General features: G+C 53.8%; 3 protein-coding genes across 16 annotated transcripts; all 3 read left to right on the top strand.

Moving 5' to 3' along the window:
- The first annotated feature begins 26,864 nt into the window (after positions 1-26,864).
- On the top strand, positions 26,865-110,073 carry TCF3 (transcription factor 3). Of its 14 annotated transcripts, XM_062510041.1 has the most exons (20): positions 26,865-27,022; positions 29,057-29,158; positions 36,208-36,280; positions 70,266-70,339; positions 71,380-71,473; positions 80,821-80,888; positions 83,795-83,924; positions 85,489-85,538; positions 90,966-91,068; positions 91,626-91,765; positions 91,895-92,021; positions 92,880-92,938; positions 93,601-93,679; positions 94,451-94,524; positions 95,132-95,335; positions 96,782-96,905; positions 97,611-97,773; positions 98,672-98,910; positions 102,650-102,794; positions 103,700-110,073. In XM_062510041.1, the coding sequence occupies exons 2-19, from the start codon at positions 29,084-29,086 to the stop codon at positions 102,790-102,792; spliced, it is 2,019 nt and encodes a 672-aa protein (XP_062366025.1). In that variant the 5' UTR covers positions 26,865-27,022; positions 29,057-29,083; the 3' UTR covers positions 102,793-102,794; positions 103,700-110,073. The 14 variants fall into 14 exon arrangements, with proteins under 14 accessions (XP_062366025.1, XP_062366033.1, XP_062366032.1 ...); XM_062510049.1 differs by lacking the exons at positions 26,865-27,022; positions 98,672-98,910 and adding an exon at positions 101,764-101,990 and having other exon boundaries at positions 28,396-29,158; positions 96,782-96,902; positions 97,611-97,758; XM_062510048.1 differs by lacking the exon at positions 26,865-27,022 and having other exon boundaries at positions 28,396-29,158; positions 96,782-96,902; positions 97,611-97,758.
- A 2,229-nt stretch (positions 110,074-112,302) lies between these two features.
- Positions 112,303-115,586, top strand: LOC134054335 (cytochrome b-c1 complex subunit 10). The gene is made up of 3 exons (XM_062510014.1): positions 112,303-112,409; positions 113,582-113,716; positions 115,347-115,586. The coding sequence occupies exons 1-2, from the start codon at positions 112,360-112,362 to the stop codon at positions 113,700-113,702; spliced, it is 171 nt and encodes a 56-aa protein (XP_062365998.1). The 5' UTR covers positions 112,303-112,359; the 3' UTR covers positions 113,703-113,716; positions 115,347-115,586.
- A 5,323-nt stretch (positions 115,587-120,909) lies between these two features.
- On the top strand, positions 120,910-135,289 carry MBD3 (methyl-CpG binding domain protein 3). Its single transcript, XM_062510015.1, has 8 exons — positions 120,910-120,965; positions 125,188-125,244; positions 127,245-127,404; positions 129,475-129,612; positions 131,568-131,658; positions 132,547-132,724; positions 133,857-134,054; positions 135,158-135,289. Exons 1-7 carry the CDS (start codon positions 120,910-120,912, stop codon positions 134,047-134,049), a joined length of 873 nt encoding a protein of 290 aa, XP_062365999.1. The 3' UTR covers positions 134,050-134,054; positions 135,158-135,289.
- Positions 135,290-138,794: the final 3,505 nt, after the last annotated feature.

The raw sequence follows: 138,794 nt of genomic DNA, 5'->3' as shown, positions 1-138,794 counted from the left end.
CCAGCCCTTGGAGGCAGCCAGGACTCAGGAACAAGAATTAACACACGAAAAAGTGAAAGGAAAAGAACGGGGGGACAAGAAGGGATCCCCACTGTCTGGAGTTCAGAGAAGCTCACTAAGAGCCTTCAGAGCCACCAGCCCAGTGAAGAGCTGGCACCTGGGGGTTTCCCACACCTGGCACTGCTGTGGTTATGGTACCCAGGACTCATCACAGCTCCCAGAACCCAGAGGGGCTTTTCCAGAATTTTCAGACTTTCAAACAACTACTTGGAAAACCAGAAATGCACTTGAAAGCCTCCCAAAATTCAGGGCCTGCAGCTTTAAAAACCAATCCCCAGCCTGGCCATAGGCAATAGCTGTCCTGCAGCAGCTCAGGACACCCAGGACCTCGGCCCTGCAGCTCCATGGCTCTGCCCCGAGGCCGTCTCTGCTGTCCCACAGAGAGCTGGGAAGTGCTGCTGGGCATCCCAGGTGGAGGTGGCACAGGTGCTTCAGCCGCTGACATTTCAAGGTCCATCCCTCCCATCAACCACAGGATCCATTCCTCTCCCATCACACACAGCACCCAGCTGTGGGATCAATAGGATTTTATATTACACTGGAGGAGAAAGGTAAAAATAAACGGGAAAGTGAGAGAGGAGAGGATGGAGGAGCAGACAGAGTGCTTGGCACTGGAGCAGGGGCTGAGAAGTGCCCGGAGTGCAGCATCTCCAACCCTGGTGGGTCCCAGAGGTCCCATCTCAGCCCTGAATCTCCAGCTGTGAGCACTGGGGCCAGAGGTAAAGGAAGCCCTGCAAGATTGTTTTCTTCCCCAGATTCCCTTGTCCCATCTCCAAGCAGCCTCCCACTACCCCAGCATTGCTCATGGGCACCACCAAGGGTCCTGTCCCCTTCCCTTGGCTCCCTGTCCCCAGTGCATCCCAATCATTGCCTGGTTTTGCTGGTCTGACCCCAAGCATGGCACCATCGGTCCCAGTGGGGGTGTCTGGGGACCCCCACCCTGTCAGGGCTCCTCATGGGGCAGCTGCTCCCCTGTATCCAGCAGCACCAGGATCCATAGTGGCTCCAGGGCAAATGGAGGAAAAAGAGCAGAGCAGGGAGCAGGCACCACTCCCACCAAGGCTGATAGGGGGACACCCCAAAGTATATCCCACCCCCCTTCTGGCATCTTGTGACCTTCCCTGGCCTGACCCTGCTTCCCCCAGCCCCTCCAGCAGCTGCCTCCCCATCACCTTCCCCTCCCTCCCCACTCCTAAACGGTCCCGAAGTCTCTCATTTTCCAAGCCAAATTACTCCGGCACAATGCCCCGGCCGCCCTCCAGTGCCTCCCGAGGATGGGACAGCACTGGAGAGAGACCAGGATCGACATGGAGCCTTCATCCCCCAGAGGAGTGCTGGGGTTCCCACGGTTCCGGGCTCTCCTGGGGAGGACCCAGCAGGAGCAGGAACAGGGGCAGGAACAGGGGCAGGGGCAGGGGCAGGAACAGGGGCAGGAACAGGGGAAGGGGCAGGGGAAGGGGCAGGGGAAGGGGCAGGGGAAGGGGCAGGGGAAAGGGCAGGAACAGGGGCAGGGGAAGGGGCAGGGGAAGGGGAAGGGGCAGGGGCAGGGGCAGGAACAGGGGCAGGAACAGGGGCAGGAACAGGGGCAGGAACAGGGGCAGGAACAGGGGCAGGGGCAGGAACAGGGGAAGGGGCAGGAACAGGGGAAGGGGCAGGAACAGGGGAAGGGGCAGAGCAGGGGCAGAGCAGGGGCAGGGGCAGGATAAGTCCCATCCTGCCACATTCCTGGTGATGGAATGGGCACAGAGGGCTCTGTCTGGAATCTGGGAGCTTTACCTGCCCGGACAGGAGCTGCTCCCTCCTGGCACTCTTGGAGAGAGGTTTTGGTTGAAGCCCAGTTCCTCTCCTGGTTCTCAGGGTCTGTTCAAACCCAGGAGTGTGGCTGCAATGAGCCTCCCCTGCAATGCCAGAACACACCCAGGACATGCAGCTGCAGGGCTCAGACTCACCGAAGGACCTGGAGCAGCAGCAGTTGTGTGGAAAAGGATTTTGTCAAACCCACACCCCTCCACCAGGCCCCTTCCTGCCCACAGCCCCCCTGCTCTCCCTGTGCCACAGGGAAAAGCTGTGTTTGGCCAGCTCCAAAAGCAAAGCCCTGGCAGATGGAGAGCCTGGGGTGAACCCGGATGCTTCACCTGCCCCGTTTCATGGGATTGGGTTCTTCCCCTAGGGCTTTTCCTTTTCCAAGGAAACCAGAGGTGGGAATTGCTGTAGCTGCTTTGGGAGGAAAGATTTTGCTCTGGGCTTTCCCCATTTCTGAGCAATCCCACAGGTATCCCCACCTATCTGATAACACGCTTTTGAGCCCAGACCCCTTAGGGGTCCCTGTGCCCCAGAGGAGCCCCCAGGGTGAGAATCCCAAGGATCCCTCAGTCTCACACATACACAGAGCGCTGCCTGTGTTCTGCTCTTTTGGAGCTGCCACTCCACAGACCCTGCACAGCCCAAACCTCTGCGGGGAGCTGGTTTACAAGAAGAGGAGTGCTGGCTTCCCAAACAAGCCTCCCAGTCCACAACACATTTCCAGCCATACATAATCTAATATACGTTACCATAGCGCCAATCAATAACTCAGTAGGCCAGCTCCGAAATTATTCTCTTAAAGGGCCAGAGCTCCTCTTCGTCCCCCTCCCCTGGCCCATCTGCCTCATGTCATGGCCCAGAGGAGTCTCATGTCCCCTGGTCTCTCCTGCCAGGCAGGACACAACACCGGGCTGGTGGTGACACCCTTCACCCATCACATCCCGTCTGTGCCATGTCCCTGTGTCACAGCACGAGGAACGTGTGGGTGCCATCCCCAGGGCACATCTCTGACACTGCCAGCAACTTCTTCCCCACTCTGCAGCTCCATCTCGACACAGCTTTCTCCTCCTCAGGATCCCCACACTCCCTCATCCCACCTGCCCAACAGAATTCCTCAGGCTCCGGGAGCAGAGGATGCCCAGCCCAGCAGCTCCCTGACCTCTGTCACCATGAGCCTGGGGACAGGGTCCTCAGCTCCGGGCCAGCCCCTGCCCTTGGGCAAACCCCCGGGGTGTTCCCCCTCTGCTCCTGGGAACACCTGCAGTGTGTTTCCAGCCTGGCTCCCGAAGCACTGCTAGCAATAGCTTCTCCTCCTGCTCGAAATCCAAGGAGGGGGAAAGCTCCCAAAGCCCCCAGAGTCCCAGCAGCCCTCCCTGGATTTAACCCTGCAGCAGGAAAAGCATCCCAAAAGGCTGCATCCCGGATTCCCAGACCCCGGACTGTGCCCTCCTTCCCTCAGGCACTCGTGGTCCGGTTTTAAAAGTGACCGAGAAGTGGCAGCACCTGGAGCCGTTGTCTCAGGTGGCCGCGGTGGCTTCTTAGAGAGCAACCCAAGCAAAACGAGCTGAGCCCTGCAGGGGAACCATCCCATTCATAAATCCCTGAGCACTGAAACCCAACCATGCCAGCCAAGGTCGCCTCCTCTGTGTCTCAATTCCAGCAAAGACAAGCCAGGAAGAGGGAGGATAATTACAGGGAAGCTGGAGAGGGGATCTTCATCAGGAATTGGAGTGATGGGAAAAGGGGGAATGAGTTCACACTGATAGAGGGGGTTTAGATCAGGCATTAGGAAAAAAATCTTGGCTGTGAGGGGGCACAGGGTGCCCAGAGCAGCTGTGGTTGCTCCTGGATCCCTGGCAGTGTCCAAGGCCAGGTTGGATGGGGCTTGGAGCAGCCTGGGACAGTGGAACGATTGGGGTGGGACTGGATGAGCTTTAATGTCCATTCCGACTGAAACCGTTCTGGGACTCTGTGACAATTAATAAGATCCTAATGAGCCTCAGCAAGAGGCACGGCCTGAAAACTGCCTCATTTTGCCTGGCGTTTGGGAGCTTTCTGCGCTGAACCTGTGCTCCTGTTTGATTGGCATTGCCAGAATTCAGTATCTCTCCCCCTACACCCCTGGAATGGGCTGAGAATTCCACGACTTGGGAATGAACTGAGGCTGCTGCTGCTGCTGCCAGTGGCTGTCCCAGGCTGCTCCTGCCCCCTCAGCACCACGGGAAACACTCTGGAGGCAGGGGGGGATTTTTACTGTTTTGCTTTTTTCCAACCTCACAACAAAACTCTCTGAGCAGGCAAAGGAGATGTTGGAGCAGTGAGCTGGAATTAGGCAGGGTCTGGTTGTACCCCACTCCTCTGAGCACAAGAAGCCCTGTTGAAAGAAAAGCCAACAGATTTTCATAGAAAACTGGTGATTTTTCTCCCCTTTTATTTATCCCCGAAACGTTTTCGTGGAAACCGTGACCAAACACCCTCCCTGAGAGCTTTGTGTTTGCCACACTTCTACCCCCGAGATGCCCGACTGTGGGCACGGGTGACCTCGCAGAACTGGGATGCTACAGGGGAGCCCTTGGGCACATCCTCAGGAACCAAACCTCGCGTCGGGGAGAAGCTCCAGAGCCACAAGGTCCCTGCAGCCGCTCGCTGCCCCAGCGGCATCCCCGGGCTGGGCTGGAGCCGGGGCCCCCGGGGACCCCTCTCGGCATCGCCAGCTGCCTTCCAGCAGCCCCCGAAGGGCAGCGCGGCCCCGGCAGCGCTGTCAGCCAGGCTCTACGTCTTCCATTAATTCACTTCACACTGTCCATATTGATCGGCTCTGCTCTCTCCCCGGTGCCCCCCCTCGCAGCCCTCCCCCCCGCCGGCTGCTGCACCGCTGGGCAGCCCAGCCTGCATGCTGCATGATCCATACAAACTCACTTACTCAGGGAAATCAATGGGCTCGAAAGAGCACACGCAGCAAGGCGAGGAGTCTGTCTGGGGATCGACCGCCCAGCAAGGAGACACAGAGAGCAGCAGCCCGTGCCCCGCCGCTGCCCGGCGCCCCCCGAGGCTGCCCGGGGGCCGGGGGGTCCCGCTCGCAGCCCCCGCGGGACACTGGGGACGGGGGCAGCATCCCGGGCGCTCCTGCCGGGAAGGGGTGCCTCACCTCGGGCAGGTGCAGGGAGGGTCCCGCCGGGATCGCTGCCTCCCCCCCCCCCCCGGGTCCGAGAGGAAGTTCAGCCCTTTTTGTTGCTCCAGCCAGCGCAGGCTCCAACATCCGCCCTTAGCCTCTCCTCACGCTGCAGCCGTGCCTCAGTTTCCCCGTGTTTATCCAGCAAGGCGAATCCCAGAATTATTTAGGTGCCTGGGGCTGATAGATGGCTCACCTTGTACCACCCCTTCCACTGTCCCAGATTGCTCCAAGCACCATCCAGCCTGGCCTTGGACACTGCCAGGGATCCAGGGGCAGCCACAGCTGCTCTGGGCACCCTGTGCCAGGGCCTCACCACCCTCCCAGAGAACAATTCTTTCCCAAAATCCCATCTAACTCTACTTTCTTTCATCTTAAAGCCTTTCCCCCTTGTCCTGCCACTGGATGTCCAAGGAAGCTGGAAGGATGTTCCCTTTACAGGGGAACTTTACAGAGTTTCAGGGCTGGGGGAGATGCCCTGCTCTGCCAGGCCTGTCCACAACATCAAAAACCTGTTCTGGACCCATGAGAAGCTAAAACTGAGGACTTTTTGCCTCTTCTCAGAGCACCACTGGCCCAATTTGCCCTGGGAATCTGCTGCCACTGCTCATGCAGTGCCGGGGTGATTAATAAATCCTGCTAGAAGAGCTGCTGCTGTGCTGAGTTTGCCCATCAAGGAAGGAAATCTTTATTTATATATATTCTATAAACTAATTTTTGCATCATTGCAATAAATCCATCTTCCAGCCGTCAGCTGCAATCTGCCGTCAGGGCCGGCCACGTGCAGCTCCCAGCGGGGTGAGGGGGTGGGGGGAGCAGGAACGGGAGCATCCAGATCCTGGGGGGTCCCCGGGGTGCCCGCTGGGGTTGGAGCCGAAATGGGAACTTGGGGTAGTGTCCAGGGAGCAAAGGAGCAGATGTGTCCCCATCTGTGTGGGTTTGTCATCCAGGGGGACAGAGGGACCCCAGGGGCTCGAGGGTTGTCACCCCACCGAGGAAACAGGACCCCAGTGGGCTCGGAGCCGCCGCCTCCCTGGAGAGGAACTGGGGGAACTGGGAAGGCCCCGAGACGGTGCTGCCGGCCCAGTACCAGTAAATGCCGGCAATGCCGTGTATGGCGGGGGAGGGGGGGGGGGGGGGGGGGGGCCTCTTCCCAGCAGCCCCCTCCCCTCCCCGAGGCAGTGTGGTTGTGCTGGAGACACCGTGTCTGTCCTTCGCAGACTCCAGGCCCTGAGCAGAGCTGGGGGGAGTGCGGGGCTTGGGGAGCAGTGGCAGAGTTATGGGGACAGCCACTGCCCCCTCTCCAAAGTCATCCTCCAGCTCTGGGGTATCACCTGGGGACTTGGTTTGGGGGACAGAAAGTAGCAGCCTCTGCTGGGACCTGGTAGATTTTTGGGCTGGGACCTCATCCGCGGGTGGCTGTACCCCAAGGCGGTCGCACCCCTGAGCCACGGAGCATCCTGAGATGGGAATTACACAAGAAGTCGAGGTTCCCACTGTGTTGGCCTTCCGACAGCCTGAGGGGTGTCCCCCTCTGCCCTGCCAGTCCGGGCTGTTACCCAGGAGCAGCATCCCAGTTGGGGGAAGATTTCGGTGCCCCATCCCATCCCATCCCATCCCATCCCATCCCATCCCATCCCATCCCATCCCATCCCATCCCATCCCATCCCCCTGGCTGCCCAGCCTCACCCAGCTCAGCCCAGGACCAGTGGCCTTGGATCGAACCTGGCCGAGTGCCCAGCAGGGCAGGCAGAGCTGCAGGCACAGATCCACTGGGAGGGAGATGAGTCTGCTGGGCCTCAGCCATGGCCAGGAGGGCCCGCAGCCACAGCCACGGCTCCAGCCCGGACCCACCGGGGGATGGCAGGAGGGTGAGGAAGGCTCAGAGCAGCGGGGGGATGGAGGATGGAGAAAGGTGAGGAGGGCTCAAGCAACGAGGGGGATGGAGGAAGGTGAGGAAGGCTCAGAGCAGGGGGGATGGAGGAAGGTTGCTATCAGCTCCCCTGTTCAGCAAGCAGAGCACCCTGAGCTTTCCCCAGGGGGTTTCCCCATTTTTGGAGGCCACAGAGCTGTCAGCCCCTCTCCCCTCCATGGCAGGTGGAGTGCTGGGGTGCAGCACAGCCCCCTCTCCTCCCACTCCTCCCTGGCATTGTCTGGCAGGATGTGGGGAGGTTGGTGGGATGGTGGATCACCCACATGGGCAGGGGAATTTGGGAATTGGGAGTCCTCCCACCCAACTCTGGGCACCCAGACCCCCACCCTGCCCAAAGACCCCATCCTAGCACATCTTTCTTTTCTGAGGTCCCTGCAGAGCCCTGGAGGGACCCATCCTGGGGGACACTGGCACAGGCTTTGGGAAAATAAAACCTCTGAGTTGCTTTTTTGTCATGTTGCCCCTATTTTATCCCTTTTCTCCCCCTTTCCCGGGCCTGCCAGCCCTGGCACTCCTTATGGAGGTAACGAAGGACCCTGTGCATAGCAATGAGATTGATTGACCCTGCTGACCTCAGCCAGGCCTAGGGCTCCCTCCAGGGCACCCAGGTCACTGGCTGCTGACCAGCACTGGTTGCCACGGTGACACCAGTGGTCCCCAGGGATGGATGGGGGCTCTGGGATGCAGGGGGCTGCTGGGGCAGGTCAGAGTGTCAAGACTGCTACGTTAGTGGGATGCTGCTGGTTTAGGGAGAGTGAGGGTTAAATTCCCAGCCCAGGTGAGACCCCAAGGGACAGGTCCATTCCAAGGGGTGCCAGAGGGTATCAGATCACCTGTGAGGGTGGGTGTGGTGTTGTCTGGGGAAACTGAGTCACAGAGGAACGCCTGGGTATCACAGCAGGAACTCAGGAGTGATGGGTGGGGAATGAGAAGAAAGGCCGGGGATAGGGAAGGGCAGGCAGGGAGTGTGGGCAGGGGGGGAAGCAGGGAGAGGTCAAAGGAGGAGATTTGGGTGGGGAATGCAGGATGAAAGTGTGCAGGGCAGGCTGGAGGGGTGCAGGGATGCAGGGGTGCAGTGTGAGGGGTTGTGGGGCGCCGGGTGAGGAGTTGTGGGTGCAGGATGAAAAGTGCAGGGGGAAAGACAGGATGGAGGGGTGAAGTGTGAGGGGTGTAGGAGACAGGACCGGGGGCAGTGTGAGGGTTGCAGGGGTACAAGGTGAGGGGTGCACGGTGACGGGCACAAGGTGAGGGGCTCAGGTTGCAGGTCCCGTCCGGGGACCCCAATTCCTGGGCTCCGCTGCCCTCTAGCGGGCAGGTCCTGCCCCTCCCGGCTGCGCTGTCCCCGCGCTGTCCCCGCGCTGTCCCCTCTCCCGGGGGTCCCGGAGCCCCCTCCCCTCTGTCCCTAGGATCCCACCTGGGACCACTACCATCCCCCGGGGGGACACGTTGGGGACAGGTCCCCGCGGAGTGAAGGGGATGTGGGGAGCTGAGAAAGGGTCTGGGATAAACGCCACCCAACCCGGCCTCTGGGGATCCCCCGTGAGGGGGCCGCGGGCCACATCCAGGGCTCTCTGTGTCCCCCCGGTCCCTCCGCACCCCCCCGATCCGCGGCCCTGCAGTGCCCCCAGCGACCGCCAGGTGACGCCACGAGCCCTCCCCAGCTGCGTCCTGTCCGTGTGTCTGTCCCTATGTCCCGTCTGTGTCTGTCCCTATGTCTTGTCTGTGTCTGTCCCTGATTCTGTCCCTGTCCTGTCCGTGTGTCTGTCCCTATGTCCCGTCTGTGTCTGTCCCTATGTCTTGTCTGTGTCTGTCCCTGAGTCTGTCCCTGTCCTGTCCGTGTGTCTGTCCCTATGTCCCGTCTGTGTCTGTCTCTGTCCTGTCCGTGTGTCTGTCCCTATGTCCTGTCTGTGTCTGTCCCTATGTCCCGTCTGTGTCTGTCTCTGTCCTGTCCGTGTGTCTGTCTCTATGTCCTGTCTGTGTCTGTCCCTGTGTCTGTCCCTGTCTTGTCCGTGTGTCTGTCCCTATGTCCTGTCTGTGTCTCACCCTGTGTCTGTCCCCATGTCCTGTCCGTATCTATTTCTGCGTCTGTCCCTGTCCTGTCCCTGTATTCCAGTTCCTGTGCCTGTGTGTCTGTCCCTGCGTCCTGTCCCGAGCCCCGTTCTGTAACTGTCACTGTCACCAGTCCTGATGCTTCCAGCTCTGCTCTTGTGCACTGCTTTGTTCCTGTCCCTGTCCCTGTCCTTGTGCCCAGCCCTGTCCTTGTCTCCGTCCCCAGACTCAGTTCTGTCCTGTCCCTATCCCCAGCCCTGTCCCCAACCCCGGCTCTATCCCTGCACCCTGCACCCTGCACCCTGTCCCTGTCCCTGTCCCTGACTTTAGCCCTGTTCCGGTCCCCAGCTCTGTCCACAGCCCTGTTTCCAGCCCTGTCTCCCTCCCCAGTCCCATTCCCGATCCCAGCCCCAGTCCCATTCCCGATCCCAGCCCCATCTCCAAGCCTGTTCCCAGCCCCGTCCTTGACCCCAGCTCCGTCCCTTCCCCCGTGCCCAGTCCGGTCTCCTGTCCCTGTCTTTGGCCCTTTTCCTGACCGTAGCCCTGTCCTCAGCCCGGTTCCTATGTCCAGCCCTCGCCCTGTCTTTGTCCCCATGCCTGGCCACATCCCTCGTCCCTGTCCCCAGTCCCGTCCCTGCCCACCCCACCTCCTGACGCTGAGCTGGTGCTCAGCATTCCCAGGGAGGTCACACTCCCAGCCCCTCTCCGCACCCGCCCCGGGTGGCACCAGCCAGGCTGAGTCCCTGTGGGCAGCCCTGGCTTGGTGGCACCTGGGTCACCCGGCGCTCGGGTCACGCGGCCACGCCTCGGGCTTCGGCCGAGGACGGGAAACTCCTGGTTCTGCTTCTGCCCCTCTGGGGTGGGTGGGACGTGGGCAGGGAGGGGAGACCGACCCCGCCAGGGGCTGGGGTCAGGGCACCTCTGGGGACTTGTTGGGGTTCGGCCGGATCCCGGCAGCCAAGATGGGCCCCTAAACACCAGCCCGGGACAGTGACAGAGAAGCTGGAGCAGGGGCACAGCACCCTGTGGAGAGGCAGGAGAGGGCTCAGCATCCCCCCATGCCCCGGAGCCTTCCTGTTCCCATCAGATATTTCGGGAAGTGACCTCTCCACATCCCGCCCGGTGCCAGGGGATGCGTGGGGCTGGCGAGCGAGCGAGGCCAAGCCCCCCCCGCTCCTGCCCGGAGCGCTGCGGTTGGAGCCATGGAGTGGAAGTAACAGGCGGTGACACCGCTGCCCAAAAACCGCCACCAGAACAATGGGCGGGAGCGCGGAGGACGCAGGAGGCCACGCCGCCCCCAACGCTCGCCAAGGAGCCGAGGACATCCTGGGGACACCCTGCACGGGCACCTGGCCTGGGCATCCCACCCGAGGAGCACCCCATCCACGGGACTGGGTGGTCCAAAAGGGTGGCGGAGGTATTGTGAGAAAAGGCTGGAATTCCCGAGGGCGGCACTGGGACAGAGCGAGGCCATCTCACCGGGCACACGCCCGGGGGCACCCGCCCAGCCCGGGACTGAGCCGCCTCCTGCCCTAGCGGGGAAGAGGTGAGAGAACAGAAAATGGCAGGAGAGACAACGAAGGAGCGGGGCTGCTTTGCCTTTAAAATAATGCAGCAAAATTAGCAGCTCTGCAGTCATTAATATGCAAAAATGCAAATGAGGAGGTAATTAAGCTGCAGTCCTCCGGAGGATATTTCCATCATAATGAATTCTATTGTCAGGGAAAGAGCAGCCAGGCAGATTTATGGTGCTTACATGAATAAAAAATATGAGTATCCAAGTGGTGTCCTTGCTGCCGGCTACTGTCCCCTGCCACAGCCCAAGAGGGCACAGGGCACAATTCCGGGTCCCCAGCCCAGGAGGGCACGGGGCACTGAAGAGTTCTCCATCCCTTGTGCCATCCCGTCGCCAAGGCACAGCAACAGCCAGGGACTTGGGTACCTGCAACAGGGCAGGGGGAAAACAACTCCTTCTTTCCTTCCCTTCCCTCTGTGCCACAGCCCCCGGCAAAGCCACCACCGAGACCTGTGCCAGGGCCATGCCACTTCCCTGGGGCCCACAGAGGGACTGGGGACACTCGAGCTGGGAGGTGACTCTTCCTTGCAGGGTCCCAGTGTGGTGGGACTCTCCCAGTGACACCCCGGGCTGCCCAGTGACATGGCTCTGCAAGGACCCGGAGTCTGAACACACCGGGATCCTCTCGTTCCTCTCCGTGAGAGCTGGTTCATCACCTGGCTCATTCCTCTCTTCCCGCCCCATGAGTGCACCGGGAGCAAGGACCCGGCCAGGGCTGGCACTGGGGAACACAGGGGCACAGGCACACCAGGAAGGTGGGGACCCCAAGGTGGGGGGACGATCCATGAGTACCCCTAGGATTTGGGGAGCTGTCAGCCCGGCCTCCGAGCCACTAAGGCGATGCCCTATCCCAAGAGCCACCACTCCTTGGCCGTGGGGTCAGTGTCGGTCTGTGGGGTCAGTGCCCTCCCCTGAGCCACCCGTGGGTGCCCCTGGGCACCCCCCAAACCTGGCGGGCAAGAGCTGGGGCTCAGCCTTCCCCTTTTCATTCCCGCCAGCGGCGTCCGCCACGGAAAACAAACCGAAACCCACCCAAAACGAAATAGTTGGCCGCGTGCCACCCTGCAGCTGCCGGCTCCGGCTCAGCCTGGCATTTTTCAAATGTCAAGGCAAAAGGCTGCGGGGCCGCCCGGCTCGGGGGGCTCGGCACCGGGGGGGGCTGGGGACAGGAGGGGCACGGGAAGGGGTGTGGGAGAGGGGGAAGGGACACCCGCCACCCTTGCAGCTGTCGTTGTCGCCCCTGAGGTGAGGTGTGGGCTGGGGGAGGCGCAGGGAGCTGCGCTGGATGGGAGGGGAGCGGCTCCATCTTAGCGTCGATGCGGTCGAGGCGAGAGAAGATGATTAAAGAAAAAAGGGAATAAAAGCAGGAAAGGAGATAGGCAAACAGGAACAGCTGCTCCTGGGGATGCAGGGTTTTTTTTTTGTTTTGTTTTGTTTTTTTTTTTTTTTTCCTTTCAAAGCCACAGAAGTTGCTGCTCGCAGGCTCAGGACCCCCTGCCACGGTCCCCCTGCCCCATGCTGTGGCGGCGAGGGTGGTCAGGCAGCTGTGGCCCGAGGCTGGAGCCTCGCTGAGGATCCAGGGAGCCGGAACTGAGCTCATCCCCATCCCGGGCATCCCCTTGGCTCACCCGCAGGGACCGGTCCTCCCTGCCCTGCACACCGCGTGGCTCGGGGCTGGCAGGGGACACGGGGCAGGTGGAGCTGTCGCCAACAGGACATTCCCCACGCTCGGCACAGCCCCTGCCCAGGGTGGCAGAGCCAGCAGACACAATCCCTGGTCCCCGTGCCCCCCACCCGCCGTGTTCCCCCCTCTCCACCGCGCACCTGCGGAGCCGCAAACCTTCAGCTCCCCCGGGAGCCGGGGCACGGGGGGCGGGCAGGGGAGGCAGGACCGGCCGCACCTCGGTTCCTGCTCCCCGTGCTCCCCCTCTCCAGGTCGAACACTGGGAAATCGCTGCCTTTGCCCGAGGGAAGCTCAAAGCCAGGCTGCTCCATCCTGGGCAGGTGAGCACCTCGTGTGTACCTGTGCAGGTGGGTGCTGTGGCTGCTCTGAGGGCACCTGCACGGGGGGGAACACCTCCACCGAGGAGCATTGGAGCTGTGGGATCACAGCTGGCCCTGCAACCCCCAGTGTCCCCTCCCCAGCACCCTACTTAGCCCCATTAGGGTCAGTGGATGTCAGCAGGGCTCTGAGGGTGCTTTAGGAATTTAGGGATGACTTATGGCACCCTCTTTCCTGTGTCCCAGCCCCATATCAAGAGGGTCACCAGACCCCGATATGGTCGGGGGTCCCAGGTCCAGCTTTCAAGGGTTCTGTGCCCCAAGTGGTCTGGGGAGGGATTTATGGATTATGGATGCGCAAAAGGGATTTGTGCTGGTGACGGGCAATAAATTGGTATCAAACCAGCTCTTGAGGAGCCCAGAGACAGAGAGGGCTCAGGGCAGAGCTGCCCCATTTATTTCACCCTCCCCCAGGAGCTTAGGGGGCTGCAGGTCCCCCACCCACTGTTCCAAAGCTGTCAAATCCATCTCCTGGCAGATCTGAGGGATCGCAGTGCTGTGCAGACCCGAGAGAGGGGGACACCCTCATGCCACCACTCCGGAAGAACCCCTGAGGGCGTAAGAGAATTTTCTCCAGTCATGGACCCCACACAGCCCTGCAAAGGGTCGTGTCCCCACCCCTCTGGCCATTCCCTGTCCCTCTGGGGATGTTCAGCACGATGAGGGCTGTGAAAAGAGCTGGCTGGGAGAGGAGCACCCGTGTTTACATTAGGTGCCTCGAAACCCCCTCCAGCATCCCGGCCACCCTCCCCCTCGGCAGCAGCTCCTCTTGAGGTTTGAGGTGACATCCTGCCTTCTGCATCTTGCTCTCACCCTGCCCCGGGGGGCCCTGGAACCGCAGAGGCAGTGGAGGCAGGGCTGGGGGTGAAGATCCCCCTGCCCAGCTCTGGCTACACCCAGAAAAATGGCAATTATCCAGAGCAATGACCCTCCACCTTCCCTGCACGGCTTGTGGGGGGCCTATTGTGGGGTGAAGGGCTCACAGATTCTTTTCCTGAGCACCCCATCCCTGTCTCCTGCCACTGTTCTGGGGAAAACCATGCCAATATTCAGGCTTATAAACTACCAGGCAAAGAGAACAGTCAGGTCTGAATCCCAGAGATGTCCTGCTGAGGACAGGTTGGAGCAGCTGAAGCTTTTTGCATCAGGGCTTCATTCTGAAAGTGTGTGTGGAGGCAGAATCAGGGATAAAAACCAGGCTCTGCCCCACAGCTCATCCTGGCTGCCCCACAGCACAGCACCCACAGGGCCTGGGCACCTGCAGAGCTACAGCACAGCCAAAAACCAGAGAAATGGGGGGAAACAGAGAGAAGGATGGTGCCAGGCAGCTCAGCCTCTCCTTCCTGGGACACTGGGGGATGGAGGGGGGTATGGGGTTGGGGGCTGGAGGAGGAATTTGAGTATTGGGAGCAGTCCCTGCTCCCCTGCACTGAGCAGATTCTTCCCCCAAGTATCTCAATTGCTATGATGAGTTCATGGGGCTGTGCCTGAGTGAGGTGGGTGCCCCACAGGTGTAGTGTGGGTGCCCTGGCTGGGGTGATTTGGGTGTCCTGGCTGGGGTGCTGTGTGAGTCCCACGGGTGCTGTGGGTGCCCTGGCAGGCAGGAGCAGTGGAAGCCGAGGCACTTGGCACTCATCTCGCTGCAGCACAGCTCGATGCAGAGATAAGATAAGGTGTCTGAGGCTGCCAAGGTAAACTGAGGTCACTGCAAACCCCAGCAGGTGAACACGGCCCCGGAGCTCCAGGCTGCACACACAGAAACCTAGACTGCTTTGGGCTGGAAGGGACCTTAAAGCCCATCTTGTCCCAGCCCCTGCCATGGGCAGGGACACCTTCCATAGGCAGGGACACCTTACACTATCCCAGATTGCTTCAAGACCTGTCCAACCTCTACAATATTTCCAGGGATAGGGCAGCCACAGCTTCTCTGAGCACTCTGTGTGTGGGCAATATCCAGGTGCCTATTTTCATTTTAGGCAGATTTTTGTCCCTGCACTCATCTCCTGGTATGATGAACTGGCACCTTTTCCTACAGTGCCAATTGTTGAGCAGAGCCGATGGCAGGACCAGGGAGCTCCAAGCTGCTTTTTGTTTTGCTCAAAATCTGAGCAAGATACTCTGTGGGAGAGGGGCAGGTTCTGGGGCAGGCAGGATTTTTGTATTTCACATCTTCAGCAAGGGGTTGAAGGCTTTCCCTGGGGCTGGTGAGGGGCTGTTGGGGCAGCTTCCAGCCTGCTTCTGTTCCTCCATGCTCCAGCCAGTGGCAGCCATGGCACCTCCTGGGACTGACAGGGCTGGTAGATCTGTCCCCAGCAGCTCCTGGGCATTCTCCAATGCTGCCAGTCATGGAAAGCTTTGGAAGCAGTTCCAAAGCCAGTCCAGGAATGGTGGTGCTGGGTCTTGGCCACTGGTCTGGGCAGCCAAAGTCATCTTTCTGCCCCATACCTCTCCCATCTCCAAATGCATTTTTTCGTCCTTAAACTCCTGATTTTAAATAAAACTGTCATGAAACCCCCTGACTCTTTGAGCTGGAGCTTTTGGCCAGCTTTTGAGACCTCAAAAGAGGAAAAAATTCTTGGGTATCAAAACTCTGGGTTGGAGGCGAGCCAGGTGCCCAGGCCAGGGCCTGCCTGTGGGAACGAGAGGCACATCCAGGGTTTAACAAAGGTAAAAGCCCCTTTGACAGCCCAAGGCCTCCACTCCCCCTCAGAGGATGCTCCCACAGCCCCCCCGGATGTGGGTTTACAGGGAGCAGGGTGGGGAGGGGCTGCAGGAGGTGGGGGAGGCATTGCAGCCGGATTCGAACGGGAGCTGCCTGACAGATGGGGCTGCCCTACATTTCACGAGTGGCTGCCGTTAATCTGCTTCCTGCACCCTCCCCCAGCCCACCTCCCTGCAGCTCAGGGCTCCCCACTGCCAGGCTGGGGGGCAACAGGGCCCTGTGGGGGCACAGGCTGAGGGTCATGGTGCAATGGGGGCCATCAGGTGTCCCCAGCCTTTGGCAGGGCTGCCGGGAACCCATCAGCCCATGGCCAGGGTCACAGCACCCTCCTGTATCCTAAATACCCCCTGTTCCTCAGGCACAGCCCAAAGCCCAGCCCTGGCTGCTCATGGGAGGGGGGGTCCCCTCCTGACCCCCCCACTGACAAACTCCTGGCCACAGCTGGGGGGGCAGAGGGCTTGTGCTGCTATGTCCTTTTGCATGTCCAGGACTGAGCATCGCTTCACCCTCCTCCTCTTCTTCTTTCAGTGCTCCTTAACCCTCCTTTGGATTTCATCCCATTTCCACTCTGTGCCCCCCTCTTCCACAAAACCCTGAGTGTAGGGGAGGGCCAGCACCCTGCAAAATGCCAGAGAGGGGACCTGACAGCTTCAGCCATGGAACAGGCACCCACAGCCAGGCTGCAGCCCATTGCCCTGTGCCACTTCTCTGGCACAGTTTCATTCCCTGCCCTGGGGACAGGGCACAGCTTGGGGAGGCTGCTCTGCTGCCCTTGGCCACAGCAGCTCCCCAGCTCAGCCCTGCCAGGGGTTCCTGCTGCTCCTTTCTCTCCACTGCAGAGATGTGAGCTCCCAAGGGTGCCGGCCTCTAATTTTACCAGGATTGCTGAGGTTGATGCCCCCCACACAACATCTCAGCCTGGGGAAGTGAGAGAGAAGCAGTGTCATGGTGGGAGGACATGGCAGAGACACATCTGCAGCTGTGGTGAGGATGGACACGGGCTGGAACATTCACAGCATCCCTGTGCCAACCCCTTCCTGGGAGAGAGGGCTGGACTGGGGGCTGGCCTACAGCCACAGCCCACAGCACCCTCTAGGATAAGGTGATGTGGGGTTGTGTCCCCAGGAGAAGCACACCTACTCCTGGGCCCTCTGCTGTGGAGACGAGCCATACATTTAAGCCACTCAGGGGTCACACAGGGGAAGTATTCAGCACCAAAGGTTCTTCTTTCCCCCGAGGGTGCTGGGCACTGCCCAGGCTCCCCAGGGAATGGTCCCGGCCCCAAGGCTGCCAGAACTCCAGGAGTATTTGGGCACCACTCTCAGGGATGCTCAGGGTGGGATTGTTGGGGTGTCCTGGACAGGGCCTGGATTTGGACACAATCATCCCTGTGGGGTCCTTCTAACTTAGAATATTCCTGAATTCTATCCATGCCAGAGTCACACCCAGTGGGACAAGGACATGGTGCAGTATGGAACAGGACAGAGCCAGAGTGGATGTTCCCAATGCCAGCAGGGCTGGATCCAGCACTGGGAGGCAGATGGGGTAGGCAGTGTCCACACCACCCATGGGCATCAGGTCACAAAACCCACTAAGGAAAGAAATCTGGGGAGGGAAGGGAAATCCCCTGTTGGATCCCAAAGAGGCCCCATGGTGTCCTTTCCTTACCCCTGAGACAAAGGCACAAAGGCCACCGTGGTCCCGGTGCTTGGATCAGCTCCACTTCAGGGCACATTTGCAAATTGAAACGCCCTAATGGGAATGATGAATTCACTGAGCTGTTTAGCTTGAAGAACCAGAAGTGCCCCAAGAATGGCACATTCACATCCCAGTGACATCCAAAACTCCAACTCGGCCAGGCAAAAACTTTCTACCTCCTCCTGCCCCTTCCTCACTGTGGGGTACCCACTCCTGCTTTGATACTTTTCCAGCTGGCAGGAAAACACTGGTAGCCGTGGGTGCTGTCCACGGGCAATATTTACCCTCAGGTTTGACAGCTGCCCTGCTGTTTTCACCTGTGAAGGTGCCGGATGCCCCATTTGGCATCTTGGACAGCCGCTGTGGGGAAGGCCCTTGTCCCTGTCCCCTGCTCTGTGTCTAACTCCTATGACAGCTGTCTCTTTTGCTCCATCTCTCACCTTCCTTCTCCCTCCTTCCCTCCGTTCCTTCCCCCTGCCCCCATCCCCTTTTTCCTGCCTGTTCCTCTGCCCAGACTAGGCTCTCTCAGCAGGTTCTCCCAACCCTTTCTAAGTTTCTCCCACCACATCAGCCAACTTTCTCCCCAAACCCTGGTGGGGGAGCACGGTCCCAGCGGGCTCCCCGGGGCACCCCTGGAGATCCCCTGGCCTCGGGGCTGGGGCTCAGATGGTTTCTGGGGGCGAGGACGCCTTTTCTTTCCATTCAGAGGAGATTCCCCCGCCCCGTGAGCACGCACTGAGGGTTTCCTGCCCGTGGGCGGATTCTATCTTGGGCTGTAGCCGCGCCGGGGGACCCCACCTGGGGCCGGGGATGCCGCGTTTCCTCCTCCACACCATTCCCAGGGCGCCCTCATCACCCCAGCTCATTCTTTTGGTCGATTTTAAAGCTGTTTTCCAAGCCCTGTGGGCAAGATGGAACTCCCCAAGCAGTTCCCCAAAGGATCTCCAGGCTGTGTTGTGTCTGTGTGGGATGATATCCCCCTGCTCAGGGAAAATAGAGCAGAAGGAGCTGGTCCTCACCTGGGTCACCCAGGGTGGGATTTCTGTACAACCAGATCATCTGAACGTGACAATTTGGGGACCACTTCTATGAGCCCTAAGAGTGTCCTCAGGGCTGGGGTGCATTCCCCAGAGGTCCCATCAGCAGCCTGCAGATAAAGGGACAGGGGACGGTTATGGTGGGTATGAGGAGGGTGAGCAGCACCGTGGGGGCCATGGGAGGCGGCCGTGGGGTTTGTGTCACTGCCGAAGCAGTTGCAACAGAGTGCTTTTGCATTTTTCAACATTTTGCATGAAACACTGGGTTTGCACTCAGAATTCCCCCCTGAACTTTCCAACGAGCTGCCCCGAGGCTCTCTGACGTGGGATTGAGGAGTTTCCATTCTAGCTCTGCCCAGGCTGGGGGCTGGGCCCCTCCTGCAGGTCCCAAATGAAGATTCCTGTCCCCTCGGGGCCTCCCCCAGCGTTGTTGTGTCCCCTGCACCACAGGGATGTGGCCCTGCCTGGCAGGTGCCTGGGGGTGCTCAGTGCCCATCCCTCTGTCCCTTCCTGTGCCTTGATTTCTCCAGCTGCAAATGGGGCTGGGGGCTGTGCAAACCCCCTGGGCAGGCTCTGGAGGAGCAGTTCACAGCAGGGATGTCCCCTGCCCAGTCCCTGGGCCCTGGGGACACACGGGGTCCTGGCCCTGTGCAGCCATCAGTCACACTCAGCCAGGAGCAGAGCCTGATGGAGGGGGGTGTCCTGCCGGGAACGCTGGTGACAAGGACCCCCAGGGTCGTGGCAGTGAGGGAGCTGGAGGAAAAAGAGTGAAACGATTTGGAGAAAGGGATCCACCCCTGTCACCAATGTCTCTCAGATGCCCTGTGGGCAGCCCTGGCAGGCAGGGATGAACTGGGATCTGCTGTGTCTCCAGAGTGTCCCATGGGGGACAGTGGCTGTCACAACTCAGTTAGCAGTGGAACAGTGGCAGGGGCTGCTGGTGATAAATGGCACCTGAAGGGAGGATGGCAAGCGAAGCCAAGGATGCTCCTGGGGAGCTGCTGCAGCATGTGGTGCTCATCCTTTGGTGCAGGAAGTGTCCTCGTGGGTGCCGGGAGGCAGAGGGTGTCCCAGCTTTGCGGGGGTGGCAGGAAGGAGGGGACACCCTCGGAAGGGAGGGGGACAGTGCAGCCAAAGCAGCCAAGCCAAGGCCAAAAGTCACCCCTGCTGGGAGTCCATCCCGGGGGCTGCTCCCCATCACAGGGGCTGGGAGAGACCTGGGGGCAAAGTCGCTGTAATGTGAGAAATGGGCGGGTTTTAAAAAGAGGGGGAAAAAAATAAAAAGAATAGTTTTGAGGCCTTTCTTCTCTCTCGCTGTTGTTGTTATCCATAAATAATAATTAAACCACCATTTCCAGCCCAAGCCACTTGTTTTAAATTTCCTGGCTAAAGTGATGTAACAGCTGTGCGTGATGCAACGCCATGTGGAATGCATCATCCAGGAAACCAAAAACAAAATCGCCTTTCTGGCCAAGCACTTGGCACAGCTCCTGCCCCCAGCCCCTGTTGTGGGGGTCCCACAGCCCCCACGTCTGGACTGGACACCTTGATGTCCCCGTGGGATCTGGCTCTGGGTGCAGGGGGACAGCAAGGGGGGGACACATGGGGGAGGCAGCTTCTGCTCTGAGCCTGCTGAGCTCCAGGTCAGTTTTAATTAAAAACTTTACAAATCAAGAACTGGTGTCTTGCCGAGGACAAACAAACCTGCACAAGCCTGACACGTACCCTGAAGCAGAGTGGGGGGGTCTGCTGGGTTTGTTTTGGCACTTTGTCCCATTTCCTCCTACTCCTCGCCCCCAGTTTTGCCCTGCCCTGGGCAAAACCTCTCTGTAATGGCCAGGGGAGCCAAAAGCTGCTGGTGGCTTCAGGTCCACCCCTGTGCCCCCCCACCACTGTTGGAGGGATGTGGGGGCTCCCTGGTTCAATCCCCTCCACTTGGCCAGATTTAACTCTCCCTTGGCTTCCCAGGGCTAGAGGGAAGAATAAACTCTGCAGGATGCCCCTGCCCATCCCTCTGCCCCATCCACCTCTGCCCAGTGCCAATCGCTGGCCTTTGAAATGGGGCTGGCCAGAAAGGATAGGAAAAGGGAAGAAAAAGAAGAGAAAGGGAAAGGGAAAGAGAAAAGGGGCAGGGAAAAAAAAAACCAAACAAAAAGAAAATCAAAAACCAACCCAAGGTTGCAGTGGGAAATCAGAAGTCAGAGCTGAGGCATTTCGGCAGCCGGGGCTGGAATGTCTGACTCACACTGTGACTAAATGCAAATATGAACTCAAACCTGCTCCTTAAAGTCCTCAGGATTCAGCGAGGAGCCCCGAGCTCCCAGCGGCCCCTTGCAGTGGCCCAGCCCGGCCGGACGCTGGCCATTCTCGGTGGCTGCAGGATGGGCACATGCAGCAAGCAACGCCCCGCACGTCCCGCTGTGTTTTATGTCCCTGAGTGGGGATGAGACGGAGTCTGGGGGCAGGATGGGGCCACCAGACCCCGGCTCTGGGTGGGATACACTCACCTGCTTGTGCCCCTTGCCATGCCCATGGACTGTCATGGTGTTTGGGCCAGGGGGGCTCAGTGCAGCCACCCACCTCCCTGGGTGGTGCTGGCCCATCCATCTCCTCTGGACCAGGCATCAGGTTCCTGGCTGTGGGTGGCTGTCACAGTGTCCCCAAGGAAAGGGGGAAAAGGGTCTGGATCTCTGGAGGGGGGGGGCAGCATCATGCCCAGGGAATCACAGGGTGGAAACCCAGTCCAGCTTGAAGGAATTTCCAGGGAAATAGGGAATTTTCTCCAGTATATATAGATTTTTTTTTTTCTAAAGCCTTTTTTGTTGCATAGCACTGACTTCATTAATTTCCAGTTTTGTAAAAGGGGGTGGGAGGCTCTGAGGCCAGTAGCTGGTGTTGCACAGTTCCCAATGGGGAGAGAGCCTCCCCCACCCATTTCCACTGTACAGTGGCTGGACCAGCCCAGCATTCCCAAGCTTTCCTGGCCAAGGACTGCAGTGAGCCTTCCCCAGACCCTCATGAACCACAGGAATGTGCCCTGAGGACCTTGACAGGCCAAGGTGGGGGATCAGAGGAAGAACAACCTGCCCCAAAGCTGCCTTTGAACAATCCATTTGTCCATCCATCCATCCATCCATCCATCCATCCATCCATCCATCCATCCATCCATCCTCTGTCATCTCAGCCTTTCCTTCTGCACCAGCAGCTCTGAAAACACAAATGGGACCTGCAGCTCCTTGGCGATCTCAGTAACCTCGCCTGGTTTTTGGCTCTGGGAATGGGACCAGGACATCTCATTCAGCCCCCAGCTGGGTCAGGCAGGTTCCACCACAGGGCTTGTTCAGCGCTGCCCGGCCCAGGGATGGTGGGCTCACACACAACAGCACAACAGTCTCCAAGGATGCCACATGAGCAGATTCTGGCCCTGATGTCACCACACAGGGGAAATTGAGGCACAGAGACCAGAGATAAAAGCCCAGCCAGAGGAACTGCTCCTCTTCTAGGGGAGATCACAGAGTCATGGGGTAGTTTGGGTTGGGAGGAACCTTAAAGCCCATCCAGTTGCACCCCTTGATGTGGACAGGGTCATCTTGCACTATCCCAGGGTGCTCCAAGCCCACCCAGCCTGGTCTAGAACACTTCCAGGGATCCAGGGGCAGCCACAGATTCTCAGTGCAGCAGAGCTGAAGATGACATTGTGGAGGATGACCTGCCTGTGGGAGAAGCTCTCCATGCCCTCCTTTGGACAGTGCTGCCACCACTACACTTTTCTCCCCTGGCATTGCCAGCTCTGAGCATTGCAAGAGTCTGTGAATTTGCTGTGAACCTGCTTCATTTCAGCCACAGCTCCCAGCACTTGGACACAACCTCAGCATTATTTTCTTATTTATCAGCTGTGTGTTATCAGCACAAGCAATGGTGAAGAGGGTGAAAACTGCTACCTCTTCCCCAAAGGCCCAGGGGATGGAAACAATGACAACTCGAGATGTTCTTGGGGTTCTTGTGAAAATCTTGACAGTTCTTGGAGCTGTCCCGTGCAAGAGTCCAGGAGCTAGACTCTGATGATACTTGTGGGTCCCTTCCCACTCAGGAGGTCCCAGGATTCTGCAGTTCTGTGTTGCCCATTTTGTGTTTTATGCCCCTACCCCACCTCACAAGGTGCCCAGGGTATGTTGAAGTTGCCTCTGAGCCTCCAGCACTTCTCCACGTGGGGAATGTTACCAGAGTCCCTTTGGTGTCACCTCTGGGTGGACATGTCTGCACAGCATCCCCGTGGTACCCCTTTGTGCATCCCCTCATCCCCTCTGCTTCCTCCTGTCCTACCAAAATAGCCTGAAATGGGAAACTGAGGAGGCCATGCTGTGAACTGGAAGGGGGAACTTCTCAACTTCATGGAAAAAACCCACAATGTCAGAGGAGTTTTAAGCCTTCTTGGTTCCCCATGAGCAGGCCTGGGGACACACCTCTTGCCATGATGCTGCCACCCACCAGCCCAGGAAGGAGGGATTATTAATTACAGGCTAATTAATTACAGGCTGCAGAGCTGGGGGGACAGAGACCTGAGGAGATTCAACAAGGGCAAGGGTAGGGTCCTGCAGCCAGGGAGGAGCAACCCCAAGTGCCAGCACACGCTGGGAATGACCCTGGAGAGCAGCTCTGCAGAGGAGGACCTGGGGGTCCTGGTGGATGACAAACTGTCCCCGAGCCAGCAGAGTGTCCTGGGACCAGGGGGACAATGGGACCCTGGGGGACATCTGGGAAGAGCGTGGCCAGCAGGGCAGGGAGTGATCCTGCCCATCCACTCGGCCACAGTGGGGCACAGCTGGGGTGATGTGTCCAGTTCTGGGACAAGAAGGACAAGGAACTACTAGAGAGGGTCCAGTAGAGGTCCCAAAGATGATTTGGGGTCTGGAGAATCTCTCTGATGAGGAGAGAACACGGGAGCTGGATTTGGTTAATCCAAAGAAGACTGAGAGGGGATCTCATTAATCTATATAAAGTATCTCCAAGGGGTGTCAAAGGATGGTGCCAGACTCTGTTCTGGTACCTAGCAACAAGTCAAGGAGCAGTGGCCATAAACAAAATCACCAGAAGTCCCACCTCAACATGAGGAATAACTTCTTTCCATGAGGGTGGCAAAGCCTTGGGACAAGCTGCACAAAGAGGCTGTGGAGTCTCTGTCCAAGAGAAGATTACAAAACCCACCTGGATGTGTTCATGTGTCACCTGCTCTGGGTGACCCTGCCTTGGCAGGGAGTTGAACTGGATTATCTCCAGAGGTCCCCTCCAACCCAAATCATTCTGTGAAACCCAAATTCTATTTTCAACATAGACCAAGTGGCAAAACCAGCTCAGAGCAGGAAAATCTCCTCACTGCTTTCATCCCACATGTCCTGGCCATGTATGCCTGTGGAAAACCAGTGAGGCTCACGCCAGCTCCTGCCCATCCCATCCCATCCCATCCCATCCCATCCCATCCCATCATCACTGGGCTTTGCCAAGCCACCAGCAGCAGAAAAGCAAAGCTCAAAGGTTTAATTACAATTGTTGACAGGGAAATTATGGCCACACATGCAAAATTAGAATGTAATTGTATTAGGGAAATGTTTCATCTTCTCCCTGTCATCCCCAGGAGCGGAAGGCGGAGGGGGAGCAGCAGGAGAGGGATGATGTTAGCAGGAGGCCTCACAGTGGGGGAGTGGCTGGGGTCAGGGTGCTGGGAGATGACAGCAGTCCCAAGGGCCACTGGGCACAGAGAAAATATAGCAGAAGGTGAATGGCTCCTTTTTACAGAGCAGTAGTGACAAGGCAATGCTCATCTTCCTTTGCCCAGACCTGGAGAGGGACTTGGGACAAGGCAAGGAGGGACAGGACACAGGGAATGGCTTCTCGCTGCCAGAGGGCAGGACTGGATGGGATATTGGGAAGAAATTTTTCTCTGTAAGGGTGGGCAGGCCCTGGCACAGGATGCCCAGAGCAGCTGTGGCTGCCCCTGGATCCCTGGCAGTGTCCAAGGCCAGGCTGGATGGGGTTTGTAGCATCCTGGGATAATGGAAAATATCCCTCCTCAGGGCATGGGGATGGCACAAGATAAAGTTTAAGGTTCCTCCCCACCCAAACTGTTCCACAATTTTATGAATCCATGTGCCTTGGACCAGCACCTCACTGCCAGCCCACATCCCCATCCTTGCTGAATTGGGGCAGGGAGCATCTTCATCCCTGGGATGATCCATCCCTGATGACAGGAGATGACTTTGGTCAGTGACCCCATTTAAATGCAGGCAATTCTTGAAAAGAAAAAGAAAAAGAAAAAGAAAAAGAAAAAGAAAAAGAAAAAGAAAAAGAAAAAGAAAAAGAAAAAAGGCCCAAAGCTGCAGGTGACAGCTGACCCCAGATCTGGCTGTAGAAGGGTCAGGCATAGGGAAAACCAAACCAGCTCTACTGACTGATGAGCTTGGAGCTGGCTGGGCAGGGTAGGAGCAGCAGATTTTGCCAGGGAGAGCAGCCCAGCTCCTCCAAGATCCCTGTGTTGGGATCCAGGGTAGATGGAGGGAGATGAAGTGAACCCCTGCCCACACCTGCTGCAACCATGAGGCACATGTGTTTGTGCCTCTGCTCCTGCACCTCCCAATCCATATGTAACTGGGCACAGCATCATCTCTCCATCCCCATGCCCAATCCCAACTCCTCCAAAAAAACCACTGGAGAAGAGGGGGAGGAAGCAGATCCCACGACCCCAGGGAATGATAAAAACTGGTCACCCCAGAGAGCTAGGCAGACACATATTTCACAGCCCCATTAGCACCTTTGATCCCAAGCACCTGCCAGCTGCTTCCAACTGCTAGCACCGGGCTGTAATGGCCAAGCGGGCAGGGAAACAGGAGGGGAGGCGCAGAGCTCTATCAGTGCCATGGACAGTGGGATCCAGGACATTCGGTGACACAGAGCTGTGTAGTGGGGTCACATGCTGGAGAGAAGGGATGGGGAACGACAGGGACCTACATAGGCTGGAGAAGTGGGATTGTGCCAAAATCATTAAGTTCAGTGCAGGGTTCTGCACATGGGTCAGGGCAATCCCAAGCAAAAGCACAGGCTCAATAAAGAACAGATCAGGACCAGCCCTGGGGAGGACTTCGGGTGCTGGTGGGGGAGAGGCTCAGCCTGCCCCAGCCATGGGCACTGACCCCAGAACCCCCCTGTGCTGGGCTGAGCCCCCAGCGTGGGCAGAAGGGGAGGGGGAGATTCTGCTCCGGTGAGAACCCACCTGCAGAGCTGCCCCCAGCCCTGGGGAACAGCATCAGGCAGGCGTGGAGCTGCTGGAGCCAGTCCAGAGGAGGCCACGGAGATGCTCCAAGGGCTGGAGCCCCTCTGCTCTGGGGACAAGCTGGGAGAGCTGGGGGTGCTCACCTGGAGAAGAGAAGGCTCCAGGGAGACCTGAGAGCCCCTTGCAGGGCCTGAAGGGGCTCCAGGAGAGCTGGAGAGGGACTGGGGACAAGGGATGGAGGGACAGGACACAGGGAATGGCTTCCACTGCCAGAGGGCAGGGCTGGATGGGGTATTGGGCAGCTGTGGGTGCCCCTGGATCCCTGGAAGTGTCCAAGGCCAGGTTGGACATTGGGGCTTGGAGCAGCCTGGGAGAGTGGAAGGTGACCCTGTCCACAGCAGGGGATGAAACGAGAGGAAATTTGAGGGTTCTCCCCATCTCAACCCACTCCGAGGTGACTCCAAGATGTTACACACGGACTCTCGCCCCAGTTCCGCTGCACTGCAGGGCCCGTCCGGGGCCGGTTCGCAGTCGCACAGGCTGGTCCAGGCCTCTCCTTTCCGGGTGACCCCACAGCCCGGCTGCCCCGGCCGCCAGCCCCAGCGCCGCGGGAAGTGCCTTCCGGGGCTCCCCGAGGGGGCGGCGCGCCCAGGCCACGCAGATCCCCCCGGGGCCTTCCAGCCCCTCAGCGAGGGTTCCGGGGGGGCGGCGGCTGCGAGGCAGCAGCTGCCGAGCGGGGACTCCCGCAGCGGGACCCCCAGGGACCCTGGCCCTGCCCCGCCGGGGGCCCCGTCGGCGCCTCGGCGGGAGCTGCGGGCGGCGACGGCAACCAGCGGCCGCCCCCGAGCCCCGCCCCCGCGCTCGGTGGGCGGGGACCACGACAGTCCGCGCCCTCGGTGGCCGGATCACCTGCCAATCACAACAACAGAGCCTCCTAATTGGTCGAGGTCTCGCTGCCTTATCGTTCCATCTCGCGGAGCTCCCGTGTCGTCACCGTCGCTGCTTCCGAACATCCGTATCCCTCCGCTAGGAAATATAGTCCCCGGCACGGCGGTGCCCCCGCCGCGTCACCGCACCCCAGTTCCACCGCCCCCGGTGCGGCCACGCGCGTGCCGGTGCCGCGAGGCGCGCGCGGGGCGGTATCCCCCCACTCCCGCTTCCTCGCTGTCTGTACGGGCGGCGGAGGGACACGGCGGGGGCGGGGCGTGCGGCCGCGAGTCGTGAGGGCGTGCGGGGGACGCGGCAGAGGCGGGCTGGGGGGGGGGGGCTGCGGGGGGGGCGAGACGTCGTCGCTGCTGCCGCCGCTGCGGGGGGAACTATGTGGGGACCGCGGGGCGGGCGAGCAGGACAGCGGCGGGAGGCGGAGCGGTGGCGGCAGCAGCAGCCCCGGCGGCGGCAGCAGCAGCAACAGCGTTAGGGCCCGGCCGGCCGCGGGGCGGGGCCGGGCCGCGGGGCGGGCCGGGGCGCACGCGCCGCCCGGTGCGGGGCGATCGCGCCGCTTCGCTACATTGTATCCGCCGGCGGCGGAGAACAATAGGCGCCGCCGCCGCCCCCGGGCCTGGGCGCCGCGGCCGCCCCCGCCCCCGCCGGGACCCCCGACACCCTTCATGCGCTTCCCTTGCCCCGGGCGCGCCGGGCCTGGAACAGGTAAAAAATAAAATGTAGAAATAATAAAGTAATAACTCAGCCGACCCGGCCGTGCCGCCCCGTGGCTGCGCGGAGCGGGGGTCACGGCGCTGCGAGCGCGGGGGTGCCGGAGCTGCGGGTGCCGGCGTGGCTGGGCTCGGAGCGCTCGGGGTGCGGGTGCGAAGCGGGACGGGACGGGCTCGGCGCTATTGTCCCCTCGGCAAAGTTTGCCGGGGCCGGGGAAAGGGGGGGCGTGCGGGCCACCGGGAGGGGATGCGCGGGTCCCCGCCGGGCAGAGGTGCCCGGTGCTCGGTCCTGCTGCGAACTTCAGCCGAGCACAGCCCGCCGGCCGTCCCCGGCCCGCCGCAGCCCCCCTCGGGGGTCTCTGAGCCCCTTTACCGTGCCGGGGGCTGCCGGAGCCGCGGGACCCAGCGCGGGGGCAGCTGCTTCGGCTTCGCACCCCCCGGCAGGGAGGGGGCTCGTGGGGGCCGCTTCGCCTTCCTGCGCTCCCCGGTCTGGGCGGGGGCTGCCCGCCGGGACCCCCCTCCCTACGGCGCGGGGGTCGGGGGTGGGGGGCAGCGAACAACTTCACCTCCGGCCCGCGCCCGTCCCGGGGCAGCCAAGCCTTTGTCCGGGCCGGGGACATCTGGCAGGAGGTCCCGGCCCAGCGCCCCGGCCGCGCGGACTGCTGTGGTGTCAGAAAGTGTGCGTAGAATAAATAAAAATAACCCCCCCAGCCTAGCTTTGGGGCGGCCAAGGGTTTTGTTCACGTTTTCCCTGGGTGTCTCGGGGGTGCGGTGTTTGGGGGGCTGGGAAGAGATGTACCCTCTTCCCTCCCTACCTCCGTCCCTACTTCCACGGGTTCTCCGTGGTCCCCCAGCCCCACTTGAGACACCGGGGCAGAAGGTTGGGAAAGTGGCTTTAAAAACACTGACCAGATGCACTGATGACATTTTGAAAAAAGGCTTTTCAAAGAAAATGAGAAAAAAAATAAAATTCCTGGGCTGTTTTTTTTATAGTGGTGAAGGTTTTTACATGCTGGGCTGATTTCAGCCTTTTTTTAATGAAACTTCATTGAAACGTAGTGGCTGAGCCTACAAACACTTTTTAGATCGTGTGGAGGTTTTTTTTTTTCCTTTCTTCTTTTTTTCTTAACCTTACGATTAATGAGTTAAATTTATTGGCCAGATGCCCTTTGTAACCATGAATGAGTTCCTAAAAAAAAAAAAAAAGGCAGAAAAAAAAAGGAATCTTTTATCTCATCCCAGGCTTCTCTTCCTCCCTCCCAAAGAAATATTTTTCTATCATAGCAAGCTGGCCAAAAAGATCAGTCTCCCTTTTGAAAAAAATAATCTGTAAAATTAGGAAGAATAATATTTACCTATCTTGTAAGGTTGCCTGGAGGGCTTTATTTTTGCAAAAACACTCCGAAAACAAGATTTTTTTTGTTACCAGTCCCTTTTGGGAGTGGAGAGGTTCAGTTCTCACTGAGCACGGCCTGGCTGGGCATCCCCAAACACAGCCCCTGAAAAAGCAGCTGCAGGTGCTCCGCGACCCGAAGGAAAGAGCTGTAACATCAGACTTTTTTTTTTTTTTTTTTTTTTTTTTAAACAAAACTCGGCAAGGACAAGAGAGCCTCCTGCGGGGAGCAAGTGTGGGGGAAGGCGAGGGGGCGAGCCAAGCCAGACAAGCGCCTGAGTGATAACTTGCCTGAACCCTTTGATAAATGAGTTGACTCTTTTTTTTTCCCTTTTTTTTTCTTTTCCCCCCTTCATTTGCCACACGCCAGAAACAGAATTGGCCTGAACTAGTGGAATTGGCAGCAAAAAACTAACATACAAGTGTGTCTGGTCAATAGAACGCTTGTTCCTGCCGCTGGGTGCTGCGTGAGGACTCCGACTGTGCTCTGGCCCCAGAGTTGGATACTGCAGACGCACTCAGGGTTTTTCTTTTCTTGCCCCTCCGCTCTGTCTTTTTAAAAATATTCATCAATGGGGTGGGTAGTTTGCTGTAGTCATTAAAATATCTCTCTCCCCTCCCCCTCGCTTTCTCCAGGACTGCCACTGTTGAGTCTGTGGGAATATGAATCAGCAGCAGCAGAGAATGGCTGCAGTTGGGACAGACAAAGAGCTCAGTGACCTGCTGGACTTCAGTATGGTGAGCGAGCGCGGCCGGGGGGCTGCACAGCCCCGGGGCTGGGAGCTGCACAGGGGAGGAAATGTGAGCCTGTAAATTGGACATGATGGGTTTCAGATGTGCCGTGTTTGTGTGCGTGCACATGTGCTGCAACTTGTTTATTTTCAAGTTAAAGCAAAGCCTCTGCCCCTCCTCTCCCCTCTTCCCCTCAAATGTGTGTTGTTCCCTCGCAGGAAAGGCTTTCTCAAGGTTTCTTTTCTGGATGGGAAATTTTGGGGGAATTAATAGAATTGTGTGTTCTCTGTTTAAATGCTCACTGTGTGACTGTTTCTGCAGCCATGCAGAGATGTAACTTCAGTAGCTGATTAATCAAGCTTTTTTCCTCTCCCTAGATCCAGACTATTAAACTTTTGCTCCCACAGATTATTTTGTCACAGTTTGAAATGTGTCCAAGCTCTCCAGCACATTATTTTTGCAGGAGTTGGACACTTGTGCTCCCCATGCTCTGCTCTTCTGTATCCTGGAAACCTTGAGCTGCATTTAGGAGCTGTTTATTTTCAAAGAAACAGGACCTAAGAGTTCCCCCTGAAGGGTGTGCACAGCTCCGAGGGAGGAGAAGTCCCTTTAGTCACAGCAGAGCAGGGTTAGTCCCTGGCACATCCTACTGTAGCACTGCCAGCGGTGCTGTTTCTCCTTGGCAGGTGACTCGCGGTGTTCAAAGGCAAATAACTGTCTGTTTGGTTCCTCTGTTGTGTGCTGCACCCTCATGGCACTCAAAGCGTGTGTCTTGCTGTCGAGATAAGCAAACGTGCTGCAGAGATAGAAACAACAGCTCCAGGAGGGGGGATGGCCATGAGAGTCACCCCAGCCTAGGTCACCCAGCTCACAGCCCTGCTGGGCTGCTGTTCCTGCCCCTTGGAGGAGAAGGGACAAAAAGTGGTGGCAGAGCTAGGGTCACCTGCTGTCCCAATGGATGTGATACCTGTGGAAGTGCTGAGGCTCATCCACTTTTCTGCATTCACGCGCTGAAGTTCAGCCCCGGGAAAAAAACCTTTTTCTACAGCTGGGGGGTTGTGCCTGTCCTGACAAGGCTCTGTGCTGGAGGGGGTCAGGGCAGGCGATCTCTCAGTCCCCCAAGAGCAATTCTCCTGCAGGAGAAGCCCAGTTTTCCCAGTTTCATACATCTACTGGGAGGCTGGTTCTGTTAAATTGCTGGTAATGGGCTTTTCTGGTAGAATGTTTTAAAGTGAGTACAGGGGCTGCAGTGATGTCCCTGTAAAACCAGGAATCTGTTCAAGGCTTCCTGTGGTTATTTGTCCCTCTCAGAGATCCTGCAGGTTGTCAGGAGCCCTGGGGCTTTCCATCCACTGCCGTTTGGGTCAGTAACCCAGAACCTGCTCCCTGAGAGGGGCTGCAGCATCTCCCACTTCACTTTTTCTCCTCTTTGGAGAAGAAAAAAATCAAATCCCATTCACCATTTAGAACTTTAAAAAAACCCAAGACTTTATTTTCCGATTTAACCAACCATCCTCATTTGCATGCCTAGAGCTGTATTCCCAGGAGGAGTCTTGACCTGGTCCCTCTGTACACAAATGTTTCTGTCATTGGAGGTGAATCTACACCAAAAAGGTTAAATTTGGATTCAATGCTCTTCCACTGGCGTAACTCTGGGAAAAACAGAACTCATCCTGTGCTCTTCCTAGGCTGGTGCTGGGGGTAGCTGCTCACAGCATCAGGGCCTGCAAATGTCATTTGCCAGCAAATGACTCGAAGCCATTCCCTGCAGGATCTGTTGGCCCATGGACTCCAGTGCAGCCTGGACTGCAGCCAGCTCTGTTTCACAAACCCTCATCTCCGCACTCCCTTCTCCTCACTTTGCATAAAGGGAATATTAACATCTCTCCTCAAGGACGAGGAGCTGAAATAAAAAAGCTTCCTAGACAGTCGATGGGTCTGTTGAAGAGGCGCTCCATGGTGTGCTCTCCCTATATCCTTGGGATACAGGATTTTTGACCACAAAGCTCGCTCTTTCAAGTGTATTTATATTTTAATTTGTATAAACAGGAGTGGAGCATTGGTTCAGTAATCCTTTCCAGGGGAGTAAAGGGGAGGGAAAAGTAGAGATACTCAGAGCAGCTGGATGCATTTGCTTCAGATCAGTATTTTGATTCCTTTTTTCTAGGGAAAATGTGTTCAGCCCCAGCAGTCTGTGGTCCAGCCCTGCACTGTGTTTTGCTGTGCAGGGAGGGAATTTTAAGGCCCTAAGGGAGTGGCATGGCTTGCCATGATTTCCCAGGGTCAGTGAATGACAGGATTGTGTGAGATGTTGCAAACTGGGCTTGCAGTCATGTTAGAAGAGACTCATCCCCTCTTAAATAAATCCATTAAGTAGATATTGAACTCCAAAGCACTCACCAAACGCTTTGTGCCACTGTAATTTGCCAGAAAGGGCAAAAATTGAAGGAATCTGTAAGTGAGGCATCAAAGGAAAGGCCCAGTGATACTTTGGGGTGTGCATGGCAGGACATTTACCTCTACCCCCAGATAAATTGCCTTTTCTAATTGCCCCAAAGTGCAGGTAATTTGTAAGCTTGCCTTCACCACTGCTCCCTGGCATCAGGCCCAGATGGGCTGGCAAATCTGGAGAGGAGCTTTTGAAAAAGCATCCTGCCTATAGGCCTGAGTGGGCAGCTCAGCCTATTGATTAGGCTGGGCTTTGGTGGCTGCAAGGCTTTGCAGCTTAGCCTGACTGGCACAGGCTGTGTATGGAGGGAGCTGTCCTTGGCCTGTGCTGTTTTGAGGTGTTCAACCACAAGGGCATGGGTATGAGGAAAAGTTTCTTCTTTCCCCCGAGGGTGCTGGGCACTGCCCAGGCTCCCCAGGGAATGGTCCCGGCCCCAAGGCTGCCAGAGCTCCAGGAGCGTTTGGACACCGCTCTCAGGGATGCTCAGGGTGGGATTGTTGGGGTGTCTGGGCAGGGACAGGGACAGGGACTGGATGATCTTTGTGAATCCCTTCCAGTTCAGGGTATTCCAGGATTCTGGGATTTCTCATGGTTACTGGTTATCCCAGGCAGTGTCTCATCTGTGCTAGCGCTGGTATGCAGTGGGACGGTGCCACACAGGTGTCCTGGCTGTGCTGGGCTTCTCTGAAGGATGAGGACACCCCAGGCAGGGGACAGGGGAGCAGAGCAGCCCCGGGTGTGTTGGCGGCACTGAGCAGCAGCCGAGCTGGGAGCGGCTGCGTGCTAGTGCCAGCCAGGGACTCTGGCAGGAGTGAGGTGCTGTTAACAGCCATGATTATTAGCAGAGTATTAACCATATGCTGCCTGGCAGAGGGGGTTTCTGGCTCGGTGCGGGGTGGGCAGGGGCTTGAGCAGTCACACAGGACCTGCCGTTCATTGCTGCGCCCGCGGCTGCTCCCGCTGCACCGCGGCTCTCGCGACTGCGGCCCCGGATCCGGGGGTGGGAGCCAAACTGTTGGCAGCAAGCAGGGCTGGAGCAACTCCTGCTACTCTGCTGGAGGATGCTGAAGCTGTGCCCTGCTCCTGCCAAGGCTCAGCACCTGCATTTCCATGATAAAACTCTGAGTTTTGTTCAGAGTGAAGCAGTTGTTGAGTTTAAAGTTTGAATTCACACACAGTGGGCATTTGGGGCTGTAGTCAGGAAGGTCTGTCTTAAATGAACATGTATAAAATGTTCTGCTGGCAATGTACTTTGAGTCAAATTCTCTCTTCTTCCCAAATTAGCAGCTGGATACTTTCCATGCTGCAAAATAGATTTCAGGTTTGGAGTTCAGGCCAGAGGTTTTTTCAGCCTGGAGTTTGTCAGGTGGGAGAGGAGAGTGAGTGAGCACTGATTTAATTTGAAAAGAGATGTGCTTCTAGATGTGCACAATAAATGAAATGCTGCTTGATGTTCCTCATTTCTGGCAAATTCCATTTCTTCCTTAGGAGTTTGCTGTATGAAGTGGGGTCTCTTGGCTATAACCTCCTCAGGGGAGGGTGCAAGCATTTGGATCTTCCCATGCTGTGGATTAGCCTCTTTTACCCGGGGTGAAATGGAGGGAGAATAAATTCTTTGGGAGGGGTGGAAATTAAGCTAGGAGGGATGCAGAAGTTGTTGTCGGCTCTCAGGTAGGCTCGAGATAGGACTTGAAAACCAAATATAGTGACTTAAGATAGGGGATTTTACATAACCGTTTAAATCTACATTATTCAAATCTAACACAGGCCAAGTAATGACCCAGTTACAACTCTTGAGAGCTCATGCCTGGGTCCTTCCTCAATGCCTGGGTCCCCTGGTAGGTGCCAGCTTTGGTTCATCTCCTCCCTCCCCCGAGTTTATTTTTAAAGCAGCATTTAAAAGCAGAAAGGAAATTTGCAGTGGGTGGATGAACTTTGCCTCTGAGTGACACACGCCGGCAAAGGCACTTCATGTATGACTTGTGCCGGGCTCCTCGGGGCAGCTTCAGCCCACACCACAGTGGAAAAAGAGGCTGGGAGCAAGAAAAAACCCAAAACACCTCCTGGGGTTGGCAAGTGATAAGTGTGAAGGGGTAACCCGAGGTTCCCTGCTCCCCCTCACCCTTTTTTGACAGCATGAAGTTGTGTCAGGGGGCTTGGGCTGGAGCTCAGGGAAAGGTTCTTCTTTCCCCCGAGGGTGCTGGGCACTGCCCAGGCTCCCCAGGGAATGGTCCCGGCCCCAAGGCTGCCAGAGCTCCAGGAGCGTTTGGACACCGCTCTCAGGGATGCTCAGGGTGGGATTGTTGGGGTGTCTGGGCAGGGACAGGGGCTGGGCTGGTAGTCCTTGTTGGTCTCTTCCAGTTCAGGGTATTCCAGGGTTCCGTGCTTTAGCATCTCCACTTGCCCTGCTGCAAGAAGGGGTCCATGACTCCTAAATCCCCTGGGGAGGGAGAGTAGGAAGGTATTGCATCAGCTTCAAAATCTCTCTCCAAGCAGTTGGAGGAGGGAGGGGTTTTGGGGGTGCTGGACATCGCTGTCCTGGGGGGGACCCTCCTCCTGTTCTGCAGAAGGTGCTGGGTGCACAGTGGAACAAGACTGTTCCTTTTCTCCGCTCGAGTTTGCTGCTTAAACCTTGGGTTTCTCAGCCTCAGCAAGTGCTGAGCAGAAGTGCTCATGAAAAGAGCCAGCAGTGATATTTTAAAAAAAATTTTGTTGGTTGGTTGGTTGGGGTGGTTTCTTGTTTTGTTTTTGGTTTGATTTGGGGATTTTTTTTTTGTTGTTTTGTTTTGTATATGTGAGTGTGCTTTTTGCTGGTCAGCTCATAGTGCACCCCTATCCTCCTGCTCACATATGCAGACCTGCCCCTTGCCACTTAGCAAAAATGAAGTTTGAGCTCAATCTTCTTCCCTGCCTTGAGGAGAGGGGGTGAGCACAGCTGGGGTGGGATCAGCCACATAAGTTCCATTTTCAGCACTTTTGAAGATGTTTGCAGAACCCCCTCCTGCCCTGCAAGAGGGAGGGGGCACAGGGAAGCCCTGCAGTGGTGCAGAGGAAGGTGAGCTGCAGTCTTTGGGGTTTGTTTTTATTTTCTAGCCCAACTTCCTGAGGAAACAAAGCTTATCCGATGCTGGGGCTGCTGGGCCACCCCAAACACCTCGGGAGCCCCTGGGGTGAGCAGCAGCCTCGGGGCACATCTGAGGGGACCAGGGGGCCGTGGGCAGGCAGGTGAGGGCAGGTGTGCGCAGGCTGCCGGGTGAACACTTAGCACTGTTTACACCATCATTTAAATCGTGTATAAAACACCTACACCCTACACATGCATATATATGATCCCAAAATTGTGCTCTTTATGAATGGCAGTTGGTTCCTTAACTGCTCTCTTTGCATCTCTACCACATTAACTGTTTTTTGTTGGGATTTTTCTCCTCCCCAGCATTTGTGAAAACAAAGCTGGGCAGACGGTTCTGTACAAAGGAATGTTTCTGACCACAGCCAGACATCAGCTATGTCAGGGCATGAAACGCCGCCTTTCTGTAGGCTCTTGTGCCATTGCATTGTTTAATCTTCAAAGCATTAAACTTTTGAGTTACTCAGACATTACAAAGCTAAAAATAATAAAAATTCAAATGACTTGGTGGTGAAAGTATCTTGAGTAGAAAAAGGATATTAAAATGTTAATTCACTAAGCATTTTCCCACCAGTTGTTTTATTGGCTGGAGCTCCATTTGTGTGGAGGAGAATTAGTTTTCTTTTCTACTGCACGCAGGTGCATGTAAATTATTAAATAGCAGCCTCTGAAACTCTCCCAACTTTTATTAAAAATATTTATACAGGTTAGGTGACGAGGTATGCAGTATTTTTGAGGAAGCTCCTGGCAGGAGTGGCTCAGTTGTGATAATGAAGCTACAGTGATAGAGCAAACAAGTCCCCAGAGCAACCAATTCTCTGAAATACATTAATTTTTAAAATAATGAGTAACTATATTTGCCCTTGGAGCAGCTTCCTCTCCCCAGGTCCCAGGGCTGTGTCAGGTCCTGGTGCTTCTGGAGCCCCCAAAGCAGGGGGGTGAGAGCAGCTCCTTGAGGTTGAGGCTCATCTGTGAGCTCTCCCTTGCCCGTGCCAGCTGGGCCCACAGGCATCTCTCGTGCTGCCCAGGCACTGCACATGGCTGGAGGTGTGGGATGGGATCAGGGCTCCTGTGGGAGCTGGGATAGTGAGGGATAAAATAGGTTTGCTGTCATTATCCCACTGGCATTTTATGAATGGGGTTGGCCTTTCCTCAGGGTTCACCTGTAGCCAGGGTGAGCAATTTTGGGATGAAACTGTTGGTTTGGATCGTAGCAGGGATGCTCCTTGGCTGGTTTCCAACTGCCCCTGCAGAACCAGGGGTTGGGTACATGGGGATGCATGTGTGAGAGCAGGGCTGTGCTCCCTCCTGCCCCTCCTGAGCCATGGAGCAGGGACATGAGAAAAGGTTTTTGCATCAATAATGGACTGCCTTCCCTCCTCCCCTCCCCCAGTGTGACCCCTTTGCAATGGCACAGTAAAACCAACATACTGAAATCTCTTTTCTCTTCCCTTCTTTCTCATCTCCTTGTTTTTCTAGATGTTTCCTTTGCCAGTGGCTAATGGAAAAAACAGACCCACGACCCTTGGGAGCACTCAGTTTGGAGGATCAGGTACTGTCATCTTACTTGTTTTTCCCCTTATTCCATAATGTTTCTTGCAATAAATTTGTATTTGGTTCCAGAGATGCCATAGGGGAGGGGGTTCTGTATTTTGGTGATGTATTTTTCTGGTGGTGCTCTGCTGCTGTTTCTCTGGATGGTTTCCTTGTTGCTCCATGTGTTCTCTGGGTGGGCAATGCTGCTCTTGCTGAGTTGTCTCCCACTAAGATGTTGCTACCTGAGCTGGAAGTTGTTGTTCCACTGCTCCAGGAGCCTGGAAGCAGACAGGGTTGACCTCTAAGCTGCTTAGATGTGTCTGCACTGCCCTGGAAGACTTTTGCTGTTCCCCTCTGAAGACAGGTTGGTGGTGGCTCGTTCCTGGTCTACTTGGGGGTCTGCTCCATGCAGCCCCTCAAACAGCTCCCTTCTGTTGTGTGGGATCTCAGCATTCCCAAAGGGATTTTGCAAAGCCCTCCAGGGTGCCAAGAGGGGACCAGGGATGCCGACATCCAAGGGTTTAGGGAGCAGGGCAGTGAGGAGGAGAGGGCTGGAGAAGTGGCTGCAAGTGGAGGCTGAAAATGTGCTGGTTGGTTTGAGGCTCAGGTGGAGAATTTCTGGATAGTGCTGGGCCAGAGTTTTAATGCCCAGGGAAGCTGCTCTGTGCAGGGCTCACACAGCCCCTGGCATGAGGGAAGTTCATCTAATTTGCCCTTTTTGCTGAACACTTTGTGGATGGTTAAAACTCAACCTTCCCTGCCCTGAGCTGCTCTAGCTGTGCAGGGAAACTCCTGGATGTGCTGTGACACTGGGAGGCATCCCAGAGACTGGGCTGGGATTTCTGGAGAGCAGCTTTGATGCCCCAGTGGGGCACTGGGGAACCTGCAGCAGTGGGATGGGGGCTCTGCCCTGTCCTCCTGGACCAGGCAAATGTGATGCTCTCAGACTGAGCTGTTTAGCTGTGTGTCAAGATGGCTTTGAGCAAACACTTTTGAAGGGAGGGAAGCTGTTGAGTGGGCGCTGGAGGAAATTGGAGGGGAGAAAACTCTTGGGTTAACCCAGATGGAAGCTGATCTCTCCAGTGAGTGTTCCTTGTGCGCCTTGTGCTGTTAAAATAATCCACAAAAGACGTGCTACATGCTGGGGGGAGAAGAGCAGTGCAGGGGCTCCCATTAATCCATTTCCTGCTCAGAGCCTCCTTCGCTGCCAGGTCCGTGGTGCTGGCCAGGAGCAGAGGCTGGAGCGTGGCCCTGGGGCACAGCTGGACCCCCCTCCAGCCCAAACGACAACAAATCTTTGATTCTCCCCCCACCTCTTTTTTTCTTTCGGGTGAGTGAAAGGTAAATGGTGACACCACCCTTCCTCTGGGCTGCTGCTCTGAGCCTGACTGAGGGCAGTTCATAAAAACAGAGCACTGATGTTATACAACTGCACTGAGGAACGTTGCACAATCCCTGCTGTCCCAGCCTCGGACATGGCAGAGGCTCCCTCATCCTGCCATGGGCATCCTGGCTTGGGAGTGCAGCTCAGGGCTGGGTGTAGGGCAAGAACTTTGCTCCACCAGCAGTTATCCCTTGGCCAGCCATGCTTGGCCTCACCTGGAGATCAGGGGACAAATTTCATCTAAATGTCAGCTTTGGGACTTCTCCCTGTTCCTGCGTCTTTGTCTTTTTGCTGGTGGGGTGAATAACTGAAGTAAGACATCAGCGAGTTGTGCCATGCAGAAGGCTGTGCTCTGCCTGTTAGAAGGATCCAAGGTGTGTAAACAAGGCCCTAGAAAATGGCAAGAGGTTGTTCTCAAAGATTGTTGGTTTAGCTTTATTCACTGATGCAATCAGGTACTAATTAGAATTGCAGAATCATGGAAGGCTCTGGGTTGGAAGGTACCTTCAAGCTCATCTTTTTCCACCCCCTGCCATGGGCAGGGACACCTTCCACTAGACCAGGTTGCTCCAAGCCCCTTCCAACCTGGCCTTGGTCATCCCCCAAGACAGTTCATCCTCCAATACATAGGCAGTCATCTAGCTCAAAATTTGAAGTGGAGCCATCATTAACCTTGATGTAGTCAGAGGGTAGAGAGCAGATGGTCCTTGGATTTGGGGATCTGGACTTGCAGGGGGAGCAGAGCACCTTATAGCCACACCATAACCTGGACTCGGAGGTAATCACCCTAAATCTTGCCATGCAGGAAGGCCTGGGCTGCTTCTTTAATGTGCCACATGTGTTCCAAGCACTTCTAAGTCAGGGGCCTGGACCAGCAGCGAAGGCAGTGCAGCATTTCCCCTCTGCCTGCAAAGGAGGAGCAAACACTGATTTGTCTGAGTCTCAGCTTGGTGCTGTGCACCACAGTGCCAGGATCTCTTTATTTGCGCTTATTGTGGTAACCTCAAGATAACAAACTAATGTTGTCTCGTGTGCCAGAAATATTGGTGTTTTATCCTTCTGCCCACCCAGGATGGGAACCTGTCACTGGGTTGGTGTAATTGGGTTGGACATGGGAATTCATGATCCCCCTCTTCTCGTCTCCTTGTGGCAGTGCTGGGGCAGTGTCCAGTTTTTCTTTTTCTCCTCTAGAGGAGCTGTTATCTCCAGGCTTTTTTCTTCCCAGAGAAGTAAGGAGGAAAGGGAGCAAGGCACTTACTGATCAGTCCTGGCCAAAATGTGATTCTTGCATCCGAAGTCTAACTGGTAAATAAAGGAGCAGAGGCATTTGAAACAGGGAATCCCAGTGACAAAATTGTCCCAAATTCAGAATTTCTTTACCAGATGTGTTGCTAGCCATTGACAGTGCTGGAATCATCATCTCTGGAAGTGTTCAGGGCAGGTGTTGATGTGGCACTTGAGGGCATGCTTTAGTGGTGAACATGGTGCTGGGCTGATAGCTGGGCTCGAACATACTAAAGATCTTTTCCAATCTTAACAATTCCATGTTTCTAGTAACTGCGCTGGCCAAGCTTCCAGTGGCCCCTTTACCAAGGGAACACCTTTTTTTCCCCCAGGACAGAAAAATTCAAAGTGTTCATGCAAAGCCTCCAGCTTCGAGATCCCTTTGCCTTCCTATTTGCCTCCTGCTTTTATTTTAAGCCCTGCTGCTATTTCCCTCATTTCTGTCCTCAAATGCTCTGGGGAGGAGCTGGTTTCGCTCCCCCACCGCATGGACAATTCAGCACCTCCGCTTTGCCTTTTCTTGGCAAGGAGAGACCCAACAATTGCCACAAGGATGGAGCTGACGTCACCCAGCCCGTGGCTGCAGCATTTATAGCACATATAGGTCACTGCGGGAAGTTGGTCTTCCTGGGGCTGGGAGCTGCAGCCAGTGTATTCCAGCATGGGCTGTTTGCTGCCGGGGTTTTATTTTAGCTGGGGTGCTCAGCCTGTGTCTGTTGTCTCAGGGGTTCACCGTCCCCTCTCCAAAAAGTGTTTGTTACTTTGCCTCTCAAAGCGTGTCCCCTGTCCTATCATAGTTGGTAAATGACTAATCTGAGCTGCAGCAAGCTCCCTCCCAGTTCTTCATTGAGCCCTGCCTCAAGCAGGAAACCACTGGGGCTGAATTTCACATGGAAATGACCACTTTAATTGACATCGAGGCAGTGGGAGCAGCCAGAGGCAGCAGAGTTCTGCTGTGGCCTCGTGGCTGCTGAGTTCTCTGCAGGGTTGGTGCATGCTGGCTGCACCTTTGCTCCAGCAAAGGGTTTTGAGCTCTGCAGAGCAGGGAAATAAACCTAAGACATGTGGTTGTGTGAGGCAAAACATCTCCTGGAGCAGCACACAAGCAGCACTTCCACCTGTGGGTAATGTGTAGGGTGCGCAACTATCTCACTTCCCATCCCAAATGGTGTGGGTTGCCAGGACTATGGGGTCCTGATGGGATGGGAGGCATGGGGTCTCCTGCTGACAAATTATTCTGCTCTCAACAAGAAAAATCTCTGCTATTTTTTTTTCTTTTTATCCCCTTTTAAAAAAGCTAATTCAGCATTAAGTGCCTTTTCCTTCATGCTTTGTGCTAGCAAAGTGGGTTGGGCTCTTTGCTTGGGCTCTCGAGTGGGTTTGGGAAGGAGAGTCCTCTCCTGGCCCATGCTGTGATTCCCACCCCCGAGTTGGGCGCTTCCTTGCTCCGGAGCTGAGGCTCCCTGTGAGGGAATTGCTTTGATCGGGGGAAGTTCATCAAGTCCATTTGAAGCTGGTGAAGCAGGGAGTTTTTCAAAGGGTTACAAGCTGGTGCTTGTAACAAATTTTAAGTTATAGTCTGGTTAACAAAGCAAATGGATTCTCCCTGGAGGGAGGAGAGCCCGGATCCCCTTTGAAACTCACTTTAAACAACACACAAACTTGGATACCTGTGGCAACAGCACCAAGAGTCATAAATTCTATGAAAGCTGGGGTTGTCTCTATAATTGGTGCTATGGGGGAGCTGTTTGAAGGTTTAATTATTTCGAGTGTGCAGGCAGCCCTGTATTGGGAAGCTCCCAGCAGGATGGGCAGGGTCTGGTGCAGCAGGATGGTGCTGGGCTCCTCTCTGCTCCTGGAGCTGGGTGGTTTGCAGGACGCCACGGCCGGCAGGGCTGGGAAGAGCCAAGCACAGCGTTTCTGTTGCCATGCTGTCAGCAGTTGAGTCCCAGGCTGCAGAAACCCATTTGCAACTGTTTTCCATAGTGAGGAAAGCAGGAGCTTTTATTAGCAAGGCTGTATCACGTTTTCCTACTAACTGCCTCGAGTTCCCACATGTTTTGCTTATGCTGAAGTGGGAGTGCTGGGCTCCGCTTGCTATTTTGATGGATGATGAAAGGCAGACATGAGGTGTGCAATATGGGACTTGATATTTAGAACTGGCACTTCCCGTTCGAGTTTGGGATCTGGGCTGCGTGTTTTAGCGGCGTGCCCGTGCAAACTGTCACCAAACACACCAAACACAAAGCCACCACAACTGAAAAAGGCAAAGCAGAAAAATTCACTTGCCAGGCCCTTGGTGTGACCGTTTGTTTCAAAGTAAATGTTACTGTTTAGCCATTATCAAAGGAAATCAAAGAAGAGCTGGGGGTGTTCACCCGGAGAAAAGAAAGATCCAGGGAGACCCGAGAGGCCCTTGCAGGGCATAAAGGGGCTTCCGGAGAACTGGAGAGGGACTGGGGACAAGGGATGGAGGGACAGGACACAGAGAATGGCTTCCACTGCCAGAGGGCAGGGCTGGATGGGATATTGGGAATTAGGAATTGTTCCCTGGGAGGGTGGGCAGGCCCTGGCACAGGGTGCCCAGAGCAGCTGTGGCTGCCCCTGGATCCCTGGAAGTGTCCCAGGCCAGGTTGGATAAGGCTTGGAGCAGCCTGGGATAGTGGAAGGTGAACCTGCCCACAGCAGGTGTTTGGAAGGAGATGAGCTGTAAAAAACCATTCTGGGATTCCTTGGAAAAGCCTTGCCATGGCCAAGTCCAGCTCACAAAGCTGTGCAGTCTCATTTGTCTCCAAATACATTCCCTGCACCCCCTGCTCTCCACAGCGCTGGAGCCTTTCCATTCCTGCTGCTGGCAGAGCCCAGGGGATGAAGGAGGGTGCTCCAGGTATGTCAGGGACACACTTGTGTGCTCCACCCCACCCTGCTGGTAACAAAGCCTGGACACTCAGTGAGGTCCATCTCCTCTGTGCCAGTCGGGCTTTCTGCTTTGGTTTTGTCTTTGCCTTTGGCAAGCTCCTGTTCTCCTCCCTCTCCCCATTCTGCTCCCTGTTTGTCCCATGGGGCACATCCCATTTACCAGGATCTAGAAAGCAAGGTCTGGAAGAAGAGTTGGAGGGCCCAAAAGCTGGGGGTAGGGAGTGCAGGTTGGCAGGAAATAACATGTTTGGGGCAACAAATGGCAGGGGAAGGTCCTCACACCTGTGTGCCTTAATCCAGGGCCACACCCTATCTCTGATCCTCGTGACCTGGGGTGCATGCACCTGCTCCCAGGGCTTCCCCACATGCACAGATGTTTCTCCTGGGCTTTTGCAGTGATGTTGAAACAGAATTCCAGGATGATTTGGGCCCATCTCATTCCATCTCCTACCATGGGCAGGGGCACCTTCTACTGTCCCAGGTTTTTCCAAGCCCTGTCCAACCTGGCCTTGAAATATGAAGGGCTCTCGCTTTCTTGCAATTATTTTTTTCCCCTTGAATTTATTTCACTACTGGGAGTGACGGTGACCTGTCCTGCCAGAGGCACAACTGGTTTCTAATGGACACACGAGCAGGGAGTCTGGGAAGAGCAGGGACATGGTGACAGTGCTGTGGGGATGCTCTGGCAGGGGCTCAGGGCTCCTCTAGCAGCTGGGGAGAGGCAAATATAACCCAGTCTCTGTCTCAGTGTGTGTTTAACTTAAGGAGTGAAGGGTGCATGTTTTCAAGGGAAGGTTTTGGGGGGTTCTTTTGGGGTTTCTTTGTTCATCTCCAACTTGGAGAAGAATCCCTCTGACTGGATTTAAGATCTTTAACTGGGAAAGAGTACAGAGTATGCTGGGGGTGCCAGAGCCAAAGCTGTACTGAGATAAGTGACAGCTTTTGTTTAGAAACTGCCAGTTTGCCACAGACCTTGTTTAAGCACAGTTTTAACTTTGCCAGAATTGCTGAAGCAGTGCAGGGCTCTCTTCCTGGCACGGTTCTTTCCTCCCCTGGATGAGGCAGTTCTGTACCAGCGAGGCTGTGCCTGCTCCAGGGACCCTGATGGGATCAGCTGTGTCTTGTGTAAAAAGTCTGAGGGGAATCTGGGCTTGGTGTGCACCTTCTAAAAGAACAGGTACAAGCTCCGGCACTGCCCTGTTTTTAATGAGAGGAGCTGGTGAGCAGCAATTAGTAAGTAAAGGGAGTAAGTTCATCTTAGATATTGGGAAGGAATTCTGCCCTGTGAGGGTGAGGAGACCCTGGCACAGGGTGCTCAGAGCATCTGTGGCTGCCCCTGGATCCCTGGAAGTGTCCCATGCCAGGCAGGACAGGCTTGGAGCAACCTGGGACAGTGGAAGGTGTTCCTACCCATGGCAGGGAGTGGGGTGGGGTGGGATGGGATGGGATGGGCTGGGCTGTAAAATCTCTTCTCATCCAAACCATTCTGGGATTCTGTGAATTCCCTCTGTCACTGCCTTGTTCCTCAGGGCTCTCATCTCCATTCCAAGCTCTTAGGTGGTCTCTGGAGGGCAGGACTCTGGCATTTGGTGCAGCTCTGCCTGAGTTCACCTCTAATCCTTCTCCAACCCAGGGCTGCCCAAGCAGCACACACTGGCTCAGCCTTCCACGCTTGTTGTGCCCTTTCCAAAGGGGAGAGATGGCTTTGGAAGGGGCCCAGCAGGTCTGGCAAGTGTTGCTGCTGGACCTGGCTGCTGTTAATTTGCAATTCCTCACGCCTTGTGGGGTGCCCTGCTGCAGCACGTGTCCCATGTGTGACCAGCTCCTGGGCCTGGTGCATCTCCATTGTTAATGGTTGTGTGCAGTGACACTCAAACTTCAATTATTAGTAGTATTATTTTTAATTAGAGTCAATAAATGGGTGTCTTAAGGGGTGGATTTATTGCAAAGTACTATTTTGTTAACTCTGGAATGCCTCACCTCTCAGCTGTCACTACATGCCCCAATGCACACAACTGAAGGACACTATAAATACCTGGCTCCTTTTGTCTGAGAGAGACAGTCAGAGACTGTTGTCTCTGTTGTCTTGGTGGCCTGGAGAGGATCCTCCTCACTTCTGCCCAGCCTGTGCTCCCTGCTACAGGTGCAGGATGGAGGGATTCACTCAGGGCCATTTCCATTATGGGAAGGGAGGGAGCCAAGCGGGAGCCAGTGGTGGGTGTAGGGATAGTAGAGCTGTCTCAGAGATGTCAAAAAGTTTATCCACATCAATAACAATTCCAGAGTAGGCCGTGGAGATGCTCCAAAGGCTGGAGCCACTCTGCTCTGGAGCCAGACTGGAAGAGCTGGGGGTGCTCACCTGCAGAAGAGCAGGCTCCAGGGAGACCTGAGAGCCCCTTGCAGGGCCTGAAGGGGCTCCAGGAGAGCTGGAGAGGGACTGGGGACAAGGGATGGAGGGACAGGACACAGGGAATGGCTTCCACTGCCAGAGGGCAGGGCTGGATGGGATATTGGGAAGGAATTGTTCCCTGGGAGGGTGGTGAGGCCCTGGATCCCTGGAAGTGTCCAAGGTCTGATTGGACAGGGCTTGGAACACCCTGGGATGGTGGAAGGTGTCCTTGCACATGGAAGGGGATGGAATGAGCTTTAAGGTCCCTTCCAACTCTAATCATTCTCTGGTTCTGTCTGCCTGTTGGATTCCCATCTGTGTGGCCTGGGATATCCTGCCCTCTCCCAGCACCTCCAAACAGCTGGGAGTGGGGGCACTGAATTGCCCACCGGTCTCTGTGTGGCCAGGACAAGGGACTCCAGCAGTGTCAGGAGTGGTTGCTGGGTTTTCCCTGGCACATTCCCAAGCCCAGCTGGATCAATGCAGCAGCTTCAACCTGACCAGTTTGGGAAGCCTGGATGGCAGTGATCCTCTTGGTGCCCCTTCTCCCGAGGGGAGGCAGAGGGGCAGGGGCTGAGCTCTGCTCTGGGACAGGGACAGGAGCCCAGCAAGGGCTGGAGCTGTGTCAGGGCTTGGGCTGGAGCTCAGGGAAAGGTTCTTCTTTCCCCCGAGGGTGCTGGGCACTGCCCAGGCTCCCCAGGGAATGGTCCTGGCCCCAAGGCTGCCAGAGCTCCAGGAGCGTTTGGACACCGCTCTCAGGGATGCTCAGGGTGGGATTGTTGGGGTGTCTGGGCAGGGACAGTGGCTGCACAGATGATCCCTCTGGGTCCCTTCTGGCTCGGAATATTCAAGGATTCTGTGATTTCCGGCTAGTGGGCAGCTCCCAGACCCACAGACCCATGACATGTTATGTTTGCCTGACTGCAGGGTCCTGGTGCTGGTGGAGGAGGAATTGCATTTTAGGAAATCGGAGCTTTTTCAGAGGCTGGTGGCAGGCCTGTGCACACTTCAGAGCCCTTTCTGCCAGGAGGTCCCCAAATACCTGGCAAGCTTTGATTAGCACATTAGCCTAAACAAATTGAGTTATGCACCCACAGAGGGAAGAGGTGCTGCACTCCTTCAGTGGTGACTTGGAGTTTAATTAATTTTGTTGCTAAATGAGGCATGAAATACAGTTTGAAATACATTGTGGTGCTGAATGTGTAATTGTACAGGGGCCTGGGAGCACAGCTGAGAATCAAGGATCACCTGAGGCAAGCCATGCATGAAGCTCTCATGGTCCCAAAAAGGGGCTGTGTGACAGCAGAGAGCCCATCTGGGGAGAGAGACTGGGGATAGAACCTCCACAATGCTCCCCAGGGAGTGGGGACCAGGCCAACCCCCCATCACAGCAAAGCAGTGCCCAAAGATGTCATTGTGCCCACAGGTTTGTCACTGTTTGGGGTTTTTCTGCTAGAGGATCCAACCCCTGGGCAAGATTCAAACTGATGGCAGGGTCCCCAGGTGTGTCCTTCCCAGGAGCAGCCACTGTGGCCATCCTGTCTTTGCCATCCAAACAGAGATTTGCCTCAGGTTTGGGGGAGGATGGAAGTTTTTCCAGTTGGTTGCAGAGATCCTGGTCTGTCTGTCCCTGTCTTGCAGGGTGGAAGTACATCTGATCAAACATCAGAAAGACAAAATCTGAGCTGTAAGAGGAGATTTCTTGGTTCAGCTTTTGAGAGTTTCTGCAGTGCCAGTTTGGATGCTTTTCTCCCTGCCCTTATTAATGTTCCTGGAGGGAAGTTGCTTCCAGTGCCTCACTCCCCCAGTAAAGAAGGGAAAGAGGCAGTTCAGGGCTGCCCTCATTTTTTAATCCTGAATTTTTCAATTAACTCGCCAGGTAGCCCAGCTCCAAAGCCAGCAGGGAGAAAAATCTAAAGAACACTGTCCATCTGCCTGTGAACCCTGGGAAGCACATCCCCACCTCCAGAGTGACCTCAGGCAACGTCTTCCTCAAAGTTTAGCTGGGGATTGCATCAGGAGTAAGAAGGAGGTGAAGTTAATGTGGCATAAGCTTTTTCTAGCAGGGGAGTTTGCCTGGTTAGACAGGGACTGAAAATAAATGAATGAGCTTCGTATCAGAGCCTCTGGGGCAAAGGCTGGGAGAGAGGGCAGCCTCCAGCATACAGGGATAGGAGGAGATGGCTTTTTTCAGACCAAGCAGGGCAAGTAATCTATCAACCTTGACTTGTCCTAGCTGGGAATAACCTTCCAGGAAAGTGGGTGATGCTTCCTGTCTCCTGTCTGAGGGCAGTGGATGTGGACAGCAAGCTCTGGAGTCACCTCTGGTGGTGGCATCTGCCTCTCCTGGGTCAGGTTTGGTGGTGGCTGCTGGGCACTGCTCAAAGCAGAGCTGTCCCTCCCCTTCTCAGGGAGTTCTGAAGCATTTTCTGCCCATCCTTCCTTCATCCCTGGCCCCTGGGGTGAGGAGCTGGTAACATTTCCCCTCCCAAAAAACCCTCCCAGGTGTGTGTGTGGCATCCAGGGATGCCCCAGGGGACAACTTGACTTGGAAGAAGCCAAAGTCCTTCAGGACAAGCCTTGGGATGACTAGTGTTGCCAATCCCCCCTCTTTCTGCCTCATCCTTCCCAAGCTGGGGGGACAAATCTCACTTTTGACGAGTGACAAAACCCATCCTGATGGCAGTGAATGCATGACCTTCCCTGAGAGTGGGGGTGGCCTGGGCCCCTTCTGCTTTCTGGGACGTTTCATTCTGAAGTGATGTGGTCTCCTTGCAAAGGCTCCTCCTGCCCTGTTAACATTGTTATACAAAGCAGCAGTTTGCCATCTAATTAGGAAAAATACGCACTAACCTCTACCATATGTTGCTCTTCTCCTCGGATTTGCATTTGAAAGTCCAGCTGAATTTCAATGTGAAACTGGATTTTATCCAAATGATGAATGGCCCCAAAAGCTGTGGGAAGGTGGATGTGCCTCCCCATCACATATGGTTGTTTGGTTAGGGCTTTTTTTCCTTCTTGAAGAAAAAAAATTTAAAGCAGGCTTTCTTCATTTTGTGTCCCATGGTTCAAAGTGTTCACACCTTTCTTCCCAAACTGGATTTGTCTGGCTGGGTGGTCATTCCATGAGGTGAGGTGCTGGAGCTCCAGCCCCACAAGGGAGAGGGATTAAATTTACTCTTAACAGCTTGTTTTTGGTGGCAGCTCCACTCCTGGCTTTGTCCTGGGCTGAACCCCCAGTGTGGGCAGAAGGGGAGGGGGGGATTCTGCCCCTCTTCCCTGCTCAGGTGAGACCCCACCTGCAGAGCTGCCCCCAGCCCTGGGGAACAGCATCAGGAGGGCGTGGAGCTGCTGGAGCCAGTCCAGAGGAGGCCACGGAGATGCTCCAAGGGCTGGAGCCCCTCTGCTCTGGGGACAGGCTGGGAGAGCTGGGGGTGCTCACCTGGAGAAGAGAAGGCTCCAGGGAGACCTGAGAGCCCCTTGCAGGGCCTGAAGGCCCTGGCACAGGGTGCCCAGAGCAGCTGTGGCTGTCCCTGGATCCCTGGCAGTGTCCAAGGCCAGGTTGGACACTGGGGCTTGGAGCAGCTTGGGACAGTGGAAGGTGTCCCTGCCTACAGCAGGGGTTGGGACTGGATGAACTTTGAGGTCTCTTTCAGCTCAAACCAGGTGGTATTCACTGCATTTTCCCAGCCCATCTGGTGGGTTTGTGCAGGACCCCCTCATGTTGCTCCTGGTGTTCCCTGAAAGGGCCCTGGCTGCAGCTCCCAGGCTGGAAATTGGCATTTTTTTGTTTTTTACTACAGTTGGAGCAGTGGCTGCTCCAAGCCCCTACCCACACAGAGTCATGGTTTAGGAAGTGCTCCCCAGGTACCACAGAACAGAAGCAGGGGCCTCACTGCTGCTTGGGCTGCTGAAGGTTTTGGGAGCCACAGGATTGCTGAGCTGACACTGCATATCCCCACAGTCCCTCAGAGCTGCCTGCACTTCCCACTTGGCTTGGGGTTGGATTTTTCCCCTTGACTGAGATCTGTTTAAGCTGAGTTAAGCTCTGTGACAAACTCAGCATTACGTTGCTGAGCTGGGTGTACTCACATGGCTCTTACTGACCTTTTACCTCACCTACCTGGCAAAAAAAGCTCTGAAAAAATCACATCCTGATTATTTCACATCCTCTGTGAATCTGTCGTTGGAGAGTGGCTTGGGTGCCGGGCTGGCCATGGTGCTCACAGGGGGAGCTGCTTGCTCCGGGTTTCTGACTTTTGTTCTCCTTTCTCTTCACTCCTTGGAGATCAATTCAATCTGTAAGACAGTTTTTGTTGGGGTTTTTTGTTGTGTTAATGCAGCTGAACTAATATGATTACATTTCCAGATTTGGGTAATGGAATAACAAGTCAGGAAGCTTTTTTTTTTTTAAAGAAAGGAGAACTTATGTCACTTCCAAGTCTCCAGTTGAGAAGCTCTTTCCCTTTATCAGTTACTCAGAGAGATTGGGGGCTCTCCATCCCAGTTGGATGGGGCTTGAAACAGCTTGTGATAGTGGAAGGTGTCCTTGCTCGTGATAGGGGGTGGAATGAGGTGGGCTTTGAGGCCCCTTTCCACCCAAACCATTCCATGATTCCATGTTCTGCTCTTGACACGAGGGCTTCTGGGGGCTGTGGCCATGCAGGGACACCCCGGTCCTGGGTGCTGCACTTTGTGCTCCATGTCCTGGTTGGCCAAGAACACAGAGAATGACAAAGATGTTCTGGGTGCCCAAAAAGATCCATCTTCCCTTTGCCCTGAGAGCTGCCAGGCCAGAGGGGCCGTGTCCCTCCTGCAGGACTGTGCTTGGGGCACAGGCCCTGGCACACCCACCCTTCCTGAGCAGTTTCACCAGCAACTTGAGGTATGTTGGCTTTGCTCATCTCTCTGCTTGCTCTCAGGTTCAGAGGAGGGATCTGGAAAACAGCTCAGCCAAAGCATCTCACAATGGCAACTTCCTTTCTAAAAAGAGAAGGATGTTGTGGAGTTGGTGGCTTCCCATTATTTTCCCCAATTTGAGCTTTATCGCCACTGATCCCACAGTGTCTGCAGTATCAGAAGGAGCCAAAGATGCTGGAGAGTGTCCAAAGGAGGGACACGGAGCTGGGGAAGGGTCTGAGGAGCAGCTGAGGGCACTTGGCTCGTTCAGCTGGAGCAGAGGAGACTGAGGGGAGACTCCTCGGGGGCTGCAGCTCCTCCCGAGGGGAGGCAGAGGGGCAGGGGCTGAGCTCTGCTCTGGGACAGGGACAGGAGCCCAGCAAGGGCTGGAGCTGTGTCAGGGCTTGGGCTGGAGCTCAGGGAAAGGTTCTTCTTTCCCCCGAGGGTGCTGGGCACTGCCCAGGCTCCCCAGGGAATGGTCCCGGCCCCAAGGCTGCCAGAGCTCCAGGAGCGTTTGGACACCGCTCTCAGGGATGCTCAGGGTGGGATTGTTGGGGTGTCTGGGTGGGGATAGGGGTTGGACTGATGATCCCTGTGGGGCCCTTCCAGCTCAGAGTATTTCAGGATTCTGTGATCCTCGGTCAGGTTGTGTGTCCTGCTGTACTTTGGGATCAGCCTCACCGCTGCTGGAGCTCGCTGTGGCTCAGGGTGGTCGTGATGTCTCAGAGACACGTTGTGTCACTGAGCTGCTCCTGCCCCCAGGATGGGGTCCTGGCCAGTGGAGCAAAGCAGGAGTGGGGCCGTGTTTTCCCTTTTTGGGAATTCTGTAAGAAGGTAGTGACTCACTTTCCATGGAGCTGATAGTTACCCTGCTCCTGTCTTGGATTTGTGTTGTGTAGCCAGCGGGATTATTTATAACTTAGCCAGCATCCCGAATCTATTGTTTCTGCAAAGAGCAGGAATGACTAGATGACTTCCTGAGATTTTTTTTTTTTTGCCACCCCCTCATTTTTTATTTTTTTAAAAATCTGCTTTTCCTTCCAAGTATTATATTTGCCAGTTGGATGCTTTCCCCCCACATCTTCCCCTCCTGATTGTGCATTTGTGCTGCTGACAATCCCACTACCGGTGTTGCTTTAACTCTAAAATCTCTCCCAGGAAAGGCTGGGGGCTGTGCCTTGGGAGGGCTGGGGCACCTTCCCATGGCATGAGGGGCTCTTTGGCCTTGTAGGTCCTGGGGACTGAGGCAGGACTGGCTGTACCATTAATGGGAGGACTCTCACTTCTGCACCCTATGGATGCTTTGGGATGGAAGGTGCATCCCAGGAGAAAGGTTAGTCTGGTCTGGGATTGTATGGAGCTCTGGGTCAGCCTTGTCTCTGCCTCTCTGAAGAGTCACTTGAGACAATCCAGAGGTATCACCTGAGCCCAGGGATGTGCAGAGCAAAAGCCATCTCCATCCTGGTGCAGCCAGTCTTGGGGACATGGCACTGATGGGCATGGAAGGAGTGGATTCCTGTCCCCGGGCGTGTGGCTGCTCTCCCAATGGCACTGGTCCCATCTGGGCAGTGTTTGCCCCAAACCCTGGAGCTCTCCTGGTTCTTGTCCCCCTTCTCTTTGCCCACCCACCTGCTGTTGGTATCATGAAGCCCAGCAGCCATCACCACTTTAATTAATTAATTAAGCACTTCCATGGAAATCAGTGGGGAGTGAAGGTGCAGGATACAGACAAGGGTCAGGGTGGGTTTGGCAGCTGAGCCAATCAGAACCATTGTGGGTGGACCTGCACCTTGAGCTTCCTTGGGGAGCGCCTCTAGCACCCCAAGGCTGCTGTCCACAGCTTCTCCTCACCAAAACAGCTCCACTTTGCACCTTCTTGCTTGACCTTCACACCTGAGACTCCTGATTTGGTTTTGGTTGAGTCCAGTTTTAGCCAAGTGTGGAGCCTCAGTGGTGCCCATCCCAGCTGTGTTTCCTTCATGACCTGCTGCCTGGCTGTGATGTAACGAGCACCTCTGAGGTTGGAGCGGCTGCAAAAGCGACCAGGGGTGAAACAGCTGAAGGGGAAGGAGCCTGGGCTGCCTTGTGGGCAGCAGAGACCCTGCTCAGATCCTCTCGGTTTCCATTAGTTCAGAACTCAAAACTTGGGACTTGTTGAATGTTGAGTTGCTGTTTCTGGCCGAGGTGCCTGGAGGCCTCTGCCTGGCTTCTCCCCATCGGTCACTAAGAGCTGCCCCATGTCCCCTCCCCATGGCTCTGGCTCCTTCTCCAGCTGCAGGGAAGCCATGGAAGAGGCTGGCAGTTCTGGTGCTCCCCCTTTGCAGGGCTCATGGTACTGAGGTGTTGCTGTTCCTGTGCTGACTTTCCAGGAACTGCCTGGCTCTGCAGGGAAGCCTGAGGCTGATCCAAGTGGAGTTCTGTCGTGCTGGAAACGCCACTTGGACATGAGCAGCTTGGAGTGGAAAATGAGTCCTGAATTCTGTCCTGTGGGGTTTTTACATGCTCTTCACAGAATTCCAGACTGGTTTGGGCTGAAAGGGACCTCAGAGCTCATCCTGTTCCACCCCCTGCCATGGCAGGGACACCTTCCACTATCCCAGGCTCCTCCAAGCCCCAGTGTCCAACCTGGCCTTGGACACTTTCAGGGATCCAGGGGCAGCCACAGCTGCTCTGGGCACCCTGTGCCAGGGCCTCACCACCCTCCCAGGGAGCAACTCCTTCCCCATATCCCATTTAACCCTGTCCTCTGGCAGTGGGAAGCCATTCCCCCTTGTTCTGTCACTCCATGTCTTCTTCATGGCCAGTTTTGCTCTTCCAGTTTTCCTGTGGTGCAGAACACCAGGCGTGGGTCAGAAACTGGAGGAGTGTCTGTCACCTGAAATCCTGGGCTTGGGGGAGAAGTGAGGCTCTGAGATGGGTCTGGGAACTGAGGCATCTCAGGGAAGTGATGTCTGGAATCCTGAGTTCACAGCAAACTTCTGTGGCTCTCTTTGATTGCCTGTTTTAGTCACCACTGGAGGTTCCTTAGGCCCAGCACTCCACTTGCTTCCTGTGGGAGCTGCTTGTGACACCTTTACAGCCCTAGCGGAGCAGGTTTGTGCATCCCAGAGGCTGCTTCTGCTGTGCTTCCTGTGAGGTTTTCCAGCTGCCTGGGCACCCTTGTGCTGGCTCCTTCCCATCCCAGACACTCAGTTATTTGGGGTTTCTCCCTTAGCTGGAGCCTACAGGCACTGAGTGATCTCCTGAGTGAAGTGCTGGTACAATTTCATCCCATCTGCTCACTGCAGCATTTCCCTGGAGCACTGGGCAAAGCCATGCTGAGTGGCACTGAATTCCCAATTCCTGCTGGCCCTCAGGTTCCTTTAAATTGAAGAGCATAGGAAATAAAGCTGAGTGAAAACATGGGGAGCTCCCCATGGCCAGCAGGACCTGAGAGCCCAACAGGAGCATCTCCCCCAGCTCCCTGCCCAGCCCTCCTGGGTCAGCTCAGAAATAGAGAAGAGCCCTTCTCCCCCAGCTTGCTTTGTATTTTTAAAATCATTGTGGTTTTTTTGTTCTGTTTTCTTTAAATAATTTTCTAAAAAGTTGAAACTATAGAACTGGGGTTTTTTTACCCGAAGAAGAAAACTGAAAGATGGGTGAGACATTGTGGTTTGGAGCACCAGTTGTAAATAAATTTTTGGGTGCTCCAGCATGCCAGGCTTTCCTACCTGGAGAGTGAGTGCTTCTTCCAGGAGCTGTGTTTGTCCACACAGGTCTTCCAGTGATAATCTGTGTCACTGTACTTTGTGCCAATAAAAAGGTGAGCTGCCTCAGCTCTGGGCTCTGCTGCCTCCTTAGCTCTGCCCTCATTTTTGGGCAAGTCTCTCCATCTGTACAATAGCAGAAAGAGTTTTGTTCCCTAGAGAGGCTTAGAGGTTTAACATTTACAAAATGCTTTGAGATCTGCAGATAAAGGAAAGCCAAACAATAACCAGTGCCCAGGGCTGCCAGAGGAGTCCCCAGGATCACCATGGCAGAGCTGTGCAGAACTGGGTGGAGGTGGCTTTTGTGAGAGGGAAAAACTGCTCCAGCTGCATCATTGGTGCCGACCTGGCCTTTAATGGGCTACTGGCAAGGAGATAACAAGAAGATAACATCGTGGAATCGAAGAGTGCTTTGGGCTGGAAGAGTCCTTAGGGATCATCCAGTCCCACCTTCCACTGTCCCAGGCTGATCCAAGCCCTGTCCAGCCCGGCCTTGGACACTTGCAGGGATCCAGGGGCAGCCACAGCCGCTCTGGGCACCCTGTGCCAGGGCCTGTCCACCCTCATCTGTAGATCAGAGCATGACTGAATCACTTGGGTGATTTTTTCCAGGGCCCCCTAGGAACAATCCTGATCTGGAAGTGATGCTGTCCATTTGCTCTTTGCTCTCCAGGCAGCGCTTCATAAATTCCCTGGCAAACCTGATCCACCCCATAAACTTCATTAACTTTCCTTTCACTGCCTCTGCCTGTCCCTGCAGTGAACTCTCTGCAGTCCCCAAACAAAGGCAGGCAGCGGTGGGCAGGGCAGGACAGAGGCACCGGGAGCTGCTCCTCCCTCGCCGGGGCTGGGCTGGAGCGCTCGGCGCAGGGACCCGGCTCCTCAGGGCCAGCGGCTCCGGGACATGGCAGCCCAGGACGAGCTGTCCGGGGGTACGTGCCCCTGCCACACATCTGGCAGGATGGTTTGGTGAAGGGTGGGAGGATGGAGTGTGAAGGGAGGATTTGTAGTGGATCGGTTGGGAGTTGTACTCTCGAGGGATCGAGGTGGGCTGTGGAGGGTCGTGCTAGAATTGTGCAGGCGTCTTTTCCCTCACGTTCTGAGTCCTTTTTGGTGCTGTTGGGCAGGAACTGAGAACCTTAAAGCTGCTTGAGGAGTCCCAACCCTTTTTGGGAGCAGGAACAGCTCAGCTTTGTCTGCTGCCTCCTCACTGTGTGTGCCCAAGTCCCCTAAACCTGTTACAGCTGTGAGCAGGGTAGGGCTGCAGGAGGAGGGGGATCTGTAGGCTGGGGACACGGCACAAAGTTCAGGTGCCAGCCGCAGGTGTCCTGTGTAGGGTCGCCCATGGTCTACTACACCTCGAGTCTGTCACTGGCATAGTTAATTGCTGTATTGTTAACTGTTGTGGGGATATGGCCTGGGTTTGGGGCTTCCTTGCCCTACAATGGGCTTGTGGGATGGTTTTTATTTCAGGTGGTTTTAGATATGAATCAAACAAGGCACAGATCCCTGGCTTTGATTGGAGTGACTTGTGCATGTGGAGTTGTAACTTAAAGAGGAAGCATTTAGTCTGAATCGCTACACATGGTGCCTGCTTTGAACTGAGGTGGGGTACAGGGACACCTTGGGAAACCTGCACCTCTTGAGTTTTAAATAAACATGGGCTTGTGTAGGCAGCATCCTGGCTGCAGATGGGGCTCTCTCTGGGATGCCAGGGAGCAGCTGCAGCTTTGGGATGCTGCAAGATCAGGGGGAATTGCAAGTGGACAGAGCCGTGCAAGCCCAGGAGCAGGTTCCCATGAGCACCCTGGGATAGTGGAAGGTATCCCTGCCCATGGCTGGGGGTGGAACAAGATGAGCTTTAAGGTCCCTTCCATCCTAAACAATTGTGGGACTCTGTGTGAGAGTTAAAGCTCTGTGCCTGGGTGAGCAGAGGTTGGTGTGTGCTCCTTTCCCTGACCACAGCAGCGTGAGCAGGAGCTGGATGAACAACCCCAGAGTGTGGTGGATCCTGGGCACCAGAGAGATTGATAACAGCTTATTTCCCCTTGATTCTGTGGGGAATGAGGGGTCTGATGGGAGCAACCAGGGCAGTTTATCCCCTCCAGCCTGTCCCTGCTTCCTGTGCCATGGTGGCACCAGCACTGGGGCTCTGAGAGTCAAAGGTGTGGGGCTGTGGTTTTGCAAACCATCTGCCAGCTAAGATGTTCCTCTTCCTGTCCATCCTGGCCAGCCCCATCTTGGGGGCTTCTGGGGCACATTGTGCTCCAAATGGGGAACTGATTTTCTTTGGGTTTCCTGCTGCCTTACATGTTCAGCAGCCCCTGGAAAGTCCAGCAAGCCCAGAACTCACTCAAGAGAAATGCAGGGTGAGAAGGGCCCTTTCTTGTCACAGCAGCCTGTGCTGCCGTGCCCTGAGCCACTCCTGAACCTGCTGCAGGAAGCTTTGGCAGGGGCCAGCATGGCCCTGAGTGTCCCCAGAGCAGAGGTGGGAGCTGCCAGCAGAGCTCATGTGTTGGAGGCAATCCAGGAATTTGGGGATAACTTTGGTCTTTGTTTTCCTTGCAGCACTAGGCTGGAAATTGAGCTTTTTGGTTGTTTTGTGGTTTTGGTGTTGTTTGTTTGTTTGTTTGTTTGTTTGTTTGTTTGTTTGTTGTTTTTTGGGTTTTGTTTGTTTGTTTGTGGGGTTTTTTGTATTTTTTGTTTTGTTGTTGTTTTTTGGTTTGGTTGGGTTGTTTTTTTTTGGTTTTTTTCCCACTCTCATCTCTATACATATAATTTAATTTTTTTTCAAACTTGAATTTGAAAATGCAGCCACTTTCCTTTGAGACAGCAGCTTTTCATCCACAGTGGTGAGCTCAGCTCTCACCATCCCAGCAAACTGCAGCTCCAGGTTTTTAACTGCTGCAGTTCTTTTTGTTCACATAGGAAAACATTTATTTGAGCTTCTCGTAGTTAAAACAAAGCAATCTTTGAGTAAAATATCAGAGGAGCTTGTTAATGGTCAATTTTCCTAGACAGTTGTATTAGGATTCCTGATAAGGAGTGTTAGTGCTTGGTTTGACAAAAGTACCAGAAATCGAAGCCGCATGTAGAGGAGACACAGACAAGATAATCTAATGGGTCTCTTTTTGTCTCCAGCTTGTTCTGAGCTGCAGAGAGCACTGGAAGGGCTGGTGTGGGCTGTGAGGCCAGGCTGATGCTGCTGTGGGTTTGTCACGCTGGCCATGGAGCAGGGAGGGGAAACTGCCTCCCACCTTCCCGGGGTCACCCATCCACAACCCAAACAATGGTCACTTTGTGCCCAGGGCAGCATGAGAGATGGCAAAAAAAAAAAAAAAAAAAGAAAAGAAATCTGCTTTCCCGAGTTCTCTGGGGCTTCCAAGGGGTTGGGCAGTGGGGCTTTTTCAGGGCATTTTTTGTTGCCCAGCACAAAGGATGAGACCAAGGAGCACTAGCTCCTGCCAGCTGCTGTTGAGTGATGCCAGAGTTGCACCCAGGAAATGGTTTAAAATGTGCAGGCAGGAGAAAGGTGCTGGTTAGTCTTGGGAAAGAGGAGGATCCGTGCTACTCATTGAGTGCCATCTGCTGGCACCTCACCCGTGCCACCATTTGTCCAGGGACAGTGTGGGTGAAGTGGGGGTACGCAGCCTGAAGGGATGGTGAGGACGGGCTCCCTTTGCTCTTTCAGCTGTGCACTCCCTGCCCCTGGTGGAGCAGGAGGAGCCCAGCAGCACCTGCTGAGGGTGGCATGTCCTAGCCAGAGCTGGTGCCACCACGATCCATCACACACAGACTGGATCCAGACTGCCCTTGGCTCTGTCCTGTCCTCTTCCTGGAGCTGCCCCAGGCACTTCTCTATGTCCCAAACCAGGTGACACATTCAGATTTATAAAACCTTCCTCCCCACCAGCTCAGTGCCATAATCCCTCCACCAGTATTTAGGCACTGCTTGGAGATGTGTGTTGGGAACTGGATTTAGGGACAAGGGGACAAGGGCAAGAGGGGCTGGAGCAACTTCTTGGTGTCTTCTGAGCAGTGTGTGATGAACAAAATCGGGAGGGCTGATTAACAACCTAAACCCACAGTGCCATGCATCAGTGACTCCTTCTAAGGTCATGAGGGCTGGTGGCCCTGCCCCATGCACACCATAAGCTTTGGTGGCCTTAAAGCTGATGGGTTGGGATTTGTCTTCAGGTAAACTCTTCCTGTGACTTGTGCTTTTGGCTTTTGGGCTACCAGGGGAATTTAGAGCATGGGGTATGGTTATACAAAGTTGTGGATCCTTTTCAGGGCAAGGGACAAATGAACATCTTGAAGTGTTTATGTTTAAAGAGGGGGGGAAAAGAGTTGTAGTTCATGGAAATGGTGCTTTGTAGGAGCAAGTGGATTGAATTCAGCCCTTTTTAATGCAATTTAAATAATTGATGGTCTATTCAATTACAGAAATATTTGGCAGAACTCTAAATAGGTCACATCTGTCTTTAAATTGTTCTTCAGGTAAATACCTCACTGTGTGGTGTCACATGGACCAAATTCTATAAGAGCTGTTGTCTGGGAGGAAGAACTCTTTGGCTGTATATGCAGTTATCCCCAAAACTCTGCATCTGGTGTGCTCTGACCCACGGATTTGCTTTAGGGATTCCTTAGGAAGCTTGGCTTGTCTATTTTGGGTATATCCAGCTCCTGAAGTTTGCAGCTCTGAGGCTGCTGGCTGGAACTGGACATGGCCGGGGGCTTTGCTGGCAGCTTCTGTGTTGCTCTCGGGGGCCAGGATGGAATCCTAAACCCGCTGTGCCCCAGGAATGCTCAGCTTGGGAAAGGGGAAAACAAAAACACCAACTTTTGTTGTGGTGACCAGAGCCTGGAGGTTACTCGCGAGCAGGAGCCGGGGCTGAGGGAGAGAGGCAGGTGGTGCTGAGAACACTTTGTTTGGGAAAATTTTCCTCATTGTGTCCAACAATTCTTCTGAGATGATCCTTCCTGTGGGCTGAATCATCGTCTGGGCCAGTGCTGGCTCTCGGGTCCTGTGGCTGCATCCTGCGCCCTTGGGGCATCCACAGGGCCCCAGCATCCCACAGGATCACAGCCCCTGGGCTTGGAATGACCATCCCTAGCTGGCTTCTCACCCCTTTGGGGTCTGTTTTTCCCAAGGAAGCTCACAGGAACACGTGCATTAGTGCACAAGTCATTCCCCACCATCCCTCTCCCTGCTGAGAGAAGGCTCACAAACAAACTGCCAAGGCCACCCTGGTGGGGCGTACATTTGTTTGGCCACTTCCCTGCGTAATTTCCACATTATTTGGAAGCCATCCTTAATTTGTCTAATTTTTAACAGCCCCTGGCCTCCCTACCTGTAGGGCTTCAGCAGTGCAGGGCTGGGAGGGCTCACGTACACGCAGCTGGCACTGCCTGCCTGTTTGATCTCAAATGCCTCTCTGGCAAACTTCTGGGGTTTTTTTTTGGTCACTTGTAAGTAAACAAGCTTCTGTCCCCATTCGTCTTCTTGGTGAGTAATGGAAACCAAGTGGGAGAAGATTTCTGTTCTCCAGTGTTCCGGTTGCATCTCTGTGGCTGTAATTTGATTTTACATTGCAAATTAAACAATACTTGGAAAGATGCAAATCAGAGCGGAAATAGAGGTGGGTGCTGCTAAGTAGAGTAAGTGGGGTTGTTGCAGCTCCTCGGAGCATCTGTGGGGGTGTGTGGAACACCCCATGGCCCGAGGAACATGAGAGGTCACTGAGAGTGTCCCAGGGGACCCAGTGTGTTTCAGTCCTCACTGCCTTCAGGCTGCTGAGTTCCCTTCCTCGCTCAGCAAAATGAGTTTTCTCCCTTTCGACAGCAATCCATGTGTTAGTGTGGAGTGTCTGTGCCTGTCATGAGTGTGCAGCTCTGTGGTACAATAAATGACCTGGAAAAAATAGGATGTGGATTTACACTCAGTCTTCTCCCTGAAACTGTTTAATGGAATATAATGCCTGGTTTTGAGAATAACCCCCTATCTACTGAATTTCAATTGTTCTGTGGTAGCAGATGTGTTGATCTTGTTGACTGCATGTGAGGCAGAAACAGGGAAGGATCTTCACAGGACTGTCTGGGTTTATGGGAGAAAGGGTCAGGACCAGCCCTGGGGAGAAGGATTTGGGGTGTTGGTGGGGGAGAGGCTCAACCTGCCCCTGCCAGCACTGTGTCCTGGGCTGAGCCCCCAGCATGGGCAGAAGGGGAGAGGGGGATTCTGCTCCTCTGCCCTGCTCAGGTGAGACCCCACCTGCAGAGCTGCCCCCTGCCCTGGGGAACAGCATCAGGAGGGCATGGAGCTGCTGGAGCCAGTCCAGAGGAGGCCGCGGAGATGCTCCAAGGGCTGGAGCCCCTCTGCTCTGGGGACAGGCTGGGAGAGCTGGGGGTGCTCACCTGGAGAAGAGAAGGCTCCAGGGAGACCTGAGAGCCCCTTGCAGGGCCTGAAGGGGCTCCAGGAGAGCTGGAGAGGGACTGGGGACAAGGGATGGAGGGACAGGACACAGGGAATGGCTTCCCACTGCCAGAGGGCAGGGCTGGATGGGATATTGGGCAGGAATTGTTCCCTGGGAGGGTGGTGAGGCCCTGGCACAGGGTGCCCAGAGCAGCTGTGGCTGCCCCTGGATCCCTGGAAGTGCCCAAGGCCAGGTTGGACAAGGTTTGGAGCAGCCTGGGATAATGGAAATTGTCCCTGCCCATGGGAGGGGTGGCACTGGATAGGCTTTAATGTCCCTTCTAACCCAAACCTCTCCATGATTCTATAAAGACAGACATTATGCTGTGTGACACCCTACTGCAAAGGGGGTACCACAGGGTCTGGTCTGGGCCACCTCCGTGTTCTGCAGGGTTGGGTTTATCCCGGGTTGCTTCCAGAGCTTTGGGACATCCCCTTTGCGCTCTCCCAGCCACCATGGTCCCTGTCACCCATCCTGCCACAGTGCAGTGACCCTGCAGGGCTGGCCATCCTGGCTGTGGCGTCCCCACTGTCACCTCACACTGGGTCTGTTTCCATCTGTGTGGAGGGATCAGAGCTGCCCCTCCAAAACACAACTGATCTGAGGGACAGCAAGGAACAGCAACTCCTCTGACACCTGTTGTGGGTCTGACTCAGTCCAGTGTTATTATTGGTCCGTTTCCCTGCACTTTTGTCCCTTGGACCCTCCTTGACATTCTCCTGCTTGCAGGGCTGTCAGGCTTGGATGAAGGCTGGTGATGAGGGACATGGGGAGTTTTGTCCTAGAGAGGTTGGCGACAAGGGACACGGTGGGTTCATTCCGCAGGCTGATGACCTTTAGGAAGCCCTGACTGTGTTATCCTCCATCCTCTTCTCCTGCCTCTCCTTTGTGCTCGTGTTTGGTCACTGCTGGCCTTTGTTTTTACAGCTGGGGGAAGTGTTTTGAGCTTTAAAGTTTATTTTCTTCACTCTGGTTGTCGTCACACGTTTGTTTTCTTTCTCCGTGTGGCATCTTGCTGGCTCTCCCAGGGGCTGGGAGAGGGACTGGCTGCAGCTCTCGGGGCATTCCTGCTGGAGGGAGCAGGATCTTCCCTACATTTGGGAGGCCCAAAAGCCTCTCTGCCTTCACTTCTCTCACTGGATTTTAATCTCAGAATCCCAGAATAACTTGGGCTGAAATGGACCTCAAAGCCCATCCCCTTCCACCCCCTGCCATGGGCAGGGACACCTTCCACTATCCCAGGCTGCTCCAAGCCCCAATGTCCAGCCTTGCCTTGGACACTGCCAGGGATCCAGGGGCAGCCACAGCTTCTCCCAGGGCACATTGTGCCAGGGCCTTACCACCCTCACAGGGAAGGAAAGGGCTCCAGGTCTCCCTGGAGCCTTCTCTTCTGCAGGTGAGCACCCCCAGCTCTCCCAGCCTGTCCCCAGAGCAGAGGGGCTCCAGCCCTTGGAGCATCTCCGTGGCCTCCTCTGGACTGGCTCCAGCAGCTCCACGCCCTCCTGATGCTGTTCCCCAGGGCTGGGGGCAGCTCTGCAGGTGGGGTCTCACCTGAGCAGGGCAGAGGAGCAGAATCCCCCCCCTCCCCTGCTGCCCACGCTGGGGGCTCAGCCCAGCACAGGGGGGGTTCTGGGGTCAGTGCCCATGGCTGGGGCAGGCTGAGCCTCTCCCCCACCAACACCCCAAGTCCTTCTTCCCAGGGCTGTTCCCATCCATCCATCCATCCATCCATCCATCCATCCATCCATCTATCCATCCATCCCCTTTTTTTTTATTTTAATAAATCCTGTACAGTCTGACCAACCTTCAGGAGGAACACAGCCCAACAATTCACTGCTGGTGTGAGCCTTGGCACCCTGGGTCAGATTCTCGGCCATGTTCTAGGCACAGGCGATGGTGGCTCTTCCCCAGTGCTGCTGTGTGCACCCTCTGCAAGGCCTTGATGAGACTTGGGCTGGCCCAAGTCATTTACTTCCTTAATGATGACTTAAAATAAAGGCAAGCTTTTATTTTGATTACCATAAAATCACTCCCTAAAATGCTGTGGGGACCTTCCTTTACATCTACAAATATGACTTGTGTCTAAAGTGAGGGATGGCTGAATTTGCTGGTTGGGTTTTGTTGTTTTTTTCCAAAGCTTCCTCACCCCGGTGCTGGGCACTGGTTTGTAAATTTATTATTGCATATAATTGTTACTGTTTGTGCACATGGTGGGACTGTTAGGGTGTCCTGAGCAGGGACAGGAGTTGGACTGGGTGATCCTTGTGGATCCCTTCCAGCTCAGGATAGTCCAGGTCTGTCTCTGGGATGCCACTCCAGCACCCTGAAAACTAGCCCGGGGGCTTCCTTGGAGCCTGCCTTGTCCTTTGAGAGCAGTTTCAGTGATACCAGAGCATCTCCCAAAAGAGCAGGAGGTGCTAAAATTTTTCTTTGACTCTTTTCCCCCTCTTTCTGTCTTTGTTTGGTTTTGGTGTAGGTTCAGTTTCTCCCCATAGTTATCCCTCATGGAAAGCCAATGGGGAATGGATCATTCTTCAGCACTTCTTCCCTGGTTCTCTCCTATTTTTCCCCAACCTCAAACATTTCCTAAACCCCATCTGTGTGTGTGCAGAAACTGCTGAACTGGAATACAGTGCAGGAGATGCCGAGTAGATGCTGAGCAGAGAAATTAACAATCACCAAAGTGGTCGCATCAGCTTTTTGAAGTCAAAAATTATCCCTGAGTGCACATTTGGGGATGGGGCAGCAGCAGCAGGTGCTTCTTTGATTCGGGGGGGTGTGTGGGGTGGATGGGCCTGTTGTGGCTTTGGGTTCTGGGTTCATTCATCATCCAAAGATAAAGGGGCAGAATCTGCCTCAGAAATGGTGCAGGGATCTGTGAGTTTAATGTGGGTGCTGTTGTGTGTCCCCCCTTGAGGTGTCTAGTCTGGGGAATGGTGACACTGGACTCCTGTTCCAGAGCATCTGTTGATGGAGTCCTGGAATATCCTGAGCTGGAAAGGACCCACAGAGATCATCCCTGAGAGCGGTGTCCAAACGCTCCTGGAGCTCTGGCAGCCTTGGGGCCGGGACCATTCCCTGGGGAGCCTGGGCAGTGCCCAGCACCCTCGGGGGAAAGAAGAACCTTTCCCTGAGCTCCAGCCCAAGCCCTGACACAGCTCCAGCCCTGCTGGGCTCCTGTCCCAGAGGGAAATGCCACCTGGCCTATTTGATGCCCCTGGACAGGTCAGGAAGTGGCATCACATTCCAGCCCCCTTCCACAGGCAGGGACACCTTCCACTATTCCAGGTTGCTGCAAGCTCCATGCAGCTGGCCTTGGACACTTCCAGTGCAGCAGAACAGCTGACCCTCACTGACAGTTTTGGTCCCACCTCAGATTTCAAGGCAGTGAAAGGAATAAAACATCCCCTGACCTGCCCCATGAGCATAGCCCTCCAGGATGGTATTGCCAGGGACCTTGTGCTGCCCTCCAGGTGTTCAGGGTGAATTTTTTATTTCCCCCCCCCCCCCCTTTATTTTTATTTTAATTGTTTGGTCGTGCACCGGGAAAAGGAAGTGAGCAAATTGTATGGTCCCCTTCACAATCGACGTCCTGTAAACAGCTCCCGGCTGCCTTCCACTCACAGCTGTTTTTTCCTACTTGGGGGTGGATGGGGCTGGTAAATAAACAGGAATTCTGGGAGCTGCTTCCAGCACCCCCTTTTTCCTCACAGGGGCTGTGCCAGCCCCTCAGAGCCTTTCCTGGGGGGTGCCTGGGTGTGTTGTTCCTCACTGAGTGGAGCCAGTTCTCATCAGGAAAAACAACTTTGCTGGTTTTCCTGGGACTAAAGCTAATTACTAGTCGACTAATTTTATTGATTTCCAATCCCTTTTAGCAGAGATTTTGCTGTGGGGCTGATTGCCAGAGCGATTAGCACACAAAGCCGCTTAATTTGGAAGTGTTTATCAAGCAGCCTTCTGTCACCTCTGCTTCAAATCAAATTACGGTGACACCAGTGGCCCTGCCTGTTGTGGCTTGTGCTGTCCCACCCCCGAGGGAGGCAGGTGGGGAGCAGGGCACCATGGCAGAGGGTTTGGAACTAGATGATCTTTAAGGCTTCTTTCCAGCCAAACCATTCCATGGATCTAAATGTTCCATGAGCTTGAAAAGCTGCTGGCTGTGGGGTTTTTACTCTCAGCTGCCACCACATCCTTGTCCTGCTCCAACCCTTGGGCACTGCTGTGACTGCAGAGCTGGAATTTCCCTCCTGGCCCTCAAATCCCCACCATGGGCACTGTGTAGTCTCTCTCTTGAGGATGGAAGAGGCACCTTCATGGCAGCTACAGCTGCTTCCAAAACTCTCTAGCCACAGGAGGGATTTGGCCTAAATATTTTTAATAGAATTAAAAAACAAAACAAAACAAAAAAAAACTGGCCCAGTCATTTTGCTGGAATCAGATTAGGGAGTGCAGATTGTGGAGGCCAGGGAGAGGGAGAAGCTCAGCCTGGCTCAGTCACAGCTGAGCACAGGAACCCCAGCAGTGTCCCCCATTGTCACCTCTGGGGCTGCTGTGTGGGTCCCTCGCTGCCTCCTCATCCTGACAAGTGAAAACAAGGTGTGTTTGTGACATTTCGAGTCACAGGAAGAAATCCCAGAAATTCCTCCTGTGAGGGTGGCCAAGCCATGGCACAGGTTGCCCAGAGCAGCTGTGGCTGCCCCTGGATCTCTGGAAGTATCAGGCCAGGCTTGGAGCACCTTGGGACATTGGAAGGTGTTCCTGCCCATGGCAAGGGGCTGGCACTCAATGGGCTTTAAGGTCCCTCCCAACCCAAACCATTCCATGATTTGAGCTTGCAGTGTTGCAGCTTTCCAGCAGTGCATATTCTCCTTAGAGTATCCCTTGATACAGGATTTAAGAGCTAAAACTCTGTATTTGCTTTACCTATGGCATCTGAGAAGGTTCAGGAGCAAGCAACCTGTTCTCCATTGCTTCATGTCCTCTGGATCTGGAAAGATGGCTGCACAGCCCTGGAGCTTTGCTATGAGCAAAGCGATTGTTAGGGACTGAGCTTGTTTTAAAAGACCTTTCACAGAATCCTGGAATATTCCGAGTTGGAAGGAACACACAGGGACCATCAAGTCCAACTCCTGGCCCTGTCCCATTCACACAAAGGCCATAGGTTGTGGGATCCTTGGCTCTGTCCAGGTGGTCAGAGCTGACTGCAGAGCCACATTCCCTCCCACACCATATCCAAGTGCTGTGCTCAGACTGGGGCCTTCAGAGCTCAGGGCTCAAGGACCAGCCCCTGTGCCCAGGTTTGTTTGGGGGCTGTGGTTGAAACCAGGGCAGCCTCTCTTGTTGCAGCATTTTTAGCTCCTGAGGATGGCAGCTGGAAGGCACAGGCTGGGAGCTGAGCAGGAGAGATGTGGGATGGATCACAAAACCCTGCTCCCTTTTAATGCCTTTACATAGAATCCTGGAATAGTTTGGGGTGGAGGGACATTAAAGCTCATCCAGTCCCACCCCTACCATGGTAGGGACACCTTCCACTGTCCCAGGCTGATCCAAGGCCCAGTGTCCAACCTGGCCTTGGACACTTCCAGGGATCCAGGGGCAGCCACAGTTGCTCTCGGCACCCTGTGCCAGGGCCTGCCAACCCTCCCAGGGGAGAATTTCCTCCCAATACCTAAAGTAAATCTATCCTCCTTTAGGTAAAACAGTTCCCCTTTCCTATCACTCTCCTGTGTTTTCTTGTGGGAGTTGTGGGTCCAAAGTGGTTCTGTTCCTTCTGGATGAGAAAAGCTCTCATTGCTCTGTGTCACTGGACACTTGTTCATAGGCTTTACTAGGGTTCATTGTTGCACTTAGGATGGTTTTTCTGAGCCTAAATGTGGTTAAATTATTTTTATCCCTGCTGAAGCTTAGGACGGCTCCTGTCTATCAGCTCTTCTTGGCTGCGGCAGGAAAACTGTGAGGAAAAAAAATGAATGTCTGACAGCTACATCTTATTCTATTAGTACGTTTTAATTAGAACATGAGCAAGAAATGTGTTATGAATATTCATGCTCAGGGTTATTAAAATGCACGATTAATCTGTACTCAGTTTAATAACTGTATTAATGGCAAGAGGAGGTAGCTCCTATTTTTGTCATTTCTCAATTGGAAAGTGTTCCTTAACTTGGGTAGTTGGGAAATGGGGTTATTTTAAAATCAAGTTGGCTCCTGCCAGCAGCATGGGCACATGGGCATCTCCAAAACTTGCACACCTCACAGTGGGAGAGCACTGGAAGGCTGGTAAAGCCAAGCCCTGCCAGGATGGAGCTTCCTTGCGCAGGCAGAATTTAGCTCAGTGCCATGGGAGTTTTCAGTCACAGAATCACAAAACCCCAGAATGATTTGTGTTGGGAGAGACCTTAAAGCCCATCCAGTCCCTACCCCAGCCACGGTCAGGGACACCTTCCACTGTCCCAGGCTGATCCAAGCCCCAGTGCCCAGCCTGACCTGGGACACTTCCAGGGATCCAGGGGCAGCCACAGCTGCTCTGGGCACCCTGTGCCAGGACCTGCCCACCTTCCCAGGGAACAATTCCTTCCCAATATCCCATCCAGCCCTGCCCTCTGGCAGTGGAAGCCATTCCCTGTGTCCTGTCCCTCCATCCCTTGTCCCCAGTCCCTCTCCAGCTCTCCTGGAGCCCCTTCAGGCCCTGCAAGGGGCTCTCAGGTCTCCCTGGAGCCTTCTCTTCTCCAGGTGAGCACCCCCAGCTCTCCCAGCCTGTCCCCAGAGCAGAGGGGCTCCAGCCCTTGGAGCATCTCCGTGGCCCTTTGGACATGATCTCTCTTTGGTGACTTGGATTTATCAGTTTTTTAGCCAGCACTGTGGGTGTTTTAAGGCAGCAGCTCTGTCCCAAAGTATGGGGCAGTTGGGGTCCAGAAGATTCTCATGGCATCTCCATCTCACCTGAGGCATCTCCTGGGCAATGCACAGAGTCAGGAAACACATTCCCAGGTGCCCCAAGGTGCCTCTGACCCTTCCCTGGGCACCTGGATCACCTCTACAGCTGCTGGGGTGCCCTTGGATGAGCCCTGGGGCTGCTGAGCTGTGTCCTTCCCACCCCAGCTTTCCTCTCTTCCCCTTCCTGTCTCCCCACTTGTGTTCAGCCTGGCTGCTCCTGCTCACAGAGCCAGGATGTGTGACCGTGGTTGGGTGACACCATGTCCAGAGGCTTTGTGCTGTGAGTGGAGCAAATCCTGCTGATGGGAGCTTTTCCAGACACACCTGCCTATGGCCAAACTGTGGGATTTTGCAGAGCTGGCTGAGGGCATTTGCTGCCAAATTGTAGATCCTTAGGAATATGAAGGGAGGGAAGAGTGGGCTGGCAGGGAATGTAGGACAGATGCCAGACGTTGAAAGAGGGCAGTCTGCTTTTTCCTGGCTTCATCCCATAAATCCCTGAATTCCTAAAACAGCTGCAGGTGTTGAAAATAGGGATATGTTTGCTGGCACCTTTCAAGCCATTGGCTGCAACCTGGGGAAGTTGCAAGACTATTTTCCAGGAGAAATCAGACAGAGCTGGCATGGGCCCCTTCAGAGGTGCTTCCAGAATCTTGGGATGCTTTTTGCTGCATTGGTGGGAGAGTGGAACCTCACTTCACCTTGGCAACCACAGGAACTACCTGGAGGGCACAAGAGACCTTTTGGGTTTCCCCAGGGGGCTATAAAATCCCAGAATCCCAGACTGATTTGGGTTGGGAGGGACCTTAAAGCCCATCCAGTACCACCCCCCACCATGGGCAGGGACACCTTCCAGTATCCCAGGCTCCTCCAAGCCCCATCCAGTCTGGCCTTGGACACTTCCAGGGATCCAGGGGCAGCCACAGCTGCTCTGGGCATCCCCAGCCTCGCAGGGAAGAATTTCTTCCTGAAAAAACAAAGGTTGGTTTGCTGTGATCCCATTTGGGGTCGCAAAGGGGCCATGGAGGGGTTGAGGCCGTGCTCCAGATGAGTGGCTCATCCTCTGCAGACACTGAGAGCACTCAGGGGTTTGGCTCCTCTCCAGGGCCTCTGCCATGGTGGTGGCACCACAGGGTCAGCAGCCTGTGCCAGGGATTTGTCCTTGTCTAGGGGATGTGTGACCCTCACCCTCTGCCTTTGCCTCCTGTGCCACCCGCTGTCTCCTCTCCTTCCTTCCTTGGGGAGACTAGGCAAGGATTTACTTTTATTTTTCAGGTATTTTGGCACAGAATGCCAGAATGGGTGAGGTTGGAAGGACCATGGTGGTTCATCTGGTCCTACCTCCCTGCTCACACCAGGGCATCACAGGGCACAGGATTGCATCCAGACTGTTTTGGCATAACTCAAGAGAATATCTAAAGGTTCTTTAAAATCTGAAAGGACACTCAAGGGAGGAAGACTCAACAATCTGAGGAAAATTTCCCTGGACTTGCAGGCACCCTATCTCCCTCCAGAGCTCACTGAGCATCCTCTCTAGGCATATTCTGGCCTGGGAATGCTGCTCTGCTGTGGGTGGGGTGGTGGCAGGACAGAGGGCTCTATGGGAGATCAGGGTGATCCAGGGTGACCCAGGACCCCCAAAGCCCATCCTGTGGGGCAGGGGTGGGTGTGAGTGTCTGGATTCCCATGCCCCCTCTGCCTCTGAGGTTCCTTGGGTTTCTCATGGGGACTGTGGTGCTGCAGTCCTTGTCCTTCCAGCCTGAAGGAACCACTTTTCCAAGGATGTCCAAGGCTGCTGATCCTGCTCATGTCTTCTCCCCGACCCCTGGGGAGCTTTAAAACACCCATGACAGCAAAATTACTCAAAGGAGCGTTTCTGCCTCCTGCCTCGCCAGGGTTTGCAAGGATTGCAGATGAATTGCTTTGGAAAAACACATTAGCAAAGCAAAAGTTTATTCTAGGAAGTAGGAGGTGGGAGAATTGGCAGTAATTCTCCCTAGTATCCAAGGTATTATTAGAGGCTTATCCCTGCTCTGCACAGTAATCACATTGGAAATTTTTGATTAGAAAACAAAATCTAAATGAGAATTATGAATATTCATTAGGTGTGGAGATTAATATGCATAATTATGCAAATTAGACAGCAATTAAACACCAATTCTCTGGGGAAATGATTAACACAAAGGCACAGAAATAGAAGGATGTAATTTGAAAGAAGTTTCTGGTTAAATGAACAGTGAGGGGAGCAGAGGAGACAAATCGGAGGCATGTTTGCCATAATAATCAGCTTTGCCAAGTGAAATGGGAGTGAGCCCTGCCCCCATGTCCTTGCTGCCACTCAGCTCTCTGCTCCCAAAAGGGCGTCCTGGTGCACCTGGAGGTGCTGTCCCCGATGGAAGAACCAGCACAGGATGAGTCCCCAGAGAGCCACAGGGCCCTGGTGGTGCCACAGGGCAATGTTGCTGGGAGAGTCTGGTGTCGTCCATGGCTGGTGTGGCTGTGATCCCTGTTGGGGGCAGGGGCTGTCCATGGGTTGGGAAGTGTCCATGGCTGGTGCTACCATCACTCTCAGCTTTCTGCAGATCTGAGATTTCTCCCTGTGCAGCCCAGCAGAGTTCACAAAGTTCATGTAGCACCTCCAAAGATGATGGATCCCCCCCACCCTGCCCAGCCTCTCTCATAACCCTGGATTTGCCCCCTTGGAACACCAGGTGCTGTTCACCAGCCCCTGGTCACCCACTGGAGCAGGAGATGGAGCAGCACAGTTGGAGATCCTGCACCTGAGTCAGGTCGAGGCTGTTTTCCAGGGAAGGTTCCTTCCTTGTGGTTGTGGTATCAGCTGGAACTGTGGGAGCTGTGCTGATGCAACATACCAAAGTTTTTGTGTCATGATGGACATTCCCAGCTCAGTGAAGGGGCTCCAGGGACTGGGGACAAGGGATGGAGGGACAGGACACAGGGAATGGCTTCCACTGCCAGAGGGCAGGGCTGGATGGGATATTGGGAAGGAATTGTTCCCTGGGAGGGTGGGCAGGCCCTGGCACAGGGTGCCCAGAGCAGCTGTGGCTGCCCCTGGATCCCTGGCAGTGTCCCAGGCCAGGGTGGACATTGGGGTTTGGATCAGCCTGGGGCAGTGGACAGTGTCCCTGACCATGGCAGGGGGTGGAATGAGCTGAGTAAGGCTACTTCCAGTCCAAACCTTTCCATGATTCTCTAACTCCCCTGGTGCCTCGTGCAGCCCAGGAGGTGCTGCCTGCATGGACTTGGCAGGGGATGAAAGGAGCTGATTTCTCACCACAGCCTGTGCAGAAACATTGCAAAACCTTCTGCCTGCTCCTCTGCTGGTTTGGGTTGGATCCCTTTTTGCTGAGGATATTCTTGGGAGGGCTAAAGCTGAGAAGGCTGGGGGTATGCTCTGATGGCCCCACTTCCTCAGGGGAACCTTGGGAAAGGACACCCCTGGATAGGTGACTCTGTAATGCTGGACCCCCAGCAATTCCCATGTGAGGATTTTGCCTCTGGAAACTCTTTCATTCTGCTCAGGTTGAAGAGTTTGGCCCATGATCTTGCAGCACCATGGGCAAAATTCAAGTCCTGCTGGAGCATCCAAATGTATACAATGTGGTTTTGATTTAGAGTTCAGTCCCTCTCACCATCACTCTCCAGAGGAAGGAGGTTCGTGGGTGCTCTCTGGAATAAAGGAGTTAAAATACTTGTTTCTCCTCTTCCCACTGTCCCATATTTTGAATCAATTCCAAGATGTGGTGGGATTTGCTTTGAAGTTTGTGGAGTAACTCCCAGCGGGAGTGGGAAGGTGAGGAGGCAGAGGGGAGGCTCAGTCACGCCAAGTGGAAGTGGTTTATTAATGAAAATATTGTTTTGTTTGTAGAAGGAAGAGTTAATTTTATGAGAACACCTTTGAGGCTTTGCTGATAAAGCAAAGAGTAACCTTTGTTCTTCCTGTTTTTCGGTAGGCTTGGATGAAAGACCAGGATCAGGTTCCTGGGGAACGGCAGATCAAAACAGCTCCACGTTTGACCAAGGAAGGGTAAGGACAAAGCACAAACACCAAACTCCAACCAAAACAAACGGGGTCTTCACCAGGCCTTTCAGAGCCTTGGGTCTAACCCTGGAATGGCTTTTCTTGCCCCATTTTGGACATGAGTTCTGTGAACTCTCTAGGGTTTCCCCCATCTCCCCAGGCTTTGCTACCTTGATGTCTCCTTGAGGCTTCTCCTCCAAAAACCTCTCCCAGACCTGCACTAAGATGGGCTCCTGTGGCTGCTCAGACATCTCCCTCCCTGCATCCGGTGTTGGTGTAGGGAGAGGGAGCCCAGAGGGCAGGACGGGTCCCCAAAGGAGACACAGATGGGTGGGTCAAGGGATCTGAGTGGGTTGAGGGATCTCGTCTGATGGCAAAGCTTCCTGAGCACCTGCCCCACAAGCCTTTGGGAACCTGAGGAGGAAATCCCTGCAATCCACCACATTGTCAGGCCCTGGCACCCTTGGTGGGGTTGGAGAACTTGGGAAGGGTTTTGCAGGGAAGGAGTTGAGGCTGCAGCACATGACTGGGGCCTGAGTATGGGAAGACTGAAATGCCACAAACTTCATGGAAATGGTGTCACTTTTGTTTGGATGGGTTTGTGTGATTTGTTTTTGCAATGGCATCTTTCTCTCCCCGCCACTCAGCAGCAGAGCTGGGGCTGTGGCATCAACTCTCATTTGTATATTTAGAATTTATATAAATATATCTAAAAATATACATTTACATTTATCCAGCCTTGTCTTTGCCCCTTCACTCCCTTGGTTCAGGGAGGGGCTGGCTTTTGCCTGGTGGATGCCAAACTGCCCCAGACCTGCCAGCACAGGGCAAAGCATGGTTCCATGTCCCCTCTTGCCATGTCCCCTCCTAATAGCATGGCCTCTGCACTACCTTGGCATGAGAATAAAATCCTTCCCATGCCCTTTTCACAAGGAGCCTTTGGCTTTGCCGCTTCCTGTGGGAGGCTGGGCCCTGGCAGCCTCGTTTTTGGGGATTGGGCTCAGCTTCCTCACGCTCAGGTGTGACTGTCCCCTTTGTCCCAACAGAGCTATGGCGAAGGCCCCCACTATGGTGAGCACCGGGACCTGCCATCCCACAACAGCATCTCCTCATCACCATTCCTGGGAGCTGGACTCGTGGGTGAGTGCCTGCAGCTGCCTGCCAGGTCTCCAGGGCAGGGGACACATGGCACTGCCTGTCTGTACTGGGGGGAGTGCTGGGACAGCGTTGCTGTTCCCTGTGCTGGACCTGCTACAGGTGTTCTCCAGGTGTGGTCCAGCAAGGTCATACCCAGAGGGTTCCACCAGTGCCCGCTGTGCCAGCTGTTTTATGTGTGTGGTTATTTTTCCCTGCTTTGTGGTAGCACCCTGAAGCTGTAACAGGGGTTGATGCCCACCAGGATGGGCTGAGTGTGCTCCTGGAAGCTGGGAATTAGGGGTGGGAGAGATACCTATTGTTAAGGATTTATTAAGGACTTGGGAAGACCCTGCTTGAGTGGGGAGGTGGCATCACATGATCCCACCACAGTCACTTCCAACCAGACCCACTGGATGACTGTGACTTGCAAGGGGCTGGTGGCTGTGTCACTTCCCAGAGAGCTGGGGGTGCTCTCTTTACTGCATTGGGGTTTGGAGGGGCCTCTTCCCATATCCTGTTAGGCTCCAGCAGCCTTGTCTGGCCCCTCTATCCCCAGCTCCACGCAGGCAGTGTGAGGAGCTCACAGGGACTGGCAGGTGCTGGGGAAGGTGATCCTGCGTGACCGGATGCGTGTGATCATTCACCCAGTCACCTCTCCCAGCTTGGGGGTGGGAGGAGAGATTAAGAGCAGAAAATATCCCTTCTGGAGGGCTTAGAAACCTCTAATGGCATTAGGTCAGGAATTTGGTTTAGTCCTCCCCATCTTTGCTTTGAAATGCTCCAGCATATGTGGAAGGAGTGGGGCTGGGGCAGGGCTTGCTCGTGGTTGGAAGGGAGGGGTAAGTAAAGAGAATCATGTTTGTGACAGAAAATCCCCCCAACACAAAATCACCCCTGTGGATGTAGTGACAAAGGGGAAGAGCAGAGCAGGGTAGTTCTGGGACAGGAGTGGCCACACATTGGCCCTTCCTGAGTCAGGGTTGGGGCTCGCTGTGAGCTCTGCTCCCCCCTTTCACCCCTCGTGCTGTTGGGGACACATTTGGGTGTCCCTTGGGGATCCTGTGCAGGGGGAGGAGCCTTTCTGAGCAGCTTCCCCTGTCCCTCTGCAAGGAGGATCTTCCTTCTCCCTGTGTGGCCCAGGACGATGTGAGTGGAGCACAGAGAAGTTTTTGAGCAGGACAGGGGAGCCTTGCTGTAGCTCAGCAGAGCTTGGGGGGGACGTGCGTGGGGGGACCCGTCCCAGCCCATCCCACACCTGGGGCCAAGGCAGCTTTGAGAGTTTCCAGCTGAGAAGGAGCTGCCCTGGGAGGAACAGTGAGGTTTTCCCTTTGATGTGTGTGGGGAAGATGCCTTTGGCTCCCTCTCAAAGCCGGGGCTCCGGGTCCTTGGCAGCCACTGCAGCTCTCTCTGCAAGCCCAACCAGTCCCCAGCACGTGAGGTGATTTCCAGGGGCTCTGAAGCTGAGGGGGAGCACTGGCCCTGTGGCTAGCAGAACTGATGCCACAATCTGGCCCCACGTTCAAGGGGATGTGTCTCCCCAGGGGGATCAGGAGCAGCACCACTGAAATAGGCATCAGGCAGGGGGGAAAGGGTTCCTCATATTTCCAAGTCCCTTTTGTTCCTAAAATTGAACATAGTTAAAGTAGAAAGCATTGATTCTAGGAGCAGGTTCCAAAATACATAAATCAGTTTTCATTGTAGAATCAAAGAATCACGGAGGGCTTTGGATGGGAAAGGACCTCAAAGCCCATCCAGTCCCACCCCCTGCCGTGGCAGGGACACCTTCCACTATCCCAGGCTGCTCCAAGCTCTGTCCAACCTGGTCTTGGACGCTTCCAGGGATCCAGGGGCAGCCACAGCTGCTCTGGGCACCCTGTGCCAGGACCTCACTGCTCTCACAGCCAGGAATTTCTTCCCAATATCCAATCTAAACCTACCTCTTTGCTTATGTGCTGGGAAGGAAGGAGATGGTGAAGAGCAGGGGTGGGATTTTCTTTTCTTCTTTTCCAAGCTGCTTCTGAAAACTTTTAGAGTGGCAAAATGCAAAGGGATAAGGGAGAGGAAAGGCAGGAAAAAAAAATAATGCTTCTGTAAAATGAAAGGAAAAATAGGAGAGAAAGGGAAGTTTTGGAAATGTGTCCCCTTTTGTGCCAGACCCTGCTTTCCAGCAAGGTGCCCCTCAGGGTGGGAAGTTCATGTTAATGGGGTGGTTGAGTGGAACCGGGGAATTTTAAAATCTGAGGAGGTGGAGGGAGCAGATGGGGACGAACATGTTGTGGTAGTTGATGGATGAAAGGTGTGTGAAACATCTAAGCCCTTCTCCAAGATCAGAATTTTTATCTCTTTCCCACTCGACCTCTATTTCTTCAAGGAGGATCAGGAGCTGCAGAAAAAAAACATTTTGGAAGCAGCATGGATGCTCTGTGTTGGCAGTGGTGGGTTGGGCCAGTAGAGAGGGAGGCTGAGCTGAAAGGGCCCCCCAAAGTCAGTGCTGGGGCTCTGAGCAGTCAGGGTGGTGATGGCTCCTCCTGGGACCACTATCCTTTGGATTTTGTGCTCCTGAAGTCCGTGCAGGTCCCAGGGCCAGGCTGCAGCCTCTTATGCTCTGAGGATGGGCTTTAGGGACAGGGAACACCTTTCCACAGCAAAGGGACTCTACAGCAGACAGTGCTTGTTGGAGAAATGGAGCAAATGGTGATTTTTTTGCCTCAATTTTCCAAGTGGAAAAGGGAGCTGTTGATTTGACCAGACCTTGGCGGGCTGAGGAGCTCCTGCCAGCCTGAGCTTTGAGGCAGTGATCACATCCATTGCACTTGCCCTGTCCCTGCAGGCTGGTGGCATTTTGGGGCCCTGGTGTAGCTGGTGCTCCCCCTCCTGCATGAGCCTGTCAGCACTCAGACTGATCTGACAGAGCAGGGAACAAGGAGGGGGATTGGGAAGCTGCAGGGTGGAGGGGCCCTTTGGGTAAGGGAGCAGTGCAATGTGTCCATCCAGACTTCTGCTCAGTTTATCTCTGTGCTGGGAGCTGCTGTCACAAACTCCACGAGCAGCAAACTCTGTGGGAAAGACAGGGTGGAGGGATCTGCCTGGCCCAGGAGAGAAGGAAAGCAGGTCTGAGTTTGAGGGGAGCAGGACACTGCCAGCACATCCCTGAAATCCCTGCAGGCTGTATCCCTGCCCCTTGTTCCTGTCCTGATTGGGCCCTTTGGTGTCATCCCAGCCCAAGCCCTCCTCCCCTGCCCAGGGTCCCCTTCCCCAGCCTGAGTCCCCTCCCAGGGGCAGTGAGGAAAGGGTTGCTTAGCCCCTGGGGTGTATTTGGTGGGGTACAAAGCTCTGATTTAATCCCTGTTATTCCCTGCAGTGGCCCCAGAGCAGGAGCAGCAGTGGGTGGCAACTGGAGGGATGGTCCCTGCTTCTCACCCCAGTCCAGCCCAGTCTCGGGGTGCTGACCTTGTGAATCACAGGTGCACACCTGATCCAAAAGCAGTTTGAAAGGATAAGCATTGATTTCTGTTCAGCTGTTGAATTTGAGCTCATGGATGTTCTTTGGGTGAACATGGGGCGTGATGGGAGCTTGACTGTGGGAGGCATTTTCAGCACAGAGCCAAGAGGCTGCACTGAGACAGCACCTGTGGGAGATGCTCCCCCCATCCAGGGCTCCCACAGAGCTGCGGGTGATACCCCTCCTGCTCTCATTAAAGGCACAGTGTGAGTGGAATCTTCAGTCACTCCCTTCTGCCACAGTTTCAGCTCCACAAGTGATGGGGAAAATCAGAGCGCTCTACAGGATGGACTGGCAGGGAGCTCTGGGCTGTGTTGCACTTGATTGAATAACCTAAATTTGTCAAAAGAATAAGAAAATAAATTAGAAAGAGTTCAAAGGAGGGACACAGAGCTGGGGAAGGGTCTGAGGAGGAGCTGAGGGCACTTGGCTCGTTCAGCTGGAGCAGAGGAGACTGAGGGGAGACTCCTCGGGGGCTGCAGCTCCTCCCGAGGGGAGGCAGAGGGGCAGGGGCTGAGCTCTGCTCTGGGACAGGGACAGGAGCCCAGCAAGGGCTGGAGCTGTGTCAGGGCTTGGGCTGGAGCTCAGGGAAAGGTTCTTCTTTCCCCCGAGGGTGCTGGGCACTGCCCAGGCTCCCCAGGGAATGGTCCCGGCCCCAAGGCTGCCAGAGCTCCAGGAGCGTTTGGACACCGCTCTCAGGGATGCTCAGGGTGGGATTGTTGGGGTGTCTGGGCAGGGACAGGGGCTGAGCTGATGATCCTTGGATCTTCCAGCTCAGGGTATTCCAGGATTCCGTGATTCTAAATCCCAAAATGGAAACACTATGAGTGTTCTGAATGAGAAGCATCCCAGGCTGCCAGGTGGGGGACTTTGAACCAGGTGAGCAGGTGCAGAGCCAATGTCTGAGCCCTCCATTGTTCCCTCCTCCAAGTTTTCCAGCTTTGAGCCTTTGGTTCCCTGGAGGACAGGGAACCTCCTGGGGAGTTCTGAGCTTCCCAGCATGTGGTGGGGAGAGGTGACAGGAGCAGCTCTGGCTGTCCTGGGGTGGTGCCAGGACACAGCACAGTGACAAACCGGTTCCTCCCAGAGGATGAGGAGGGTGAGAAGGGCTTTTTGTCTGTTTAAAGTCACCAATTCCACAATTCACCATTCATCTTCAGCAGGGACAGGCAGGGAGTGGAGTGGTTAACTTGTGAGAAAACTGATAAGCCATAACAGATTTCTTTCTAGTAATTATTTCTAGTAATTAGCTGCCTTTCAGAGCAGTGTTCCTAATCGGGTGGGTATTGTCAGCGCCTGTAGATTGGGGTCTTCCTGGACAATGGGTTTAATCAGGGTGTTGTTGCTGCTCCTGGTTTTTTAACTTCTTTTTTTTTCTCTCTGTTTTTAATCCTTGGCTGTGTTTTGCCTCCCCTTTTCCCCCAGGCCGGAATTCTAATGGAATTAGCAGTGTGGGGCTGGGGGAGGTGCTTGGTGGGTGGTGGCTGTGCTGAGGCTGGGGTGATGTGGGGGCATTGGCTCTGCCAGTGCTGGAAAAACTTGTAGGCAGCATTTAAATATTTTTTCTTGGGCTGTCAAGTGTAGGGCCAGGAGTTGGACTTCGATGATCCCTGTGGATCCCTTCCAATTCAGGTTTTTCTGTGATTTTGTGGTCTGTGTGAAAAATGGCAAACCCATGATTTATGTAAAAACAGTTTGCTTCGGTGGAGGTGAGATGCTGCCATGATCCAGGGTGCCAAAGCCAATCCCTGACACTGCCAGAGCGGGTGGGAACCTCTGAGAAGAGCAGTTTTTATTTTTCTTCCTCATCTCCAAGCTCAGGAGCAGATGTGCCTTTGGGAGGAGTTGCACAAACGGTGTGGGGGGTTCCTCTGGAAAAGCCCTGGGTGAAGGCAGGGCTGGGGGAGGCTTGCTTCCCAGAGCCCCACACAGCCAGATCCTGCAAGAAGGAACATGCTGGGAGGCTAGAGAGGCTGGGAAATGGCTCCTTAGGCAGGGCTGGAGGCAGCACAGGTAGGTGAGGGACAGGAGAATGAGCTGGCAGGGGGAAAGGCAGGAGGGTAATGCCAGAAAGATTTGGAATGAGTGCTCTCAGCCAGTGTCTGGGTACACTGACTCAAGGTGCCTTTTTTACCTCCTGCCTTACCTCCTATCCAAAGGAAACCCTTTCCTCTTCAAAGGATTTGTTGCCACTCTTCTCCTCCTCCCCCCACAAGATCCCTCCACACCCATCTGCAGGATTTCAGGAATTCTGTTAGGAGCAAGTTGGAGTTTGGGGAGCTTCCTGGTGGGTTTTCCCAAGTTACTGGGACTTGTCTCCTTCCTGGGGCTTTGCCACCTTTCCTGGTTGGTGCCCTGGGTTGTGGCTGCCAAGGGTTGACAGGGTGGGTCTGGGTTTGCCACCTGTGCCATCTCCCTGCCCACAGAAACAGCTCCTTCTGTGGGCAAGTTCAGCCTTTCCTTGCCCAGCCTGTGCACCTTTTGAATTTCAGCAGGCTTTTCCAATCCAGAAGTTTGCCATTTTTTCTTCTGCCTTGATTTCAAAGATATTGAAATGAAAATGTCTTCTGCTGAGTTTTTTACTGCTTTTTTTCCCTTGTTATGTGATGATGGAGGGTACAGGAGCTGGGGCTGGCCAGGACTGCCCTGTCTTTCCCAATGACCCCCATTCCACAGGGCACCCACAGACCCAAGGGTGCAGCAGATGCTGACTGAGGAAGGAGAGACATCCAGAGAAGGCTGTGGGTTTGGAGCAGTGCAGAGCTGGCACTGGGTTCATAGAATCCTTGAATATCCTGAGCTGAAAAGGACCCACAGGTCCATGAGTCCCTATCCTGTCTCTGCCCAGACACCCCAACAATCCCACCCTGAGCATCCCTGAGAGCGGTGTCCAAACGCTCCTGGAGCTCTGGCAGCCTTGGGGCCGGGACCATTCCCTGGGGAGCCTGGGCAGTGCCCAGCACCCTCGGGGGAAAGAAGAACCTTTCCCTGAGCTCCAGCCCAAGCCCTGACACAGCTCCAGCCCTTGCTGGGCTCCTGTCCCTGTCCCAGAGCAGAGCTCAGCCCCAGCCCCTCTGCCTCCCCTCGGGAGGAGCTGCAGCCCCCGAGGAGTCTCCCCTCAGTCTCCTCTGCTCCAGCTGAACGAGCCAAGTGCCCTCAGCTGCTCCTCAGACCCTTCCCCAGCTCCGTGTCCCTCCTTTGGACGCTCTCCAGCAGCTTTGGCTCCTTCTGATCTTGTGGTGCCCAAGGTGCCCCCAGCACTGGAGGTGAGGCTGCCCCAGTGCAGAGCAGAGTGGGACAATCCCTCCCTGGCCCTGGTGCCCCCCAGAACACGGTGGCCCTTAGGGCTGCCAGCGGTGACTCAGATCCAACTTGCCACTGACCAGGACCCCCAGGTCCCTTCCCACGGTGCTGCTCTCCAGCCTCTCATTCCCAGCCTGTCCCTGCATCCAGGGCTGCCCCATCCCAAGGGTGGGATCCAACACTTGCCCTGTTAAACTGCACATGGTTGGGGATTGCCCAGTGTCCCTTCACCTTCTCAGAGATATCCAGGAGTCCCCTGGTTCAGGCCAAGTTCTCTGGTGATGGCAGAGGCTGCTGGATGGGATTTGGAGCACCCTGGGATAGAGGAAGGTGTCCCTGCCTATGGCAGGAGGTGGAACTTGAAGGGCTTTAGGGTTCATTCCAGTCCAAACCATTCTGTGTTTCTGTGATTCCCCATTGCAGTTACACATGGAAGCAGCAGTGTGTTTATCAGATGGGAGACATGGCTGCTGCTGTCCAGCCAACCCCTGGCATTACCCTGCTTTTCCTCTGCTTTAGGAGTAATCAGGACCTACCTGAAGCCACAACCTGCTGAGTCCTTTGTGCCCATGGCTGGTGCTGTAGCAGATCGAGCTCTTAAGCTCTTTTAGAAATTAGGTCATTTACGAGATCTATCCTCTGACATTTTGACCTTTGTTTACTTAATGTTTAAGCCTCTGAAAGCAAATGGCAGCAGCACCCGGAGCCTCCGGCTGTCGCTGGACAGAGGGAGGGGGAGGCTGCAGTGTGCCAGGACCTTCCCATCAGGAATGGGGGTCTGGGGCTTGGGGGTTGGAGTGGAGGAATCCACTCTAAAATTTCTGGGTTGAGTTCAAGGCCTCCATGGTAAGGTTGCAAATTGAGCAGCCTCCTCTCTCTTCCCATCTGGCACAGGGTGCCCAGAGCAGCTGTGGCTGCCCCTGGATCCCTGGAAGTGTCCAAGGCCAGGCTGGACAGGGCTTGGAGGAACCTGGGATAGGCTGGACACCTGGAAGGTGTCCCTGTCAATGGCAGGGGCTGCAATGAGATGATCTTCAATATCCCTTCCAACACAAAACCGTTCTAGCATTCTCTGGTCGCTGGGCCCTGTGCTTCAGGGGGCTGGTTTGAGGCATTTTGCTTCCCCTCCCCTCTTCCTCTGATCCCCAGAAACCTCTTAGTGGGGTAAGGAGAGTCCTGCCAGCCTCAGCGTCGCTCCAGTGCATTAACCTGCATTTTAGTGGCCCCGTGGTTGGCTTTAGGCTAAGCAGATTGGCAAAATCCTGCCCCTCCCAGTTTTGCTCCCTAAGCCAGACCGGTGGCAGGATGTGATCTGTGATCCCCTTTTTGGGAAGGGTTTGGGGGTGGGGGGTGGTGGAGTGCCTGTTCCCCACTGGAAGAGTGTCTGGTTTTGCTTTAGGGGCATGGAGAGAATCCCAAAGGACACTGTTGTGCCTCCAGGTGCTCCAGGCACAGCACAGAATCGTTCCCTTCCTCCCTTTCTTGTGTCCTTTGCTGTCCTGGCACCCCTGGCTGCTGCTGGCTGGGGCCATGCTGTGCCCAGGGCAGTGATCACGAGGCAGGAGAGTGCCAGGATGTTTCAGAGAGAGAACATCCCACCAGGGGGCTGGGCTCCTTTTTTTTTTTTTTTTGGTGCTTCACAAAGTATGTACACAGGGTGATATGGTTGTGAGAGAAGCCCTCATTGATCCTGGGTGCCAGGACAAGGCGCAATGGCTTCCCACTGCCAGAGGGCAGGGCTGGATGGGATATTGGGCAGGAATTGCTCCCTGGGAGGGTGGGCAGGCCCTGGCACAGGGTGCCCAGAGCAGCTGTGGCTGCCCCTGGATCCCTGGAAGTGCCCAAGGCCAGGTTGGATGGGATTTGGAGCAGCCTGGGATAGTGGAAGGTGTCCATGCCATGGCAGGGGGTGGCACTGGATGGGCTTTGAAGTCCTTTCCAACCTAAATCCTTCTGGGACTCTATAAAGTTCACAGGGGCACACAGGCACTGCTGGCATGGGGCTCTTGGCACACAGATCCCATCTGGCAGCGATGCTCTGGCTCTGAGGAACTGCAGGTTTTGGGAAGTTGAACCTTCCCCAGGAGAGGGAAAGAAGGTGCCCAGAAACCCTGTGTGGAGCAGGAGCTCAGCTCTCGTGCACTGGGATTGCATTTCCTGTTGTCTGGAAAGCACACCGGGGGTCTGGTCACTGGTCCTGGCCCTTGGTCAGCTCCAGCCTGGCCCTGCCAAGTCCAGCTGGCTCTCCAGTGTCTGCAGGGAGCTTTTGGCTCAGAGCTGACACTGCCAGTTTCCATGGCCACAAGCACTTCCCTGTACTGCTGCAGCTCCAGGCTTTTGGTGTTTATGGACCTGCTCTCTGTGAACTGAAAGCAGCTCCTGCTTTAGCATGAGATTTTCAGGCTGTCCCTTCATGGGAGGTCAGGGCGAGCTGCCTCACAGGAGTGGGATTTGTCCCTTAGCAAGATCCAGGTGCCTGGGGGCAAAAAAAAATACCCTTCACTTCTCTCTTATCCCAAACCTCTTTTCTCTCCTCCTTCTGCAGGGAAGAGCAGTGAAAGAGCCTCATACTCCACATTTGGAAGAGACACAGGGATGCCAGGACTAAACCAGGTAATGATAAAATACAGTGAGATTTTCTGCTTCATTTACTGGCTCCCGAGAGTGAGAGTCTGGTAATGAAAACCAGCCTGGATTTACATCTGATCTCTGTGCATGGGGTCCTGGGAAACCTCTGCTCTGCTCCAAAACCTCTGTGAATGTTGGCGGTTCATACTGCTGTGTGCTGCTGGCTTTGAAGAGTTGTCAGAGGTTGGAAAATGTTTGTTGTAGCAGCCTCTTGATTCTTTCCCAATCTTCTTCAGCCTCACTCATTTCGTTATTGTTACTCCTGGTTTGTATTTGATCAGCCATGACCCAGCCACGCTGCCTTACTGGGGAGTTCCAGGAAGTCAGATCCAAACAACACCTTTCCCTGTGCCAGGCTGGCCGTGGGCAGGGGGGCATTCCAGGACGCTCCTTCCCACACCATTGCCTGCCCTGGGCTTTCCCTCGCCCCTTCAGGAGTATCTCCCAGCTCCCTGGACAGTGTCTTGTGTCCCAGTTCTGGGGAGGGAGGGAGGGAGGGAGGGTCTCTGACATGGTTTCTGTGCTGCTGCAGCATCATTTGTGTGACTGTTGGGTAGAGCTGTGTTTTTATGGTGGGGCTGTTGATGCAGGAGGAGCAGGAGCTCCCTGTCCAGCCCTGGGGAACAGCATCAGGACATGGAGCTGCTGGAACCAGTCCAGAGGAGGCCACGGAGATATTCCCAGGGCTGGACCCCCTCTGCTCTGAAACCAGGCTGGGAGAGCTGGGGGTGCTCACCTGGAGAAGAGAAGGCTCCAAGGAGACCTGAGAGCCCCTTGCAGGGCCTGAAGGGGCTCCAGGAGAGCTGGAGAGGAACTGGGGACAAGGGATGGAGGGACAGGACACAGGGAATGGCTTCCACTGCCAGAGGGCAGGGCTGGATGGGATATTGGGAAGGAATTGTTCCCTATGAGGGTCCCAACCCAAATCCTTCTGGGACTCCATGATCTTCACAATCCTGGAAGGGTCCCAGCCCACCAGAGCCACCTCTTGCAGACGCAGCCTGGCCCCATTGGGTCACCCCGTGTGAACTCCAGGACTCTGCTGGTGGAACAACTTTGGTTCCTGTGGGGAATACTACAGGTGTCAATCCAAGCTTGGAATGCAGCAGAGCAGCCCTGAGATAACCTCCCCTGCTGCCACCAGCATCCAGAAATAGTTTGTCAGGAAGGAGCAAGCAGCTCCCTTTGATGTGTGGCTCCAAGTGCCCCCTCAGTGCCCAGCATGGCCTTGGGGAAACAGTCCCAGCACTGGAGCCAAGGGAGGAGCTTTTGGCCGGACAGCTTTTATTTTATCCATGTATGCACACACATATTACACGTTTTAATTTTGCACAAATTTGTCATAATTTCCTCCTCTCTGAAGTGAGGATGTTTCCTTTGCTGGAGCAGCTGTGCTGGCTGTGCCAGAGTGGATTTCATTTACCACTGAAGCTGCTCAAAGAAAACTGGGCCCGTTGCCAAGTGTTGCTTTTGGATGCGATGGTTTTGCTAGGCTTTTGTGGAGGAGGGGGGAATATAAGGTAACAGAAATGGGGGGCAAATGGCTGGGAGAAGCTCCGGGAGAGGCGGGCACAGGGCTTGGGATCGGGTGGCAAATCCCACTTGATGTGGAGTGGAGACAAAGCCCCCTTGTGGGGGTGGGGGGAGGCCAACGGAGCCTCTGTGGCCCCCAGAGCAGTTGTTGCTTCTGGCTTCAGTTTGGGGGAGTGAGGGGGGTTGACTTTTTTTTTTTTTTAAATGAAAAATTGTTGGAGATGCTCTGGATGGGGATCAGGTTCTTCCCCAAAAATACACTGCTCTGGGGAAGACTGGCAGGGCATTTCCCTTTTGTTTAACCTTGAACCATCTCCTGGGGCATCCCCCAGGAGAAGAAGTGGGAAGAAAACCCCTTTCTCTGAGAATGCCTCAAAATCCCAGTGGGCTCCTGTCTGCAGGAGGAGCAGGGCAGCAGCTCCCAGGATCCCTCCCGGTGCTTTCCTTGGCCATGCACAGAGCGGGTCCGGAGCAGAGGAAACCTGAGCAGTGGAACAGATTGCAGGAATGTCACCAGCTGTGAACACACGAGCTCCTCTTTCCTTCCCTGACCCCTTTCTGGAGGAGATGGAGTTTGAAAGCAAAGGTTTTTCTTTCCAGTTTCTCAAAAGCCTGAAATCTTCCTTTATTTCCATGTGTTGCCCTCGGAAGATGGGTCAAAGCTGAGCTTTTGGGACTTGAGGGCCCTTTGCCAACACTGTGCAATTCCATGTAAATACACTGAACTTCCTCCCGAGGTGAGAGGGGCAGTGCTGGAGGAGAGGCTCTGGCCCAGGAGGGAGCACCCCGGGCTCCAGCTCCCCTGGCTCCGCACTGCTTCCCAGCATGCCCAAGGTCAGCCGGGATAAACACGAGGGAGGAGTTTCCTGGCTTTAGAAAGAGGGATTTGGCTTTTCACTGATAAAACTCAGGAGAAAACCACCCTGAACAGTGGCAGCACCATTCCAGGGCACTAGTCACAACATGGGCTGGTGACATGGGGCTCATCCTGTCCTCTTGGACATCAAGGTGAGCATGGGACCATGATGGTCCTACCATGGCACCTGCAAGGTGACTGTAGGACCACAATGTCCCCCACCATGGCACCCGCTGGTTTGCATCCCTGGTTTACAGAGGTCCCTTGCTGGGGTCCAGCAGGAAAGCACAAGCTGAAAGCCCCTTTTGTTCCTCCACACCTATTCCCTCACCTCCACCCCCATATTTACGCATTTGCTTTCCCTCCTGGCCCCTTGGCTCATGTTTATTTTTCCCCTCAGCTGAATTGGTGTGAAGGTGGCTCAAAGCAGCTCTGTTCTCTGCTAGTGAGTCGTTTTGCAGTGTAATTCCATGGAAGGGCTTTTCTCTCTCCTTGTTTGCAGCCCAGTTTCCTGCCTGGCGAGATGGGAATCGCCAGCCCGAGCACACTTTCCCCCACCGGAGGCAAAGGGGGGTCTCAGTATTTTTCTTACCCCAACAATCCTCGCAGGAGAGGTGCTGAGAGCAGCATAGGTGAGTGACTGTGTGTCCCCGTGTGCCACCATGCCACCTGGGCAGATGCCCTCATCAGATCTGCCTTTGGGAATGAGGATTGATGTTGGGAACGAGAGACTAATGTTGCCACGTGTGCCCCTGGCATGAATTTGGCCTTTGCACTTTTCTGGGGAGGAAATGCATATAAATATCTCTTTTTTATATATATAGAGAGAGGTATCTAACCTCAAAAAAGGAGTGCTCAGAGTCAGGTACAATTTCCCTCTTTCTGGAAAATGCCAGATTAGCTGAAAGCAGCAAATGGCTTGAGGCTCTTGTTAAAACACCTGCAGCCACACTGCACATCACTCATCCTTGCTGGCAAGCCTTGGGCTGCCATGGAGGCTGTCTCTGTGGCTGGTGACCCTCCAGGAGTTGCAGCAGGCAGGACTGGCAGGAGCAGGGTAGGAAGCAGCAGGAGGTCCAGGCGCTGTGCCTGGGACACAGGGAATGTTTGCTCCAGGAGCTTTCCCTGCCTGCTGCGCTGTTCCCAAGCAGGGCTTACCCATGTCTGGATCGACCTGGGAATAAGCTTTTACCAAAACCTGGGTTCAGGTGTGAGTTTAACTTTGGAGGGAAGGCAAGCTCCAGTTCCCCAGAACTTGTGTTTCTCGTCACAGTTCCCCCTGCACCCTCCAGAGCCACTTTGCTGCTGCTATTTCGGGCTTTCCCCAACAAATGAAACCAGAAGTGACCCAGTGATGGGTGCATATTTCAGTGCTTTTCAGAAAAAGGCGTCTACTCTGGTGCTGCCACTTCAGCCTGGAAAATTATTCTCTAGCATTCTGTGGGATAGATTTCTGCTCTGGAGGTACATCCCAGCAGAGTCCCTGGCTTGGCACCCTGCACCCCCCAGCCAGGGGTTTCCTTAGTTATGAAAAATAATAAAAAATAATGATGAAAAACAATAAAATGTAATTATGGAAAAATAGTTATAAAATAATAATTATGAAAAAAATTAATTTAGCTTGTGCTTCCCCTTGAGCCACTTCTGGATGTTTCCCCACCACCTCCCTGAACTGTCCCCTTCCTCCTGGATACTGTGTGCCCCTCCAGAGATGGAACTGGACAGATGGGCTGAGGTCTGTCCCTGGGAAGCACAACCCTGCCTTCTGCAGCAGTGAAGCTTTTCTGAGTGTATCCCTGTGTAGGAAGCAAATGAAAATACAGCCCAGCCCTGCATGTGTTCCCTTTCTGCATCCTCTATCCACAAATCCACTTCAAGTTAAAAGTGTTTCCAAAAAAAACCCCAATGAGGGGTTATAACATTACATGTTATATTTATGGGCTCAGTGTCTCCCAACAAGCCCTTGCTGTCCTGGGAACTCTTTGTGGGTGTGAAACCTGCCCCCAAAGGATACAGATTTGGAGAGGCTCATTCTTGGACATTTTCACTGTTGATGCTTCCTTGGCCATGGGACATTTGGCATCTCAGCCCTGTCTGAGGAAACCTGCAGTTTCCAATCCCAGAGACTTTTGCTGCAGCTCGTTGCCCCTCCCTCTAACCCCCTTGAAAACTCGGATCCTTTCTTCTCTGACTCAGATGGACAGCCCAAAAAGGTTCGGAAGGTGCCTCCTGGACTCCCCTCCTCGGTAAGTGGCAGCAGCGCGTTCCCCATTGCCCCGCGTCCTGGGAACCATCCCTGCAGCCCCGGACAATCCAGGACATCGCGGGCTGGGATCGAAGCGGGCTGGGGAAGGGATTTCCCATGTGCGAGAATGGGAGAGCTCCGTGGGGAAGGAGCCGGAGCCCTGGGCCCCTGGCCCGCAGCCTGGGCCGTGTTTGCCGCTATGTCGCGAGTGAAAGGCGACACCGGGAATCGGCTTTCAGTGCAGTGGGGGAAGCGGCGCAGTTGCGCTGGGGGAGGCAGCTGAGCCCGCTCCAGGTGTGCGCTGCTTTATAGGAAAGCTGAGCAGCCTGCAGGAATACGCTATCCCTGCTCCCGCGGCTGTTCCCGGGGAATAAACTGAACAATGGCTTTGTGGCTGTAAGTAATGGGATCTCCAGGAAAGCTAATTGGAGCGGGCTGCAGGGTTCCTGCAGGAACACGGGAGCTGTCTGGCGGCCGGGCTGCATTCCTGGCTGGAATGTTTGCATGCATGCACGGCTCTGTCCCATCGGACTCTGTCTCCAGACCGGGGCTGTGCCGGAGATGTGCCCTCACTCTCTGCCAAAGCTGGTCTCCCCCAGTACCCAGGGAACATCCCCATCCATGGGGGAAATCCGTGCTGTGGCATTCCCTGACTACTGGTGCAGAGCTAGAACCTCCACCACAGGCTCTGCCTTTGAGATAGGACCCGAGGCGCTGGGTTTGGAGGACACCAAGGCTTTGCCAGGTTGGACTCACAGACCTGGGGGTGTTGGAGGATCTATGTGGATCCACATGAGGCAGAGACCAGCTCCAAGAGTCTCTGTTTTTACAGAGAAAACCTGCTCGAGTCACAATCTCTGTTGCTGCCTCGAGTTTCTGTGTGAAATTTGGAGCTTTACCCCAGTCGACATGTGGGGAAAACATTGCCCTGACAAATGGCCTTTATTGGCCTCAAATTTCAAAGTGCTGGGGCTTGGTCCATCCTCTGGAGGGCCCTGATTCCCACAGGAAGAGCTGCTTGGCGTTTGCCACAGCTCAGCCCCTTCCCTGTGTCTGAGTGACATCTGCACTCCAGCCTTCCATAGGATCATGGAGTGGTTTGGGTTGGAAGGAACATAAAAAGTTCATGCAGTGCCTCCTCTGCCATGGGCCTTCCACTATCCCAGGCTGCTCCAAGTCCTGTCCAACCTGGCCTGGGGCACTCCCAGGGATGCAGGGGCTGCTCTGGGCACCCTGTGCCAGGGCAGCCCCACCCTCACAGGGAGGAATTTTTCACCAACATCCGACCTAAATCTCCCTCTCTGCCCTGGCTGTTGCCTCTGCTGCCCCTTGATGCCAAAGCTCCAGTTTTTAGAGCACGGGCTGGTTCTGCCTCTTTCCCTCACCCACCCTGTGCTGGGAGCTCCAGCTTCCTGGTTTGTTTTTGGACTTCCACACCTAGAGAGACAGATCTGTGCCCAGGCAGCAGAAGTGTGAAGCAGGAGTGGCCTCAAAGGCAGTGAGTGGATCAAAGGCTCTTTCTTGTCTGACTCACCCGTGCAGAAGCCCGCCCCATGTTATCGCTGGACCCCGTGCAAAATAAATAGGTTAATCAGCATCTCATTAAAATGAAGTGCTTTAATCTGTAATTCCCGAGCTGCTTTGAAAACTTGCTGAGGTCAGTGGCTGCAGGAGTTGAGGGTGGGTGGGTGAACAGGGTGTGATGCCAAAGGCACTGAGAGGCACTGGCAGCATGAGGGGCTTCAGGGGGTGTGAGCAGCAATGCCTGGCAGGGACGGGCACAGAGGTACCTGTGCTGGGAGCCCAGGGCTTTCAGGCTCAGTGCTTTTGTCCCGAGGAGGCCACGGAACTGCTCCGAGGGCTGGGGCCCCTCTGTTCTGGAGCCAGGCTGGGAGAGCTGGGGGTGCTCACCTGGAGAAGGCTCCAGAGAGACCTCAGAGCCCCTTCTGGGGCCTAAAGGAGCTCCAGGAGGGAGCAGGGAGATGAGGGCAGGGTTAGATGGGATATTGAGAAGGAATTGTTCCCTGGGAGGTTGCTGTGGCTGCTCCTGGATCCCTGGCAGTGTCCCAGGCCAGGCTGGACAGGGCTTGGGGCACCCTGGGATGGTGGAAGGTGTCCCTGCCCATGGCAGGGGGTGGGATGAGATGAGCTTTGAGGTCTTTCTGAACCCAAACCATCTGATGGTTCTGTGCAGTAGTGCTGGGTTGGGGCTGCCCTCGGGGCCTGGAGCCCCTGCAGCTCTGGAGCTCCTGGCCACGGGCTGCTGTGTCTGGGCACAGGATCCAGGGCTGGATGTGGCCCCACACTGGCTGCAGTGCCAGAGGAACCCAGGGAGGGATTTTGTGCAAGTGGGTTCCTGCAGGATTTTGTTGCCACAGTGAGTTCAGTGCCTGGGAGCTGTTTCAGGCTGTGCATTCCCAGTCTGGTCACTGCTCTGTTTAGCCTCAGTCTACCCAAAGTCTTCCACCCCAGCTCCTGCATTTAAGCAAGAAAAACAGGGAGGGAAAAACAACCCAAGACCACAAAACTCTGCGAATCCCAGCTCTGGGGCTTTTTGAGCTGCTCTCGCCGTGCTGGCAAATTTTAACCAGAGGAAATGACCTCACCTGGAGGTCCCCGAGGCCGCCGGTGTGAGGGCTGGGGCCATGGGCTGGGGAACGGGGCTGGCCCTGATTTACAGGAGCACACGGCTCTGCGCTCCTGGCTCCGTGCACAGAAGGATTGGAATTGGCTTTTCACAGCCTCCCCTGTGCTGGGCAGCAAAATGAAAAATTAGCAGGGGTCAGAGCCAGGATTGCGGTGAAACTTGGCCCCCCAGGATCCAGCAGGAGATGTTCCGGGGGTGGTGGAGCAGGGTGGATACACAGCAAGGTGAACTTTCCCCCTGCTCTTTCCTCCCGGCTTTGCACCCCTGGTCTCTCCATCCCTGCCATTTTATCCCCGTTGTTTTCTCCGTGGGTTCCTGGCTTGGCTGTTGGTGCAGCTGCCGGGCGCCTGGCCCCGAGCCAGCCCCTGCCAGATGGCGCGGGGCTCTCAGACGTGCTGCACTCCATTCCCTGTCCCGGCTCCCGCTATTTAATCAAATTATAGGAAAAGTCAATTTGCTGGATTCCCGTTCTCCGCTGCCTCCCCCATCCCCCCAGCCCAAGCGCAGCTCCCTCTGCCCACAGCACCTGGCAGCATCCTGGGGACCAAGGCCTGGAATTCTCTTTTTTTGAGCAAGGGACGAAGGGCAGCTGCCAGTGTCCGTCAGGATTTGCCCTTCCCCCTCTCTCTTTTTTTGTCTTTATTTTACGAGTTCCCTGTAGAATCAGAGTCATTAAGGTTGGAAAAGCCCTCTAAAGGTCACAGAGTCCAACTGTTCCCCAGCACTGCCAAGGCCACTGCTGACCCATGTCCCCAAGTGCCTCATTCACACGTTGTTTGAACACTTCCAGGGATGGTGATTCCACCACTACCTTGGGCAGTCTGTTCCAATGCCTGATCACACTTCCTGTGGAGAAATTTTCCCAATATCCAATCTAAATCTCCTCTAGCACAGCCTGAGGCCGTTCCCTCTGTTCCTGTCCCTGTTCCCTGGGAGCACAGCCCGACCCCCCCCCGGCTGTCCCCTCCTGTCAGGGAGTTGTGCAGAGCCACAAGGTCCCCCCTGAGCCTCCTTTTCTCCAGGCTGAGCCCCCCAGCTCCCCCAGCCTCTCCTGGGGCTCCAGACCCTTTTCCGGCTCCTTTTACCCTTGTTGATTTCTGAGGGCCTTTGGGGTTGTTTTTTTAAAACAAAAAGAAGCCTGGCACAGGCTGTCCAAGGCCATGGCGGAATCACTATCTTGGAATGGTTCAGAAAACATGTGGCTGTGGCACCTGAGGACATGGGTTAGTGGTGAACATGGTGGTGGTGCTGCTTTTATGGTTGGACTTAATCTTAAAAATCTCTTCCAGCCTTAAGGATTCCCTGACTGTGTCTTTTATTCCTCACCATCAATTTTGTCCCTTTTTGCTGGTGAGGATGAGGGCTGGAAGGGAGCAGCTGGCTGTGGGGAAAAAGAAACTCAGGCAAGTTTCCTTCCCAAAGAGAGCTGTGTGTGCCAGGCAGAGCCCAGCCCCTGCCCCACCTCTGCTTTCAGCTGGATTAAAAAAAAAAATATTATCGGTTTCAGAATGAATCAAAGGAGATGAAAATAAGTTGTGACAAAAGTTCTCACATCATCTGAGTGCTATTTCAGTTTCTTTGAATGCCATTTCGGTTCCTTTGCATGTTGAATTTCTGCTTTAAAAGAAGAAAAGTCTGTTTTTGTCCTGGCAGAAGCTGATTTTGGGTCAGGACTTTCTAGGATGGGTTTGGTTAATCTAGAAGGGAAGGAAGAGCTTTTTCTTGTGCTTAATGTGCTGTTAAATCACAGAGTTCAGCAGTGCTGCAGAAATCTGATGTGAGGGCTGTCCCCTCCCCTGTGACAAGGACTGTGAGGGGCTTCTCAGCCCCCCATGCCTCAGTTGCCCCTCAGCCCAGTTTCCCTGGGGGCTTTGAGTGGGGGCTGTGCTCAGGAGCCTGGCACAGGGCCAGGTTGGCACAGGGGGGTCCTAAGGACACACGGGTGCCTGCTGGCACCACCCAGCCCGTCCCCCCAGTGTGGGGTTACTGCAGCAGTGGTGGCTTTTGTGGTTACCCAGAAAAAGTTATAACCATGGAAAACGGAACTGGAGCAGGGTCGAAACTTCTGCTGGAGCTGGGCAGGTTCTGGGGACCAAGGAGGGTGACAGGAACAAACAGAGAGGAGTCCTGTGCCCTGTGTCCTCTACCCCGTCCTCTATGCCCTCTCCTCTGCCCCCTGTGCCCTCTGCTCTGTGCTCTGTCATCTGTGCCCTCTGCCCTGTCTGTGCCCTGTCCCCTGCCCTGCTCCACAAGATCTGTGCCCTTTGAGGACTTCAGCTGAGCTGCTCCAGTTCCCCCCCCCCCCAGATCTTCTGTGGGATGAATCAAAGCAAAGCTGCTGGACTCATCAGATAGTTTGGGTTGGAAGGGACATCCAGCTCCATTAAAGCCCATCCAGCTCCACCTCCTGCCATGGCAGGGACACCTTCCTCAATTCCAGGGTTCTCCAAGCCCCAGTGTCCAACCTGGCCTTGGACACTGCCAGGGATCCAGGGGAAGCCACAGCTGCTCTGGGCACCCTGTGCCAGGGCCTCCCCATCCTCACAGCACATAATTCCTTCCCAGTATCCCATTTATCTCTGTCCTCTGGCAGTGGGAAGCCATTGCACCTTGTCCTGTCCCTCCATGCCCTGAAAGGTCAGTTAAGTGAAGCACTTGCTGCTCACTGCTGAAGTCTGAGATTTGAAGTTTAAGCTGTGCAGGGTTGGGGGCAGCCACAGTGAAGATGTGAGGCCATGGACTGACCAAGCCCGTCTCTTCAACTGCTTTCCTGCCCTACAGGTGTATCCATCCAACTCAGGTGATGACTACAGCAGGGATCCAGCTGGATATACTCCCTCAAAACCTCCCAGCACTGTGTATCCTGGAGCCTTTTATATGACAGGTAAGTTATGCCCAGACTGTGATCCCACAAGTGAGGCAGAGCAGAGACAGCCTTGCCTGTTACGGACTAGGGGAGGGATTGCACATCTGGAGGGAGCTCAGGGCAGGAGTGCATGAGACACAATGCAGCCCCAAAATCATTGAATGTCCTTGAATAGGAAGGGACCCATAGGGATCATTGAGTCCAGCCCCTGTCCCTGCCCAGACACCCCAACAATCCCACCCTGAGCATCCCTGAGAGCGGTGTCCAAACGCTCCTGGAGCTCTGGCAGCCTTGGGGCCGGGACCATTCCCTGGGGAGCCTGGGCAGTGCCCAGCACCCTCGGGGGAAAGAAGAACCTTTCCCTGAGCTCCAGCCCAAGCCCTGACACAGCTCCAGCCCTTGCTGGGCTCCTGTCCCTGTCCCAGAGAGTTTGTCCTGATTTGCTCAGTGGGTGATGGTCAGCACAGGCAGGATGTGATGGGGAGAGTCTCAGCCCCTTAGCCAAGGCTGACTTGTTCCCACCTGGGGGCTGGGGGCTGCTGTCCCTGCCCCACTCAGCTCTGGGTTCCTTGCAGATGGACTCCATAACTCACCAGACCTGTGGAGTTCCCCAGGTGCCATGAGCCAGTCAAGTTACGGTGCCATGCTGGGCAGCTCCTCGTCCCCACTCCCACAGTCCAGTGGCTTCAACAGTTTACATCAGCATGAACGGATGGTAATGTGTCCCCACGGCTGTGTCACCTTCTCCCCTGGCTGTGGGCTCGGGCCACCTGGGTCCTGCCTCAGCTGCTGAACCCCACAGCTTTTCCAGGGCCACTCTCACCCCTGTCCCCCTCCCTGCCAGAACTACCAGCTGCATACAGGAGAGGTGAACGGTGGACTCCCCTCTGTGTCCGGCTTCTCCTCAGCCTCCACAGCATACGGAGTGTCCAGTCACACCCCCCCGATCAGCGGCACAGACAACATCATGGGTATGGCCAAGAGTGACCCCCTTGCTCCATGGCCGGGCACAGGCTCACCTGGAAAACCAAGGCTTGTACAAACCTGGTGCCTGAGGCATCCAGCACACCCAGACACCTTTGGTCCCTCATGTGTCACCTGTGTCTGGAGTCCCTGCCTGGGAAAGAGGCACAGTGAGGTTCTTACTGCTGGAGCACCTGCGTGTTTACACCTTGTGGGGCGGGTCTGGGAGGAGCCCAGGAGCTCTGTCATTATCTCCTGGAGGCATGTGGCTTAGATGAGTTGTGGGATGGATTTGCACTTGTGTGAAGCTGCTCCCCCTAGATCCAGAATGGGAATGTTCGTTGTGGGTTTGGATAGCATGTTAACCTCCGAGTGCTTTAGTCTTTGACCCTGCTGAACCTGTTACAAAACCTGTTACTGAAATGAGCTTGTGCTCCCCAGTATATGAGGATCCTGACACTGATTTGTAGAAAAAACCCTTGTTTTTTATGGAGAGGCACGTCTGGCATTCATAGAATGGAAGTATCATTAAGGTTGGAAGAGACCCTCTGGGATCATCCAGTGGTTGCTGGGGTTTGAGATGCCCCATGGCAATAGCTGTGCTGCAGCAGAGATGTCTGATTGCTGTTGGTGGCACTACACCTCAGGCCCAGAGCTTGGAGAGATGTCCCTGCAGCCCCTTGATGGCTTCAAGGGGAAGGTGCCCCATGTCCACGCTGCTCCGACCTGGACAAACATTTAATTTTCAAGCAAAGCACTACAAGCAGGAAATTTTCCAGCAGGTGACCCCAAAGAAGTTGTGGTAGGGTGCTGTGTCCTGCTGGGGTTTGGGGCCTTGGCAGTGGCATCTGTGTCCTCTCTTGCAGGTAACAGAGGAACCACAGCTGGGAGCTCTGGAGATGCACTTGGGAAGGCTCTGGCCTCAGTAAGTTTGGGATAGTCCTGACCCCTCCCAGTCCTGCTGCTGCAGGGACCATCTACCCAGGAGGGAGCATGGACACATTAGGTGAATGCACCCCAAATCCACAACAGCCTCTGAGGGAGGGTTCTCCCCTCTCCATGTGCTGTCATCTCAGTCCTGGCACCTTTTGGTGGATGGGGAAACTGAGGCACTGCAGGTTGTGGTAGCCCTGCAGCCCCATTTCCTGCTCTGTGCCCTCCCAGCCTGGTGCTGCTCTGCCAAGACCACCCTACACAGACCTTGCGGCAGGTCCTGCAGGTCCCAGTAGTCTTTGCCCTGTGTGTGCTGGTTCAAACTGGAGGGCACTGGTCTCACTAGATTACCAGAGAGATGTCTCTGTCCCGTTCAGTGATCTTAGCATGGTGGCAGAAGGGTGCTGACAATGCAACCTGCAACAGTTCCTGAGAGCTCCTGCTTCATCCTGAGAGGGGACCTGAAGAGCAGGGGCTGCACTCAGGGGTGATGACAGTAGGGACAGAGATCCCAGTGTTAATGGTGGAACTGGGCTGGGTCTTTGTGCTAGCTGTGGGTTCGGGAAGGGAGGTCCCAGCAGGTGGTGGGTGCCACTGGGAGGGGACAGCTAGCTCAGTGTGCCACTGCTGACCGTCCCCCTTCTGTCCCTGCAGATTTACTCCCCTGACCACTCTAGCAATAACTTCTCCTCCAACCCCTCCACCCCGGTCGGGTCCCCGCAGGGCCTTGCAGGTGAGTGACAATGTGAAGGGTAAGGGGGGTTGGGTTTTCTTTGAGGAGTTCCCAGGCAGCGAATTTCCCAGGTCCGTCCCAAACCCTCAGCCCAGGGCTGGCAGCAACCCCAGGACCTTCTCCTGCCGTTCCTGACCTGTCCCCAAGTGTCCCATCTTGGAGAGGCTGTGGCTGGATTTGCCTCACATGGGAGAAGTGCAGTGGGAGCCGGGAAGCAGCCAAGTGGTTAAAACCCATGTTCAGCACCTGCTGAAAGCCCATTCCTGGTCGTCTCAGACAGGAAAGGTCCAGCAGAGCTGGTGCCCAGGCTCCCTGTGCCTGAGGTGCAGCATAACCTGGCCCCAAGGTCACAGCGAGTCACTGGGACCGGGGACATCTGGGCATCTCTCAGGGTCTGAGCCAGAGCACAACACGCGGTGCCACAGGGCTCTGTGGTGGCCCATAAGGTGTCAAGCAGTGCCGCGGTGGCCTATGCACAGCTATGGGGACTTGTGTGGGGCTGTAGTGGCCCATGCAGAGCATGTGGTGCCACAGTGGCTCGTGCAGTGCTGTGGTGGCCCGTGAGGCGCTGCAGTGGCCCATGCGGTGACATGGTGGCCCACGCAGTGCTGTGCGGTACCACAGGGGCCTGCGCAGCGCTGCTGGTGTGGCCCGAGCAGAGCCCGGGAAGCGCTGTGCATGGCGCGGTGACCGGCGCTGTGCCCCAGCTTCCAGCCCCATCTAGTGGCAGCCTTGGCCATGGCCGGTCCCCAACTGTGCGTTTGTCCCCAGGCTCATCGCAGTGGCCGCGGGCGGGTGGAGCGGGTGCCTTATCGCCCAGCTACGAAGGGAACCTCCACACTTTGGTGAGTGGCACCAAAAATTCCAGCTTCTCCTTTTCTCTCTCATCCTTCAGGGCTGGTGGTGAAGGGTTTTTGGTGATGCCTTCTCTCCTGAATGCCTGGAGTCAGCTGGTTGGTCAGGGATGGATATTTGGGTAGCAGCATCTAAGCAGAGCCGAGTGCTGCATCCCTGACCTGGCCTCCCCTGGCAGCCTGGCACCCTTTCCCCAGCCCAGTCCCATCCAGGGCTATGGCCCAGCCCAAGGAACTCCTGGCAGGTTTCTGCCTCCCTGCCCTGAGCATTTCCACTCATGTGACCTGTGCCTTTGGGGAATGGCACTGCCTGAGTGGGGTTATTTCTCCTTATCCCTGCTCTGTGGCATCTGAGTCCAGGATTTCCCCCAGCCATTCTGTAGTACAGAGAAGCAGGGGGCTGCTGGCTTTATGGGATTGCAGTCATGGAATTGCATTGGAATCATGGAAAGGTTTGGGTTGGAAGGGATCTCAAAGGTCATACAGTTCCACCTGAGACACCTTCTGCTAGACCAGGGTGCTCCAAGCCCTGTCCAACCTTGTCCACTTGAAAGGATGGGGCACTTAACACAGACCTGTCTCTGTCCTGCCCTTCCAGCAAAACAAAATGGAAGACAGGTTGGATGAAGCCATCCATGTGCTGAGGAACCATGCCGTGGGCCAGACCTCTGCCATGTCCAGCAACCATGGGGACATGCACGGGCTGCTGGGCTCAGCACCACCACACAGTGCTGCCGTGGGCAGCCTGGGCCAGGCCTTCCCCGCCTCGGTCATGGCCCTGGGGAACAGGCACCCAAGTCTGGTGAGTGTGGGAGCTGGCAGGGACACATGGGAACATGTGTCACTGTGGCATGCCTTGGCATTTGGGAGGATGTTGCCTTTGGTGCAGGAATAGCTCCATGTGGTCCAGCTTGGTCAGGTGTTGGCAGCGTTGCATGGGTGACATGCATAGAAGTCCCTTTCTGCAAGGGACAGTTGAGTCATAGAATCCCAGAGTGGTTTGAGTTGGAGGGACCTCAAAGCTCATCTTACTCTCCCTCCTGCCATGGCCAGGGACACCTTTCACTATCTCAGGGTGCTCCAAGCCCTGGCCAGCCTGACCTTGGACACTCCCAGGGATCCAGGGGCAGCCACAGCTGCTCTGGGGACATTGAGTCCACCCTTGACACAAGCTCTGTGTGCCTTTCCCTTGTGCCCCTTCTCAGGGCAGGCAGAAGTGGTGAGAGAGCTGCTCTTCTTACCCTGCAATATGACTGGATATCCCTCAAAATAATTCCAAGGCATCCCTGGGATATGCAGGGAGGAGAAGAGGGATCCAATGGGTACAGGAATGTCAGGTGTCACCAGGAATTCCCTGCTCTGAATGGCCTGGGCAGGCATCACGTCCCTCTGTGCACATGGGGAGTGCTGCTGTGTGAAGGCTAATTCCAGCTCCAGGGAATATGATGGATCCAGGGTGCCCTGGGCATACAGATGCTGGGGTCCCGTGCAGGGTCACCTGGATCCCCCCCTTGTCTAGAGGCTGGTGCACCACACCAGCACATTTTTGGCAGAGCTGCAGCAGACAATGACACATCTCCAGTCTCCAGAGAGCCAGTTGTGATCCCCTTCCAGGCTCCCTGGATTCTGCTCCTGAGAAGGGAGTGAGACGTGTCCTCTGCAGGCTGCTGCCAGCTGGGGAGCCAGCAGGGCTGGCTCTGTCCTGTCAGTCCCCCCAGCCTGTGTGGCATCGCCCTGGGGCCATGGGCTCAGAAGGGGCCCTCACTCTTTACCTTCAGCCCCTTTGGAACCATGTTCATGTTGCTGGGATGTCCCTTGCTCTGGTGGCACTGGCAAGGTGGCGGAAACAGTGGTGCTCAATGGACACAGGACACATGTCCTCTCTGGTGTGGTGGCCTTGCACCAGGCACAGAGGGGCTTTTCCTTGGGGTTGGGGACAACAGTGAAGGGGGGGGCTCTGGGCTGGGTGCAGTTCCTGTTCAGAGCAGGGAGCTGCAGTGTCCCCACCATGTCCCAGAGAGCTGGTGCTAGAGCAGGCTGGCTCTTCCCTTCTGCATTCTGGAGCTTCAGGTGTGGGGGGTGAGGAGAGCATATGGCTGTGCCTCAGCCCAGTCCATGGAGCTCCCAGGGTGTCCTTGGGTCACTGCTCAGGTGACTGTGGTCGGGTGACTGCTCAGGTGAAGGTCCCCACTGCCCGCTGGCCATGACACATCCCTCCCTAAGACTCGCTCTGTTCATTGTGCTACAGGTGGGAGGAGGCCACCCTGAAGATGGGTTGTCCAGCAACCCCAGCTTGCTCCACAACCATGTCACACTTCCATCACAGCCCAGCTCACTCCCGGACCTCAGCAGGCAGCAGGACACGTACAGTGGTAAGGCAGTTCTGCATGGGTGCAGGATGGGGCTCACCTGTGCCAGGGTCACCTGCTGAGGAGTCTGGGGAGTCACCTGTGGGGTTTGGGTTCAGGTCTGTGCAGCAGCAGCAGCAGCGTGGGAGATCGATGTCCCTGCCAGGCTGGTGCTTCCTTGCAACATTCACAGTGTAGTTTCTACTTAGAGCCTTTTCCAGAGGTTTCACAGAGTCCCAGAATGGTCCGGCTTGCAAAAGACCTTAAAATTCATCATCTTCCACCCCTTCCTATGGGCCGGGGCACTTTCCACTATCCCGGAGTGCTCCAAGCCCCATCCAGCCTGACCTGGAACACTTCCAGGGATCCAGGGGCAGCCACATCTGCTCTGGGCACACTGTGCCAGGGCCTCACCACTCTCACAGGGAAGAACTCCTTCCCAATATCCCATCTGTCCCTAAATGTTTGACCTGTATTTCCCATCCCCCCGACAGGTGTGGGTGCACAGTTGTGTAGGTTGGTTCCCAAACTGTAGGGCCTGGGAAGTAAGAGGAAGAACAGGAAGCGTCAGCAGGGCAAAGCCAGCACCCCCTCCATCTTCCCTGAGTATGGAGCAGCAATGCAGGATGAGTTTGGGATGCCACTGCAGAAGCAGGGCCTGGGAACCCCCCAGCCTCCTGTGTGGGTCAGGCCCCTCAAGCTGTGCATGTGGCTCTGCTCTCTCTGCAGGCTTGTCTGGGGGGCTGGGGCGGAGCAGTGTCTCCTCAGGAACGAGCGAAATAAAGAGGGAAGAGAAGGAGGATGAAGAGAACACGTCAGTGGCAGATAACTCAGAAGAGGAGAAGAAGGAGCTGAAACCCTCCCGGAACAGAACAAGGTGCTCTTTGAACAGGTCTCTCCCTTCACTTTCTCTGTTCCCAGACCAGGGGTGTTTGGGCTGGGGTCCGGCTGCCAGGACCCACCAGGCACTGGGCTTGGTCCGGTTTGGCCTGGGCTCATCTTGCAGCACAGACGCCCCATCCCCTGCCCACCCTGGAGCCTGGTGTGGTCTCACACAGTCTGAGCTCCTGCTACTGCCCCAAGGGGAGGGGTCCCTGCCACCCTCCTGCTGGCTCGTGTCCCTATGGCCTCAGGGTGTCCTCATGCTCCTAAAGCAGAGGGATGCACCTGATCCCCCAACTGCTTATGTGGGCACTTGGGGCTGTGCAGGGAAGGAGCAAGTGCTCAGCTCCAGTCAGACACGGTTTGACCCCTTCCATGCCTCAGGGTACCTCTGCTCTCTGCTTTGGGCTCTTGTATCCTGTGTCACATCCAGTCAGAGGAGTGGCAGTGGCTCAGGTAGAGTCCTTCAGCATGTTGGCTGCTCTGCAGCCTTGCCACCAGCTCAGAGACCTCACCAGGGTGATGGTGCCCAGAGAGGCAGCACCAGCCCCACTCCTGCCCTGGAGGCAGAGGGCTGCATCTTCCCAAATTCCAGCTGGGGATTCCAGTGTTGGCCTTCACCTTTTCTGGGCCATGCTGCACTTTCCCAGCAACAAGATGAGGCCTTAAGCACATTGTGGTTTCTTTCTTTGCTGTTTAAAACCAAACCAAAACAAAAAGAGGCAGAAGAAGAGCCTTAACTGCTTCTCTCCAAAGCCCCTGCATGTGGCGCAGGCCAGCAGGTCCTGGCAGGGCACACGGGGGGCTCGGCATCTCGGTGTGTCACCATGTTTCTTGTCTGTGAGTTGACCAGTGCTGAGAGTGCACACGAGGAATGTCCCTGTCTCGTTCTTATTTTAAACCATTAGTCAAGATGAGGATGAGGAGGACGATCTTCTTCCCCCAGAGCAAAAAGCCGAGAGAGAGAGAGAAAGGAGGGTCGCCAATAATGCCCGTGAGCGCCTGCGGGTTCGTGACATCAACGAGGCCTTTAAAGAGCTCGGACGCATGTGCCAACTGCACCTAAACAGCGAAAAACCGCAGACCAAACTGCTAATCCTACACCAGGCCGTATCAGTCATACTGAACCTGGAGCAACAAGTTAGAGGTCAGTGAGGGTCCCGGAGTGGTGATATTTTACGTATCTGATCGGCACGGGGCTGTCTGTCTGTCTGTCTCCTGTGACGTGCTGTGGTGCCTCGCACTGTCTCTCTCCCCTGTGGCCTTGGGGACCAAACCAAGGCTGTTGATGTCCTTTTTACTTTTATTTTTTTTGCCTTTTTTGCATCCATCCCTGCTGTTCCCTCCTTTGTCCCCTGCTGCCACCGTGTGTGCTGCATGCTGGTCCCCATGGGGACACCTGTGCCATCCTGCTTCCCGCAGCCAGTAGTGTTCAGTGCTTGGCCAGCAAAGTGACAGAAACTCCACTAGAAAATCTCTCAGAAGGGTCCAGCTCTGTCATCTCCAAGGGCTGCTCTGAGCACAGAGCCCATTCCTATCCGCTCTGTGTGCCTGATGAGGCTCTGTGCTCCTGTCCCCACAGTGTGACACCTGGCAAAGCCCTGACACCATGAGAGCTGTGCGAGGGCAGCAGGATGCCGTGAGCTGAGCAGCCCTCACTGTCTGCACTCTCTGGTGTCCGACACAGGCTGGGAGCACTGTGCATTCTGAGCCTGGAGCTGCAGGCGGACGCCTGCAGGCTCTGCCTCTCATCAGGACACCCTCAGGGCACCCTCTGTCCCTTCCACACGCGTGTGCACCACAGCATGTGTGCACCATGGTGTGTGCACCCATGCCAGGGAGGGAAGCAAGGGCTGGCTGTCCTGCTCCAAGGACGTGGCTGCTTTGTCCTGCACCCTGCAGTGCATGCTCTGCTCCTGCTCCTGCTCCCACTCCTGCTCTGCCTGCAGCACAGGTGCTGGGGCAGGATAACCCTTTCTCTCTGCAGAGCTGTCATAACACGCGTCGGGGGCTGTGCCTGCCTGTGCTCCTCTCTGCTGGCCTTGCTGTGCCTTGATGTTGGAGTCCTTTGTGCCTCTTCTTCAGTTTGTAATTTTTTGCCTTTCATAACATGTATATTTTTTTCCTGTCTTCTTTTTTAATTTCCCCTTCCTTTTGATTTTTCTTTTATTTCGAGTTTTTATTTTTTGGTTCTGTTCTTTCCAATCTCCTACAGACATGCCCCAGCCGTGACCTCTCGGTGGTCCCACTCTACCTTGTACTTGCTGCTCACGGATCCCAGGCAGGACCGAGGGTGAGGCAGGGCTTAGGCAGAGTTGGCACCATGTTCACTTTGGTCTCCAAAGCTTGTCCCTTTTTAAACCTGTCCTGGAGGCAACCAGGGAGGTGGCTGAGCCCTGCAGGCTCCTTCAGCAGTTAGTGCAGACAGTGAAGTGAAGGCAGTGTCCCTTCTGTGGGTTTGCGCTGCTTTCCAGGAGAGAATGCCACCTTCACACCCCCTCTGGCAGCACTGCCATGGGCACGGGCCATCAGGTCCCTGTGTGCCCGGGGGGGGCTGCCAGGATCTTCCCACTGCCACAGCAGCTACAGGAAGGGAAAGGAGGAGACTGAGGAGCTTTAGGCTGGTTGGTGACCCCCAGGGCCAGAAGGCAGCCGAAGCATCCCATCCTCATGCAGTGCAAGCTGCCAGTGGTGGGGATACAGCTCTGTCCTGCCCTGAGGTGATATCCAAGTCCTGTCCCTGCTGGGCGAGCTACCAGCCAGGACTGGCCACCAGCAAGGACCTGTAGCCAGCAACCTGTGCTGGAGGAAGGATCTGGGATCCTGCATGGGGGGCACAGGTGCCAGGATGGCTCCATCCCCTGTCAGGCTCCATCAGCCTGTCCTGAGCATGTGGACAGAAGGTGGCAGTGCCAGCTGGGGCAGTGAGGAGGAGACACAGACAGGGACAAGGCAGCAAGGAGAGAGTGCAGCAGGGACAGTGGGCAGCCCTCTGTCCCGCACAGGCAGTGCTTGCCCAGGGAGCCCCTGCTCCCCCTTCACATGGCCATGCTCTGTCCAGAGGCTCTCCTGGAAGGCTCTGATTCCGGCCCCTCTTTGGTAAAGGCTTATCTCCACGTTACTCCCCAGGAGCCCAAGGCCCCAGGCTGTCCCAGTGTCAGGTCTCACCCAAGGACCCTCCTCAGACAGGTGTCTTCCTGCAAAGTTTTGCTCTGGGGGAGAAGGTCGTCTGGGCTTAAATTGGGGTTTTGGAGGGGTTGGACAAGGCCACGGTTCAAGATGCTGCCAGCACAACTCTGCTTCCCCCCATCCCTGCCTCTGTCAGGCATCCCTGGGGTGCTGTCAGCAGTGGGGACTGTCCCAGAGCTTCTGACTGTGTCTGGAAAAGAAAATCACCCCTTCTGGTGGGCTTTTGGCTGTGTGGAAAGATCGGGATTCAGTGTCTGCATCCAAGTCTGATCCTCAGCGCAGCCCTGGCTCCTGCTTCCAGTGCTGCCCTGGTCCCTAAAAGGGTGCCAGGTCAGGCTGGTCCCGCTGCTGCAGCACCACTGCTCCAAACACTAGCACTGGGAGCTGCAGATGGAATTTGGGAAGGAAATCTTACAAAGAAGGATTTGCTTCCTGCAAAATCTTTCCTTGGGGGGCAAACCTGATGTTTTTGGTAGAGACCCTCTCTCAGTCTTTGAGTTTTCAGTCGAAAACAAACAAAATTTTGCAGAGGGTAGAAAGTGTTGGTGGGTGATGCTGCATCAATGCCCACCCTTGTCCCCAGTGGCCTATCCAGCCCCCTGGGCACCTGGCCCTGTGCTGGCAGCACCTTCCTGGGCTCACAGAGGTGACGCAGCCTGGGCTGCTCTGGGAAGCACCCAGAGGAACATGCTTTGCAAAGTGAGGCTGTTTGGGCCATTTCCAGTGGACATCCGGAGCACTTCCAGCACGGCAACATAGAGCCCCCCTCGGTGGCACCCCCTGACTAACTCCTGTGGTGCTATGAACCCAGCAGTACAGACGAGGCCTTGTCACTGGAGGACAAAGATCTGAGGGACCGGGAGAGGAGAATGGCCAATAACGCCAGGGAAAGGGTGCGTGTGCGGGACATTAACGAGGCCTTTAAAGAACTGGGACGCATGTGCCAGATGCACTTAAAAACGGACAAAGCACAGACCAAACTGATCATCCTACAGCAAGCGGTGCAGGTCATTCTGGGCCTGGAGCAGCAAGTACGAGGTATGGTACCACTGGCAGGTGCATTTTGGGGCCTGTCTCTTCCCCTGTCTCTGCATGCTTGTGCTTCTCTGTCCTGACTCCTGCTTTTGGTGTGAAGTGTGTGTTTGTAGCACCAGCAGCACTTCTGGGTGCTGAGCTCTCCCCAGCCCGGGCCCGGGGCAGATTTGAGGCTCCTCTCTCTCTCCGCTCATGCTTAATATCATTTGGCACCTGGATCCCGTTAAGCAGCTTTGGAAAATTCAGTCCTCAACATTGAGTGCTGGCTGAGGCACTTGGGGGTTCCTGTAACAAGCACATGGAGATGCCCTGGCACAGGGTGCCCAGAGCAGCTGTGGCTGACCCCGCATCCCTGGAAGTGTCCAAGGCCAGGCTGGATGGGGCTTGGAGCACCCTGGGATAGTGGAAGGTGTCCCTGCCCATGGCAGGGGGTTGGAACAGGATGGGCTTTAACATTCCTTCCAACCCAAACCATTCCATGATTCCATGTTTAAGTGAGGGTGCAGTTGGGCCTGGCAGATTCCTGCAGGTCTTGTACAGAGCTCATCTCCTCACACGGGCCTGCCTGGCATTGTCCCCGCTGTCCTCTGGGATGCTGCTGCCAGGGCTGATGCTGTTGCCCAGACTGAGGTTGCTTCCCTCCCTTGTTGTTTTGGGCACAGAGCGCAATCTGAACCCAAAAGCGGCCTGCTTGAAGCGTCGGGAAGAGGAGAAAGTGTCCGGAGTGGTAGGAGACCCCCAGATGACCCTGTCAGCTTCACATCCTGGTCTAGGAGATGGTCACAACCCTGTTGGACACATGTAAAGGTACTGTTCCCCACCTTTGATCCTAGTGTGGGTCCAGCCCTGTGCCCATGCCCTGCTCTGCTCTGTCTGGTCAGCCCCACTCCCTCAGCACCAGCCATGGCTCTGCTTCATTTCCCTGAAATCAGTGACCTCCATGTGTGCACATCCTGGCACAGGGTGCCCAGAGCAGCTGTGGCTGCTCCATCCCTGAAGTGTCCAAGGCCAGGTTGGAGGGGCTTGGAGCAATCTGAGGCAGTGGGAGGTGTCCCTGCCCATGGCAGGGGGTGGAGTAAGACCAACTTTAAGGTCTCTTCCAACCCAACCCAACCCATTCCATGATTCTGCCTGTGTGTCATGTGCCCCATGGATACCCAAAGCCTCTAGCCCACAGTAGAGTGCAGCCCCATAGCTGGGATGGGGGGCTTTGGAGCTCTCTGAGGGGGTTCAGCTCTGCTCTGCACCTCCCAGTCCTGCCCCAGTTAGCTACTGCAAACGAGCAATTCCTTTTCCTTGTGAGAGGGAATGGGCAGGTCCCAGAAATTCTAAGAGGGTCAGAGAAGGTGAAAATCCCCTGGTAAGGCGCTGGCAGGTATAGGCTCTGATGGGCTGTTCCCATTTTTAAGGGAATCTAGGACTATCTGAGCAGTGCAGAGATGGAGGAGGGGATTAAGCAGATCCAGGAGTGGTAGGTCAGGAGCTGATCCCATAGAGTGCATGGGTAGGACACAGTCCCTTGGTGTCCCCTGCCCCAGTGGTGGGTGCCTGGGGATGGCCTGACCAAAGCAAAGGCAAAGCTCAGCTGCATCCCTGCCCAGCCCTGCCAGGACAAGCTGCAACAGGGGCCTTGGAACCTGTGCAAAGAACACAGTTTTATTTTCATTTGGGTTCCTATCACTTCTGACTTATTTTTTTTTTCTTATTTGTAGATCTTTTTATTCCTCTGGATACAGAGATCTGTAGGAAGAAAACCCTCGGTGTGACCTGCAACCCTGTTGAACCACAAACTGTAGTACTGCTCATACTGACACATGCAGACGGATCCTGGCATGACGTAAGGGGTGGAAAAAACACTTTGTCAGAAATGAAACGGAAACAAAAAATTGCCTTAAGTATAAAGTGCAGAACAGTCAATACATATCACTCAGTTAGGAGGGGGTGGCGTGTTCTCTTGGCTTGTTCACAAGCAGCCAGCAGCAAAATTGTGCCTAAGCTTGATATTTCTTTTTTAAAAAAAAAGAACATTAGTTATGAGATTTTTTTTATGTAGAACAAATAGCAATGCCTTTTGGTTTTTTTTTAGCTTCTTTTGCATATGTTTTGTAAGCAACGAAAAGAATTTTTTTTGTATAAAAACATGTCTTGTACCCTCCGCTTTTCTGCTGCTGTTTCTATAGTTAACGTTGCATCTTTAGGATCAACCAGAATATTAAAATTGTATTAAGAGAGACTGGATATAAAGAGAGGAATTCTCAGATTCGGCTCAGAAAGCCACTAAAAGCGAATGTAGCCACAGTGAGGGAATGTTCTTCCTTGCCTGGCTTGTACCTTCCATGACAAAAAACAAACTCATGTGCTGAATTCGCCATCTCTTTGCTTCGGCCTCTTCTGATTTGGGAAAAGGAAGTTGAACAGCAAAGCGATTGGCAGTAGTACTCCCGCTCCCCCCAGCGGTGACCGAGGTGACTCACGAGGTTTGCTTTGCTGCCGGAGATCCGTGGGGAGGACAGGCTGCTGAGAGAGAGCAGCCCCGGGTGGAGGAGAACCGAGGGACTGAGGCGCTTCCAGGTGAGCAGAGCAGCAAGGGATGCACAAGGGAAGCGCCTCTGCCCAGAGCTGCTGGAAGCACTTCCAGGAGCAGCACTGAACAAAGACCAACTGAACAAAGCTGGAGCACTGGGAAGAGGTGGAGGCAGCCGGAGCACAGCAGCAGCAGTGGGACACAGGCTCAGGAAGCCAGGCAGTAGCAGACCTGTGGATGCTGGAGCAGGAAAGGAACAGCGACCTGGCTCACTCCAGCCTTGGCAAAACCATGACCAGCAGCAGGATTCATTCTTGCAGTGGAGCTGCCACTGTCAGAAATGCAAAATGCTGGCTCAGGGAGAGGGGTGGCTTCACAGCCTGCTGTCACCTGCTGTCACATCTCCCAGATATCCTTGGAGGCAAACTGAGCTCAGCACTGTGCCAAGGGTTTTGAGTGGGCACTGTCACCTGCACAAGGGCTCCTCTCTTGGGGCTGGGAAGGAGGGTAGCAGGAGTGCCTGTCCTGCACCATGAGCTCCAGCAGCCAACCTGTGCCAGACATCCCTTCTCTCCAAGGGATTCCCAGTCACTCCAGACCACTCTGGTGTGCTAAGCAGGAGGAGGATCCCTGGAAGCCCCTCTGGGTGCCCCAGAGGTGTGTGGAGCAAAGAGGTGTGCTGGGTAGTGCTGAGCTGCAGCAGCTGTTCTGGAGATGGCTGTGGAAAAACATCCACCAGGAATTTACTCTTGTTTCTTCCCTCTCGTTTCCCTTCTGAAACATTTTGTGCCTGGTTCTTCCCAGCACTGCAGAGCCCAGTCAGGCAGGATGGTGCATGGGACGTGGGTGCTGGTCTGGGGGGAATGTGAGGAACTCCTCTCTCCCCTGCAGGGTCTGTCTCTCCCCTGTGCTGCCTCAGCCTGGGCTCCTGGGGAAGCTCTGTTGCTTTGGCACAGGGAAAGGGACTGGCAAACAGGATTAGGTCCTGTGGCACTTCCAGCAACCCCAGGCTTTGGCATAGCCTGCTTCTCCTCCATGCTCATGGCTGTACTCTGTGCTTTGGCAAACCCTGCTGGAAGTGCTCAGGGTAGTGCTTATCTCCCACCCACACCTGGGCACTGTGGCCTCAGTCCCTGTGGCAGCTCCAAGCTGAGCCACTCCAAGTGCCAGGACGGGATGGGACTGTCCCTGCTGCCCTTGGCCCTGCCCTGAGGCTCCCCAGCATCCAGCCATCGCTCTGAAGCTTTTGGGAGTTCCTGGCTTTCCCCAGCTTGCTGCTCCCACCATTTCTTCTGCATGGTGAGACAGTCAGCAGCTGCAGCTCTGTCCCTGGGAAGGGCAGGAAAGCTCAGTGGTTCCAGTAACCCAGGTATTTCTTGCCTGTGTCAGCAGACGCATTTTAGCCTAATCAGCTTGTCAGGTTACAACACTTCCCTCCATTGGGTTCTTCTGGCTGCTGAAGCAGCAGGCAGAGAAATGGATGAGATTTTTCTGCGTGTGTGACAGCCTTGACTCCCATTCATGCTCTGGAGTGCAAATTGGAGTGCTCAGCAGCTGCTTTTTGTTTCATCCATGAGAGTTCCTGCTCCACTGGTGGGACAGTGCTGGGACTGCTAAGGGCCCACTGCTCAGGGGTTTTGGCTGGCTCAGTGCCCCTGTCCCAGAACCAGGAGGGATGGAGCAGCGTCCCAACCCTGGAAAGCTTGAAACCCTACAAAAAATATTTAAAGTGGCTCACAAACCCTTTGATTTTTGCCCCAAGAATTGAAGGTGGCAGTCATGGACAACTGGACTTATCGGAACTAGTCAAGAAAATTCCATTAATTCAACAAAATTGGAAATCTGAGAAGATTTATGAGTGGTTCACAAATTTGCTGAACTTCTTCATCCCCTCCGAGTCCTGCAGCCAGGGAGGAATTGCGATGAGCCAGAGCATTTCTCACCATCCCTGAATCCCCATTGCATTGCAACAAAAATGGAGCTTTTCAGCTGCATTTTGGTGGCTTAAGATCTTACTTTGGACAGCAAATCCAGCCAACTTCCTTCCATGGCAAGGCATGGGTGAAGATCCTTGAACACAAGCCCTCAGAGCCAGGGTTTGGAGAGATAATTTCAAAAGCACAATGTAGGGGGTGGCAGTGCTCTCCCTGGAGCTGCCTTGATGGCACAGGATGACAGCTTTGTGTGCCAGCCCAGTATGGCATCTCTGCTTTCCCAGGGAACAACTGGGAAGAGCAGCAAGAAAAAATTCCTTTGTCTTGCTCGGTGTGAACATGGTGCCTGTAACCATGGGGAAATGGCTTTTCTAAAAACAACCACTGCCAGGTGCTGTCCCCAAAATACCACCAGCCCAACCCTGAAATGTCACTCTGTAGCAATGAAACTCTTGTCTTTAGGTGTTGTGGTCAGCAATGGCCAGGTCTGCACTCTCTCCAGCCCACAGCTTTGCTCCATTCCATTTTGGATCTTAGAGATCCCCAGACCTGCTCCTCTGCCTGTCTGCATGTCCCCATAGCAGTGGTGTTGCCAGGAGAGGTGTCACAGGTGGGTGACGTGCTGTACCATCCCATTTATTCAATTTTCTCCTTCCTCTCAGCCTTTGCTTGCATGGCTGCTCCTGGGGACACATGCCTTCTTCTTCGGGGGCCACTGAGCCTCCCCAAAGCTTCCTTCATCAAACAGGGGGGCTGCCTTCCCTTCTGTGCAGTTTCTAGTTCCTGTTTCCCCAGGCTGCATCCCAGTGAAGCAGCAGAACTGGGACACTGCCATGGGACATTTCTTGTGTCCCCAGCCCAGGGGCCTCTCTTGCTCCACTCAGCCAGCCCCTGCCTCCTTGCACGCAAGCTGTGCATGCCACAGTGCTGGGGAGTGTCTGGAATCCAGTCTATGAACAGTAAAATTGCAGATTTTTGTTTTCTTCCTTTTCACGTGTTTTTTCCCCCCGAGCAAAGCATCTGCAGCTCCCATGGGCCGGTGCCTCAGGCAATGGTGGCAGCTCCTGCTCACAGCCCCAGGGAACAGAATTCCAGCTGTTTGGCATTCACCCCTGCCCATGACCTCCTGTCAGAGCCACTCACAGCCTCAGCCAACATCTCGGGGCTCTCTGCTCTCCTGCTGTCATAGCTATCCCACAGAGGTGTGTTGGCAGGAAGGATGGAATCAAGCTGTGGTTTCCTCAGGAGTCTGTAATTCCAAAGTCAGTGCAGAAACCGCTCTCCAAGGTCCTTTGTGTCTCACCAGTGTCCCCACTGAAGCCAGCAGAGCCTTTGGGCCCTTGCTAGGTGGTTCCAGTTGTGGGGGCTCAGGAAATGGGAGGCTTTGGAAACCCCCAATCACCTGCACCCCCTGCGCTTTGCTGCCAACTTTGGGGCCTGTGGAACCCAAGTTCCTCTTGCAGGCCCTGCTGTGCTATAGTGGGGAGCCTGGGCCAGCTCCAGTTCCATCCCTGGGCTTTGGGAGGTGAAGCAAAGCTGGCGATGGAGCTGGGCCAGAACAAGCCTTCAGCCTCCACCTTCTGTGCTGGCTAGCCCAGAGCAAGCCCTGGCCACTGCACTCCCCCTTTCCTGCCCAACACCAGCAATAGCAAGGCCTGTTTTCTGTACCCCAAGCTTGCACAAGGTCTTTGCCCTGTTAAAAATCCTATGCAAATCTTATCCCTCTCCCCTCTCCCAGGGCTCTGCAGATCCCAGCCCAGCCCATTCTCTCTGTTCTTGTCTGTGATTGCTCCTGAGTTCCTGCTCCCTGCTGCCCACGGGGTCCAGCTTCATTCCTGGCAGCTCCAAAAGCATTTTGAGACTTGTGCCCTGGAGCTGGGAGGAGGCAGATGAGTCTGCAGGAACATCCAATTCACATTGACCACTGAACTGGAGGAGGCAAGGTCTGGTCCTGGGGCTCCTCCACACACCCTTCACCCTCCTGTGCCTTCTGCTCGGTGCTGCTGGGGCACTGCCAGCATCTTTCATCCCTCCAGCCCCCTGAAAGGAGAAGCTCTGTTCCACCTTGTTATTGCCCAGACTGCTCTGTTCTAACACCAGAGCCTCAGGCTCAGCTGGGGCTGCTCTTCCTTCAGCCACTCCAGCCTCTCCAGCCACTCTAAGAAGGGGTATCTCCCTTCCCCCCATGCTCCCCAGTCTCTCCAGCCAGCATCTCTGAGCTGTTTCACTTTGTAGAGGAGCAGCCCATGCCAGCAGTGCCCACCAGCTGGGCTGAAGGCAGGAGGATTTGGGGGGCGTCCCACAGCACAGCTGCCTCTCCCTGCCCTTGGAGCAGGTGTCAAGGGACATGGTGCTCTGTAATTTGATTTCCAGAACAATTCAGCCTTTATGGGGAGCCAGCAGAGCTGTGCCTTGGCCTGCCTCCCCACGGGGAGGTGGGCACTGGTTAGGAGGGTGGTGCAGGCTCCACGTGACCTTCTGCCAAATCTTGTGCGTCCATCTTGAGCCCAGCTCAGAGTCAAGGGCCGTCCTGTCATGGGTCTCCACACTGGTATCTCTGTTCCCCTGGTCTTGCAGCCCTCCTGCTCTTCAGGGCTCTCCATTCCCACCCTGGCTCAGCCCAGCCCCTGCAGTGTGGAGGGCAAGGCTGTAACACATCATGGGACATATCAGCTCTTCGTGGCTGCAGCACCAGCTCAGACAGCAAAGGGGTTTCTGCTTCCAAACGGGGTGTGCTGGCACCAAGGCCGTTTGCCAAAGAGCATCCCTCTGCCCTGCATCCCTGGGCTGTGCCCAGGGGAGCCATGGAGTTCCAGGAGGCAGCGAGCTGGGGACAACGCAGGTACCCCTTCCCAGGGCCATGTCTTCCCAAATCACTTGAACCCAGCAGCTTTTGAGCAAACCTTGCACCGTGGAGCCACTCGAGAGAAGGAGCCATGGGAAGCCACACATCAGGCACTGCTCATGTGCCAGGAGAGGGGAAAGAGGTGCCTGGTGAGGCAGGACAGGGAGGATCCCAACCCCACAGGTGGGAATGACCCGCTGGGTGCCCAGAGCTCCTGCTCTCTGGGGAAACAAAGCATTCTTGGGATGTTTTTCTCTATATTTTTGTAGGAATGGGGGTGGGAGAGCAGATGGAAGATGCCTGCAGAAGTTGTTTATTTTTAACCCTGTAGAAAGTTTTGGGTTGTTTTTGATTTTGGCCTTTAAAATAAAAAATGGTCCTTGCTTTTGATGTTTATGCTGCCTACCTGTAAATCCAGATGTACTTAAGTGGCTGAAATCCTTGTTCTTAAATCAGATACACATTATAGTTTTGAACTATATATATAGTAAATATATATATATATATGCCTAACCCAGCAAAAAAAAAAAAAAAATAAAGTATTTGGGGGTGGGAAATGCGTTGCTCTTTGAAATGAATCACAATTGGGGGATGAAATTGTGTTTCTGAGTGCCTCAAGATATGAATTGTTTTCATTTTTTTAAATAATTTTATACAAGTGTCAAAACAGCTGGCTGGATTATTTGGAATTTTTAAATAATCCTAACTTTTTTAAAGTAGATTTTGAGAACTGTCCTGTATATAACAGTAATGTAGCAATAAATGTGACATTTTATAACAATATTACTTTTTTTATCCCCACGTGTGTCCTTCAGATGTTGCATCCCTAGGAATGAAAAGTTGGAATAAAGGCTTTGCCTTGTACTACAAAACAAAAAAAATGGAAGATAACACCAGTTTTCAGACACTTGCTCTGGGTGTGGGTCCTGCCCCCTGCATCACTGTTGTTTCCTTGCCTCGGCTCCTGGGGAGCACCCACAAGTAGGAAATCCAGTTAAATGCCCCCAGCACAGACCAATGATGGGAGAAACTCATCAAATCAGAGTTGTTAAGGTTGAAAAAGACGTTTAAGATCATCAAGTCCAACTGTTGGCTCACCACTAACCCATTCCCCAAGCAGCACATCCATTGTTTGAAAACTTCCAAAGGATGCTGACTTTACCCTTCTGCACCGAGCAGCCTGTTCAGTACCCACAACCCTCATTATGAAGAAATTTTTCCTAATATCCAGCCTAAAGGGCCCATTTCCTCTCGTCCTGTCCCTTGTTCCCTGGGAACAGAGTCCGACCCCAACCTGGCTGCATCCTCCTGCCCTTCAGGCTCCAATGTCCCCCAGGACTTTCAGAATTATAGATTGATTTGGGTTGGAAAGGACCATAAAGCCCATCTTGTTCCACTCCCTGCCACAAGCAGGGACACCTTCACTGGACCACAAGCCCAATCCAACCTGGCCTTGGAGACTTCCAGAGACAAGGCATATGCCTGGAAGCAATCTTCCCTCCCCCAGGTGTGCTGCCTGTGTTTTCACTGTGCTGCTCTGGCTCAAGGTCGTACAGAGCAGGACAAACCGTCCCGACTAACTGAGGAGTGTTTCTGGCATGGTTGTCTACATCTCCTTAGCCTTGGGTGCCTTCTCTCAGCAGTGAGGCAGCTCTGCCCTTCCCAAGCTGCTCACGGTGCATGGAATAACAGTCCCTTAAACTCCATCATAAAATCACAGAATCATTAAGATTGGGAAAGACTTTGAAGATCACCCAACCATTAACCTGGCAGCACTTCTATGTTCAATACTAAAAATGTCCTCAAGAGCCACATCTATACATTTTTTGAATGCTTCTAGGGATAGTGACTCCACCACTACCCTGGGCAGCCTGTGCCAGCAGTTCTCAACCCAGATCCAGATGAGGAAGAAGTGTGTGCTTGGGAGCAGCCTGGAGGATGAATGCTCAACAAATGCACAGGGTGGAGCATAAAGCAGGCGAGTACTGGTGTCCAGAGCAGGCTTGGGCTGGGAGAGCTGGTGAGAACAGGAACAAGGGGCAGCACAGAGGAGTTGCTGAGAGCATACAGCTTCCCAAGATCAGAGCAGTGGCCACCAAGTGAGCTTCCTGCCAGCGCTCCTTGCCTGGAGATGAGTCACTACCAGCTGGAGATGAGCTGGGATGAGACTACCAGATCCTGTGGGCAAATGGCATGTCATGCCCACATTGCCAGACAATCACAGAATCATGGAATGGCTTGGGTTCTATGGGATCCTAGAGCTCATCCCATGGGCAGGGACCCTTTCCACTATCCCAAGTTGCTCCAAGCCTGGTCCAGCCTGGCCTTGGACACTTCCAGGGATCCAGGGGCAGCCACAGCTGCTCTGGGGTATCTGTTCCAGTGCTCTTCTTTCATGTTCATGGGCAGGCTCTGAGCAGAGCCTGGGGAACATTATGGAATTGATGATGCTTTTATGACCGCCTCCTGCAATACCTGGCTGGAAACTCCATCTCCTGTTGGGGGAGACTGAGTGGCCATGACAGGAGGGTTTGCAGAGGCACTGATGGGTTCTGGGGAAACTGCTCTGGAAAGGGGGCACTTCCCTGCAGCACAGGAGGCTGAGAAGCAGTCTCAGCTCAGTGTGGGAGCACTGCCGCCCCTCAGGGCTCGTGTCCCCTCAGGGCTCGCGTCTCTCCCCAGCACGGGGACAGACCGTCCCTTCAGGACTCGTGTCCCCTCTCCGGTGTGGGGACAGACCGTCCCCTCGGCCCGCGTCCTCTCAGGGCTCCTGCCCCATCAAGGCCCGTGCCTCACCAGGGCTGGTGTCCCCTCTCCAGCGTGGCCACAGCCCTTTCCCTCGGCTTGTGTCTCCTGAGTCCCCGTGTCCCCTCAGGGCCCGCGTACCCCTCGCCCACAGGCATGGCCGCAGCCCACCAGCCCCGCGCGGGCCGGTGCCGGTGCCGGTGCCGGTGCCGGTGCCGGTGACGGAGCCAGCCCCGCCCCGCCGCAGCCCCGCGCGTGCTCGGAGCGGCCCCGCCGCCACGGCCGCGCCGGCGCTCGGGGTCACTTTGAGGCGGCGCCATCGCCATGTTGAGCCAACTGCTGGGGCCGCGCTACGCCCAACTGCTGCAGACTTGGTGAGGAGGGACCGGGCTGCCCACCCGGCCCTGGGGCTGCCCGGGCCTGCCCGCTTTGACTCGGGGCTGTCTGTGCGCTCCGACCCGGGCTCTGTCCGCCCTGCCCGGGGCTCTGCGCTCCCCTGACCGCGTCCTCCGGGCACGGCCGCGCACTGTGGGAGGCTTGAGGGGCGTCCCGACCCCTTCCCGAAGTGCTGGCCGAGGCCTCCCCGTTCCCTCCGCGCTTTGCGCCCTGTGAGGGTCGCTGGGGCGGTCGCGGGGTGCGGACCAGCTCTTGGGCCGGAGCTGAGGGGCCGAGGAGCCGGGGAAAGGGCTTCCGGCCCACCCGGGGCTGGCTGTACTTAGCATATATAAATATAACAGTGCCCGTGGGTGCGCTTTGCAGGGCTGTGGGAGGCAAAACGAAGTTTTTTCGTGGGGGTCAGAACCGACGGGATGTGGCTGCAGCAGTGTTTGGCAGTGTGTCTTCTTGCTGAGTGGTTGTCTTTTTGAGTAAAAGACTATGACCTTTTTCCTGTCAGATATCTTCGCTGCCCTGGGGACTAGCGCTGTTCCAGGTCTGTGAGGTTATTTCAGTATTTTTGTGTCCAATTTGGTCACCACAAGATCAGAAGGAGCCAAAGCTGCTGGAGAGTGTCCAAAGGAGGGACACGGAGCTGGGGAAGGGTCTGAGGAGCAGCTGAGGGCACTTGGCTCGTTCAGCTGGAGCAGAGGAGACTGAGGGGAGACTCCTCGGGGGCTGCAGCTCCTCCCGAGGGGAGGCAGAGGGGCTGGGGCTGAGCTCTGCTCTGGGACAGGGACAGGTGCCCAGCAAGGGCTGGAGCTGTGTCAGGGCTTGGGCTGGAGCTCAGGGAAAGGTTCTTCTTTCCCCCGAGGGTGCTGGGCACTGCCCAGGCTCCCCAGGGAATGGTCCCGGCCCCAAGGCTGCCAGAGCTCCAGGAGCGTTTGGACACCGCTCTCAGGGATGCTCAGGGTGGGATTGTTGGGGTGTCTGGGCAGGGACAGGGCCTGAGCTGATGCTCCTCATGGATCCCTTCCAGCTCAGGATATTCCAGAATTCTAAGCTTTTTTCCTGATTGAAGTGACTTTCTCAGGTACCTCAGCCATGAGCATCTGCCAGGCCTTTTACAGTGCTATTTAGTTGCTTACCTGGGTGTGTGTCTCTTCTTTAGGACCCCCACCCTCGTAACATGGGGTGGTGTGGCTGGTGTTGGTGTGATTTGGGCCACAGACTGGAAGCTGGTCCTGCAGTATGTTCCCTACATTGGCGGCAAGTACAAAACTAAAGACTGAGCTTCCCTCTAATGGTGAGTTTTGTTTTTGCATCTCTTGTCTTAATAGACTGATAAGATCACAGAATCCCAGACGTGTTTGGGTTGGAAGGACCTTAAAGCTCATCCTGCTCACTCCCTGCCATGGGCAGGGACACCTTCCACTATCCCAGATTGTTCCCAGCCTTGTCCAGGACAACCTGTCCTGGAATACTTGAACACAATAACTCCATGTTGGTGTAACAGTAGATGTTTCCTCTTTGCCTGGGGCACAGTCTTTTTTTTTTTTTTTTAATTTTTAATTTTTTTTTAATGGAGCTTCACAGAGCACCAGAATGATGAAATATTCATTAGAATATGTTTTTTCAAGTGATATTTCACAAGCAACAGATTTTCCACAACATAATGTGGTTCTTAAGAGGTCAGATCAACCTAATTTGGAACCTTTGACCTATCTCTTTATTTCTGTTCCTGAGCAAAGGGCTACAAGCTCAGGACTACTTCTGTGACTGTGAAAATTCAGGCTCCTTTCTGTTTCTTGTAGCTGGTATTAAAAGTAAATTGAATTTTCAGAGCTGGTTATTGTATTCCAAAAATTCCTTTTGAAGATTTGCTTTTTCAAGGTTTCGGTTATGTTCCTTCTTTAAATGCATATCAGAAGTGCTGTTCTGAATGTTCTGAAAGTCTGATCATTCCTAAAGCTGGAGCACCAATTAGAAAATCTTTCTACTGGGGCTCTAACTGCATATTCTTTCTAGTAGGCAGGCTTCAGATTTCTTTTTTCCTTGCTGCAGATAGAAGGGAGTCAAGATTTTTCCACTCATTAAAGGATGGTAATGGGGAAACTTCGAGTCCAGAGGAAACTGTCCATTTTTGTTTCTTCTGGTCAGAATAACAGTTACATCTAAATATTGATTAATAAAAGTGAGCTACTTGTGTTCCAGCTACACAGTATTTTGTAGGGAAGTCAGTCTGTTTGGAAAGCACAGACAGTACTTTTTAAGTCTTTTTTCAGTAAGAGTTGTTGCAGATTAAACAATTTACTGTTTGCAAACTTGGTATTGCACAGATCCTTCTGTAACCAAGAGAGGAATGAAACTTGTCTTGGAAGTCAGCCGAGCTGGAGGCATTTTGGGTCCTTGTGATGTTTAAAGACTAGTCATAGAACCATAAAATCACAGTGTGTTTTGGGTGGGAAGGATCCTTAAAACCCATTCAGTTCCACCCCTTGCCATAGGCAGGGATACCTTCCACTATCCCAGGCTGCTCCAAGCCCCATCCAACCTGGATGGAGAGCAGTTTTCAAGTGGAGAAGCTCTCAAGTTATGTAAGGGCAATTAAATTGCCTTCTAAGGGCCTTCCTTCCTTAAAAGTTGTCAGTAGTAAGTCCACTGCTCTATTCCTGAACCAACAGTCTGTGTTTCCCAGTTTGAAGTAAGAACTTTGTGTGTCAGTCTTCTGGAAAGAGGAGCAGAGAAAGGGGATGTGTCTGTGGTGGCCTGTGCTCCCTTCCAAAGGGACTCCAGGCCTGCACACTCACACCCAGATCAGCTCCTGTACCAGAAACTTCCAGCCTGGATACTGGAGGCTTTTGAGATCTCTGCTGTTGGCTGCTGTGGCACTGTGCAGGAAGCTCTGCTTAACAACTGCTGTGTGTTTGTTGTAGGATTGTTATTGCTGGAGAGTGTTTGGAGCATCCGTCCGCTGAGAGCCTGCTTGGGGTGACCCTGAAATGCCCAGTACAGATTCTACAACAACTTGTGATCTGTCTGTCTGCCTCTCTCATGAACAGCTGTGAGCAAATTCACCTTCACTGACCACTTCCTCTGAGCACTTTTCCAGCACATCTTGCCTTGATGGGAGTAATTTATAAACCTGATGTACAAAATAAACCATGTGAATGATTTTTGGGGGGGGGTTGGGTTGTTTTTTTTGTTTGTTTGTTTGTTTTTTTGTTTGTTTGTTTTTTGGTTGTTTTTTTTTTTTTTTTTTTTGGTGTGTGTGTGTTACCTTCTTAGTCCACATTCTTAAGACCAGACTCCTGGTTTGGTTTTGGGTAATAGAATCATGGAATCACAAGCAGGTTTGGGCTGGGACACCTGGCACTATCCCAGATTGCTCCAAGGCTTGTCCAACCTGGCTTGTACACTTCCAGGGATCCAGGAGCAGCCACAGCTGCTCTGGGCACCCTGTTATGTCTTCAGCTTCTTGGACTGTGTGTCCTAAGGCAGGTCTGCCACATGTTTGCCCCTTCCTGTGCAGATTCCTTGGGAATCCACCACTGGCTGCTAGGATACTGGGTTTGATGATTTATTTATATCAGTTACAGCTCTTGAGCTACTTTTAGGGATGTGTTGATTTTAGGCTCATCATTCCTGGATCACTATGGCCTCATGGATACAGTTAACTTTTCACAGCCAATATTGCAGAGTTTCATGGTAACAGATTCCTGAAATGTAGTTTAAAGAAAGAATTTGGGGTTTTTAACATCAATTTATGGACCCCTTAAATGGTCTAATTTTTAAGCTTTTCTGACTTAATCTAGGGGCTTGAGGAAGGCTGGTCCCAAATCCTAGATGTCTTTCTTTGTACCAGGATGAAAAACAGGGGTTCAGAGAGCTGCTCAGTTCCTAATTTGGGGTTTGAATAGAAAAAGAATCTATCTCCTCAGTTCATAGATTTATTTGTGAACTGCAGCCAGTGATGATACAACCCTCAAACACAAGCCTTTAGGTGAGAGTTCCTAGCTGTTAGAAAAACCCCTACCACAACCCTTTAGATGAGAGTTTTTAGCTGTTAGCAAAAGGAAGAACAAGGAGTATTTTGCTCTACTCTCTGCCACTCAGCCACAGATGACTCAGACTTGGGGGTAAAAGTTCATCCCTTTTCACAAAGATCAGAATTTACAAACAGACTTCATCTGTGTGGCAACAGGGTCACTGTTTTCTCTCTGCTCCGTGCCCAATTTCTTCTTACTAGGATGTTTGGCTGTTTGGCAAGGTTTGAATCTTTTTAGGGGAAAATCCCAGTTGTGGTAGCTGTGCTGCCTGTGTATCAGTGGCAGGGCTGTGTCACTCTCAGGGGTGTTTCTATGGAAAACAATTGGAAAAGCTGCCCTAACAGTGGCACTATACAGGACACTTGCATTACTTAAATTAGCAGTAAAATTTCTTAGTGTTGCTTCAGCAGCATCATTGTTAATTAATTGGGGGCAAAGAATATCATTTTCATGTGCAAAAACTGCCTTTGCTGCTCTGCTGTGTCCAGTAAGATGCAGTCACAGAATCCTGGAATATCCTGAGTGAGAAGGGACTCACAGGAATCCTCAAGTCCAGCCCCTGTCCCTGCACAGACACCCCAACAGTCCCACCCTGAGCATCCCTGAGAGCGATGTCCAAATGCTCCTGGAGCTCTGGCAGCCTTGGGGCAGCTTCCCTGGGTTCTGATGGAACAGAAGTTTATGGAACAATGGGATAGCGGTGCTGATTCCTCACGCTGTCCCTCCCTGCTCCAGCAGTGCTCCTGACTGATCTGCAGGAGGCCAAAGCCTCACCTTAACCTCAGGGTACTGAGTGTAGCTTTGACAAGGGCAGCCCTCTTCCATACGTGGAGATGTTGATATTGATCCATTTCCAGCCAAATTATGCCTGAAAAGTGGATATTCTGTCAGCCTTGTCCACAGCAGCAGGATTGCAGCCTCAGTTCTGGCCAGCTCAGTCTCTGCTCTTACTTTTATTTGTGTAACACACCTGCACAGGATGGGTGTAACCTGCTCCTTCAGAAATTCCCTGAGGCAGTTTTGCCTTATTCCATGGGTGAGTGACCTGTTCCCATGGCTTGGAGTTCTTTGGGAAGCCTGAGGCTGGGGGTCTGTGGTGTCCATCTCTCTGAGGACCCTGGGGTCCCTGAGCTGCCAGTCAGTGGTGACAGTCACCTTTACACAGCCCCAGTGGTAGAGGTGTGCTCAGGAGGTGAGATGAGATACTGAAAGGAGAAAAACATATTTAAAATCCCAGCTGTGTGCACAGGCAGCACTGCAAGGAATGTACAGACCTGGGATTTGTTTGGGGATTGTTTGGCTGTTCTTTGTGCAGCATTTTCAGTGGTGGGTTTATTGCTAATTAACCCTAGGATTAGTGTGTAACTGTTTTAGTTGCTTTATTTCTCTTGCTACAAGAGCAAGAAACACGCTCTTGGAAATACCTTCTGCATTCTTGAGCAAGTCTGTTAAATTTCAGATAATTACTGTTCAAGGGGCATGGGTGATTTTTCTAATTTTTAATATCCTAGCATTGTTTCTCTTCTAACAGTTAATTGTTTTCATAATGAGCTATGAATACCACATATGTAGGAGGAACAAATTAAAAAACAATGACCTGACAGGGAGGGAAGAAGCTTCCCCTTCCAAACCTGGAGAGGGCACAGAGGTAGCTTTGGATTTACAGGCATCAAACAAGCTCTGAGCTCATGATGTAACTTTGAAACAGCGCCTATGAAAAGGGAGACTTTGCATTCCTGCCTGCCACGTGTTTGTCCTTGTTGTGGTACCCCCACTTCACTTCCCTCGTGGAATGTGCGAGTGGAGATGGGACAGGGGTTTTTTACTGCAGCCACCTCAGCACTGTGAGCCTGCAACAGCCCTTGCTGGGCTCTTCTCGTGGAAGAGCCTCTGCTGAGCTCCTGGACTGGGAATTCCGTGGCCAATCCTGCTCTGTAATAAGCTCCTCAATTGGCTCTGGGAGTGCAGAGTAGGAAGCTTCAAACCAGGGATACCTGCAGAGTGAAATCAAGAGTTTTTGTCAGGATATCCTGCTGGTTCCTTCCATTCCTGACAACAACTCTGGTTGTTGATTTTGGTTATTTTTTTATTATTATTATTTGCTCATCCTGTGGCAACACGGAGTCTCTGGCAGCTGAATCCATTTTCAACTGGTGGTTATACCTGCAAGTACCTCACCTTGGCAGTGTTCCCAGAGGAACACTGGAATATTTTCCCTTCGGCTCAAGAGTTCATTTCTACCCAAACATTTCACGCGGTCCTAGGAGAAAGTAAATGTTTCCCTTCCACAAACCAGTGCCAGCTGCCAGTGAGAACTGATTTTCTACCTCCTAATACCCTCAGCTCCAGGTTCAGAGGACATTTTAGGGATCCTCTTCTATATCCAAAGTCACAGCTCCACTTGCCTCTAGCTCTGCCAGTTCATTCTTAAAAAATACAACTGAAGGGTTCACCGCACTTAATTTTCCTTTTGCGCTCCAAAACTCCATGTCAGTACAAATTTTTGGTTGCAAAGGTATCGGTGCAGCTGGATTGTGAGGTTTGGGGTGTTTTTATTAAAAAGTGCATTTATGGAAAATACAGTGGGTTTGATCAATAGTGGAAATTGGAAGTTTTTAATTTCTTTTGTGCAAGATTGCAGGAAATAATAGCAGTGGCAGACCGAGATGTTTCCTACCTGTGAGCCCAGAGGAGAAAGCATCAACTACCACACCCCAGTCCCTGGGGAGCTGGAATGCCTTCAGGGCAAAGCTGAGCATTGATGAAATTAAAGACATCACCTCCACCCTCATGGATCTTAAACCTTTTTAAACAAAGCAAATGTAACCCAGCACCTACAGTCACACCAGGCTCTTGGAAATTGTTTCCAGTTTCTGGGCCCCAGCCTGGACAATTTGCAGCTCGTTGTGGGGGTGTGGGCTTCCCTCTCATCCATGACACGTCTCACATCTTCCCTCAATCTCCTGCTGCTTTTCAGACGAGGGAGTTTGCAGCGAGTGAGTGAGCTCTGACTTGGGGAAAAAAGGTAGTAAGTAATATCTAACTATGTGATGTTTAACGATGGCCAGTGCTGGTTCTTTCCCTGGGATGGGGCAGCCCTGGATGCAGGGACAGGCTGGGAATGAGAGGCTGGAGAGCAGCACCGTGGGAAGGGACCTGGGGGTCCTGGTCAGTGGCAAGTTGGATCTGAGTCACCGCTGGCAGCCCTAAGGGCCACCGTGTCCTGGGGGGCACCAGGGCCAGGGAGGGATTGTCCCACTCTGCTCTGCACTGGGGCAGCCTCACCTCCAGTGCTGGGGGCACCTTGGGCACCACAAGATCAGAAGGAGCCAAAGCTGCTGGAGAGCGTCCAAAGGAGGGACACGGAGCTGGGGAAGGGTCTGAGGAGCAGCTGAGGGCACTTGGCTCGTTCAGCTGGAGCAGAGGAGACTGAGGGGAGACTCCTCGGGGGCTGCAGCTCCTCCCGAGGGGAGGCAGAGGGGCAGGGGCTGAGCTCTGCTCTGGGACAGGGACAGGAGCCCAGCAAGGGCTGGAGCTGTGTCAGGGCTTGGGCTGGAGCTCAGGGAAAGGTTCTTCTTTCCCCCGAGGGTGCTGGGCACTGCCCAGGCTCCCCAGGGAATGGTCCTGGCCCCAAGGCTGCCAGAGCTCCAGGAGCGTTTGGACACCGCTCTCATGGATGCTCAGGGTGGGATTGTTGGGGTGTCTGGGCAGGGTTGGACTTGATCCCTATAGGTCCCTTCCTACTCAGCATAGTCCAGGATTCTAAGATACTGCCAGTTGATGACTGGAGGAAGCACTGGCTGTTGACACAGTTTGATGTCAGACCAGCGTGGGGGCTGGAGAGAGTGGACACACTGCTATGGACACCCCTGCTGTAGTGTCTGACACCGATCCCTTCTGACTGCTGCTCCAAGCAGGATTCTTTACAAAAATCTAATACATCATTAATTAAAGGAAAACTGATTCCTCTGACTTGCTTTGGGAAGGAGGCTGCCTCCTGGTGTTTCCCAGCATGTGGATACTGAAATGGCGAGGAACACGAGCTGCTGGAATTCAGGTGCTGAGTGGTACCTCATTCCCAAAGCTGGGGTTCCCAGGTGGATGTTCCTTGGTAGCAGGAGGCACACAGCTCTCCTGGTGGTACCACAGTAGGAAATGTGCTACTGCAGCTGCAGTAGGTGTTGGTTTACACACTTTGCTGGAAAACTTTTCATTGCTTTGTCTTCAGTTCCTCATGTGTGGATTTCCCCCCCCCCCCCCCCCTTTTTGTCTTTTTTTTTTTAACGTTTATTTTTGGTATGCTGCTGTTGCACGGAACGGACCCCACGAACCTCCCCGGGGGCAGCCCCATGGCGAGGGGCCGGTTCTCCCCCGGGGGTCCGGGCGGGGGCGCGGGGCGGGGCCGGGGGTCGCGGGGCCGCCAGTGCGGCCGGGGCGGGTGCAGGGGAAGATGCCCAAAGCGGTGCTGCCGGGACACCGGGGGAGCCCGCGGCGCTCGGCGCTGGGGTAAGGCCGGGACCGTGGGGGTTCGCCGGGGGGAGAGGGGGTGCGGGGGGGGGGGGGTCCCACGCGGGGGCGGCGGGGGGAGGGACTATATGCGGGCGGAGGGATCCGGGCGCGGCGGGCGGTGGGAGGCGGCTCGGTGGGTGGAAGGGGCGGGCGGAGGGAGCGGCGCACACCGGCCGGCGGGAGCGGGGCCAGGGCCCGGCGGCGCCCGCGGGACGGGGACCGGGAAAGGAGCGGGACCGGGAGCGGGACGAGCCGGGGCCGTGGCGCCGCCTCCCGGGGGCAGCGGGAGCGCGGAAGAGGCGGCGGCGGGAGGAGAGCGCGGCGGCCGGGAGGAGCCGGCGGGAGGCGGCCGGAGCCAGGCGGGAGCGGGCCGGGAGGAGCCGCCATGGAGCGGAAGAGGTGGGAGCGCTCGGCGGGGCCGCCCCGGGCGCGGGGGGGCCGCGGGAGGCCGGGCGGGGGCTGCAGCCACAGGTGGAGGGGAAGGGAGCGGGGACCTGGCCCGGGGCAGCAGCGGGGGGGTCGGGGATGCTCGGCCCCCTCAGGGATCGGGGAGCGCCGCGAGGAGTCCCCGCGTCCCCTCGGGGCGGCTCGTGCCCTGCGAACACCCGGGGGCTTTTTATTCTCAAAAGAGCAGCAGGGCTGTTGTTTCTTCTTTTCTTTTTCGGGGCTCGCTCTGCTGCTTTTTGGGTGCACTTAGGAATTCTGGGGAGGCAGCGTCGGCTGCTCGCGGCGGTGGCCCCAGGACGGGCTCGGGATGCACCTTCACGGGAGTGTGGCTGTGGGGGGAGCACATGGCCCGGGATCTGAAGGGTTTCTATTTATAGCCCTGTATGGCTCATATTGCTGTAGGTGGCCATATGCATCCTCCCCGCACCCACGGGCACCCGCGGGCTGAGGTGTGAAACTCGGGTCCAGCGAGAGCTGGGAGCGCGGCAGGAGCTCGACCTGCGTCCTCACCTGGCCCTGCTGGTCGGGAAAATCTGTACCATCAACTTCTGCATCTGTCACAGAATCCTCACAGGGTGGTTTGGGTTGGGAGGGACTTAAAGCCCGTCTCATTCCACCCCCTGCCCTGGGCAGGGATGCCACCCCCTGGACCAGGTGGCTCCCAGTCCCGTCCTGCCTGGCCTTGAACACTTCCAGGGATCCAGGGGCAGCCACAGCTTTAGCTTCAGGTTTCATTTAGAATCATTATGGTTGTGAGAAAAGGGTGAGTGAACCAGAAAATGCCATCCTCAAGAGCGTGAAGCCGATTCTGCTGCTGCAGCTCGGGGGCTGAGGGCAGGATGAGGCCACCACCAACAGCTGAAAGCTTCAAAGATCCTGTTTTTCCCAGAACTTGTTTGTTAAGTTGCAGAGTCTGAGGTTTTTGTTTTTTTTTAAGGGGGACAGAGGATAAGTAGTACGCTTTTATTCCCAAATTACAGGTTTTCCCTTTGTATCAATTTGGACAGCGATCAAACGTAGAAGAGAGCTTTGTTGAGTTCATTTTTGGTTTCTGTTGCATTTTGCATTACCTCAGAGTGGCAAATGCAGGTGTGGCCGTTCAGTAATACCTGTGCGAGTTCTGCCTGTTGTTCTGTCCAGCTCCCAGGGATATAAAGATGCAGGGAGGGCTTGTTGAAAACCCCCTGTGAGATGTGAGCCAGTCTCTGGCTGGAAATACATCTTCCTCGAGGTATGAGTCCATGGGCAGGATTTTAAAGCCAGTCCTTGAACCTCCTCCTTAGGACAGTTTCTGGCCGATATGGTGGGACTTGTGGGCTGGATTTAGAGTGAGCAGGAAAAGTGCAGGGATGGAGGATTTCAGGAGGAAAATTGTGTCAGGGATTTTGTCCAAGTGTCATGTTGTCTTTGAGAGAGTTTTAGCTCTCTTCAAACTCAGGGTTCTCACACAGGGGAGGGAGAATTTCATGCCGCTTTGTGGGACTTTTTTCTTTAGAGTGTTTTTCTCCTGAAGGTTTGATGACCAAGTGTAAGAAATTTGGGATCGCTGCTTGTCTCTGCCTCAAGTTGTTGACATCACTGCTGGGAAACTTCACACTCTTGTGTGAAACTTATTTTGTTGAGAATGCCTTACCTTTGCAGCACAAATGTAAGAAGTCGGAAGGGAATGTTTTTTAACACTCCTCCAAGGATGTTTTGATCAGTACAATCTTTAAAAAAAAAAAAAAAAGTGGAGCAGAATGCTTTTACTGAGTCTGTGCTTTGCTTTTCCTCTGTTGCTCTGGTTTGCCTGCAGGAAAACTCATGATTTTTCACAGGAGAAGGAAACAGCCTCAAGTTGCACCAGGGGACATTTAGGTTGGGTATTAGGGAGATTTGTTTCATGGAAAGGGTTGTGAAGGTTTAGAACAGACTGCCCAGGGCAGTGGTGGCATCATCATCCCTGGAAATGTTCAAAAAACATGTGGATGTGGCACTTGGGGACATGGTTTAGTGGTGAACGTGGTGCTGATGCTGGGGTGACGGTTGGATCTGATGGTCTTAAAGGTCTTTTCCATCCTTAACAATTCCATGATTCCGCGATGCCCGAGTTGAGCTCTACAAAATCATCTGGTTGTATTTGTGTTTGTCTCGGTGTTATGGAGCTGCCACTTGGGCTCTTCTTAAGGGATGTGATGCTTCTGGAAATTTGGGGAATTTTGTGGGGGTTTTTTTGGGAGGTTTATTTTTGGTATGGTTGGAGTCCAAGTTGCTGAACGAAGACACCCCCCCGGTGCTCTGTGGGGCAGGGAGCGTCATCCTTTCCGTGTGCTTGGGACAGGTCGGTCCCGAGGCTGCTCCATGCGGAGCCGTGGGATGGGGCTGTGGATGTGTAAGGGTGTGGGCTAGGCTGTGGCAGCTGGAGGTGTCCCCACCTGGTCTGGCGTGGTTTTATGGCCGTGCCAGCCCATCCCAGCATAACCCATCTGGAGTGTGGGACCCCGAGGCAGGGCTGGGTGTGGGTGCTGCATCCAGGGGTAACATGGGGATGCCGTGAAAGAGACGCTGACACTGGTGGGTTGTGCGGTGTCCTGGGGTCCCCATCTCCCTGGAGCACCTTCGGGAGGTCCTGCACCCCTCCAGGAGCCCCTGGCTAGGATTTGTCTGGAGCAAAGCTGGGGAGAGAAGCGAGGGAGGGAGCACCATGGAAAGCAAGAAGGGAGAGTCATTTTGTGTTCTTCCCTTGCCTCCTCCAGTAAGGGAACGGGGCTCTGAGTGTCTGCTTGCGGTGACCCGTTTTCCCTGGCTTATTCCTGCCTCCATTTCTTCCAGAGGCAGGCGGTGGCTGGGTTTGCTCAGGGATTTTTTTTGTCTTTTGTCCCTTGCTTCCCAAGTTGTGCAGATCCTGTGCAGGCTAAATGGGAGAGCGGAGGGGAGGAGACTGTGATGAGGGAGGAGGGGAGAGGGCCTGGGCAGCCACTCTCTCCTTAAGAATATAAGGCAGGAAACAAAGGGTGAGCTGCACATGGAGAGCAGGGGCACCTGGCAGCCTGGCCCTTCAATGGGCTGCCCCGAACGTGGCTTTATCCTCACGGAGAAGTCTGGGAATGAGAGCTGGGGGTGGCTCGGGGTGGCTCCCAGCAGCCAGGTCTGTTTTGTTAGCGGGAGCCAGGCGGCCCAAGCGAATAAAGCCCTGGAGCTGGTGATGGACGAGCATGGAAAATCCTTTGCAACTTGTAAACTCCTTTGGAACTTGGCCATGTCCTTGCCTTTCACGCACGGGGAACTGTGACAGAGCCTAAATCGGGAGCCCGGATCAATCCAGCTCTCAGCGTCGCTGCCTGAGGGGATGTTACAGAGCAGAGGTTGGGGTTTGCAGCTTTGTACCAAAACGGCTCGGTTTTGGGCCTCTTTAAAACCAGGAGTGCAGGAGGAGCAGAATAAATTCTCTATTTTGTGACATTTAAAGGGTGCTTTAACAGGGCTCAGAGTTCCGTGGTGTTCAGGGAGTTTCTGTGTGCCCTGGTGTGCAGCAGGGATCCCGCTCAAGTTTTGGGTTCCTCTGGCACCCCTCCCACCTCTGACCTTCCCAGGTGTGTGCAGGTGCCCTGCGTGGTCCTGCCAGAGGGTCCCCAGGAGCTCCAGGGCACCCCACCCCTTCCTTTTTCAGTTCACTGTCACCTTCTGGTCATAGCTTTGCTCCCTGGTCTGCTGTTGTCACAGAGAGCCTGGGGATGATCCTGCCTTTTGTAAGACCTAATCAGAATAAAAGTTTTTCTTCTGAACATTTCAGTGCTTTTCCTTTGGGCCAAGCTTCCCCAGGAAGAGACAGGACTCTCAGTCATTTCAGGTGGGTTTTTTTGAGACTCTGAGCAGCTTTTCAGTTCTTCCTTGCAAAATGACCACAGCACATACTAAACACACAAAGATGAAGGGCTCTGTTCACTTCAAATCTTGTCTTTGACTGTACTGACTGCTCTGGAAGATACTCTGCACTTTAATGTGTTATTTTTAAACCTGCTAAGACACTAAACCCTAAATTGGAGCAGCAGATCTTGGAAAGGAACCAGTGCCATGTTCTTCATGTTGCAGGAGTTTCTCTTCCTGGCTTCACTGGCGGCGACAGCTCTGCCCTAAAGCTGCTGGAGTTGGTTATTCCTCTCTCTGGACTGAGGCAAATAACTCCCTTTATAGTATGAAAAAGGGATTCACAGTTTTGATGCTGGACGCAGGCTCTGCTCCTGGCTGCTTGGTCCTAATTTGTGTTGTCTCCTGGCTCAAGTGCAGCTCCACAGGGAGCTGGTCCAGCTGAGGAATAACCAGTGGTGGAGGGTCTCCTCCTCCCTGCCCTCCAAAGATGGATTATTTTCCTCAGCTGGTTCATTTGCATGAACACTGGGATGTGTGAGCAGTGGTAGTGGCAGGAAGGAGATCCAGGCAGGATAAGCAGCTTGGGAGCAGTTGGAGCCAGGAGCTTTCTAAGCAGATGCTGTGTGGGATCACCACAACCTTTCAGTCTTAACTCCTTCGAGAGACTTTTTCTAATTTCAGTTTTAGTGTAATTTATATTAAATTTATCTCAGTTTTTGGAGAGCTTTTAATACTTCAGTACTTTCTGGATTTGTTTTTTTTTGTTGTTGTTTTTTTTTTTTTAACCTATTTTTCTGTGCACAATCTGACTTAGCCTAATTGCTTTGTCACTGTCCTATACCAGAAATTCCCTGCTTATGCTGTTTTTTTCCCTAATAAAACTTCAGAGCAGGAGACAATATGTAAAAATACACTTTCTGGTTTGTTTTGTTTTTTGTTGTTGTTGTTAAGACCCTGGTAAGGTTGTCAATATCTCATCAGTGTGAGATAAGGTGGTAACTGGCATTTTTGGTCTTAAAATGCCTTCCAGCCCACTAACCTGTGACTGTGGGATGGATATACAGGGAATGAGCTTCTCCTGGATGTGAGCTAGGATTGAATATGCAAGTTGAAAGCTGGAGAAAACCAGAAGTGAGAGTAATTAAGGGAATAAATAGGTGTTGTTATGATGCTCAGTGAGAAGGTGAAGAATACTTATTGTCTTTATAGTTCCACACTGCAACCATAATACACTAGCTTATTTTATCTCCTAATGTTGGTTTATTAAAAAAACAAGCAAACAAAAAACCCAAAGAAAACGTCAGTAAGGATTTGGAATAATTTGTGCCTGCTCTCCAGGTTGAGTCTTCATGGAAACCCAGGTGTTACAGAACAATCTCTCTTCCCTTTTGCCATTCATGCAAAGTTCTACGAGGTTTTGACATTTATCTTTGCATCACTTTGTGATTCTTTGTTTTGCAGCTTGTCAGTAGTTAACTTCTGATTTTTTTCCTTTTCTGAAGTGTTCAGCGTGCTACAAAAGACACAGAATCAAACCTGAATGTGCTGTTCAAGGGGCAGGGAGAGGAGACAAGGAGCATTTGTGGTGCTGGTCAAATGCAGCAGTCCCTGGAGAAGAAATTGTACTCGAAAATGGGCATTTACTATGAGAGTCAACTCAGTGAAAGGTTCTTCTGTGTTGAGATCTCCCTTGATGGTTGTTGTGTGCATTATGATACATTTGTTTACCTGATCTGAATCTTCTTCTTGACATATTAAAACATTTTAGCTTAACTTGTGTGTTCCACATGAGAAGGAGTCAACATGAAAGCAAAACCATCCATACGTTTTAGATTTGAATGTGAGCTTCATTCTTGAAAGTCCAGCATGTGTTTTTCAGGAAGGAAATAAAAATTCTCTCTCCTGAGTTGCAGAGGTGGCGTTGTGGAAGCCCACAGGGTTTAAGTTTCCCTCCATCCCTCTCTGGTGTGTTTTTTCCAGCCCCAGTGGGAAGAAGTTCCGGAGCAAGCCGCAGCTGGCGCGTTACCTGGGCAGCTCCATGGACCTGGGCACCTTTGACTTCCGCACGGGGAAAATGCTGATGAACAAAATGAACAAGAACAGGCAGAGGATGCGCTACGACTGCTCCAACCAAGCCAAAGTAAGACTGAGCAGCACCAGCACTTCCCCTGCCTGCTGTGGGACTGCCAGAGCAGTGTCTGGGACAGAGGGAAAACGCAGCATTTCAGGACTGAAGTGTGAACTTGGGGCTGGGTCAGAACATCTCTGTTGGCAGGAGTTGGACAAATGCTGCTGCCAGGGGGTTGGTGCTGTGGAGGAGAGTTGTGTCACTGCTCAGTCTTCTGTGGAGGAGGGCAGGGAAGAGACTGTCACCTTCCTCAGTTCCCATTACAAGAAAGGCACCTGTGGGAATGAGTGCAGAGGAGCCCTCTGCTCTGGAGCCAGGCTGGGAGAGCTGGGGGTGCCCACCTGGAGAAGAGAAGCTCCAGGGAGAGCTCAGAGCCCCTTGCAGGGCCTGAAGGGGCTCCAGGAGAGCTGGAGAGGGACTGGGGACAAGGGATAGATGAAGGGAATGGCTTCCACTGCCAGAGGGGCTAGATGGGATATTGGGCAGGAATTGTTCCCTGGGAGGGTGGGCAGGCCCTGGCACAGGGTGCCCAGAGCAGCCGTGGCTGCCCCTGGATCCCTGGAAGTGTCCAAGGCCAGGTTGGACATTGGGGCTTGGAGCAGCCTGGGACAGTGGAAGGTGTCCCTGCCATGGCAGGGGTGGCACTGGATGGGCTTTAGCGTCCTTTGCAATCTAAACCATTCCATCATTCTGTGATCCCCCTACCTGGAGTGAGTGCTCACCTCCCTCAGGCACAGTCTGTTCCAGAGCCCCACATCTGGGGTTGTGCAGCATCTCTGCCCTGCCCTTGCCTTTGGTTTGAGAGGAGAGGAGGGATTTGGGTCCACAGGGATGAGGAGATGCTGCAGCTCCTGCCAGTGACTCGCTGGAGCTCCCGCGCTGTGCTGGTGACCCAGCTTTGGCACTGATGTCAGGAAAGGTGGCATTTGGGGCAAAAAGTGTGAAAGGGAAGAGTGAGGCCTATTCGTAGAATAAAATAAAAGCTTCTTTATCTGGTAATCCAGATTGTTGAGGTGTCAGGATGGCAGTGACAGGCTTCTTGTCTGAATCAATTGTCCCAGGTCATTCCTAAGGATTTTCATCAGATGCTAAAATCTTTCCCAGAACCCAAAAGCTGCTGTGTATGCACCTAAACCGTGAATGTGGAAAAGACACAATGCTCATTTTTAAAATACATCAGCCAGTCAAGGATCATCATCACGAGAGTGCTGGGAACATTTCTTGCAGTCCTGGGTGCTGCAGTGATATTTTGAGACCTGCCTTGAGGCAGAGACCAGTAGCTCACACACCTCTCAGGCTAAAAATTCTGCTGAAAACTCTCAATAAATGTACAAATGTTATCACTGGCTTTGGAATGGATTAGCACCCAGATGGTTCAGAATTATATTTGTCCTGAATGCATCTTTTCTACATCTCATGAATAAATCTGTGAAGCAGACACAGTGTTTGCGTTCCTGAGAACAAAGCGTGTCCTACAGCCATTCCAAGAGTTGTGCTTTAGGTTTTGGGGATGAGGAGCAGTCTTCTGTGCTTCCCCTAACAGAAAATGCAGTCATGTAGTGCAAAATTGATTATGAGCTTCATTTAAAAGATGAGCTTTGTTCAGAACCAAAGGTTAAAAAAGGGATTCAGCTTCCAGCTGTGTTGATTTGTTTATTGGTCACAACTGGATTTAGAAGGAATGGTTTGGAGTGGTTTTAGGATTCAGAAACCAGCCTCTAAATCCCTAATTCATAATTTTTTGTGTTTATGACAACTATTGTGTTGTAATCCTCTCTTACAGTGATTACATGTGGTTTGTTCTGACTCCTAAAGTCATTAAAAATGAGAGTAAAACTGATGTGTGTGAACTTACATGAGAGGAGGCTGCTATGTTAAACAGAATGAGAGGAGAACTTTGATAGGTCTAAGGCAAGATTTGAATTTAGTTATGTATTTTTAGCAGCCTAACTTGTATAACTTGAGATTTGACAAGATTTCAAGGCCAGGAACTGTTCCCTGCTGCACTTCTTTGTGGCTGTAATAGCATTTTAGCAAATTGAAACTGTATTTGTGGGTTTTTCCTTTTCTTATTTGAAACAGGGCAAGCCTGATTTGAACACAGCCCTGCCTGTGAGGCAGACAGCCTCTATCTTCAAACAGCCTGTCACAAAGATCACTAACCACCCCAGCAACAAGGTGAAGAGTGACCCCCAGAAAGCTGTGGACCAGCCCAGGCAGGTAAGGCTGAGAAACTCCTGGGTTTGCTAATGGGAGCAAAATAATCCACTTTAATTTTCTGATGCTGAGCAAATACTCCCTGACAATTCCTGATCTCTGACACTTCAGAATTCAGAAAAATCTGATCTTTCAGAAGCAGAGCTTCCAGCTCTTAAAATCACAATAAATCCCATTCCCAGTCTCTAGTTAGGGACTCTGTGCACTGGATTTTACAAACTCCAACCTTTGATTAGATCACGGTTCTGGTTTTGCTAAATCTGAATATCCTAAATGCTGAAATTAAATAGTAGCAACAAAATTACTTGGACCGTGTAACCACTTCAGAAGACACTTAGGTTTAGAGTCACTGTCAAATGTTGCAATTGTGTAAGAATTCCATGTTCCATTAAATCTATGTTCCTGCATGGACCACGTCCAATGTGGTATTTGTTGCAGTGCAAGGGACAGTACATCAGTAGGAGTCAACTCTAAATTCACATAGCATGTTATTATTCGTATTAAATCAAAGTGTTTTTCTTATCATAATGTGTATTTGCAAGCAAGACAACACACCAAAATTAAAGGAAAGGGTGCTCAGGACAAGGGAAGGCCCTGGTAAAATGAGCTGTACCTGTTGGAACACTGAAAACCTTTTCTGAAAACTTATAAAAATGCATTTTGAAGGCAGTTTTTAGGAATTACATAAACCTAGTTCAACAGGAACCTCTAGGTGTGAGATAGAACTTATCTGAAATGGGTGGGGTTTTTTAGTGGTTGGGGTGGATTTTTTCTGTTTTTTTTTTTTAGTAGGTTGGCAGTGTCTTACCAGGGTTTTCTGGGGTAGTAGATCCTGTATGTTCACTATGTTGTTGATATTCCTGCAGTTTTTATAATTAAGGCTGTAGAAGAGAACACTAAAGATAAAATGCCCTCTCCCAGTTCCTGTTCCAAGATATTTTACTGGACTGCAGAATATTTTGACTTTTGCTCAGCAGACTTCAGATGTTTCTGCAAAATTTGGAAGCCCATCCAGTGCCACCCCCTGCCATGGGTAGGGACACCTTGCACTATCCCAAGTTGCTCCAAGCCCCATCCAACCTGGCCTTGAATAATTCCAGGATTTGAGGGGGCAGCCACAGCTTCTCTGGGTAACAAAAAGAAAAAAAAAGATCACCTATTTGAAAGGTTAGAGAATATCCAGCCTGTGTTTGGCCTGTGAATGCCCTCATTCCCCTTTTTGGAAAAGTCATGTGGGGTGAGATGCACTTGGATTTTGACAGGCAGGAAAAAGGGGTGGGATATGCATGGACTGTTAGAGGTGAATTCTTGATTTCTCAAAACCTCAGTAAAAATGTGGTTATTTGCAAGATAGTTGGTCCTCCAGCTATGCATTGCTATCCTCCTGATATCCCTCCTGCACCAGGTGCAAAGTTAAAGGTGTATTAAGATGATGTATTTGACTTGCTGCCACACCAAACATTCAGGTGCTTTTAGCCTGGGGAGAACCCATGACTCGAAATCTGGTTAAGGACCATACATGGGGGGAAAGGACCAAACTCTGGACAGGAAGGAAATAATATCCTACCTTGAATACAATTCTTGCATTTCTTAACTTTCTGTGGGATATGTAGGAGAGAAATAGGGTGTAAAAAAGGCTGTCTCACACTGTGAGCTTGTAGCTGAAAGTCAGCAAGCCTGGCCTTGTTGCTGCAGCTCAGAGCAGTGAAAGTACCAAGCCCTGGAAGAAAAGAGTTTTCCAGGGCAGCAAACAGGGAGAGAGAAGTTGTGGGGCTGACTGGCAATGAGGATTGTTCCTGCTGTTGGAGGTGGCAGGTCCCTTTCTCTGGTAAATCCACATTAAACTGTCCCCAGCACTGCTGTTCCCTCTCTGCACAGGAAGCAGGGATTTTGTGGAGTTGTCAGTTCCATTTCTGGTAGTGCCAATAACCACCAATAACCACCTGCTTTGACTGCAGCTCTTTTGGGAGAAGAAGTTGAGTGGACTGAATGCCTTTGACATTGCAGAGGAGCTGGTGAAGACAATGGACCTTCCCAAAGGGTTGCAAGGTAATCAGAGGGTGCCCTTCACTCAGGGCTGGCATTTTGGCACCTGGCAGCAGTGAATGAGGGTGCTGAAGGTGAGCTCTCTGTTCCCAGGGCCTGGCAGGGCCATGGCCAGGCCATGGCCATTCCTGCTGCAGCAGGAGCTGCAGTGCTTTGCCTGGGGGTTCCAGTGCCCTTTGTTCTGAGGAGACACTGAAGCAAAGCTTCTCAGCATTTCAGGGGATTCATTTCCCAGAAACAGCAGAGCATCCCAGAATGCTGTTTAGGTTTGGGTTGGAAGGGACCTTAAAGCTCATTCAGTCACAATCCCTGCCATGGACAGGGACACCTTCCACTATCCCAGGTTGCTCCAAGCCCCAGTGCCCAACCTGGCCTTGGACACTGCCAGCTGCTCTGGGTACCCTGTGCCAGGGCCTGCCCACCCTCACAGCGAGGAATTCCTTCCCATCATCCCATCCAGCCCTGCCCTCTGGCAGTGGAAGCCATTCCCTCTGTCCTGTTCCTCTAAGCCCTTGTCTAGAGTCCTTTTCCAGCTCTCCTGGAGCCTCTTTAGGCTGCAAGGGACTCTGAGGTCTCATTTGAGCCTTCTCTTCTCCAGGTGAACACCTCCAGTTCTCTGAGCCTTGTTCAAGCAGAATGGAAAACTCTTCCCTTTCCAGTTTGGTGGTTTTTGCTCTCTCTGCTTGTAACAAAATGAGGAACTGCTCAAAGTTTCAATACCCTCAGAGAGCAGCACAGGTGCTGTTAGAAACATTTAGATCTGAGATTTATGTTGTGTGAGCTTTCAAACTGACAGCCTGTGCTTTGCCATTAAAATTTAATTCCCATTGTCCTGATTTCCTGCTCTGTGCCTGGGGCAGTGCTGGTTATGGATTTCCCTCCCCGTTGCAGGGGTTGGTCCGGGCTGCACAGACGAGACTCTGCTCTCTGCCATCGCCAGTGCCCTGCACACCAGTACCATGCCCATCACTGGCCAGCTCTCTGCAGCTGTGGAGAAGAACCCTGGGGTGTGGCTGAACACCTCCCAGCCTCTCTGCAAAGCCTTCATGGTGACAGATGAAGATATCAGGTGTGAACTGGAAATAGCACTTGGTGTCCTGGAGCGAGGTTCCTTGTGCTCAAACAGTGCTTTGCTTTTCTTTCTGAATGTCTCATGAAACAGTGTGGCTTGGGAATTAATGTGAATGGCTCTCTAGCCGTAGAGTAGACAAAAGTAGTTCCATTAAGCTCTGTCATATGCATAAAGCTCACTATTTTTTATTTTGGTTGTGTTCAGTTACTCTGGAGTTTCAGGCTCATGTTTGTTTTTCATGTCAAGTTTCCTTTTTTTACAAAAGTGTCTGAGTTGGGGAAACCTTGACTGAGGCACCTCTGATCAGAGGTGGATTGGAAAAATCCCAAACAGTGGGATTGGATTCTCTTTGCCTTCTTCTGTATCAGTAAATGAATTGATGCAGTTTATTCTGCTATAGGTTGCTTTGGTAATGAAATATTGTTAAATCAGGATTGGTCAAACTCAGCTTTAAGCTTTTGATGAAGAACTGAATATGCCAAAGGCCTGCAGCATGCAATTTGCATTCATTAAGTATTTAAAGGCAGTCCTTGCTTTAACTGTTTGATAAATCTTTTGGAAGTGCAGGATGATTTTTCTGTGCTTGACTGAGACATAAATAACCAGGAAAAACAGTCTGTTTGTAACTTTGATGTCCTGTGGCTGAGCTGAAATAGGAGCCCCATGAACCACTGATTGTTGATCACTTCTTTGCTGTGTCTTTGACTTCTTAGAGTTGGGACTCAAAAGGAAAATGAGCAGAAATAAATGGCCTGAAACTTCATTTTCTCCAGTCTTATTTTGGAAAGTCTGTGCAGGGTAGGCTGACTTGTTAGATAGTAGCACTTGGAGTTAAAAATTAGCCTTAGGCTAAAAAATACAGTCAACCACTAGAATAGCCAAATTTCGGCCAGAAATCAACAGGTGCAGGACTCCTATGTTTTTCATCTTCACTTACATTACAATGCCAGGTGGGAATTTTTTTTTTTTTTTTTACTTTTTTGGGTTTGTTGGTTTTTTTGGGTTTTTTTGTTTGTTATACAGTGGAGTTTCCAGTCCATGCTTGTCTCATGTTGGAGGGATTGGAGATTCTTTTCCCTTGCCAGGGGCAGCCTTGGGAGTGATGTTGGGTGTCCCTTGTGTTGGGCAGAAAGCAGGAGGAGCTGGTGCAGCAGGTGAGGAAGAGGCTGGAGGAGGCTCTGATGGCTGACATGCTGGCCCATGTGGAGGAGATCGCCAGGGATGGAGAGCCTCCCTCAGAGAAGGAAGGAGCAGAGGAGGAAGGAGAAGAAGAAGAGGAAGAGGAGGAGCAGGACCATGACCAGGAGATGGAAAATGTATAGTCCAGGTAAGGTGATAGTGCTGTGTCTTACCTTAAACACTGGGACAGGAAGGTTTTCAGGAGGAATCTTAAATACTGATTAATCTTTGTTTTTTAGCCTGTGCTTTGAAAGGCGTGGTGGCCTTGGGTCAGGAATGGGGGAGGTGAGCACAAGACCCCACCTGCAGAGCTGCCCCCAGCCCTGGGGAACAGCATCAGGAGGGCGTGGAGCTGCTGGAGCCAGTCCAGAGGAGGCCACGGAGATGCTCCAAGGGCTGGAGCCCCTCTGCTCTGGGGACAGGCTGGGAGAGCTGGGGGTGCTCACCTGCAGAAGAGAAGGCTCCAGGGAGAGCTGAGAGCCCCTTGCAGGGCCTGAAGGGGCTCCAGGAGAGCTGGAGAGGGACTGGGGACAAGGGAGGGAGGGACAGGACACAGGGAATGGCTTCCACTACCAGAGGGCAGGGCTGGGTGGGATATTGGGCAGTTGTGGGTGCCCCTGGATCCCTGGAAGTGTCCAAGGCCAGGTTGGACACTGGGGCTGGGGAAGGCTCTGGAGCACTAGGAGTGGCTTAGGGAGGTGAGGGAGCTCAGCCTGGAGAAAAGGAGGCTCAGAGTTCAGCCCCAGTTGTCTCAGCTTGTCTCCATAGGAGTGGTTCTCCAGCTCTAAGATCAATTTAGTGACCTCCTCTAGAGCCTCTGAGACAAGAATCAAGAATGTAGTGGGGGAAAAAAGAGGCTTTTCAGGATGAATAGCAGAAGACCTTCTTTGGAGGCAATGGGGATTTCATTTCAGGCAGGAGAAAGATGGATTTTGTTAAGCAATCCCTGAAGCTTGAGGATTGATTATAATGTGCAATCTGTTTGGCCTTTGGGAAATCCCATCATTTATCTGGACTCTTTTTTTACCATTTGCCTGTATCACCAACAGTAGCTTTATTTGGACAGTGAATACCTTTATTTCCTTTCTGCTATCGAGGTCTGGCAACAGGCAGGAGCCAGAAGAAACTGACTGCTGTAGGTGAAATCCAGGAGATAAAACATGGATGTGTTGTGACAGTGGGATTTCTCCTTTTAAGAAAAGATACAAAAATTCTTTTTAAGTTACAAGGTGTTATATTTTCTTCTTTCAGGGAGTTCCATCTAAGAATTCCCAGTATAAACCCACTCAGCAGGGTCAGCACAACCATTCACAGAGCCAGGAGTGTACCACCAGTCCAACTGTACCCCAGAGCCTTTGGATGGACTTCAGGAAATGTGGAAGCTGATGGTTCATTCATTGCTGGGGAGTTTTGCAGATGGAACTTGGCTAAACTCTATACCCTTTCCTTTTTCTAATGGGATAGGGTGACTGGGAATGCAGAAGTGGGAGGGGATAAAGGAATATCACATGGTGGGAGGGAAAACCCTAGGAACTGAATTTGCTGGCTTTTTTTATTATTATTTTGTTTTGGTATTACTTTTTGTGGGTCGGTGCTGGGTGATACATTTTTAAGCTTTTATATTGAAGTACTTTTAATGACCCACAGAAACAATTTTTTCTCTAACCCAAGGGAGGGAGATGCTGTTTCACTCCTTGGCTACTCTGCTGTGGGCTACCTGTTTGTACCTGATTGTAGGGAGGTCATTTCATGTTGTGAATGGTTCATTCCACATGTGAATTCCAGTCACTGAATTGCCATTTCCTCACAAGACCACATTGGTCTTGGAAGTGTAATCTCAGAGCTGAGCTGCCAGTGCCTCTCCCACCTGAGCTTGGGTGAGAAGGGGAAGCTGCACTCGAGGACTTGGGCTGCCAGCTCTGGGAACTGGGGATTTGGATTATTCCACACCATGGTTTGGATACAGAGGTCTCTGTGTCCAGACATTCTGAACAGAGTCTTGGAGGCAAATATACCCAGCCTGAGGTATATTTTATTTTGGTTTAAGTCCAGTCAGAAGGACTGTCTCAACTGGGGATGGAAGAATGACTCATTTCTGACTGATAATGAGGAAAACTTCCTCCTGTTTCTCTTCTGGTGCCAAGAACCTGCCCTCTGTTCCTCAGTGTGGAGGGAAGGGGATCCATTCCAACAGGTGTGAATACACACCTGCTTTTGTGTGCAGTAATGTTCTGACCTCTTAAAAAAAAAAAAAAAAGGAAAAAGGTTGATTTTTCTATAATTGATATCTAAAAAATGAATTTAAAGCTTTTTATTAAGTATTGAATCTTTCTTATTTGCATGTGCAGTGAAGTGACCAGCATTTTGTGTCAAAAATTGGACTGATGTGAAACCTGCCTTAATGTGTTTCTAAGTATTCAGCTTCACCATGGGTACCTTCACTGATTCCTCAGTCTCATCCAGTACATCTTTGAGCATATTGGCGTAACTTGTGGCTAAAAATGGGTATCTCTGGGAAAGGAGACAAGGGGAGGAGAGGAAGATGAGAGTTGATAGCTTGGGGAATGTGTTGACTGGGTTGCAAAAATTATTTTCATTTTAGGGTATCCATTGCATAACACGTGCATGGCCGTCTTGGCTGAGAGAACACTACAAAGTGGTGGGTTAAATATTATGCCACCAACCAATTGTATAAGTTGTTGGTATCCCAAAACTTGGGGAAGAAAGTAGCTCCCAGAGCCTTTATTGTGTGAGAAAGATTAGCAGGGACAGCCAGGGGCCAGGGAATTGCCTTTGGGAGTAGTGCAGCATAGTGATCCCTGAAAAATATCCCATGCCAAAGTGATTGATCCTTTATTCACTCTTTTCTTAAAGGCTTGAAAACACAAAATTGGTTGATACTGCTCATTTGAGTACTGCAAGGAGGCTGAATTGTACTTTGCTACTGCTCTGCCAGGTGCTGCTTTGGGGAGCTTTACCTGGCACTGCAGGCAGTGACCATTATTTTCCTTTCTGAACAGTCTGTTACAGTTACTACTCTGTAAATCTGTCCTCTTGTAAGTCACGGTGTTGAATTAAATGTTTCTCACAAAAAAAAGAGGTTCTTCTGGTCTGCCTCAAGCCCTTACCTGGAGTTTTGTGCTCTGTCCTTCCCATTTCTCCCAGTGGAGATGCTCTGGGGGTTCTGTTGTGGGCAGAACACTGAGATTTTGTCTTGCCATGTGGGGCCTGCAGAGAGGAATGTGGAGGGAAACTTAGGGAAAGCAGTTCATTCTTGTTGTAGAATCCTCTCCTGTGTCCTCACCAAGGGAGAGGCTGCCATGTCTTGGGCAGGCTGGTGATAGAGAGTCACAGAATTGTTAAGGTGGGAAAAGATCTTCAAGATAAGAAAGTCCAAGCATCAGTCCAGCACCACCACATTCACCACCAAGCCATGTCCCCAAGTGCCACATCCACACTGCTTTTGAACACTCCCAGTGATGATGACTACCACTGCCTTGGGCAGCCTGTACAAGGGCTGGACAACCCTTTCTGTGAAAACAAAAAAATCCCTAAAAATCCATTTAAAAATCCCTAATAGCCAATCTAAACCTCTCCTGGCTCAACTCAAGTCCATTCTCATATGGCCTCTGGTCCACTCCAGCAGTTCATATCCCACACCAGAGCTGCCCTTGTGACCAGAGCAGTCTTATTCTGACACTTTTTGAAAACTTGTTTAATATCTGGTGATGTCTTTATCTACTTTTACTTGAATCTAAACATTCCATTGAGAGACCATAACACAGGTAATTTAGATGTTGATACTTGTATTTTGAAGCAATGAATATCAGGTTTAAATTGCTGCCAATTCTCTTGTTCCCCAATCCCCCCACCCCCTGCTTTCCCAGTTTGGCTCTTTCTTTCAGTTTACAATGTTTATTATGTTTTTATTGATGTGGAGGAGTTACTTGTGCAAAAGGCCAGAAGGGACCCAGGACTCCTCTCACAGCCAAAGAAAGTGAAATAACTTTACCTGCTTACCAAGGTAAGGAAATCAACTGTTTCTTTTCATGCCCATGATGTCTTTTTCATGTTACTTCAATAACAAGTGTATTAGTTTGTCTTATCTCAGTCCTGGATGTGACTGACGGGCATAAAGTGTCTTCCATCGTCAAATCTGTCCCCAGGGTGGAGAAAGCAGCTTGTTTGGAGTATAACTTGTTAAGCACTTATTTACTTGTTAGTAAATAATGTAATTAAAAGCAATTGAGTGGAATTGGGGCAAAGCTCGAATTTCATTAATTAATATTCTCTTCTGTATAGGATGTTGATGGCTACAGTTTTTTCCTCCACTTCTTTTTACAGAACTTAGATTTAAAGGAAATGTCATAATCCTGCTCTTTGGGGAGTGTTACTTTTGCTGAATTCTAGCTGGACTAAATTTTGTGCAAACCATAGAAAGAGTTGGAATGGATATTGGTGCAGTCTGGATTTGGCCAGCAGAGCTCTTGGAGGTGGTTCTACCCAGGAAAAGTTGGCTCAAATCAGATCTGAAATTAAACTTGCTGAACTGGCTGTTGAGCAAGGAAAGGGAGGAGTTTTTTCTTGCTTGTAAACTGAGCACACCAGGAAGAGAAGAGAGTCAGGGATGACATGGCTGGACTCTGGGAATGTAGTCATGCTAAACCATGGCTGGGAGTTTGGGTTGGAAAGGACCTTAAAGCTCATCTAGTACCATCCCCTGTCATGGCAGAGACACCTTCCACTGTCCCAGGCTGCTCTCAGCCCCAATGTCCAACCTGGCCTTGGACACTGCCAGGGATCCAGGGGCAGCCACAGCTGCTCTGGGCACCCTGTGCCAGGGCCTGCCCACCCTCCCAGGGAACAATTCCTTCCCATTATCCTATCT

The sequence above is a fragment of the Cinclus cinclus genome, chromosome 28, assembly GCF_963662255.1.
Source record: "Cinclus cinclus chromosome 28, bCinCin1.1, whole genome shotgun sequence".
In the NCBI taxonomy this organism is placed as follows: Eukaryota; Metazoa; Chordata; class Aves; order Passeriformes; family Cinclidae; genus Cinclus; species Cinclus cinclus.
This window is presented reverse-complemented; position numbering and strand designations above follow the sequence as displayed.

Bases quoted from the DNA above. Each gene is read 5' to 3' on its own strand.
- LOC134054335 (XM_062510014.1), top strand. From the start codon at position 112,360: ATGTTGAGCCAACTGCTGGGGCCGCGCTACGCCCAACTGCTGCAGACT. The intron at 112,410-113,581 runs GTGAGGAGGGAC...TCTCTTCTTTAG, and splicing joins GCCCAACTGCTGCAGACTTG to GACCCCCACCCTCGTAACAT.
- TCF3 (XM_062510041.1), top strand. From the start codon at position 29,084: ATGAATCAGCAGCAGCAGAGAATGGCTGCAGTTGGGACAGACAAAGAG. The intron at 71,474-80,820 runs GTGAGTGCCTGC...CTCCTTCTGCAG, and splicing joins CCTGGGAGCTGGACTCGTGG to GGAAGAGCAGTGAAAGAGCC. The intron at 97,774-98,671 runs GTCTCTCCCTTC...TTAAACCATTAG, and splicing joins ACAAGGTGCTCTTTGAACAG to TCAAGATGAGGATGAGGAGG.
- MBD3 (XM_062510015.1), top strand. From the start codon at position 120,910: ATGCCCAAAGCGGTGCTGCCGGGACACCGGGGGAGCCCGCGGCGCTCG. The intron at 125,245-127,244 runs GTGGGTTTTTTT...TGTTTTTTCCAG, and splicing joins AGGACTCTCAGTCATTTCAG to CCCCAGTGGGAAGAAGTTCC. The intron at 127,405-129,474 runs GTAAGACTGAGC...TATTTGAAACAG, and splicing joins ACTGCTCCAACCAAGCCAAA to GGCAAGCCTGATTTGAACAC.